Source organism: Mizuhopecten yessoensis, unplaced genomic scaffold, assembly GCF_002113885.1.
Source record: "Mizuhopecten yessoensis strain PY_sf001 unplaced genomic scaffold, ASM211388v2 scaffold10635, whole genome shotgun sequence".
NCBI lineage: Eukaryota > Metazoa > Mollusca > Bivalvia > Pectinida > Pectinidae > Mizuhopecten > Mizuhopecten yessoensis.
The window spans coordinates 1,803,752-1,947,930 of NW_018408645.1; the positions used below are offsets into that span (position 1 = coordinate 1,803,752).

General features: G+C 35.4%; 4 protein-coding genes and 1 long non-coding RNA gene across 7 annotated transcripts; 2 read left to right on the forward strand and 3 right to left on the reverse strand.

Moving 5' to 3' along the window:
- Positions 1–628: 628 nt before the first annotated feature.
- On the reverse strand, positions 629–2,259 carry LOC110461571 (centromere protein K-like). The gene has a single exon (XM_021515092.1). The coding sequence runs from the start codon at positions 2,117–2,119 to the stop codon at positions 1,307–1,309; it is 813 nt and encodes a 270-aa protein (XP_021370767.1). The 5' UTR covers positions 2,120–2,259; the 3' UTR covers positions 629–1,306.
- A 202-nt stretch (positions 2,260–2,461) lies between these two features.
- Positions 2,462–11,403, forward strand: LOC110461560 (eukaryotic translation initiation factor 2 subunit 1-like). The gene is made up of 8 exons (XM_021515078.1): positions 2,462–2,526; positions 4,640–4,920; positions 5,249–5,328; positions 5,413–5,561; positions 6,173–6,279; positions 6,803–6,900; positions 8,954–9,097; positions 10,410–11,403. Exons 2-8 carry the CDS (start codon positions 4,683–4,685, stop codon positions 10,590–10,592), a joined length of 999 nt encoding a protein of 332 aa, XP_021370753.1. The 5' UTR covers positions 2,462–2,526; positions 4,640–4,682; the 3' UTR covers positions 10,593–11,403.
- Positions 11,404–26,123: 14,720 nt separating this feature from the next.
- LOC110461555 (eukaryotic translation initiation factor 2 subunit 1-like) lies at positions 26,124–35,447 on the forward strand. The gene is made up of 8 exons (XM_021515068.1): positions 26,124–26,177; positions 26,307–26,584; positions 27,826–27,905; positions 28,913–29,061; positions 29,315–29,421; positions 30,179–30,276; positions 31,020–31,163; positions 35,277–35,447. The coding sequence occupies exons 2-8, from the start codon at positions 26,347–26,349 to the stop codon at positions 35,445–35,447; spliced, it is 987 nt and encodes a 328-aa protein (XP_021370743.1). The 5' UTR covers positions 26,124–26,177; positions 26,307–26,346.
- Positions 35,448–48,469: 13,022 nt separating this feature from the next.
- On the reverse strand, positions 48,470–91,282 carry LOC110461567. The gene is made up of 5 exons (XR_002464148.1): positions 91,213–91,282; positions 58,549–58,617; positions 55,646–55,681; positions 52,019–52,075; positions 48,470–48,533 (listed from the first exon to the last, which is right to left on the reverse strand). It is a non-coding gene; the product is annotated as an uncharacterized LOC110461567 (long non-coding RNA).
- A 41,934-nt stretch (positions 91,283–133,216) lies between these two features.
- On the reverse strand, positions 133,217–143,397 carry LOC110461528 (tripartite motif-containing protein 3-like). 3 transcript variants are annotated; one of them, XM_021515025.1, is made up of 2 exons: positions 143,290–143,397; positions 133,217–138,441 (listed from the first exon to the last, which is right to left on the reverse strand). In XM_021515025.1, exon 2 carries the CDS (start codon positions 138,429–138,431, stop codon positions 136,416–136,418), a length of 2,016 nt encoding a protein of 671 aa, XP_021370700.1. In that variant the 5' UTR covers positions 138,432–138,441; positions 143,290–143,397; the 3' UTR covers positions 133,217–136,415. The 3 variants fall into 3 exon arrangements, with proteins under 3 accessions (XP_021370700.1, XP_021370702.1, XP_021370701.1); XM_021515027.1 differs by lacking the exon at positions 143,290–143,397 and adding an exon at positions 142,847–143,062; XM_021515026.1 differs by lacking the exon at positions 143,290–143,397 and adding an exon at positions 138,806–139,050.
- Between the last annotated feature and the right edge of the window lie 782 nt (positions 143,398–144,179).

The following is a 144,179-nucleotide window of genomic DNA, read 5'->3' on the forward strand; positions in this document are numbered from 1 at the left end:
GTACAAATGTACAATTGTATAGCTATAAAGCTATCATACCTGTACCATGTAAAATACAAACATGTTGCTAATTAATATAAGTATAATGTAGATACCCGGGAAACACATCAGACAATACTTTCAGTTTCCTTTCATAAAAGACTGATAAAATGAAGTATTCCACCAGCCAATCGGACATGAGGTGTCCACAGGCTGAATTTGAGAAACTTGCATATAATTACAATGTACCTTGAAGAACCAGTGCTCACCCTGGTATAGCTGACTAATTAGTGAAATGCTTGTTCTAGTACTATTATTTTGTACACATTGAACATATTATTGATGAGAGCATATGGTTAAGTTGTAGAGTGGGGAAATAGTGTTGATTGCATAAAAACAAATTTTCTTGTTTTTGTTTTTCATTTAGTTCTCAGCAATTTCAATTAAGTTTTGATTTGTTTGAATTTATTTGAGAAGAAAAAATTCAGCAATCACAAAGAGGAAAAAAATCCTATTTTTAGCGCCAAAGCAGGGAAAATCCTGGAATTTTAGAGCAGCGGACCATTTCAGCAATTTTAGACAATATCAAAATTAAGAGGGGCCATTCTATATAAAATTAAAAGAAAATTGGAACATGGGGGGGGGGGGGGGGGGGGGGGGGGTCAATTGCAGTTATGAGGGGTCAATGGCCCGGCCCCATGGCCCCCTCCATGATTATTCCTGCCAATGATGGAACTGCAATAATTTTAGAGTGAGCACTGGACTAAAGGGTTTTATCAGGATAGAACATACACTAGTTCATTCAAAGTTGGGTACTAAAAAAAACTGAAATACTGACAGTTACTTTTTTTTAATTGGGACTTTATTTTTGGAAATAGGTCAATTAACAGACCTGAAATGGGTGAGGGTGACACCTAGTCCAAAATTACGATTTCTTCTAAACTCAAATGGGTGCAGATCTCTACTCAATAATTATTTTAAAGAGGGGAGTCTATTATTTCAGATAAACCAACACCCTGTTTCCAGTACCACCATACATGTTGTTGCAGGTGATATAAATATGCAGCAAATAGCTGTGCCTTTTCAAATAAAGTGATATCTAAGTTTTATCATATGATGTTGAAATATCATTTTATTAAAAATTGAAATCACTGAAATGGTTAATAACCCCAATTACTTAAAGGATTAGGTGAAACATAAGTTAATAATCTGTTGACATCCTGATAAAACCGTTTTTTGCATATTTTTACTATTAAAAAATACAGATTCTTAATAAATATACACAAACGTCATAGTATGTTTGCAAACTTTTAAAATTAAACAACCGTCAGAGATAAAATGGGGCTAGTTTGATTCTGTCTTTGTTGTCTGGATGACGCAGAGCAATCTGACACCTGAGCAAGAGTTCAATGTAAGGTGGCCAAAATCGGTGATCAATGGCAATATAAGGATCACTTGGTTCATCAACACACTTGTTCATGAGGCTTTCCAAAATCTGTTTTAAGGATATCATGTCACGCAGTTTTAATTTACGATCAGCAGATCGTAACTTATTCATCTGTTCTGAAAAGACCTCTTGCGAGGGCAACGGAAAATGCTTGTCTACAAATGATCCCAGCTTTTTCACAACCTCTTTCAGATAGCTTTCTCCATTTTGTATTTTTTGATAGATTTCCTCTTTTTTACGGTCAGGCACTCGGGCGTTTTCTTCCTCTGGACTCTGAATTCTGTTTTGAAGCATTTCTGACACACATTTATTCTGGTCCAGTATATCTTCCTCCTTCTTTATCATGTTATCAATATCTTTGTTCTGTCCACACACAAAGGAATAAGTCTCTTGTAGTTCTAAAATATCTTTCTCAAGTTCTTTAGTAAATATTTCAAATTGTACATCTTCGTCATCAGAAACAATGGGCACTGCCGAATTTTCTACAATATTTAATTCTGCCTTGATTCGTTTGAATCTCGCAGTAAGAAGTTTTGGTGACAATTCAGATATAGAAGCATCTTCTTCGCCCAGAGCACCAATCACTGTAATGGTCGGTACAGAAGCCTTTTCAAGCTCTCCAAATGTTTCTTCAACTTCTTCCATTTTAGCATAAGTCTTTGCCACTATATCGCTCTCTCCAGAACTTGCCATGGCGTAGATGGAAACTCTGTGTATAAATTCGATGTAGTTGCATTTTACATCATGAGTTCATACATCATTCTACAAGTTAAATCCTAACAAATGTTTTGGTCTTCGACTGTCATTCATTTTTTCGCGCTTCCTGTTTAGACCGGAAGTGGCACCGGCGAATTAGGTTGCTAAAATTTCCAAATCATGAAAAAATAATCGTACACATTAGAACACATAAACATGCATATTCACACTTTCTATTTTCTCTGTGTTATTATTTCATTAAAAAATATTAACTAGGCAAATATCAAGAGTCTGAGATTATTTTAATACACTGCATGAATATACTTTGTTTCGTTTTATATTTCGTTCCGCATAATGCCAAATTCGTCAACTTGCATCAGAACACATGGACAGAAGTTAATTTTGTAAGAAGTAGTCTGATATTTATCTTTATTAATATACTATGCACTAGGATATATTGCCTTCACATATATTGATCAACTTCATGTCCACATGTATGCGATTTACAACTTACTGTAGATTTCATATAAGGGAACAAAGAACACCATATGTACAGTCAAGTCTGGCAAAAAATAGTTACTGTTATGTGGCATAAGGAACATTTTGATCTATACTCTGATGTAAATGTAATATATACATATATATATATATCAATTCTATAATCCTGGTGTTCCAATTTGAAGTTTCATTCTGACATAAGGACCCTTGAATTTAATGTTACAGTTAGTATGTTTAGATCTAGTCTGATGCGTAGTCATATTAGACATTTTAGGGGTTTAAATACATTCTCGGTGAAAACCAGGAATAGCCATCAGTGATGGACTCGATACGAGAACAGTGGAAAGTTCTCAGTGTTGGAAAATCTATGCACCTAAATTCCTGTCGTCATAAGTCATATTTCTAGTTGTACAAAAAATACTCCGTACCATTCTAGATCTTCTCCCAATAATCTCATTATCTAATAATAATAAACTTTATTTATTGAGGATAAAATACATGTTTAGCCAAACCATCTGCATACCACCTCTGGGGTATTGATGCAGATGAAGATTTGAAACCTCATTTATGCATGAAAAATGTGTTCTCCAATGAATATAATTTCCATTTCTTTTGAAAATGCACCCCATTTCGATCTTTCAAAGTGCCACTTTTCCCATATCCAAGAGGTTGATAAATATGGAGCGAATACCCTACATTCCTGCTTGCTGGTATCTTTACAAACCAGTGGTGCCAGGTATTCGCTCGTAAATGATGTCAACCCCATGAATATGCGTTAAAAAAGTGACACTAAGACAGCATAAACTTTGAAGATCAAAATAGGGTATTATTAGGAAGAAACTACTTCAAATAAGGAAACCGATACTTTCAAAAGTTTAATTTGTTTAATGTTTATTTTTTTATGTCATGAATATTTGCACTGAAATGGGTTGAAAAAAGTTTGAATGGAAATATATTTGTACCACCACTTATTATTCATCAGCATGTACACAGCATATACATAAACACTGATACATTCCCATTGAATCAATTGATTTAATAAAATATTTTGAAATGAAAAACATGAACACTATGAAAGTGCCCATTTGTACAACAACATCTAAAATTTAAGACATACCTGCCAACTTTTTGAAATTTCCATGGGGGAGATTGTGCATTCTCAAAATTAAAACATAAGAAAATGTGAAAATACATACGCTAGAGACAAAATAACCCTTTAAAATGACATAATTTGAATTGTTCTTTCAGATGAAATCATTAGATCTTAAAAATAGGAACAGTATAGCAAATTCACTGGTTGAAAATACTAAATTTAAGTTTCCAAACTTGGGAGTCTCCCTCCTCAATAGGGAGAGTTGAAAAGTATGTTAAGAAGAGAGTTCTTTGGTTACTAGAAACATATTTGGAATATTCACATATCAATGTACCAAATTATTTGCTTATAAAAACTGACAGGAATACTTTTAGTGGATTTTCAAGGAGATTCAAGTCCAAATGATGTAATAGGAAATGGTTATAGACCACATGAATCGCATATATATCAATATAAGTTGTACTGTAAAACAGTACTGGAATAGATAACAACCAGTAGTGGTCCATTATTATGAGTATCAATCACACACTCCTATATCTGAAACTATGAACGCATAGCCTATGGCCAAATGATTTTCAGTTTCCTCATACTACGTAATATATACCCTAATTTGTTGTGCCTTCCCTAAACTCTTTTCGCAATTTCAGAGAAACACTGTAATTTATTCAGACAATCACATGTAATGGGAAACAAAAGTCTTTTTGTTTGGCCTAAACCCTTCCTATTATCCAATATCAATGTTATTAATACAAGATATTTGATATACAATGTCAGCAATTAATTGTGTAAATGTGGTGTAAGATCTTCAGTGTAAACCATAATATTTTATCAAAATTACATACAAAATGTATAGTACATTGTAATGACAAATGGATGCAGAAACAAGCAAAACATCAATAACAAATCTGTCAATTTTTGTTTTTCAGTTTTTGTGACATTTTAGGATTATTTCACACATAGACAGTCAAAATGGTGTTGACTTGTCGTTTTTACTCTAACAAGTACCCTGAGATGGAGGACGTTGTAATGGTCAATGTCCAATCCATCGCAGAAATGGGAGCTTATGTTCATCTACTCGAATACAACAACATAGAGGGCATGATCTTGCTCAGTGAATTGTCCAGACGACGTATCCGTTCTATCAACAAACTTATCCGAGTCGGCCGAAGTGAATGCGTGGTTGTAATAAGAGTGGACAAAGACAAAGGTATGGTATACTAATTCCGATGATTCAATCATTAAAACAAAAAGAAGGAAATGATTCTTTCTAACAGACCTGGGTAAAAAAATATATCCATTAATTAATGCTTATCTTATTAGTTTCTAATTTTAATTGGCCAAATTCCTTTTACAATGTAATTACTTTGTACCAGTCACAGGGATATTGAAACTAAATGTATGACCACTTAAAACTGGAAGGTTTGCTAATGGTTATGTTTGTATTTATTTATATAATTTACGCAATTGGGTACAACTTATTGTTTTCATTCAATTATTGTCCAAATAACTATATATGGGTCTTCATCTGTCCACAGGTTATATTGATTTGTCAAAGAGAAGAGTTTCTCAAGAAGAAGTTGCTAAATGTGAAGAAAAATTTGCTAAGGCAAAGGCAGTAAGTAGATACTGATTGATTTTGAATTGTTTTGTTATGTATTTCATTTGGAACCATGTACATATGTTGGTACTTGTCTTGCAGGTAAACAGTATACTTCGCCATGTGGCTGAGTTGTTGGAGTACGAAACTGAAGAGCAGCTAGAAGATCTGTATAAAAAAACAGCTTGGTACTTTGATGACAAATACAAAAAGCCAGGCTCCTCTTATGAAGTATTCAAGCATGCTGTAACGTGAGTTTTAACAAGAGAAATGTTATGAAATATCTATTTCAACATTTTGAAAAAAAAATGTACAGTAATGTCTGGGTCAGACTGATGTGAAATATGGTATTCTTACATCAAGAAATATTTCATTAATTTTTTTAAAAGAGGATAATATTCCTATTTATACCTATATATCTGGTCTTCTTCTTGGTTAAACTTTCTTTCATATTACATGATCTGACCAATCTGCACTTCATAAGCTTTTTTGGCATTTTAGATTTGCGAGTAATGTACTCTTTCACTCCTTTGCACAAAATATAGTCTGCACACCTAAAGGAATGATAAAATGTCCTGCTCTCACTATTTGGTGCAGCATTCTTCAGATCACCCTTTAAAATTATCTTACATAATCTAAATGACCTTTACCATTATAACGTCACAATCAGATGAGTGCTCAATATATGTGTATCTTTCATATGTAGAGGTGGGAGAATATTGATACTTCAAACTCATGCTGTTGCTTGCTAAGAAAAATACTGATTATTCCACAATTTGTATATATGTTAGGGTACAGCATGATTTGTAAGTAATGAAGAAGTGAAAAGACCATGAATGTTATTGCGTTTTTTCTCTATTAGAAATCCAGAAATATTGGACGAGTGCGAGATTGATGATGAGACAAAAGCCACTTTACTTGAGAACATCAGACGGAGATTAACACCTCAGGCTGTTAAGATTCGAGCAGGTTAGTGACTTCCACAGTGTGTAAAGCTAATTTAGGACGTAAAAGATGAGGTATTCTTTTAATCCATCAGATGCAATTTCTTTTAGCAGAAATATTCTTGTTCAAAAGGGGACATTTTTACTTTCACAAATATTCTAATATTTATCTTTACTGTAATGAGAAAGATTTTTGAGGGGTCAGTGTTTTTGGTTGGTTTTGGACCAATGGTAAGCAGACAATCAGTGCAGCCGATGGGATGATCTGTGTAGGGGAAAATCAACACCAGTTTTTCTAAAAGAGAGAATTGCCTAGTTTTATTGGGCTACTTGTTTCAAGAGACTTCCAGGTAACAGCCTCATGATGAAACACTAACTTTCATACTGTGAGATTCTTCATAGAAAAGTAGTCATCTACACTGTTCTCCATGAAAATGGGACAGGAGGAAAAAACCTGATTTGATGCAAAGAAAGAAATATTTGTATCTGAAGATTATAGATTATAAATTTTGACAGGTCAGTTGAGAATTTCTTGTGTTTAAATTCAGATTTAGAAGTGGCATGCACGAACTACGAGGGAGTGGATGCTGTAAAGAGAGCATTGAAAAAAGGCCTTGAATTTACAACGGAGGCCATGCCTATAAAGGTAAAATGTGATCCGTACCATCACAATCCCAAAAGTATTTGTGATATCTGATTTTGTTACTGATTATGTCCCAGTATTTACTTAAAGTGAAATGAAAAGTTGAAGAAGATTTAGATATAATTAAGTAATGATGAATGGAGTAAAAAGACAATATTTCATGCAATGTTTGATTTATATATCTGATGTAGTACCTGGTACTTGTTTTGAGTTGTAGTTCCACATCAGACTCTGTTGTTCCTCAGGAATAGTCCCTTGAATCCTAAATTTTGAAATAATATTGGCTTTTATTTATAATGTTAGCTTTGTATGTTAACAATTTCACAAGAGCAAAGGTCATATGTAGATAGTGCCTGCTATTCTTCATCATAGAGTTTCCAAGACCTAGATTTGTATTTCCCAATAGCTCAAGCTTATAATTTACTATTTTTTTTGCGTCGTGGCGTCCGGCGTCAATATTTAACTTTAAACAACTTCTTCTCAATAACCAAAAGGCCTAGGGTGATGATATTTGGTCAGAAGCAAACTGGGATGAGGGGCTACCAAGTTTGTTCAAATGAATAACCTAGACTTAAATTCAAAGTCACAGGGTCAAATATGTTAAAAACTTTTAAAACAACTTTTTCTGAATAACCAATAGGCCTAGGATGATGATATTTGGCAAGTAGCATGCTGGAATAAAGGACTTCAGATTTGTCCAAATGAATGACCTTTGTCCAGTTTCAAGGTCACAGGGGTCAAATATGTTAAAATCTTTTTAACCAACTTCTGAATAACCGCCTAGGGTGATGATATTTGGCTTGTAACATTCTGGGATAAAGGACTTCCAAGTTTGTTTAAATGAATGACCTTGACTTATATTCAAAGTCACAGGGGTCAAATATGTCAAAACCTTTAAAACAACTTCTTCTGAATAATCAAGAGGCCTAGGGTGATGATATTTGGCCAGTAACATTCTGGGATTAGGGGCTACCAAGTTTTTCAAATGAATGACCTTGACTTATATTCAAAGTCACAGGGGTCAAATATATTAAAAACCTTTAATACAACTTCTTCTGAATAACCAATAGGCCTAGGATGATGATATTTGGCCAGTAGCATGCTTGAATAAAGGACTACCGATTTTGTCCAAATGAATGACCTTTGTCCATTTTAAAGGTCACAGGGGTCAAATATGTTAAAATCTAATGACTTCTGAATAACCAAGAGGCCTAGGGTGATGACATTTGGCCAGTAACATGCTGGGATAAATGGCTACCAAGTTTGTTCAAATGAATGACCTTGAATTATTTTCAAGGTGACGTGGGTCAAATATGTTGAAAACTGTAAACGACCTCTTCTATATAATCAAAAGGACCAGGGTGATGATATTTGGTCAGTAACATGCTGGGATGAAGGGTTACCAAGTTGTTTCAAATGAATGACCTTCACCTATTTACAGGGTCACAGAGGTCAAATATGTTGAAATCTTTAAACAACTTCTGAATAATCTAAAGGTCCAGGGTAGTGATATTTGGCCAGAAGCATGCTGGTATGAAAGGCTATAAAGTGTGTTCAACTTAATGTCCTTGTTTGACTTTCAAGGTCAAATGTGTCGCATGTTTAAATCTTTTATAGATTTTTTTGAATCAAACACTGGTATTTTGCCTGTAGCTGTATTTTAGTCCACTTTTAAGATTACAAGTGTAAGATTAATACCAGGTGAGCGATTCAGGCCCATTGGGCCTCTTGTTAAAGAAAGATATCTATACTTATGAGAAATGTTGAATCAGAATATAGATAATAACGAATGCGTTTCTCTTAATAATGAGTGTGTTTCTCTTAAATAGTTTTGTTTGCTTGCACTGCTTAACATGAAATATTGATTTGGTTTTGTTTTAATATCAGTTAAACTGAGTTAATGTCCATCGGAAGACACAAGTGATCTTTTATAAAGATAATGCTAGACAAAGTTGAGTAAATTAAGAATTTAAACAACATAATGAAGCTGGGGCTATGATACAATATGTTTGTTTCACTGAAATTCAGACAAATTCAAATTTATTCTCTACTGCAGATAAATCTGATTGCCCCACCGTTGTATGTGATGACAACACAGACTCTGGAGAGATCGGACGCCCTGGCCTTGTTAAACAAGGCAATCGCAGCCATCAAACTGAATATAGAGGAGGCTGGAGGTGTATTTAATGTCCAACAACAGGTATGTTCACTTGATATTTGATCTTAATACTTTTATATGAGCGGAATGGTTGTTGTACACAGGGGCCGTTTTCGTTTAAACGGTTGAACTGGTCCGTCCACAGTTGTTCGTTTTTTAAATAAGGTCGGACATACTAATCTGATGCTGCTTTCAGACAAGCCTTGACAAAGCCTTGCAAGGCCTGTATAAACATTTTCAGGTCGGCCAGGATTTATGCCTGAAATTGTTACATTTAAAAACCGACAAACTGGTTGTTCCACATAAACAAACAGGCCCAGGATGTTATACAGACCTTGGATCTAATTGCCATCTGACATCACACATAACACTAATTGGTTCAGCATTGTTTCCTGCCTCCAGCATCAATATCTGCAATATTGTAATTGTTAAAGAAAGAAATGTGTAGATTGCTTGTTTATTTTTTAAACCACATCAGTATTCAATATGCAAGACATATGATGACACTTTGTTGCATTCTGGAAATGTTTTGCATTATAATTTTGTGATAAGAAAACCAAAGCACTACCTTTTGAGTCAAGCTTTCACATATCATCCATTGAAGCTACCATTTTTTTTAATAAAAATTGTGTTTGTGATCTTTAATTACTCAATTTTCATGCTTTCAATTTTGATAAGCTAGATTTAGAAAAGAATATGGTTGGGCCAGTGTAATCAACAAAAGACATTATAACTGTTGATTTTTGGTAATTTGATAAGTGATAATAACATTTCATAGGTGTTCGAAATATTTAAAGCTATCTTAGTTATATTTATCACCTGGCATGGCGAAATTTATGAAGACACCAACCTTAATCTACATATCAATATCCTGAAATGACGAAATTTCCCAAACTCACATCAAGGAGGCACGGTAGTCCAGTGGTTGGACGTCAGGCTCATGACTGAAAGGTTGCCGTTTCAAGTCACGGCATGACAGTGTTGTATCTTTGAGCAAGATACTTTACTCCTCTTGTTCCAGTCTACTTAGCTGTAAATTAGTACGTGGTTGGGAAATGCTAGAATTGTAGAATCGGCTGTATGCTCCAAAGGGAGTTGAGAAAGATATTGTCTGGTTGCAAAGGCCCAATAACCACAGATAATAATTTGTGAACCGCTTTGAGACGACCTACAAACTAGGATGTGATAAAGCAGTATATAAGAACCTCAAATTATTGTTTACATTGTGTATTATTATTATCAACACTTAAAAAGAACACAGTATTTAACTGTAAGTTGTCCTCTTTTCAGCTCTGCCTAGCATCAGACACCTGTAAGATAATTCAGTTGTTCATTTTACTTTTTTCTTTGTCAGCCACGTGTCGTGTCAGACATTGATGAACAGGAGTTGGCCAAGAAACTACAACAGCTAGAGGATGAAAACAGAGAGGTTAGCGGAGACGAGGATAGCGAGGAGGAAGACGAGGGAATGGGCGTCGCTGGGGACATAGAGGAGGAGGAGGCGGCAGCAGATCCCAAAGCAGACGCTGTTGAATGATTGTATGAACATATTGAAAGATACAAAAAAGACCTTGTGGCAGGAAGTGGAGAGATTTTATCATGAACAACAGTTGACTTTTAAATTCAAAATTAATGCAGAGAATTTCCAATAAAATACATGCCATTGTATGGATAAGCAATACTAGTTAATATGGCTAGTTAAACTGTAAGATCTTTAAACTGTCCCGTTAGTAGTAATTGGATAGAAACAAAACATGGCATGGGCTGGAATTTTCGGAACAATCTGAGGAAGGTTGCGTTGTTTATGTTTATATTGATAGGATCAAAAGCCTGTGCTATAACAGGATTGTGTTCAGTATGTGCTAAATGAGACATCATTTGTGTCGACACCAAACAGATCTGTCCATATATAGGTGTACTTTCTGATGCATGTTTGCTACATGTTTAAATTAAATTAAAAGTACGTCAGCACTCAGATGAAACATAAGTGCTTCCTTTTTCTGATTACTACTGTTTGAAGTAGAAAGTCTACTTTGTCAAGTAATTGGATGCATATTGGGATGCAAGTTTATTTAGTAAACAGTACAATATCTGTATCAGAAGTGAACTTTTCAGTAAATTAAAATCTTTAAGATGAATGTCTTAAAACAGTGAAATACGACAAGTTTGAACCATTCATTCTTGTTTCCACACATAAATGGAGCAATTTTTGTGTAATAAATGTTTCTTTCTCAAGATATGGAACATAATGTATCATCTTTCATTAGGGATTAATTTATTCCAAACTGATGTCAGGTCGTTACTTTTGTACATGTACATTATGATATCGTAATAAATAATCAAACCTGTGAGTTGTCCTTTCTTCATAAATTGCTGAAACATTGAGATCTTCAACCACTTTCCATTGATCTAAAATATCTGGTACTCAATATTTTTGCATCAGGAGATATAACAAATTCTTCTTCAAGATCCCTGAACCACTGCCAAAAACTAGAAGGAAATGTTAGAAACTATTTTATTCTGACACGACTAAAAGAAAACCATACCATGTGGGACTTTTATGATAAAGAATAAAGATGAAATGAACGAAAAATAATTAACAACAGTGTTTTGAGTGTAAAAAATCAGTGGGGCTAGACAAGGATTCGAACCCTGGACTACAGATTAATATACTGTCGCTCTAACCAATTGAGAAACCTGGTCAACCGAATAGTAAAGGGGAGGTTAATGTATATAGAAAAATATGAAGTGCAGTGGCACAGGGATCTTTAAGATGCATCAAAAGTTTTATCCAACACTTAAACTCTAAATCACTGCTTGAACATCTTGACTCAATTTGTGCAGAGAGCAACACACCATACAAGAGCAGGGGACAACATATCTAATGACAAAGTATAACACAGGGGGACAAACAGGACAAAATATCTAATTACAAAGTATACCACAGGGGGACAAACAGGACAAAATATATTGTGACAAAGTATAACACAGGGGGACAAACAGGACAAAATATATAATGACAACTAAAGTATACCACAGGGGCACGAACAGGACAAAGTATAACACGGGAACAAACAGGACAAAATATACAACAGATGCAACACATAGGACAACACATATCAGAAGGCGGAATACACCACAGGATGTCACAAAGGACAACATATACCACTGCAACAAAGGTCAAACTATACTTCAGGGGGGTAACACAGGACAGTATACTTCAGGGTGTAACACGGGACAAAGTATACTTCAGGGTGTAACATAGGACAAAGTATACTTCAGGGTGTAATACAGGACAAAGTATACTTCAAGGTGTAACAAGGGGCAAAACATGGGACAAGGTATACTTCAGGGTGTAATACAGGACAAAGTATACTTCAGGATGTAACACGGGACAAAGAATACTTCAAGGTGTAACACGGGACAAAACATGGGACAAGGTATACTTCAGGGTGTAATACAGGACAAGGTATACTTCAAGGTGTAACACGGGGCAAAACATGGGACAAGGTATACTTCAGGGTGTGATATAGGACAAGGTATACTTCAAGGTTTAACACGGGGCAAAACAGTGGACAAGGTATACTTCAGGGTGTAATACAGGACAAGGTATACTTCAAGGTGTAACACGGGGCAAAACATGGGACAAGGTATACTTCAGGGTGTGATATAGGACAAGGTATACTTCAAGGTTTAACACGGGGCAAAACAGTGGACAAGGTATACTTCAGGGTGTAATACAGGACAAGGTATACTTCAGGATGTAACATGGGGCAAAGTATACTTCAGGATTTAACACGGGACAAAGTATTCTTCAGGATGTAACACGGGACAAAGTATACTGCAGGGTGTAACACAACAAAATATAGAACATGATGTAACACATAGGACAACATATACTAGCAGACAGAATATAACAAAGGACAAAATATACCACTGCAACAAAAGTCAAAATATACTTCAGGGTGTATCACAGTTCAAAATAAATTTCAGGGTGTAACACAGGACAAAGTGTACTTCAGGGTGTAACACGGGACAAAGTATTCTTCAGGTCGTTACATAGGACAAAGTATACTTCAAGGTGTTTCACGGGACAAAATATACTGCAGGTTGTAACACAGGAAAAAGTATACTTCAGGGTGTAACACAGGACAAAGTATACTTGAGGGTGTAACACAGGACAAAGTATACTTTGGGGTGTATGTAAGACGGGCAAAATATACTTAAGGGTGTAACAGGACAAAGTATACTTCAGGATGTAACACGGGACAAAGTATACTTCAGGGTGTAACACAGGTCAAAGTATACTGCAGGGTGTAACACATGACAAAGTATTCTTCTTGGTGTAACACGGGAAAAAGTATACTTCAGGGTGTAACACGGGGCAAAGTGTAGCACAGGTCAAAATATACCAAAGAGTAACACAGAACAAAGTTGATATAACGCAGCGCAATATATTACAGGATGTACAAGTCGAAATGTACCCGAGGGTGTATTGCGGAACAATGTATTACATAGATTTTACACACGGAACAACACAAACCACAGGGTGTAACTAACACACGGGACAAAATATACCAAAGAGTGAAACACCCCGGACAAAATATACCACAGTGTGTAACACTGAACAAAATATACCACAGAGTGAAACACACAGGACAAAATATACAACAGGGTATAACTAACACACTGGACAAAATATACCACAGGATGTAACACACTGGACAAATACACCACAGGATGGGACACATAACACGGGACAAAATATACCACAGGGTGTAACACACTGGACAAATATGCCACGGTGTAACAAACAGGACAAAATATACCACGGTGTAACACACGGGACAAAATATACCACAGGATGTAACACACTGGACAAATATACCATGGTGTAACACATGGGACAAAATATACCACAGGATGTAACGCACTGGACAAATATACCACAGGATGTAACACATGGGACAAAATATACAACAGGGTATAACAAACAGGACAAAATATACCACGGGGTAGGACAAAAGACAAAATATACCACGGGGTAGGACAAAAGACAAAATATACCACGGTGGAGGACACAAGACAAAATATACCACGGTGTCACACGCGAAAAAATATACCACAGGATTTAACACACAGACCACCTATACCACAGTTTAACACACGGGACCAGATATACCACGGTGTATCACACGGGACAAACTATACCACGGTGTAACACACTAGAAAAATATACCAAAGAGTGTAAAACACGGGACAAAATATATGACTCGATGTAACTAACACACGTGACAAAATATATCAAGGGGTTTGACACAGGGTAAAAAATAAACCAAAGGATGTAACACACTGGACGAATATACCACAGGATGAAACACATGGCACAAATATAAGACGCGACAAAATATACCACAGGATGTAGCACATGGGACAAATATAACACGGGACAAGATATACCACGGAGTAACACACTGGACAAAATAAACCAAAGGATGCAACACACTGGACAAATATACACAGGATGGGACACATATAACGCGGGACAAAATATAACACAGGATGTAACACTCTGGACAAATATGCCTCGGTGTAACACACAGGACAAAATATACAGGACAAAATATACAACAGGGAATAACTAACACACTGGGCAAAATATACCACAGGATGTAACACATGGGACAAAATCTACCACAGGATGTAACACACGGGACAATTATATACCACAGAGTGAAACACACAAGACAAAATATACCACGGGGTAGGACAAAAGACAAAATATACCACGGTGAAACACACTGGAAAAATATACCAAAGAGGGTAACAAACGGGGCAAATTATATGACTGGATGTAACTACCACACGTGACAAAATATACCACAGGATTTAACCCACTGGACACATATACCACAGTGTAACACACGGGACAAAATTTACCAAGGGGTTTGACACAGGGTACAAAATATACCAAAGGATGTAATACACGGGACAAAAAATACCACAGGATGTAAAGTATACCACAGGGGGACAAACAGGACAAAATATAACACTATGTAACACACTGGACAAACATACCACGGTGTAACACATTGGACAAAATATACCAAAGGTTGTAACACACTGGACAAATACGCCACGGTGTAACACACAGGACAAAATATACCACGGTGTAGGACACAGGACAAAATATACCACGCTGTAACACACGGGACAAAATGTACCACAGGATGTAACACACTTGACAAATATACAAAGGTGTAACACACGAGACAAAATATATCACGGTGTAACACACGCGACAAAATATACCACAGGATGTAACACACTTGACAAATATACCGAGGTGTAACACACGAGACAAAATATATCACGGTGTAACACACGCGACAAAATATACCACAGGGTGTGACGCACTGGAAAAATATACCACGGTGTAATACACTGGAAAAATACACCACGGTGTACCACATGGGACAAACTATACCACGGAGTAACACAGCGACAAAATATTCCATAGGATGTAACACACTGGACATATATACCACAGTGTAACACACGGGACAAGATATACCACAGGGGAACACACTGGAAAAATACACCACGGTGTAACACACGGGCCAAAATATACCACGGTGTAGGACACAAGACAAAATATACCACGGTGTAGGACACAGGACAAAATATACCACGGAGTAACACACTGGACAAATACGCCACGGTGTAACACACAGGACAAATGTACCACGGTGTAACACACAGGTCAAAATGTACCACGGTGTAACACACGGGACAAAAACTGGACAAATATACCACGGCGTAACACATGGGACAAAATATGCCACAGGATGTAACACACGGTACAAATATATACCACAGAGTGAAACACACAAGACAAAATATACCACGGTGAAACACACTGGAAAAATATACCAAAGAGTGTCACACACGGGACAAAATATACCACGGTGTCACACGCGAAAAAATATACCACAGGATTTAACCCACTGGACACATATACCACCGTGAAACACACGGGACAAGATATACCACGGTGTAACACCCGCGACAAAATATACCACAGGATTTAACACACTGGAAAAATATGCCAAAGAGTGTAACACACGGGACAAACTATACCACGGTGTAACACAATGGAAAAATATACCAAAGAGGGTAACAAACGGGGCAAATTATATGACTGGATGTAACTACCACACGTGACAAAATATACCGAGGGGTTTGACACAGGGTACAACATATACCAAAGGATGTAATACACGGGACAAAAAATTCCACAGGATGTAACACCCGGGACAAATATATACCACAGTGTGTAACACTGAACAAAATATACCACAGAGTGAAACACACAGGACAAAACATACAACAGGGTATAACTAACCCACTGGGCAAAATATACCACAGGATGTAACACATGGGACAAATATAACACGGGACAAAATAAACAAAAGGATGTAACACCATGGACAAATATAACACAGGAAGGGACACATATAACACGGGACAAAATAAACAAAAGGATGTAACACCATGGACAAATATAACACAGGAAGGGACACATATAACACGGGACAACAGATAGCACAGGATGTAACACACTGTACAAATATGCCACGGTGTAACACATGGGACAAAATATACCATAGGATGTAACACACTGGACACATATGCCACGGTGTAACACACGGGACAAAATATACCACGGTGTAACACACTGGAAAAATATACCAAAGAGTGTAACACACGGGACAAAATATATGACTGGATGTAACTAACACACGTGACAAAATATACCAAGGGGTTTGACACAGGGTAAAAAATATACCAAAGGATGTAATACACGGGACAAAAAATACCACAGGATGTAACACACGGGACAAATATATACCACAGTGTGTAACACTGAACAAAATATACCACAGAGTGAAACACACAGGACAAAATATACAACAGGGTATAACTAACACACTGGGCAAAATATACCACAGGATGGGACACATATAACACGGGACAAAATATACCACAGGATGTAACCCACTGGACAAAAATACCACGGTGTAACACATGGGACAAAATACACCACAGGATGTAACACACTGGACAAACATACCACGGTGTAACACATGGGACAAAGTATACCACAGGATGTAACACACTGGACAAAGATGCCACGGTGTAACACACAGGACAAAATATACCACCGTGTAACACACGGGACAAAATATACCACAGGATGTAACCCACTGGACAAAAATACCACGGTGTAACACATGGGACAAAGTATACCACAGGATGTAACACACTGGACAAAGATGCCACGGTGTAACACACAGGACAAAATATACCACGGTGTAACACACGCGACAAAATATACCACAGGATTTAACACACTGGACACTTATACCACAGTGTAACATACTGGACAAAATAAACCAAAGGATGTAACACACTGGACAAATATACAACAGGATGGGACACATATAACACGGGACAAAATATACCACAGGATGTAACCCACTGGACAAATATACCACAGGATGTAGCACATGGGCCAAATATAACACGGGACAAAATATGCCACGGTGTAACACACAGGACAAAATATACCACCGTGTAACACACGGGACAAAATATACCACAGGATGTAACACACTGGACAAATATACCACAGGATGTAGCACATGGGACAAATATAACACGGGACAAAATATGCCACGGTGTAACACACAGGACAAAATATACCACGGTGTAACACACGGGACAAAATATCCCACAGGATGTAACACACTTGACAAATATACCAAGGTGTAACACACGAGACAAAATATACCACAGGATGTAACACACAGGACAAAATATACCACGGTGTAACACACGCGACAAAATATACCACAGGATTTAACACACGGTGTAACACACGCGACAAAATATACCACAGGATTTAACACACGGTGTAACACACGCGACAAAATATACCACAGGATTTAACACACTGGACACTTATACCACAGTGTAACACACTGGACAAAATAAACCAAAGGATGTAACACACTGGACAAATATACCACGGTGTAACACATGGGACAAAATATACCACAGGATGTAACACACTTGACAAATATACCAAGGTGTAACACACGAGACAAAATATACCACAGGATGTAACACACGCGACAAAATATACCACAGGATTTAACACACTGGACGGGACAAGATATACCACGGTGTAACACACTGGAAAAATACACCACGGTGTAACACACGGGACAAAATAAACCACGGTGTAACACACGGGACAAAATATACAACAGGATGTAACACACTGGACAAATATACCACAGGATGGGACACATATAACACGGGACAAAATATACCACAGGGTGTAACACACTGGACAAATATGCCACGGTGTAACAAACAGGACAAAATATACCACGTTGTAACACACGGGACAAAATATACCACGGAGTAACACACTGGACAAATATACCACGGTGTAACACACAGGACAAAATATACCACGGTGTAACACAGCGACAAGGATGTAACACACTGGACACATATGCCACGGTGTAACACACGGGACAAAATATACCAAGGGGTTTGACACAGGGTAAAAAATATACCAAAGGATGTAATACACGGGACAAAAAATACCACAGGATGTAACACACGGGACAAATATACCACAGGATGGGACACATATAACACGGGACAAAATATACCACAGGGTGTAACACACTGGACAAATATGCCACGGTGTAACAAACAGGACAAAATATACCACGGAAAAACACACGGGACAAAATATACCACAGGATTTAACAAAATGGACAAATATACCACGGTGTAACACATAGGACAAAATGTACCACGGTGTAACACACGGGACAAGATATACCACGGTGTACCACACTGGAACAATATACCACGGTGTAACACACGGGACAAAATATACCACGGTGTAACACACGGGACAAAATATACCACGGTGTAGCACACGGGACAAAATATACCACGGTGTAACACAGCGACAAAATATACCATAGGATGTAACCCACTGGACACATTTACCACGGTGTAGCAAACGGGACAAAATATACAAAGGGTTTAACACACTGGACAAAATATACCACGGTGTAACACACTGGAAAAATATACCACGGTGTAACACATGGTACAAACTATACCACGGTGTAGCACACGGGACAAAATATACAAAGGGTTTAACACACTGGACAAATATACCACGGTGTAACACACGGGACAAAATATACCACGGTGTAACACACGGGACAAAATATACCACGGTGTAACACACGAGACAAAATATACCACGGTGTAACACACTGGACAAAATAAACGAAAGGGTGTAACAAACTCGACAAAATATACCACAGGGTGTAAATAACACATGGCAATATAATATAGTGTAACACTCTAGACAAAATATACAACATGGTTTAACACGGGACTAAGTTTACTACTCGAAGTAACACACAGAAAGCACGACATGAGAAAACCACATAAAAAATCCTGAAACGTCCTCAAAAAGCCAGAAGAGAAATAAGGGAATCCAGAAAAAAGTTAACGTTTATAAAATAGATGTAATAAGTTAAGTATACTATTCATGTCAGAATGTTTTATTCTATCGATCCATACAAACAGAACAGGACGTAATGACACATAGCCAAATAGACACTATATTGCATCATTTTTGTATGTAGTATAGATAGATCTATGATTAAACGGATTAAGTCCCGTTATTTTTCTCCTGCAATCAACCGACTTTTGGTGTTTTTTAGACATTGTTTTAATTGATTTTTTTTTTCTTTTTTTTTTTCTTTCTCCAAAGCATGAAAATATTAATGGAATATTAATGGAAATTTTAAAAACCTCTTTGAAACTAGAATTCTGTTGTAACCGCGACAAGGGAGAAAAAAGTGCCAGCTACAATGCATCTGCGTATCGTATTTTAGTAATACCAAGGATATATATCCGACGTTTCCCACATCTCACCTATTGTTTATAAATGCTTGACTGCTTATCTTAAAAGAAAACCATGCTTGCAACTATCTTACTTACTACCTATAATGCTTATCTAGTGACGTTTATTTATAGCCATCCATGTCATTCTTAAACCTGTGACGACACGGTACCATGTTTTACATCATCCAGTTTTACTGATAGAACATTGCTGCTATATAACCCGGGTGTATTTCTCGTAGAATCAATACACTTTAAAAATATGAGAAAAGCCAACTACGTAAATTGATCGGAGCATGAAGCTGATACTGAACTATTATACTGCTGTGTCTGGAACGAGAGAAGATTTCGTCTCCAAAGTGTAGAGGTATCTACTTGATGTCGTCACTCATACTTTTAACATTAATTCTGTTTATATATGTGTGTGTTTTATAAAATGTAACTATACAGGGCTATGAAATCTACAAAAACTAGGTGTAAGGGTCAGTTTGAATAACTAAACAAACTACTGAAATGTTGTTACTTCATTGTCAGACAGTAGATCCCTATCACATGGACGTGCGAATTTGCTACAGCTATATTTGGACCTAAACTGAGTATTTAGAGTAATTGTACACGTTGTAGGGCTTAAGATCATTTTTTGGTAATACAGTAAAAATAACAATTGATCTAAACCCTAAACGTGTTAAAAATACTCTGATTCGACAGTTTAGGTCCAAATCTATCACTTAAAACACTATCAAATATTTAGCTTTGTTGTTATGGCGTCCGTGTTGATATATAGGGGATTACTTAAATTTTTGTTTTGAAATTTTAGCGGCAAATGTGTCTGATGAAATTACGTGCACTTTGGTGAAAGATTGAGGTCCCCGAAATCAACTAAAAACATGACGTAATCATGGACCTACTTGTGTTAAGCTGTCAGAACGTTATGGTATATCATATACGTAGCAGGGTGGTAAAATGCGGTTGTGGTGACAAATGACTTTATCAAAGGTACACCGTATAGTATGACGATACGGAAGTCAACTAAAGTTTATATCCTCGACTGTTCCTATGGTGTGTGGGTATTGCAAGCCAACTTAACATTTATTAAAGGAGCAATGTCGATCCTGTATTTCAAAAATATATATAAGATATCTTATATAGCATATGAGATATCTTATATACTATATAAGATATCTTATATCGTATATAAGATATCTCATATAGTATATGAGATATCTTATATATTATATAAGATATCTCATATACTATATGAGATATATAGAAATTAAATGAAATGCTATATAAGATATCTTATATGATATATAAGATATCTTATATCGTATATAAGATATCTCATTTAATTTTCTATATAAGATATCTTATATAATATATAAGATATTTCATAAAGCTATATAATATGTCTTATATAATTAAAGTCTCGTTACTAAATAAGATATCTTATATAGGAATGAGATTTTAACAAAATGTCGAAAATGAAGTCTCCCCGTCCGGAATATCTCGAGGATCTACGTAGGGACAGTAGGCTTGTTGTAACAACACGTGTTCCTGTCGCCGCCATTATGTCTGAGCGCACTTCAAGAGTGCGGGAAATGGCATTGTTCAATACCATCGAATAGCGTATCCCTCTCCGTATCTGTACCATCCCTCTCCGCCATTGCGCCCAATGCAATCCTGAATGTGCTCCGAATGATTCCCGAGGGAGAAATTAGTTTCTGGTTTTTAATGCTTCTATATCAGATATCTTATATATCAACGAGATTTCAATTATATAAGATATCTTATATAATATACGAGATATATTATATGAGATATCTTATATAGAAAATTAAAGGAGATATCTTATATGCGATATAAGATATCTTATATAGTATATATGATATCTTGTATAGAGAATAATACATGCCTTTTTCCATATCACACCCAGTATTTTCAGTTCACGACACCTTCTCGAGCACTCACTTACCTCCTTGCCCAGTCTGGCATTACATAATGCCTATTGATGTTTCTCTCTATCGTGTTCGAATTGGTGTCTCCAGCAACTATATACAGTCCGCAAATTTCGCTCATTACGTGACCGTTCCCGACATGTTATGTATGGCATTACTCTTACTTTTGTTATATGTTTTTACGTCTTATTTACATAATATTAGTACATCACTCAGAGAGTCGTTCCGTAGCATTTCATGTTACCACTTCGCATCCTTTTTAGCAGAATTACCTACTTTTATATCTATACATTATGCATTGATCAGCTGGCGTTTGTCAGGTGACATTGAGTTAAATTCACAGCCCTTTTCTACTTCTGTCATTCAATCAATTGCTTCTACTTCCTCTTCAAGTATCCAGTTCTGTAACGATAGGTATTCTTTCGTCCATCTTAGCGTCAAAAGTTTCAAATACAAACCTGATATTCATTACATGAGTGCTAAATTCATCTCCTCTTCTATCATGTCCGCTGCTGATAAATTATCTATATCTCTACGTTGTGAACTGAATCCTGGTCCCATGTCTTCTAGCTCATCTTCCTCATCTATATTTTCGAATATTAGTGGCCAGCTCGATGCGGTTAGTAATTTTTCATTTGTCCATCTTAATGTTCAAAGTCTCAAACAAAAACTCGATATTCTTTACACCGAGTTAAGTAATATAACAATTTTATCCTTCACTGAGACATGGTAAAATTTAAATAATATCTCATCTGACCTTAACCTGCCTGGATATTCTGACCCATTCTGCTACTGTAGATCTGATCGAATGGGCGGTGGTATATCGGTTTATGTAAAATATAATATTCCTGCAAAAAGAAGATCAGATATAGAGATAGCTGCCATTGAATGTGTCTGGTTAGAAATTGTACTTGGTTCAGAGAAAATATTATATGGTACTTTTTATCGGCCTCCAAACTTTCCTGTCATCATATGGTCCCATATCTCGCATTCTATAGAAAAAGCGTATAATACAGGCATTTCTCATATTGTGATAACCGGCGACTTCAATGCAAATGCCCTAGTAGACCACCATTCTTCCCACTTACGCGATATACTTGCTTCCTTTAATCTAACTCAGCTTGTTGAATCTCCAACTTTTTTATACAGAAGCCTCGGAGTCATTGTTAGATATAGTCTGTACTAGTAGTAATAACCTTATTAATAAATGTTATGTTGGAGAAAGCTTCCTTGACCAACCGGTTAGATACCATTGTCCAATTTACTTTTTTTTTTTTTAATATTTCAAAGCCAGTCCAGCAGGTGTTGAAGCGAAACGTTTGGCTTTTTGACCTAGGAAATTAAGATTTATTTAGGGAAAAACTTAGCTCAGTTAACTGGAATTTATTGAGTGATTTTGATAATATTAATGATGCTGTCAAACTTTTCTTAGATATTTTACTTACTATTGCTAAATCTTGTATTCCGAATAAAAAAATAACCATCAGATTTAATGAAACCCCTTGGCTATCAAACGAAATAAGGAGATTAATTCGTAAACGTAAGCGCGCTCATACAAAAGCCAAGCGTACCCTTACTGAAGCTCACTGGGCAAAGTTTCGTCGACTTCGTAACAAATGTGTTAACACAATCAAGCACGCCAAATTAACATATTTTTCTAATTTATGTAGCGAACTTCGCAAACCTTCTAACATTAGTGCTTAACAATGGTGGAAAACTGAAAAGCAACTATTATCTAACTCTGGTAAATTTTGAATACCACCATTGCTTCTTAATAATAGCACTGTCTCAGATGACTTTGAGAAAGCTTGCTTATTAAATGACTTCTTTTGTGCCCAGTCTACAGTTGATGACTCCAATGTAAATCTCCCTAACATTAACGACGAATGTAATAATTCCTTATCTGATATTAACGTCACAGCTAATGATGTCAGAGATGTTATTCTTACCACTGACTGTTCTAAAGCCATTGGTCCTGACCAATCAGTAAATATCATATGTGTCCCCTTAAGAAATCTCTTTAACAGGTCAATTAGATCTGGGTTATTCCCATCTGAATGGAAGTTTGCTAACGTCACCCCTGTGCATAAAAAAAGATAACAAGTCTATATTAACTAATTACAGACCTATATCACTGCTATCGATCGTTGGTAAATTAATGGAAAAATGTGTCTTTAAATATGTCTTCAATTTTTTGCACACTCACTCCCTCCTATCCCCCTATCAATCTGGGTTTAGGCACGGTGACTCACCATCAAATCAACTTCTTTCGATCATTCATGATATATATTTAGCCTTAGACAATGGTAAGGAAATACGTATGGTCTTTTGTGATATTAGTTAAGCTTTCGATCGTGTTTGGCATAAAGGCCTTCTTTGTAAATTATCCAGCTATGGGATTCGAAATTCGCTATTAGTTTGTTTTGAAAATTATCTTTCCGATCGAAAGCAGAGAGTTGTCATCAATGGTAAAAATTCAAATTGGTTAAATGTTAAGGCTGGTGTTCCACAGGGCCCAATTCTTGGGCTTCTTTTATTTCTGATATACAAGCTAAAATAAAGTTATTCGCTGATGACACCTCTCTTTACGTAACCGTTGATATTCCTAGAGTCAGCGCAGATATTCTTAATAGTGACCTTAATAAATTTCGTAACTGGTCGAAAAGATGGTTAGTCAATTTTAACCCTTCCAAAACAGAAACCCTGCTCATTAGTAGAAAAACCATTAAACCGTTTCATCCTCCCTTAAATATGAACAATACTAACATCTCTGAAGTTACTACACACAAGCATTTAGGTATTTTTCTCTCTGGAAATGGTCATTGGAATGAATACATCAGTTATTTGATATCTAAGATTTCACCTGAAATAAATATCTTACATAAATTTAAATTCTCTTTGGACAGGTATAGTCTCCAAACTATGTACTACACTCTTATTCGACCTATATTAGACTATGGCGATATCTTATGTAACTACCTTACTAAAGCTCAATCTAAATTATTAGAAAATCTTCAATTAGAAGCAGCACGCATAGTCACTGGCGGCACTAGACTCACAAGTAGAATTAAACTGTATACTAAAACAGGTTGGCTTCCCCTCGAGGAAAGACGTAAACAGCACAAGCTTATTCTTTTACACAAAATGGTTCATTGTCTGGCTCCTCAATATCTTCTAGATATTCTACCTCAGCGTAACCGTAATTACCACAACCATGATACTCGCACGGGAAATAATTTTCGTCCACAAGTTAGTCATACGAGTCTCAATAATAAATCTTTTTTTGCCATCTGTCATCAGTATCTGGAACTCCTTGCCTGACAATGTCAAGAACGACCCTTCAATTTATAAACTTAAAACCTATCTACGCAAGCCCTCTCACAAAATTAATTTTTTCTACTTTAATGGTACCAGACTGGGGGAGATACATCATGCAATATTAAGAATGGAGTGTAGTTCCCTTAAGTTTTATCTATACCAGAGAAATCTAATTGATAGTCCTCTGTGTTCTTGCATGCAAGCAAATGAAACCAATGAACATTATCTTTTACATTGTTGTCTTTTTTCTCAACTACGTTTACATACATTCAACGAAATCAACCATCCACTCTCAACTGATTTACTTTTGTTCGGGAATAATGAGCTTACAGATGACGAAAATGCCTTAATTTTTTCATCTGTACAAAACTTCATCCATTCTAAAAGATTTGACTAAGTTCTTTTCATTATACAACGATCCTTTGTTTCACATCATCTATTTCCTCTCCTTCTATTCTTATTGGCACGGGCATCTATATCCCCCCTGTACCCCTCTTCTTTTACTCACATTTCAAATATACCTTGAACTACGTTTAAAAGTAAGCTACTGTTTTAAGTGTTTATATTTCTTTCCATAGAATTCAGTAACTATGCCATCATGCCTTAAATTAATGAGATAATTTATCGGAAACGGATTTATATAAGTTATTTCAACTTGTTTCCGGATCCCATTCCTCTGTACTTTGTATGTTATGTGATGTAATGCAACTTAATTTGGAATGAAATAAAGTTTATATTAACAGTTTGGGAGGAGATGTCATTTAATGAAAAAAGTTGGTGGATGACAGACGTTGGACGAAGAACCAAACATATAAGGTCGCCCTGGTACCTCGAACCAGGTGAGCTAACAAGCAAACACCAATTGTAAAACAAACTAATATGTTCATTATTTTTTTGACCGAAGGTGATACATCTTTGTCTAGATTCTGCAGTCTTTCTATAACCGTTACAATTTCTAACATTCTCAGCCAGAAATCTTCCTGTCGGAAACATCAAAAAGTTACATAGATGGCGCTACAATGCAGATGTTACGAGAGTCGATTCCCGGAGCAGGACGATATCGTAAAGGTATGTGTTCACGCCGTGGGAGAGATCATGGCAGACGTCCGGCTCATTGAATACGACAACATCGAGGGCATGATCCTACTGAGTGAGCTCACACGTCGACGGGTCCGCTCGGTTAACAAACTGGTGTGTGTGGGTCGTCCCGAGTACGTCCTCGTTATGAGGGTTGACCAGGAGAAAGGTACGTCGCTTCTATTGCATATTCCGCCACACCTTAAGGTAAATGGTACCAATAAGTATATATATATGTCAAATTAATGATTGTCACTTCTGTGAAATATTTGTGTAAGTCCTTTTCAAAAGTAATATTATAAAAAATCTCTTGTTGCCATGTATTTTAGCGAAATGTAGTTTGTTTGAAATTTGAATATTTGAAAAATAGTATGAACAAACCCAGGAAAACTGCACGAGTTCGTACTCGAGCATCAATATGAGTGTCGAAATTTGACAAGGACATTTTCTCCAAGTCAGAAAAAAGCTCTTGGTTGCTCTTTTTCTATATAGAAAGTATAATACTCAAAGTCCAAAAAACTCTGAAGTGTTACTCTTCTTCGCAATTATAAATGATACAGTAGGTACTCTTAACCTTAACACGTTTTTTCGATTCAATCGCTACCCACCATGCCTTTCTTTATGTACGTTTTGCCTCATATCAGATATATGCCTCCAGATTTTGCAACACCAGCTATATAGCCTCCTTTTCGTTTGATTTTTATGCTCACATGACCCCTCCAGTACAACTGGCCTTTCCACTCTGTCCTCGGTAGCAATTAAATGCTTATTTTCTGGCTTCTTACTCCATTGATCCTTTTGTCAACACACACAAAGACCCATCCTCTTAATTCCAGGGGTTACGCTCACTTTCGATTTTGTCAAAACATATTCCGAGGATGTGAAAACGTGAATCAAGAGCGAGACTCTTGGATGTGGAAGACCGAAATGGAGCTATGGTTACTACCGCGTCAGTTTCTTCTGCTTAGATCGATGTCTCTCTGGTAAAAAAGGCTTTGGCTACCTTAGTGATAGGTCAATAGGACTGATCTATCCAGAAAATCTTGATACTTGGAACAAACTCGGTAAACTGTGGAGATGGGTATGCTACGTCTACAGGAAGGCACAGTGTAGTTAAACACATTTTCTTACCTAGAGTACCATTTTCTTTTCTTGGCTTTTTCATTTGATACATTGGACTGCGGTTTTGTTTTCTGAGTATAACTTGCACAGTCGCGAATTCATATCCTTCGATGTGTCTTCATTTAGACTCATTTTTTCCTGAAGAAACTCATCACTTCATAACCTCCTTTCATTGGTTTTACCTATTTCTAAAAGGGATGAGATGTTTTTTATTGAACATTTACGTCTTAATTGTATGTAATTATATATAATTATTTTGTGTTTAATGGATGTGTTCTTTTGTCACAGGCTATATAGACTTGTCAAAAAGGCGAGTGTCAAAGGAGGAGGCAGACGAATGTGAGGGGAAATATTCCAAGGCCAAAGCTGTGAGTCAAAAATAGACATTATGAAAATTTAACATTTATTATGCTATATACACTGTCTTACTTCACCTTCCTCGTGAAACCGTTGTATAACGACGAATGATTAATATTCAACACATTTAACACCACATTTTACATAAATACAACAACCTAAAGCTTAGGGTAAAGGGTATCAACAAGTCCAACTATATTATTATCTGTAATATTGTTACTATTGCGATTTTCGTTCGTTTAAGAAAGTATTCCATAAGAATCCATGCCATTTTACAGAAGTATAGGTGTTCGAAATTTGAAAACAAAAATAAAAGAAGAAGCAGGAAATCTGCAACGGTCGACCTCAGGACTTATACATTACGAAACCTACACTACTTTACCAATGCTACAATTCGGGAATAAAGAATTCACTGCGTCAAAATGAATCTCAAATTTATTGGCAAAAAATGTTGGATTGTCAATGTCTGTTTATTTTACGTGTTATATTACTTTATTTTATATTATTTTGGTTTATATTTTGTTGTTTTATTGTTTTATGTTACATTGTACGTTTTTATGATATGTTGGATATGTTATGCTGTTTTATGTTATGTTGGATATGTTATGCTGTTTTATGTTATGTTGAATGTGTTATGCTGTTTTATGTTATGTTGGATGTGTTATGCTTTTTTATGTTATGTTGGATGTGTTATGTTGGATATACTATGCTGTTTTATGTTATGTTGGATGTGTTATGTTGGATGTGTAATGCTGTTTTATGTTATGTTGGATGTGTTATGTTGGATGTGTTATGTTGGATATACTATGCTGTTTTATGTTATGAAATGCTATGTTGGGTTGTGTTTCTCTTGATCTAAGACAGTAAAAATATGTTACACACAAGCTGAAGTTTGATTGTTGATGACAATCGTAAAACCTCTTTAGCATGGATTAAACCATCGCCCTTAGGACATCGTATGTAAGCTATGCTTTTATTGGAACACGCATTCAATATCTTCATTTATTGTCTATGATAGGTCAACAGTTTTCTGTGTCATGTGGCGTCTCTCCTTGCGTACGACACAGATCAACAACTGGAGGAGCTCTACTCACGTACAGCTTGGTACTTTGACAAAAAGTACCAGAAACAAGGAGCATCGTATGATGCATTCAAGTGTTCAGTGAGGTAAGTTGAAAAAATATCATGTTTGTATTCAACCGAATGCGAAACCTTGCAAAATCTTGAAAGACGTCTTACAAAACCTAGTGATGACCAATGCAGACCTATGAAGTTTTATCAAGGTATTAAGACGATTATTATAATCGTCAGTTGTTTGATCATTGTGCTTTCCATATATTTATACGGTTATCCATAAAAAAGATTTTTTTTTCTATGAACCATGCTCCACACATAAAAAGATTTTTGTTTAAACCTACAGCCAGCCCGAGTTGTTTGACGGGTGTAACCTGGATACCGATACGAGAGACGTATTACTAGCTAGCATCAGACAGAAATTATCGCCCAAAATAGTCAAAGTCAGAGCAGGTAGGTAACCGAAGTAGGGATATGTAGATAATAATTATGTTTTTTTATATTCCTTTGGTAGGAAATATTAGAATGTATAGACATAGACACCTGTAATCAAACTATCGCGATGAAAAATGATGGAATACAAAACCTGTGTTTCACACACTTACGGTGTGCAGTTATTTAGAAGAAACATGATAAGCTATAATGTATATATTTGTTTTACCACAGACACTTGAGTTTAGACATTAGAACAATAATCAGATAACAAAAAATGGTCCTTTGATAAAAACAAATTTCATTTATTTATTTATTTAGGTCTCTATTTATGTTTTCCTGAAGGCTCAATAGATAATAAAAGGACTTGTCGGGAACCTGATCGGCCTGGATATTTATTTCCATATTACGTCATACAATCTATTGTTTTATCGTAATTAAGGCATTTTTGTTCGACATAATAATATTGCGTTTTTATGACACTAAGACAACGTGACGATAGTTAGACATAACTTTTTTTTTCGCGAATGTTTCCATACATTCTTAGTTTTTCGATAAGAAGAATATATAATTGGTTTCTGTTTATATGAAATTTCTTAGACGCATCTTAAATTATTAAGCTGGGCGGAGCATGCAAACATCTTTCTTTACACTTTAGCTCAGAAACCTCATATAAATGGATCTTTTCATCACATTATCAAGAATGTATGCGAATACCCCACATTGAATAACTGGGTAAAATGAACCGATACAGTGTACGCTTGCTGTCGTTATATAGATATAGAGGTAGCATGTACAGGCTACGAAGGGGTTGATGCTGTAAGGAGGGCGTTGAAGAAGGGACTGGAGCTGACAACAGGAGAAAGTCCTGTAAAGGTAACTCAGCCGTAAGATGTGTGTCCGAAATGTCCTTTTTAAGTTGATTTTTTTTCAATAAAAGAGCAAAATCAGAATCAGAAAATAGAATTTTCGGGTTCGACGTTTTCCTTCGTCTCATAACAAGTTCTGGTTTAACAAGCCCCTAAAAGATGCTATAATCACCCGAAATTCCAATCCCTGATCAGTCTTATTCAAAGAACCCAATTCATTTCAAAGTATTCAGTTGGGTTGCAAAAGAGTTTGACATGTTATATGTCCAATGAACCTTAATGCCCTAATATAAGTATATTAACTATGTTAAACCCGCCATGTACCTTTTTATAGCTTATGTACAAGTTCAATATCATATATAAGTTAGAATTTTTAGTTGGGGTCTTTGAATATCAGTGGGTTGATATTTAAGGTGACTATACTATTTTTCAGTGGGCTTGTTGAACCTTAACCCTGTATAACTTAAACGTTCTTCACTGGAGTCACTGCTTTACCTAAGATTGATATATTGAGTAATATATCACTGTGGTTTATTTTCTGACTCATTTCAACACGAGGTATCTATACACTATAGATCGACACAGGTCCTGTTCTGATCCTTCTAATCGACAGTGAGTTGAAGGCGTTGTCACCATGTTATTATTTCGTCTTCGACGCCGTGTGTCGATGAATGTATCATTTACCAGATAAACATGATTTCCATCTTTTCGAATATTTACTTTATGTTAATGGCCAGATTTATTTACCAGATACATCTGATTTCCCCACCGGTGTTTGTGGTATCCACCAGCACAGTGGACTGGCAGGCCGGGATATCGAAAGTGACCGCTGTACTGGACGTGATCAAGGCTAGTATCACAGAGGAAGGTGGCCTGTATCACACAGATCGACAGGTACGCTTTAATTTAACATGCATACTATTCAAGTTCTATTAAGGTTATACTCCTCTCTCAACTTTACCTATGTTAGACACATATATTCCATGTACTGTAGTAACACACAATTATTGTTGCATCCTCAATATCAACATGTTAACTTTTACAATTTTCATCAGAACTCCGCGAAAAACAAGTCAATGAATATGTAGGTATGATGGTGTGCCAGTGTAAACAGAAATATTCATAATTCATCTCTGATCCAGTTGTCTCACTACTCAGTCACGTTAACCCAGCCATCCCTGATCTAGTTGTGTCACTACTCAGCCTCGTTAACCAAGCCGTCACCGATCTAGTTGTCTCACTACTGAGCCTCGTTAACCAAGCCATCACTGATCTAGTTGTCTCACTACTCAGCCTCGTTAACCCAGTCATCACTGATCTAGTTGTCTCACTACTAATTCAGGTTAACCAAGCCATCACTAATCTAGTTGTTTCACTACTCAGTCACGTTAACCCAGCCATCACTGATCTAGTTGTCTCACTACTCAGTCAGGTTAACCCAGTCGTCACTGATCTAGTTGTCTCACTACTCAGCCTCGTTAACCAAGCCTTCACTGATCTAGTTGTCTCACTACTCAGCCTCGTTAACCCAGCCATCACTGATCTACTTGTCTCACTACTCAGCCTCGTTAACCCAGCCATCACTGATCTAGTTGTTTCACTACTCAGTCACGTTAACCCAGCCATCACTGATCTAGTTGTCTCATTACTCAGTCTGGTTAACCAAGCCATCACTGATCTAGTTGTCTCACTACTCAGCCTCGTTAACCAAGCCTTCACTGATCTAGTTGTCTAACTACTCAGCCTCGTTAACCCAGCCATCACTGATCTAATTGTTTCATTACTCAGCCTCGTTAACCCAGCCATCACTGGTCCAGTTGTCTCACTACTCTGCATCGTTAACCCAGCCGTCACTGATCCAGTTGTCTCACTACCCAGTCTCGTTAACCCAGCCGTCACTGATCTAGTTGTCTCACTACTCAGCCTCGTTAACCTAGCCATCACTGGTCTAGTTGTCTCACTACTCTGCATCGTTAACCCAGCCGTCACTGATCTAGTTGTCTCACTACCCAGTCTCGTCAACCCAGCCGTCACTGATCTAGTTGTCTCACTACTCAGCCTCGTTCACCCAGCCGTCACTGATCTAGTTGTCTCACTACTCTGCATCGTTAACCCAGCCGTCACTTGTCCAGTTGTCTCACTACTCTGCATTTTTAACCCAGCCATCACTGATCTAGTTGTCTCACTACTCTGCATCGTTTACCTAGCCATCACTGATCTAGTTGTCTCACTACTCAACCTCGTTAACCCAGGCATCACTGATCTAGTTGTCTCACTACTCAACCTCGTTAACCCAGCCATCACTGATCTAGTTGTCTCACTACCCAGTCTCGTTAACCCAGGCATCACTGATCTAGTTGTCTCACTACTCAGCCTCGTTAACCCAGCCGTCACCGATCTAGTTGTCTGACTACTCAGCCTCGTTAACCCAGCCATCACTGATCCAGTTGTCTCACTACTCAGTCAGGTTAACCAAACCGTCACCGATCCAGTTGTCTCACTTCTCAGCCTTGTTAAAGGATTTTGGCCACAATTTTTCATAACTTTATATTATACGGTCATTGGATGCAATAATACGTGTAGTGACCCGAGACCCCGTCCGTTTCGGTAGTCAGATGATAGACAGGCCAGGTGACGCCCCATCTATATCAGTATATTTTGAACTCGGTACGAGGTCACGTGATCTGTGACGTCACAGTGGCACGACTTATACGATATACTGTTCATTACGTGTACCCATTCTGACACGCATATTTATACATTATCTGCAAACCAGTGTAAGTAATGACAGCAACCAATATAATAATTATGTTGTATGGGTAAAATAATCAATCGACAAATAAAGACATCAATTCTCCGAAAGAGAAGTTATACATTCAAGTCTGAATCACGGAAATCTAATTCTGTGCCTGCATCTTTTAGCTAAAAGATAGTTATACCACGGACTTAGATAACTCTAATGTAATTCCGTGGTTATACACAGTTTACACACCTAAACATTTTGTTTGTGAAGTAACAGGTTTGTTAATTACCTTAGTTCTTACCACTTGATGTAGCCAAAGGGCATTTACGATACCTACCCGTGAATAAACAGGTGAACTAATTGAAGTGAAAGAAAAACAATCATGAATTGGGGAAGGGCCATTTAAATCATGAAGTGGGAAGGGCCATTTTCATTTTTTGTATCCCGTTTTCAGCCGGCATCTAAAGCAACATTTCAACGAAATAAATATTTTAAACTATCATATTATTCACATTTAATCGTGACAGTGACAGTTTGATTGACACTAGACATACATTGGTTGTTCACGTATACACGTGGGTATACACAATACAATTAAACTATGCCTGTTCTTTTACTTTTCAAGTGATCTACATTCGCGATTATGAGAAAACTTTCACTTTTAAACGTTAATACATTAATGCGGATATGTAACGTTAAATGGGGAATTAAGTATACATGTACACATATAGGAGGAATACATGCGATTTATCAGCAGATTTCAGAACATTACAGTAGATTACATTGCAAATATATGACTCTAAAAAGTCACATAATTAAACTGGCTCTTAAGTCATATTATTTTGTTTTAAATCAAGTAATATAAGGCGTTTTCATTCTGTGTAGCCGCTGTGATCTATTCATATCTTACGTCTTACATCCCTGCCATATAAGAATCTTCCTCCGATGTAAATTTTTACGTAAATAGTAATTTTCTTCGTCCTGTCTTCAACCTAAATTGGTAGAGAATTGTATTTAGTATGTAGTTAATGCCAAGAATCACACTGTCAGAAGTGTCCAATGAAACAAATCAGAAATATATAGGAGGAGTGTAGCTCCGGACCAGTGACACAAACGTGCCCCTCTGACGTCAGAAGTACCACGTGACCTGTAAGCTTATTAAAATTATCGCCAGTAATAAGGAGCGGTCACCATTAATTGCCTTTATCTAGATAACGAGACACGTCTGAAGGCGCGTTGATGGATGATTTGGTATTCATTTAAGAATATTACAGTTTTCGCTTATTTTTACAAAATGTAAAAAAAATCATGGCCCAATTCCTTTAACTAAGCCCTCACATATCAGTTGTCTCATTATTCAACCTCGTTAACCCAGATTTTACTGATCTAGTTGTCTCATTATTCAGCCTCGTTATCCCAGCTTTTACTGATCTAGTAATCTCACTATTCACCCTCGTTATCCCAGCTTTTACTGATCTCACTATTCAGCATTGTTAACCCACCTTTTACTGATCTAGTTATCTCACTATTCAGCCTCGTTATCCCAGCTTTTACTGATCTAGTTATCTCACTATTCAGCCTCGTTATCCCAGATTTTACTGAGCTAGTTATCTCACTATTCAGCATTGTTAACCCACCTTTTGCTGATCTAGTTATCTCACTATTCAGCGTCGTTATCCCCGCTTTTACTGATCTAGTTATCTCACTATTCAGCCTCGTTATCCCCGCTTTTACTGATCTAGTTATCTCACTATTCAGCATTGATGACCCAGATTTTACTGATCTAGTTATTTCACTATTCAGCCTCGTTAACCAAGCCATTACTGATCCAGTTCTCTCACATTTGTGTTGGTATTTTAGAAAACAATTGGCTCTTTTTAGTATATAAATGTTCTGGTATTCCAGTCGTCTCACAATCCATACGTATGCTGACAAAGGGATTGGATATATTATGTCGTACATTCTAAAGCTAACGCAACACGTCTACGGATTTGAATCTTTTCAATGATCTTCGGGATTGATATTCATTTATCGATGATCCACGGTGTATCTAAGGATAAATCAAATATATATATAATAGTTTTGTTACTCTTAGTTATAACCATCACAAAACATCTTGCAAAAACGTTACATCAATTTTTTTTTATTCTGATCAGGGTGCTTACATCATATATATTTTTCCTTTCCTATAAACCTTATCTAAGGATATAGAACACGATGCGTGTCAACCATACATGTGATTTGATTTGAGTTTCTGTTCTCAGCCAAGTGTCATCAATGACACAGATGAAATTTATTTAGCGCGGCGATTACAGGAGCTGGAAGTGGAGAATCGAGAGATTAGCGGTGACGAAAACAGTGATGCTTACAGTGACGACACAAACGATGACATAGAGTCGTGTACCGAACATGACAGGACTGTCATTATAGGATGACTGTTGATACCACTTTGCTATAACCAAGAAGATCATAACTTTTATTCCGTTAATATAAGTTTTTAATAGAATTATGTTTTTATTTTGTTTTTTAGCTTGATAGTGCCTTTTGGCATGAGAAAGTTTCCGTTTTTCATAGTTTCCCTGTTACCATGGAAACAAATATAAAGACATGCAAAAGTTATCGTTTCCGGAGCATATCTCAAGAAACGCTTAATGTAACTTCACAAAACTTTCCAGTTGTCTAAAAGTGCCTTTTACCATAATGGTATTTTCTTTTGCGATATTTTCCTGTTACTATAGAAACGTATGGCAAAACATGCAAATTATCGTTTCTAGAGTATATTCAAGAACAGTACAAAATCACCTCATGACACTTACATTCAAATCTGAAAATATAGTTGTACCTTAGGTTTTCCGTGATATTTCCTTTTTTATATTTTCCTGTTATCACATAAATAAATAGTCAGAATACAAAAATCGATTCTTGCACATATTTCCAGAACAATAAAGGATAACTTCATAGAACTTGATATGCACTTTAATCATGTAATGTTTTTACAAATGTTGTCGCATTATTCTACCCCTCCACATCATTCCTTTTAAATCTCTCTCGTCGAGGGATCTTAATGACATTGCCCTTGTTTTGTTTTAAACCTTGTTATCCACTAAAATAGCATGGCATATCATTGGGAAGAATCGAGAACAAACTTAATCTTATATTATCATATACTATAATATTATTCCTTTGGCTGGGGTCGATAAATCCAGGTATCGACCGAAGTCAAAGGCTACAATAGTTTTATTATTTTCAAAACAGTAATGTTAGCAATCTGAAAAATAAATCACCGCAAAATCTACGGAAGCGGGACGATGCGTTTGTATGGAGTCACGTCATAATTCTATTTTTAGAAACACCCAGTCCTTTAACAAAAATCACGCGCTCCAAGTCAATATCGGTTTTTATCGGTGGACACGTGATGCGTTCACGAAGCAATATTAAGGGTAACTTCCCAAATAACAATGGATCCATGCAAACGTTTGTTTGTAGGATACGAATGACTTATGGCAAGGAAGTAATTCTTACAGTGTTTATAGTATACACCGTTAGAATTACTTCCTTGCCCCATATATATGTATACACATTAATTCGTCTACTCATGGCTACTGTAGACTCTACACACATATCTCAATAAAAATTACAGTAGACACTAGGCATATATCTGAATACAGTTACATTAGCCGCTAGATATTAATCTATTGTTATATATTGCTTTGGATGTTATTTTCATAACACGATATTATAGTTCTATTACTTCTGTATAAAGATGTAATCTGAAGAAGGTTTACTTTAGCTGTTTACTCCTACCACGATATTGTGGTATTTTTATTGAATTTTGATAAGATATAAGGGCGACGTAGAGGGAGAAAATATGGAAATTAAGCAGGCTTACGGTGTTTTATATTTGCAATATGACCGATACCAGTTGGAAAGGTACTGTTGGGAACTCATCTCTGTTTACAGAACTCGTTCAGACTTGCTTATAATGTAAACTTCAACTTCAGAACGGCGTCTGAACTATTATTGAAAAAAACCCAGCGCAACGCAATTATCATATATCCGATTTATTTTAAAAATACTTGTTTGCACAGCATACGTTCATCACATTTGAAATATGTTTGTAAAGCAATATATATATATACATATAAGGCCACTGACGTACGGTAGTGTTACAGAAAATTAATGCCATGGGGCATGACCAAACATATTTATTCCTGATAACCTCAGGCTGTACAGAATGAATTTTGTAAATGTGTACATTTAAAATGACGTTCTTGGTTGTTCTTACTTGAAGTGTAGTTAATTTACGACTAATAATTTAGAACGATTTAAAATTAATCTTCTGCATATGATAACATTCTCATACTTTATCAAATTTTGGAAGGTAAGAATTGGATTCTATTGCTTTTATATAGTTGATATCTTCAACAATATTAACTTGAGGATACCAAAAAGTATAAGTTGTTCGCTAACTCTATAAAAGAATCAGAAAAAATATAATTCGAAATGCTAAGGTGCAATAAAATATATATCTTATCAAACATCTGAACATGAAATTGTGTTCCATTGATATTTCAATGGTGTCAGTTATGTTTTCATTAACTGAGACATATAATGAGGTTGTACGGTTTTGGATCCCCGCCTGTTTAAGCATTCAAGTACACATGACCCAACTATATGGGCTCTATTTATTGACGTATGCGCTGCTGGTATAAAAAAAATCACTTATAACAAAGACTTATTTTACAAAAGTTTTCAAATCTGACTGGACCCTTTGTCAAGCTATGACTGAAGGAGCAAATTGTATTGTTTATCTGTACATCGAAGTGAAATGGTATATTTCATATGTCACTCGATCCGGGACGTTTCGCCTATCTAAAGAGTGTGTGCACACTGTATCAAATAAGTTACTTGTAGGATGCAGTTCTGCCCCTCTCCCGTTAGGTCAATAGTGATCATAAAAATGACTCAGCTAGTGTCCCCTCTCGTCTCTGTTCATGTTTTGAGTGGATTCAGATAAATAGGCAAAAGTAAGACGAAACAATGAAATAATAATACAAAAGGTGATGTTGAAAAGTTAAAACACGCGTACAATTAAATTCATATACATTTGTACATGTATAAAACACTTATTAATTGCAAACAGGATGAACCACAAATTTAAAAACACGTATTTACAGGAAAACCTTGAATATATTCAAAATTTTATTTGCACCATTGTAACTACAAAGTAGTTTGAAGGCAAAATAGAAAAACACAGTGAAATACATGTAGAAAAGTCGCAAAGTGATTGCTTATATTTCTTATATACATTAACATGAACAAAATTAACTTAGCTTCAAATAGAAAATTTGATTTAAACATTTTTAGCTGCAACGTCTGTTTAATGAATAAGCAATAGTCCAGTATAAATAACTTATATAAGATATCTCATTTAATTTCTATATGAGATATCTCATATAGGATATAAGATATCTCATATAGTATATAAGATATATCTTATATCGCACATAAGATATCTCATTTAATTTTCTATATAAGATATCTCATATAATATATACGATATATCATATAGCTATATAAGATATCTTATATAATTGAAATTTCGTTGCTTTATAAGATAACTGATATAGAATGAGATTTCGTGGCATTAAAAACCAGAAACTAATTTCTCCCTCGAGAATCATTCGGAGCACATTCAGGATTGCATTGGGCGCAATGGCGGAGAGGGATGGTACGGGTGCTGTATTTTCCCTAGGCCTAGCTCGCCTTGTCTCTCTTATAGCGGCCAAAGCAGAGGCTGCTATTTCCCGCACTCTTGAAGTGGGCTCAGACATAATGGCGGTGACAGGAACACGTGTTGTTACAACAAGCCTACTGTCCCGAGATATTCCGGACGGGGAGACTTCATTTTCGACATTTTGTTAAAATCTCGTTCCTATATAAGATATCTTATTTAGTAACGAGACTTTAATTATCTTATATAGCTATATGATATATCTTATATATTATATAAGATATCTTATATAGAAAATTAAATGAGATATCTTATATACGATATAAGATAGCTTATATAGTATATAAGATATCTCATATAGGATATAAGATATCTTATATAGCATCTCATTTAATTTCTATATAGGATATCGCATATAGTATATAAGATATCTCATATACTATATAAGATATCTCATATGCTATATAAGATATCTTATATAGTATATAAGATATCTCATATGCTATATAAGATATTTTATATAATTCGATGAAATACAGGATCGACATTGCCCCTTGAATAAATGTTAAGTTGGCTTGCCATAGAAATAATCAAACTGCTTATTGCTATTTGCTGATCTGATTTTTCTGCTTAACATATTTTAGTATAAATCCATGTACCATACTTCTGCATTATAAGTCAGGACAGGTTTTACAAGGGATTGAAAGAGTTTACACTGGGCATCTACTGGAAAGTTTGTGATATTTTCTGCATTTTTTTTATTGCAAAAAGAACGTTAATACCTTTGTTGGACAATTCCTTTACAGACGGTGTACATTTACCTGCTGTATTTACCAGGTTACCAATATATAACTACTCTTTAGTCATGTCTATATTATCGTTACCAATATTAAATTTGTAGTTTTTAATAACACGGTTTGTTGAATTGAATATCATTGCTTTTGTTTTCTGAGTATTTATTGAAAGTTTCCATCTATTGCAATATGTATATAAGTCATTTAATGATTTTTGTAATCCCTCGGCTGTTTCAGACAATATTACCAGATCATCTGCGAACATAAGGCAACCTAGTTCCGAGTCAACAAGCTTTAAAGGATCATTTTTTTTAATAAATTAGGAAGATCATTTACATACAAATTGAACAGAGAGGGGCTCATACTATCCCCCTGCTTGAGTCCTCTAAAACTATCAAAGTAAACGGAGAAGAACGAATAATTTTTTTAAGGCAGATGTACATATTACTAATGACTTGAAAGCGTTTGCTGCCGATACCATATCTAGCTAACTTATAGAGCAAACATTTCTCCATTGTTAAAATCAACAAAAAAGGCAAATACTTTTTTCTTTTTCCACAAACATATTTGGTAGTGAGAGATTTAAGTACAAATAAGCTATCTGTGGTTCTTTGCTTTTTCCTGAAACCAAATTGAAGGTCGGATAATTTACCTGCCATAAATTCAGTGAGTCTTTTGTTTAAAATAGAATTAAACAATTTACTGAGACAACTAATACGGGATATACCTCTATAATTAGTTGGCATGCTTTTATCTCCAGCTTTAAATATAGGAACCAAGTGTGATCTGACCCACCTTTCTGGATAGTAACCACAATTTAAAATGATATTGAATAGTTTTGATAGAATATTCAGCATAACTGGAGAAGAGTGCTTTATGACCTCGTTTGTTATATTATCTGGGCCACAACTCTTGCCACATTTGTGATCTCGAATTGCCTGTTTAATCTCCTTCATACTCATATCTTGGTCAGTTATAAGTTTAGTATCAAGCTTTGTAATTAGAGTGTCAAATTCTTGAGAAATATAATCATCAAATTCTGGATTGACCTTTTGTTTGCGACCCAGGTCCTTAAAATGATCAACAAAAGCAGACCAGTTAACAGGGTCCACATTTTCTAATTGCTTTTTATTTATAGATTTAAGAAAAGCCCAAAACTGTTTAGAATCATGTGCTGGAATATTATTGAGTTTACATGGTAGATTTTTTTTTGATATATTATTTCTTTGCCTTTGTAATTGACTTCAATTTCTTTACCATAAAAAAGAAACTGGCATGCAATTCTTTATCAAATGGCTGTTTTTTCATCTTCTGACCTAGATTATTTACTGTGCTCCGTAAACTGAAAAACTCACTATCAGTCCGCTGTGACCGTTTCTTCCTTTTTTTCTTTCATTTAAATTTAATAGTCATACAGGATTCTTGCATTACACTGTAGATATTACATAATTTTTCGGAAGCTTTATCAATACTTTCCTCATTATCCGCAATTTGCATCTCTTGAAAGTCAAGGATTTCATTTTGTAGATATGGTAAAGTAAGACTATTTACCAGTTTTTCTCTAGACATGTTGTTCCACACATATTTCTTTAAAGTGTGTAGCCTGGGCTTTTTAAGTCCACCAGACTTGACATTACAAGATAGTGTGACTCTTATTTGAACATGATCTAATAAATATGAAGGTTGTTTCACAGTAAAATATTTAACTAAGGAGAGAAGGCTAGAATTGACAATAATATAATCCACAACACTACAACCAAAACTTTTATAGCATGTGAAGTTTCCAATAGAGTCGCCAACAAACCTTTCATTTAATATTCTCAGGCTTGAAGAAATACACAAATCCAGAAGTTGTCTCCCCTGATGGTTAGTGACTGAATCTACAGAATTTCTGCATGCAGTGTTGTCAGCTTGATAATTGTTAGGGAGAAGATGAGAAGTATGTTCTGATGATTCATCGTTTAGTGTGAAATCTGGACAGGAGCCAGTTCTGGAGTTAAAATCTCCCGCTAGCAAAATATTTCCCTGTGGCTAGTGATGCCACTTCAGCCTCAATATTATGGTAGTCATCTTCATAGTAATTTGATGATACTGGTGGGATGTAAATTGCACAAATGAAAGCATCTTTTTCAAGACCAAAACATGTTTGTCTAGTTGGATCCACAGTCTATTAGAAGATGCTGTGGCTTTACTTACATGTGTTACTCTTTTAGCAATTGAGTTTTTAACATAGATATTTATGCCCCACTGTCTCTTTTCGTCCTCTTATTTTTCTTTCTACATTTAGAGAAAGTAATAAAATTAGATTGGGCTACATTTGATCTCCTGTCCAGGTTTCTAGAAGTATGTTAATATCACAATTTAGATGGGATTGAAATGCATCATCATTATGTTTCCCTCCAAGCCCGTTTATATTCCAACATGATATGGTAAGCTGATCTCTTGTTTTGAAATTGATCATATCTAGCTATAACTATCTATCATGAACTTGTGTGTTGTAGTGACCCAAACAGTTTCATTGTGAATTAGTACATTTATAATTTTATAATCATATATTAGATTGACAATGTAGTCTGCTCAACTCTCTTCTTATTACCGTTTCAATATGTACATGTGTAAAACCTGGCATCCCACATTTCCTTTCATCATATACAGGTTATGTGGTATGGGTCCCTATACCACACATATTCTTCATACAAATTTGTTTTGATAATGTATTTCAATTCTAGAATAAACAATACATTTTCACAAATCATCTGATTATCTGTCCTGTCATCCAACAAATTCCTGTGACTGGTTTAATTATCAACATACATGTATTAGACCGAGATCATCCAACATCAGTAAATATATGGTATTGGAATTCGAAACTTCAATACCCCTCAAGTACTGGCTTATATGTACTTACTACTTAGTGCATGTACATAATTAGTCTCTACATGTCAGTTATAATATGCTATACAATTTATATACACTGCAAAATTCATACACACTGCTTGACTTATGAAGGAATGCCATTATGCTGACCTTATCATGTTACTAATTACATGACATTGACCTTGTTCAAACTTGATATGCTATACTAAATGTGATATGCATACAACACTACAGGTGTTACCAAGTTAACTGACAATGAACTAACAATGAAAAGATACAACAAATTCAGTAAAAAAGTAACAATGAAAAATACAACAAATTCAGTAAAAAAGTAAATACAGGCCTTGTGTGATCCTGACCCAAATAATACTACATATACTTATAAAACTCTTAGTAACTTGCAAGTCAAGAATGACCTTGACCTTGATCATACAATAGTTAATATTGTTAGTAAATCAATATGATTATACACTGCCCCACCAGTGATTATATCCTCAAGTGTTACTGTGAATACCGGTGAACCCGAATATCATGATCCTTGTAGCGGATAGCTTCCACAAGGGATGCTACGATTCTGTCAATACTATGGTTCAGATTTTGTTTAGATTGTTTTGGTGCAGGGGAAAGGGGAAAACTGTTATCTCTGTATTCCAACGGTTGTCACTGTCACTCGATACCCATATGGAAGAAGATTGTGTGAAACTGATCACCCCTAGTAGGCCATTTAACACAGATTTGTAGTTCATCACTAAGGTACGGATTCCACTCATATTAGGGTAAATCCCGTCCTGCATTTTCTCTCTGACGAAATTGTTTTGGACAACAACGTGAATACCGAGAGATTCACACAAGGCGTGAAGCCTGTCATTGAATTCTAAACGTTTGTTTTGGTACATATTTGAACTGTGTTAATTGTTATACCATCTTGGCAGAACTTCACTAACCACAATTTCTGTATTGTGCTGCGAAGTCAGATATCAATCCGTATCCATTTGCTGATCAACTCGTCGTCCGAATATTTCCACCTCAACGGTCGGGTTTGTTTGAGACAAGTGTTTGCGTACAGCCGCCATGGTGACAGCATACTCAATCCGGTGCTCCATTGGGATTAGATCCCTGTTCTTGAGATCGAAGTAAAAGTTCGGTTCCTCTCCTAATATCATACAGCCAATTACAGGACATGTGTTGACAATAGTAAGACATGGTGCCCCAGAAGAGCCTTGTTCTTGATTAAAGGAAAGTGGGACAAAACTGTCGTCATCCAGTTTCTGGTAGGCTGTTCGAATCTTCCCGCAATTGGTCGACGGTCCCAAGTCTGTTTCCAATTGACTTTTTATTTTAGTGATATGCGCCTTCGCATCTTTTATTCTTGGCGAACCTCGAGGGATAATTCCTATATTAAATTCATACATTTCGAATGTGTTGTGCGGGTTACCATATCCAATGACATGAAAAGAACTAATCTTTCCCATGAAAGTCTCCACTGGAATCTGAAAAGGCTTTGGGATTGTTTGAGACTGGACTCGTTTTCTTAGTTTAAGAATTGCGTAATCCAACAGTTTGTCAGAAGCAACAATGTATGGTTCTACGCCAAACTGCATGTCATTCTGGTTCCGTAAAAAGGAGACGTTGATGTGTGAGAAATTCTGCTTGTCGGGTGTCAAACCATTTGCCGTCATCACCTCTGAGGTAAAATTAAATAGTTATATCGAATAACGAAATAAGAAAAAATGACATTCCTATATGAAATGATGTTCGTTTAAGTCGGATCATTCAAATGATAACTTATTTTATGTAGAAATTACGGTAAGATAGTTTATATAAACTGTGCTGCATCACTAGATATTCATATTTACTTAATATAAATTTTACACACAAAAACAATAACAACAGAGGAATTGTTTGGTTATTGTATGGTATGGTACAGAAATTACGGTGTGATGACCACATGTTAATACAAATATGTACAAGGACTATTGCAAAGGTTATATCAATGTTTTGATCCTAATACACAACGGTTAGTTTCCTGTCGCTATAAAGTATCCCAAAGCCTGTTATTTATCGGCTAGAATCCGTTACCCTTGATATTTTACTGTTTTATTTCAATGCCTTTACATACCAATGAATCCCATGACAGCGTGCCGTGCCGTCATCACATACTGTGGGCCAACACGGAATGCTGTGGCTGTCTGGCCATTGGTCGTCTCCATTAGACCAACGGATGTTCCCCAATCAAGCATCATTTCTAGGTCAAATCCCGTCATACCGGGCATGTTACGTTTGTAAGTGTTAGTTTCTATACATTCACCTACAAATCGTAAATAACCAATGGATATAATATTGGTAATTACACCAAATAACATCTTTCTCACATTTAACTGTCGAGCCGGACACCGTTCCCTGGCGACATTTGTACCATAAGGTCATTTCTTGACACGGTGTCCAAACTACACACAGTGATCTACGTGATAGGTGTATAGTTGTGCCTGCAGACAAAGTATCTAATCACTTAATCTTTGTAAACACCATTACATTCTGGCTTGCAGGCTTGCTGGATAGCCAAGGAAACCTTACCTATATATTTTTTGCAATTTTTCGAAAGTAGCAGATCTAATATATCACGTTTCTTTATCACGATCTTTCCGATTTACCACCAATGATATTGATACAGGCCTGTCTTGTTTTAAGTGGATTTCGAAACCTCACATTAATCCTTATAAACAACGTTCTATCGCTGCCTCTTTTAGATGCTCAACTAAGAAATTATCAAAAATATCCACATACCATTCTCAGTAACATTAAATCAGGGCTGTACTTGTAATTTGACACTGTTTACTCAAGAAGTGGAATAAATGGTACGTTATATATAATATGTATATTGATTTTGAAGAATTCAAAAGATCTTTTGATCAATATCGAACATCCTGTTCGCAAAAAAGTTTTTCTATCAAAACCTTTGACTTTTTGACCCTTTACACCACCATACCATACTACTGAACAAATTGAAGTAACGCCTTCGTCTTTTATGAATTTATTGATACGCTTACCAGGACTGGTAAAAAACTTAACCAAGTCCTTCAATTCCAAATTCAAACATATATCGACGATGTGCATTCTTTATATCTTTGTATCAAATCCAGTACTAATTTCTTGAGTACGTATTAGATACCCATTGTGCAAATTGTCCAGTATATATAGGATCTTAAATGAGTTTTCATTTCATATGAGATTTTATGAAACGAGTCTTAGAAGTTTTATTTTTGCGAGCCTTCGAGAGCAGAAATTAAAACTTCGAGACGAATTTTATAAAAGCTCATATGAAATGAAAACTTTAAGATACTTTTTATCACATAACTCAGAAAACTTACATTTTGACAGGTTTTAAAGCCAAAATGTAGTGGGCTTAATCAAACGGAGACAGCCATTTTGTTGCGCCATTCACAATTTATGACCTCACGTCATTTACCATATTATGACGTCACAATCGATTTCTGACTGACACTGCCAATGAAAAAAAACGCTCATATGTAAAAATATTACACGAGCAAATTCACTGGATAACAGGCCGATTATGTGATAAAACTGAATGAAGACTAATTATGTCACAGTCTTGCGCCTAAACACACAAATGCTATCCATTCCTTATATATACGCACCTTCAAGGTGAAAAGGGCTGATCAGTTGAGAGTTTTGTCTATTTGGCTGTCTGTTTTCTAAACGATGACCTGTTTTTGGGAAAAATAAAAACAATTGTATTGGATAGGCTGTATCTCATGGCCTGTCGAACGTTGCATTATATGAACATTTTGTGTTTTGTGTTCAAATCTTGTGATTTGTATAAAAAAAGTGGTCAGCTTGGAGATCATCCCGAGATATGAGGGGGTAAACTGAAAAATCACAAATGGTCTCTATTTGACAAAACTACATGTTCTGTTTTGAAACTTTCTTCATAATTTTGATGTATTGTTTATGGTTTAGCTGCAAATAATAGAAAATGCTTAAAAAGATGAATAGTAGGTCACTGTGACCTTGTTATATATCGGCTTAGTTATGTCAACAATTTGTCAATTTTTTGTGCCTAAAATCATATCAGAACCCTGCAATTATCTTACCATAATTTAATTTATACGTATCTTAATTAAATCTCAACAAATGTAATTGAACACACACCTCAAATTAAATGTTTTTTTTCCCCATCATTTTTAAATAATAGACTTCTAAGAATTGAAAGAAATATTGAAACGACCCTCTAATAAAAATGATATCTATAGCCTCATGAATCTCACTTAAATACAATATATATTTATGAGTTGGATATGCATAGGTCTATATGGCAATTCATGAAATGATTTACACAAAATGTGTATGGATCAAACCGATGTAGAGGTCCATAAGCATTCTGGCTAGCACTTACATATGGCGCCGGATCATTATATCAAATTGTAATACTCCTATGTGCCCAATTGTTTACCCTATGCAAACTCTATGCAAGTTATAACTATCCAGAAAAATACATGTTAAAACAACATCAATATTTAGTCGACCTTGAGAAACTGGTTTAATTTTTCTAACTGCTGTAGGTGGAATTTGAATATTAACCGTCGTACATGGAAAAACTTGTATGGATTAATAATGTGACCTGTGAAGTGGGCACAAATGACACTATAATCTTTTAGAATGGACTACCAAAATTATTTGTCCAAGACAAAGCGAATATACTGAAAGAAATATCAGCAATGTACATTTATTATCGGTATCTGATATTTTCCTGAGTTTAAGATATCTATATTTAGATTGTAAACAAAACATTGCATCTTACAACCAATCAAACGTTCTCATGTTCTCTCTAACATTCACTTCGACCATAAAGATATTCAGAGAATCCAGAAAACAGTGCTACATAATCATTTCGAAAATATGTCTCACGTCATTTTATGCGATTTAACTTTTAACTGTAACCTTATCTTCACTGTTTTTATATGGCAGATTTGTTTTATATTTTCCCGCGTAGCATATCATCACATCTTAGTTAAATACGGACAATATTCATTCTAGAATTCAGTACTACTGCAACTTGGCAGTGTTTACACACGCATAAATGAATGTTTTACACGACAGTATGAAAAATGACGAGAAAGATAAACGATATTATTTTAGATATTATCATCACTGTACCAAAATCAGGACACATTTTAGATAATTATCAATACTTTTTATACCATACCATCAGTTCCAAAAATGTTTGTTCTTTTTTGATAAATATCCACTGGCCCTTACACCGACGTTGCTGTACACTGAAAGGGACACTTCGATATTTTGGCAAATATTTTGACATAAACTATTAATATCGGCAGATAAGTATGCATAGTTGAATTATTTAAGAGTCAACGAGGGATCTGATTAAATTTGTTCTCCAAACTAGCATTGGTTTAGATAAAATAGACTTTTGAAAATGATATCCAAACAAATACCGTGTCACGGCATGTAAATCAGGAAAGTTTTGTTTTGGTAAATATTCTTACCTTTAAATTGTCCATGTAAAGATAATCCGCAACCAATAAAGCTTATCTCCAGTTAAATTGTCATTAAAGTATTGTCAAATGAAAACTGTCTGCATAAAAGCACTTCTTTGCATTGCATGACAGTTTCTTTGGCTTTTTCCCCACAAGTGTCCCGTTTTGGGCACTGTCCCGATTTGGGTACAGTGACGTTATATATCAAGCTTTTTAAGTAGAGGATACGCGATATGTGAACAATGACTTGCCAGAAGTGAGCAGACTTAGCGAAATAACGGTTTCCGTATGCCTGCATTCCGGTTTACCAAATACTTGTTGCCATTTCTTAAAACTTAAAATGCGCAGGCTCAGTGAAAGCTTTGTTAAAGAGAGGAAAATAAAATGACGACCTTCCTATTTTGTGTCATTTTGATGAAGAAATATACGTTCTCAATTTGACTATAGAATCGTATTGCATGAGTGTTGTTAGTATTCTAATATCAGATTTATCACTACTGTATTGTTTTCGATAGAAAAATATAATGTAACGAAACACTACATTACCTTCATACATAGCGCCTTTTTTCTTCTTACTTAACTTCTTCTTCAATGGAGGAACATCTAAAAAATGCATAATCATTATGTTAGATATGAATTATTTGTTATCAGAATCAATCGTACCGTTTATTGTTTATTATAGTACACTTTTTATGTGCTTAATTTATTGAGGGCAATTGAATAAATTCTGTCAACTGTGTTGGTAATATATTTGACGTTTATAGTTTGATCTTTCTAGTACAATCCTTCGAAGTATTCTCCCTTAGCAGAAAGCACATTCGCCCTCGCGTTATCCATGAGGTTAATGCTGCACAGAAGTCTCCTCTTGGTATACTGGCGAGACACTCGAAGATTGCATTAACCAGAGCACTTCTAGAGGCATACAGATTCCCAGAGATAATTTTCTTTAGTTAGGAAAACAAGAGTATTTGAACAGGTTAACGGGGTGGTTAGGTGGTCAATATGTACTACCTTCTCTTACTTCAAAAATACATGTACGCTATTTCTTTTGAAGGTTAAAAGCATTGTCGTGAATTAGCTGGATGCCATTCAACCCTTTACTTAGAATCTGTTCTTTAAATGCTTTTGCAATCTGCCAAGGCGCTAAACTATTTCATTGCCAATTCGTATGGGCGTTTTGTGGTGACAGAATCTATCGAATTGCCCTCGTATTCAGGTTTTGTTTTATTTGATGACGTCACGGGCTAATTTTAGCCATTACAACTGTTATATTTTTAATATACAGTAAGTAATTACATTTTGCTTGCTTCATTATGATCACTGTATGACAGCACACTCGTCAAACTCAATATGTATACTAAATATATATAATTGGTATGAAAACCATGACAGTCTATCTTTTTGAATGGCACAGTTTTAGTTACGTTTGCGATAAAAGTTACTGTATCGTATATAACGCCTATAACAGAACGTTTACAGCATATCTGCATAACTGAAACAAGAGGACTAGAGGGCCTGTACCAATCACATGGATATATTTGAATTACTTGATATGAGGTAAAAATACAGCACTCCATGTTAAGTACTGTTTGTACAGATGAAATTTCAGAAAGATCTATCCAGTATTTTTGGCGATATAGCGAGAACAAACTTCATATTTCATCATTTCATCACCTAAAATCATATCAGAACCCTACATTTATCTTACCATAATTGAATTTATACGCATCTGAATCAAATCTCAAAAAATGTTATTAAACACACATTTCAATTTAAATGATTTTTAAAATGATTTTTTAACAAAAAATAACATTTCTCAACAAATTTACCGACAAAGCATAATTACAATTTACCAATAACATGAAAGATTGTCATAAAAATCACCGTTGAACCCCCCCCCCCCCCCAAAAAAATACCTACCTATTTCTTACATGCCATTTTTTTCTTATTCATAAAAGACACATGCTAGACTTTGTAATCATCAATTAATGTAATTTTTGCAAGGTAAACTAAAATAAAAGATGTAAGACTTGGTGTACAGTATGGGGGAAACGATGTCTGAGATACGTGAGGTGAAATTATTCAAGTTTTTACACGAAAACGAAAAAACTGGCAATATGAAACACAGAAAAATAAATTAAGTTTATTTCATGGACCTCTATTAAAGTGATTTCTGTACTGTACCGAGAATAGACTTCTAAGAATTGAAAGAAAAATTGAAACGACCCTCTAATAAAAATGATATCTATAGCCTCATGAATCTCACTTAAATACAATATATGTCTATCTCATTGCAACAACTCTACAAATTGGGAGTTTATTAGATCTTCTGACAGTCAATGTTCAGACAAACATTTATGAGTTGGATATGCATAGGTCTATATGGCAATTCATGAATTGATTTACACAAAATGTGTATGGATCAAACCGATGGCTAACACTTACATATGGCGCCGGATCGATATCTTAAATTGTAATACTCCTATGTGCCCATTTGTTAACCCTGTGGAAACTCTATGCAAGTTATAACTATCTAGAAATAAATGTTAAAATAACTTCAATATTTAGTCGAACTTGAGAAACTGGTTTATTTTTCTAACTGCTGTAGGTGGAATTTGAATATTAACCGTCGTACTTGGAAAATCTTTTATGGATTAATAATATGATTTGTGAAGTGGGCACAAATGACACTATAAACTATTAGAATGGGCTACCAAAATTAATTTGTCCAAGACAAAGTGAATACAATGAAAGAAATGTCAGCAATGTACCTTCATTATCAGTATCTGATATTTTCCTGAGTTTAAGAGATTTATATTTAGATTGTAAACAAAACATTGCATCTTAGAACCAAACAAACGTTCTCATGTTCTCTCCAACATTCACTTCGACCATAAAGATATTCAGAGAATCCAGAAAACAGTGCTACATGATCATTTCGAAAATATGTCTCACGTCATTTTATGCGATTTAACTTTTAACTGTAACCTTGTGTTCACTGTTTTTATATGACAATTTGGTTTTATATTTTCCCGCGTAGCATATCATCACATCTTAGTTAAATACGGACAGTATTTATTCTAGAATTCGGTACTACTGCAACTTGGTAGTGTTTACACACGCATAAATGAATGTTTTACACGACAGTATGAAAAATGACGAGAAAGATAAACGATATTATTTTAGATATTATCATCACTGTACCAAAATCAGGACACATTTTAGATAATTATCAATACATTTTATACCATACCATCAGTTCCAAAAATGTTTGTTCTTTTTTGATAAATATCCACTGGCCCTTACACCGAAGTTGCTGTACACTGAAAGGGACACTTCGATATTTTGGCAAATATTTTGACATAAACTATTAATATCGGCAGATAAGTATGCATAGTTGAATCATTTAGGAGTCAACGAGGGTTCTGATTAAATTTGTTCTCCAAACTAGCATTGGTTCAGATAAAATAGACTTTTGAAAATGATATCCAAACAAATACCGTGTCACGGCATGTAAATCAGGAAAGTTTTGTTTTGGTAAATATTCTTACCTTTAAATTGTCCATGTAAAGATAATCCGCAACCAATAAAGCTTAACTACAGTTAAATTGTCATCAAAGTATTGTCAAATGAAAACTGTCTACATAAAAGCACTTCTTTGCATTGCATGACAGTTTCTTTGGCTTTTTCCCCACAAGTGTCCCGTTTTGGGCACTGTCCCGATTTGGGTACAGTGACGTTATATATCAAGCTTTTTAAGTAGAGGATACGCGATATGTGAACAATGACTTGCCAGAAGTGAGCAGACTTAGCGAAATAACGGTTTCCGTATGCCTGCATTCCGGTTTACCAAATACTTGTTGCCATTTCTTAAAACTTAAAATGCGCAGGCTCAGTGAAAGCTTTGTTAAAGAGAGGAAAATAAAATGACGACCTTCCTATTTTGTGTCATTTTGATGAAGAAATATACGTTCTCAATTTGACTATAGAATCGTATTGCATGAGTGTTGTTAGTATTCTAATATCAGATTTATCACTACTGTATTGTTTTCGATAGAAAAATATAATGTAACGAAACACTACATTACCTTCATACATAGCGCCTTTTTTCTTCTTACTTAACTTCTTCTTCAATGGAGGAACATCTAAAAAATGCATAATCATTATGTTAGATATGAATTATTTGTTATCAGAATCAATCGTACCGTTTATTGTTTATTATAGTACACTTTTTATGTGCTTAATTTATTGAGGGCAATTGAATAAATTCTGTCAACTGTGTTGGTAATATATTTGACGTTTATAGTTTGATCTTTCTAGTACAATCCTTCGAAGTATTCTCCCTTAGCAGAAAGCACATTCGCCCTCGCGTTATCCATGAGGTTAATGCTGCACAGAAGTCTCCTCTTGGTATACTGGCGAGACACTCGAAGATTGCATTAACCAGAGCACTTCTAGAGGCATACAGATTCCCAGAGATAATTTTCTTTAGTTAGGAAAACAAGAGTATTTGAACAGGTTAACGGGGTGGTTAGGTGGTCAATATGTACTACCTTCTCTTACTTCAAAAATACATGTACGCTATTTTTTTTGAAGGTTAAAAGCATTGTCGTGAATTAGCTGGATGCCATTCAACCCTTTACTTAGAATCTGTTCTTTAAATGCTTTTGCAATCTGCCAAGGCGCTAAACTATTTCATTGCCAATTCGTATGGGCGTTTTGTGGTGACATAATCTATCGAATTGCCCTCGTATTCAGTTTTTGTTTTATTTTGATGACGTCACGGGCTAATTTTAGCCATTACAACTGTTATATTTTTAATATACAGTAAGTAATTACATTTTGCTTGCTTCATTATGATCACTGTATGACAGCACACTCGTCAAACTCAATATGTATACTAAATATATATAATTGGTATGAAAACCATGACAGTCTATCTTTTTGAATGGCACAGTTTTAGTTACGTTTGCGATAAAAGTTACTGTATCGTATATAACGCCTATAACAGAACGTTTACAGCATATCTGCATAACTGAAACAAGAGGACTAGAGGGCCTGTACCAATCACATGGATATATTTGAATTACTTGATATGAGGTAAAAATACAGCACTCCATGGTAGGTACTGTTTGTACAGATGAAATTTCAGAAAGATCTATCCAGTATTTTTGGCGATATAGCGAGAACAAACTTCATATTTCATCACTTCATCACCTAAAATCATATCAGAACCCTACATTTATCTTACCATAATTGAATTTATACGCATCTGAATCAAATCTTATTTTTTTTTTTATTAAACACACATCTCAATTTATATGTTTTTTTTTTTTTTTTTTTTAATAAAAAATAACATTTCTTAACAAATTACTCGACAAAGCATAATTACAATTTACCAAAAACATGAAAGATTGTCATAAAAATCACCGTTGAACCCCCCCCCCCTCCCCCCCCCAAAAAAATACCTACCTTTTTTTCTTACATGCCATTTTTTTCTAATTCATAAAAGACACATGCTAGACTTTGTAATCATCAATTAATGTAATTTTTGCAAGGTACACTAAAATAAAAGATGTAAGACTTGGTGTACAGTATGGGGGAAACGATGTCTGATTTACGTGAGGTGAAATTATTCAAGTTTTTACACGAAAACGAAAAAAATGGCAATTTGAAACACAGAAAAATAAATTAAGTTTATTTCATGGACCTCTATTAAAGTGATTTCTGTACTGTACCGAGAATAGACTTCTAAAATTGAAAGAAAAATTGAAACGACCCTCTAATAAAAATGATATCTATAGCCTCATGAATCTCACTTAAATACAATATATGTCTATCTCATTGCAACAACTCTACAAATTGGGAGTTTATTAGATCTTCTGACAGTCAATGTTCAGACAAACATTTATGAGTTGGATATGCATAGGTCTATATGGCAATTCATGAATTGATTTACACAAAATGTGTATGGATCAAACCGATGCAGAGGCCTATAAGCATTCTGGCTAATACTTATATATGGCGCCGGATCGATATCTTAAATTGTAATACTCCTATGCGCCCATTTCTTAACCATGTGGAAACTCTATGCAAGTTATAACTATCCAGAAATAAATATTAAAATAACTTCAATATTTAGTCGACCTTGAGAAACTGGTTTATTTTTCTAACTGCTGCAGGTGGAATTTGAATATTAACCGTCGTACTTGGAAAAACTTTTATGGATTAATAATATGATTTGTGAAGTGGGCACAAATGACACTATAAACTATTAGAATGGGCTACCAAAATTAATTTGTCCAAGACAAAGTGAATACAATGAAAGAAATGTCAGCAATGTACATTCATTATCAGTATCTGATATTTTCCTGAGTTTAAGAGATCTATATTTAGATTGTAAACAAAACATTGCATCTTAGAACCAAACAAACGTTCTCATGTTCTCTCCAACATTCACTTCGACCATAAAGATATTCAGAGAATCCAGAAAACAGTGCTACATGATCATTTCGAAAATATGTCTCACGTCATTTTATGCGATTTAACTTTTAACTGTAACCTTGTCTTCACTGTTTTTATATGGCAGATTTGTTTTATATTTTCCCGCGTAGCATATCATCACATCTTAGTTAGATACGGACAATATTCATTCTAGATTTCTGTACTACTGCAACTTGGCAGTGTTTACACACGCATAGATGAATGTTTTACACGACAGTATGAAAAATGACGAGAAAGATAAACGATATTATTTTAAAAATTATCATCACTGTACCAAAATCGGGACACATTTTAGATAATTAACAATACTTTTTATACCATACTATCAGTTCCAAAAATGTTTGTTCTTTTTTGATATCCACTGGCCCTTACACCCACGTTTCTGTACACTGAAAGGGACACTTCGATATTTTGGCAAATATATTGACATAAACGATCAATATCGTCAGAAAAGTATGCATAGTTGAATTATATAAGAGTCAATGAGGGTTCTGATTAAATTTGTTCTCCAAACTAGCATTGGTTTGGATAAAATAGACTTTTGAAAATGATATCCAAATAAATACCGTCTCACGGCACGTAAATCAGGAAGGTTTTGTTTTGGTAAATATTCTTATTTTTGAATTGTCCATGTAAAGATAATGCGCAAACAATAAAGCTTAACTACAGTTAAATTGTCATTATAGTATTGTCTAATGAAAACTGTCCACATAAAAGCACTTCTCTGCATTGCATGACAGTTTCTTTGGCTGTTTCCCCACAAGTGTCCCGATTTGGGCACTGTCCCGATTTGGGTACAGTGACGTTATATATCAAGCTTTTTAAGTAGAGGATACGCGATATGTGAATAATGACTCGCCAAAAGTGAGCAGACTTAGCGAGAAAATATTTGGACTCCAAACAACGAAAGTTTCATTGCATTCGAAAACCATAAACAGTTTCCGTATGCCTGCATTCCGGTTTACCAAATACTTGTTGCCATTTCATAAAACTTAAAATTCACAGGCACAGTGAAAGCTTTGTTAAAAAGAGGAAAATAAATTGACGACCTTTCCTATTTTGTGTCATTCTGATTAAGAAATATACATTCTCAATTTGACTAAAAAATCGTATTGCATGAGTGTTGTTAGTATTTTAATATCAGATTTATCACTACTGTAAAGTTTTTTGTAGTAGACAGAAAAAATGACATAACGAAACACTACAGTTACCTTCATATAGAGCGTCTCTTTTCTTCTTCTTTGAAACTGAAAATGCATAATCATTATGTTAGATATGAAATACTTATTATCTAGGGGGGACTAGACCCATTTGGCTTCACCCTACTGCTCGCAGGGGGCCACACCCACAGTTTATACAAAACTGAGTCCCCTTGCCAATAGGATGCTTCAGATCAAGAATGATAAAGTTTTATTATCCCCACGCTAGGAGAAAGATTTTAAAAGTTTTACCTCTTTTCCTCCTATTGAGCCCCCGTTCTCTGGGCGGTCACACCCACCGTTTAAACAAATTTTAGTGACTTTGGCTTAAGGATGTTACAGACCAAATTGGGATGAAATCCCTTAATCCCTATGGTAGAAGAATATTTTTAAAGGATTACCTCTATTTGCCTTATTCGGCCCCACCCCTCTGCCCCAATGGAGCCACACCCACCGTTTATACAAAATTGAGTCCCCTTGGACCAAGGACACTCCAGACTAAATGAGGATAAAATTCCTTAATCGCTATGGTAGAAAGGGTTTTAAAGGTTTTACCTCTATTTTCCCTAGTGGGCACCGCTCCTTTTCCCCCACGGGTGTCACACCCACCCTTTATACAAAATTGAGTGCCGCTTGCTCAAGGATGCTCCAGACCAAATTCAGTTTAAATCCACTAAGCCGTTCAAGTTTGTAGCGTTTTAAAGGAAAAGTTGGACGACGGACGCTGCGCCATGGCATAAGCGCACTTGTCCCCCCCCCCCCCTTCCCGGCAGGTGAGCTAAAAACCTCTACTTAAACATGTACATATTTTTGCGTTATTGAGCTTCAAAGACCTTTGTTACTAAAGCTGAGAATATGAATCTTACAAGTACATGTTAGTAGTGTATGTTAACTTTGTTTTGGTTATTGATGATGTTATCATGTCTATATAACTGCTAGTCATCTTTTGCTAGTAAATCTGCTCCATTTTACCTGTGGTGTGGATGTCCCTGTAAATCAACTGTTTATGGTGATGGTTGATATATCACTCAGATGAGGACTACTAACCAGAGGCTATGCCTTACAGAAGTGGTAAAATGCATATTTATTTATTCTTAAATAACTTATTTTTAATGCATACAAATAGTTCTAAAACCTTTTAGGCTGATTGTATGGATGTTGAATTTGATCAATGTCCAAACCAAAACACAACCATAAGTCACACTTTTGTATCATTCACATGGTTTGGCGTATACAGCCTTCGATTTCGTTCATGATATATTACAAAGTTTAGGGAAATTATATGTATCAAAAGCGCAAGTCTTAAAGTTTGAAGACGAATTTTCAAACCATGCATGATAATGTATTTATTTCGATGTATTCAAAAATAATAGAGCCATTCTGAGTCAGGTTACTGAATACAGCTGTTACATTTAATTTAATGAAAATAACCGTATGGAGTATGGTTTAATATAGATTTCACCATCAACATATGGCAAAAAGGTGTACATTAACATTTCCAGTCCATTAGTTTATTCATCGTGGTATGTATGAAAGCTTTGACTATGATTACGGTTTTAATTTACGGATACGTACTGATTCCATGTAACATCATATTTAATATTAAATAATAATATCTAAGCATGAAAATAAGCATGTATTTCCACATCATCATATGCATAATTGTGGGTATATATTTTATGAAATTGAGATTTGATATCGTTTTGGTATTAAAAAATATATTTGTTTTTTTTTTCGTTTTTTCCATCAACCTCATAAATGTTGCTCTTAGCTGAGCTTGCAAGGTTTTAAGCGGGACGAGTTCGACTTTTCGATCATAAATTTCCCCTTAAAAATCTCAGCTTCCCTATCTATGACGTTCGGATGTCGCAGTTGATTCGGTAGTCAAGAGTTTGCTCCGAATATCATGACTTCCGTGACAGCTGTTGACTCCTGACGGACAAACTTACAACACGGGGTTTCCAAAGATGCAGGTAGATGAATAATATGAAGAAGTGTTATGGTCGCCAGCATGACCTCATGGGAAATTATAATATTTCTTTTTGTGAGTGAAGGTCTGTGTTTTTTTTATTATGCTCACAGGTGTCTTGTGGTTTTGTTGTCACTTCACGAGTTCTTCATTTCAGAACGTGACATTACTTGGACTTGACCTAGATTTATGTGGCTGGTGTCGTCGGTAGAGCAGAAGACGCTTACCCTTCCGGAAAACCTGGTCTTATTCTTCCAGTAATTGTTCAAGTGTCTCCATGTTAATCTTTCCTTTGTTCATACTTCCCCCAATTTTAGTGTTCAGTATTCATTTGTAGCTTTTATGTAAAACTTATGTTTGTCGGATAACCTTGCTTGGTGCCAATATAGATCAATAGAATATGAGACTGACATTGAGATCAAGTATTTGCATACCTCACTACACCACAGTTGTTATTTATTTTCCATATTATTCCCAGACAGGCGGGAAAAGAATCGACCTTGTGTCCTTTGACACCCAGAATCTGCAATCGTCAGAAGGAATATATATTTATTTGTGGTGAACTTCATCAATTTTAAAGATATGATTATATCAGACTTATATGAAGCAAGTGATCTAGATTTTTATCTGTCAGCATCTGCAGTTTTCATAAGCCTTGGCTATATGAGTTGAAGGTAAGAAATGAAATACAACACTGGAAATTTGTTCTGACAATGTTGTCTACCAATACAACTCGTCTCTTTTACTTAGCATGACATGATTTATCCTTTCATTATTAATTTTTCATTTATTTATATTTTTCATAATGTTTTTGGGACGATTTATTTTTGTGGAGTTAGGGTGTGTGATATTTTCTTAGCATACCATTAGACAGTTTTGATTATTGATTGCTATACTAGTGTTTCCTTCTTCTAAATTAATTTCGCAGTAAACAAAATATACTTACGTAACTTTACACTCATCACAATACAAGCACCAACCAAGTAAAAGTATATCCGTAGAATAACCGCTGGATCTTGAAAAAAATAAAAACGGTATGAAGGATTGACTGTTCCATTCCCTTCTTATCACAGAGCTGAGACTTTTCAATTATCGGATTTATTTCACTTTATAAAACATTAGACATATTGTATAAGCAATTATTTTAAATTATTTTAAATTCCAAGTTAATAATAGGTTTTGCGCTTAAAACTGCCATACTTATTTCATATCTTTTAATATAGATCTTTTACTCGACCAAAAATACATTTAGTATTAACGAAACACTGCGCATTCCTAACGTATAGTATTTCCTAATTCTTGAAATATTTGTTTGATTTTCTTTATCATGCATTCAATGAGATTTTGCGAATAATATACTAGGATTGTAAAAATGACATTGCAATGAAATCATATTGTGGAATAGTTGCAACATGATTTTTTTGTTTATTGCCTGCTAAATATCTATATATGGCCTCTATTAGGATGTACTCCTCTGAGACGCTAAAAATGTTCCTGTATAAAACAATTAATTTCCTTGCATATGAATACTTAAACACAGAACAATTAAAACAAGGCATTACAAGTGATACAAATCTCGTCGCATTCACACATTGTGTGACATATGTATGAGGAAATGAAAAGAAAATTCAATGATGTATCAGTATTAGCTCTAGTATAGCAACTACATTCTTAGATAGATAATATATTATTTTTCCGTTGAGGAATGAAGTCGATAGAGCGCTAACAAAGCTTTTTCTAAAATAACTTCAAATGACCTTGACTACAACGTAGAAACCAGAAACGAAAACTTGTTCAATGCATTGCCATACCAAACAATTGTATGAAGTTTCATGAAACTCCGTTCCGCAAGTCGCTTGAGCAAAGTTTTTTCTTTCAAATAACAGTGACCTTGCCCTTTTATGTAGAAACCCGTATTGCAAATTTGTTTGAGGTTTTGTTAAACCAAATCATTGTATAAAGTTTCATGAAAACTCCGTTGATGACCTTGACCTTCAACGTAGAAACCCGAAACGTGAACCTGTTCAAGGCATCGCCATAACAAACACTTGTATGGAGTTTCATGAAAATAAAGTCGGCAGAGCGATGACAAAGAGTGTAACATATGTACAACTTTCGTTGCGAGGGGATAGTAACTGTAATATAACCATATTATAAATACCATACAACTCTGTCTTGAACATTTTACACAAACATTAACATAGGCTAGGAAAACAATGTCTTAATCAAGAAAGATGGATGCTTCAATAAATAAACATTTGACATAATTCAAAAAAAAAATTTGAACAAAATTAATAATCAGTTCTTTTAGTTTACTGTGTAAAGTCGTTCACTCCTCGGTAACCCGATATGGTTCCTGTTCCCACTTATCAGCCAATTTGTTTTCCCCTTTGAGACCAACCTTTCTTACAAGGACACGGTCTCCGACTTCTCACGGACTGACCTGTCGTAGCGATTTTTGTTGCGCAAAGCTACTTTAGCAGCCTCAGTACCAGCAACCTTACAGACATATTCCATTCTATCCCTGAGTTTGCTGACGTACGAGGTCTTATCTGCCGCCCCTTGTTGACAAGGGTCTGTTCCAAGGAAGACGTTCACGGACAGGCGAGGATGCCAACCAAACATTAAATAATGTGGGGAGAACCCGGTGGCATCACTCTTCGAGGCATTGTAGGCTTGAACTAGTGGAGCGACATAAGACTTCCAATCCGCTTTTTGGTGTTCCTCGAGGGTAGCAAGCATACCCAGGAGAGTGCAATTAAATCGTTCCGCCGACCCATTTCCCATAGGATGGTAGGGTGTGGTTCTGATCTTTCGAACTCCCGCTATCTTACAGAGCTCCTTTATAACTTTGCTTTCAAATTTTCTACCCTGATCACTATGGAGACGCTCATGAAAGCTGTAATAGGCTATGAATGTGCAAATAGAGCCTTAGCAGTTGTGCGTGCTGTCTGGTTTCGACAAGGCAACGTCTGAGCATACCTGGTAAAGTGATCAGTGATAACCAGAATATTCTCCCAACCACCTTTGGAGGGTTCCAATGTGAGAAAGTCAACACAAACTAACTCCATGGGTCTCGTGGAATGGATTGGTACCAGTTCAGCCTGAGGCTTCACTGGTGTTTTTCATCTTATGCACCGTCCACAGTTTCCAACTATATTGTCTACATCCTTTTCTAGACCTGGCCAGTAAAACCTCTGTCTAGCTAACCAAAGAGATTTCTCCTTACCTTGATGACCTACGTCATCATGGACCCCCCTTTAGGTGTTTTACCTAATGGCTGTCTAGAGAAGCGGTTCTGTAGAGTACACCATCATGTAGACAAAATCTGCTCCAATTCCTCATGAATTTCTGCACATATGGGGACTCATCCTTACGGTTTTTCCCCCGGGATGAAAACCGGTTCTCTTGAGGTCTATAACCCTGGCAATCTCTTTATCTTCCTGTTGTTGCTTTTGCCAATCTATTGTGCTCAAGCTATCGTCTGAGAGTATCTCCTCACTGGCCAAATGAGAACCTATCTCATCCTGATTAGCTATACTGTCAATCAGTAGAGCTACAACAGTTGCTGACTGGCATACTGCCTTGACAACATCAGAGTCACAAAAAGATGTGCGCGAGAGACCGTCTGCATCAGCATTGTTTTTCCCAACTAGCTAGAGCAGCAACCCACCTATGGCTGGTGGCATCCAGCTTAGCTTTACTTAGCACGTGAGGGGATTATTATCCGTAACCACCTCGAATGTGTTACCATACAGGTAGTCATGGAATTTATCAGTCACCGCCCATTTCAGTGCTAAAAATTCAAGCTTATGAGCTGGATAATTGCGCTCACTTGGTCTTAGTCCTCGACTTGCATAAGCTATGACCTGCTCCTTACCCTCATGCTTCTGGTAGAGTACTGCACCCAGTCCAGTACCACTCGCATCAGTATGTACAATAAAGGACTTGGTATAGTCAGCATAAGCAAATATTGGAGGGCTCATTAACCTTTCTTTTACAGTGTCAAACGCTGTCTGTTGAGCCTGTTTGTCGCTTCATCCAAACTCTGGCTAAGAGATAATTTGGATGTATACCGTCCTGATAAAGGGAAAAGTTAACAGTTGGTTTACGACCTGCGCTCTTGTATAAGATCAAATCACACCGAAAGTTCAGTGAGTGTACACCAGACCTGGAATTAATTTCCCTAATATACTGGTTGAGGATTTCAATCCTGCTTTCCAGTACCAAATCCTGTTGCACAAAAGACTCGGGATACACATGTCCCTTAGAACAATTCCAAATCCTTATGGATTATGAATATGGAGGAATTTCCAAGAAATAAGTTTAACAGTAGGGAATTTAGATACAAATGAAACAAATTTGTCAATATTATTTTTTACATAGACAGAAAATTCATCATCAGTGTTATGGCTCAATCCAATAAATCGACCTACTTTGGTCACAAGTACCTAACCAAATATATAATATAATAGAACCATTTCTTTCAATTATCCCTAGTAAATGTCTAACAATCCAAAAATAATTTTGATCCAAACGAGCTCCTGCTCTACAATGAAATACCAAACTGTGGCCAAAATTCTCAATAATATCTATATGATTTCTCAAGGAAAACCCCTTGTTGCTAGTTAATAAAACTGGTTTAGATTTCAGAATCTCAGGTGCAATTATAGGTTTATCAATAAACTTATTAAGTTTACTTACACTCATCCCAAAAAGAATTGGACCATGATTATATATTTAAATACACAATCAGTATATAGATGAAATATTAATCAAAAATATATTCCAGAACAGGTGTACTCTTCCCCTAAATCAAACAAATCTATTTGACATAAAACAAGGACAATCACAAACATATGTACATTACCTTTCTTTCTGGTGATGGGAAAGGGCGTGCGGGGATATGATGATGATGATGAACAGATAAATGAATGATCCGTCTCACATGTGTCCTTTACAGGTCCCTGGTAGTCACGCACATCTATATGTACCTACCCCTAACAAACTAACTCAAACCTAACCTACACAAGTAGCGATACATGAAAGATATGGGAACAGTCACTTTTGGCATCATGGAATACAGGTAAAACGAAAGTCACTGGTATCGATACGTCACCGCAGACAGTCACTGCATATAACCGTTCACAGTTCAGCTTCTGGGCTGCTTCGAAATCTCCGCAATACACGTGAGAGTCACTGCATTCCACCACACCTACAGTGCAGCTCCGAGTCCCTCTCCTCGAGTCTCAGGTACGTTACCGCACCCAGAAAATATCCATATAAATCACAATGCACTAGATCGGCAGCTGCGACCGGAAGTTTATAATCATTACTTCCGCTCTTCCCTCAATTACTTTCACTTATGTCACTCTGGCTTTTATCTGGTTCCACCATTTGCGTTGGGCGCCATTGTAAAGTCGTTCACTCCTCAGTAATAACGAGCACACGATTTTGGTTCATTGGTTTATTACATGTCCAGTGTATAAACCTAAAATACAATATATTAGTATTAAAATATATGAATCGAACTAAGTACGAAACGAACGTTTACAATAAATGCGAAACGGTGTCTATCTACACTATTTAGTTCTACTTTCGCTTTATAAACTTCGACGTTATTATACAGAAGTATCATATTATCTTATATTCTATTGCACTGTGCTATAATGTACATTTTCATATTATTATTACAATGATAATGACTTACCAGAGGCCTGGAAAGGTCCGTCCTGCTCCGATGGCGGCACAGTGCAGAGTGAGGTGGGAAGGTTACGGGTGCGTGTGTATACGACACCAAGGATGGCGTGAGTATTGGAAATACTCGTGCAATCGCATTCGCTCGACCTTACACGTAATTGTTACGAAACGGGTACGATAGACAAGACATACAAGTAAACATGCTGACCTAGGGCATCGAGTACACCCTGTTACAACTGTATGACTTATCATATCTTTTTATTGTTGTCTAATGGGTGCTTATATGAATTAAAAAAATAGTGCAAACTTAAGCTATAGTTTGACACTTTCCATTTCATGATCTGTAACCTATATATATAATATATTATGAATTTTAATCATGAAGAAAAAGAGTGAAATTTACACAGTATGATTTCACGAAAATGTATTTTCTATTTCTATTTTCACTGAGCACTTGGTATACTGTCTGTATCAAATATATCGACAATGATATATGTAATGCACATGACTCTAAAGAATATTGTTTCATGTTGATGATGCATTCTCTACTAATGCAATTGCTCAAATGAATTTTTAAACAATTTTATACTGCTCTTTTTGCATTTTTTTTATGTCTCCTTTCCAAAGCAGTGTCCATTTGACACAACTTTTATTCTTTATAATAAAAACGATTAAAATTCGTCATGGCAACTGCATTTCATGGTCCAAGGATAGTTAACGGGATACTTGTAACTTGTTGGCCCATTAAGCTTTCAAAACTGATATACAGGATATAAATAGATATAGAAAATAGGTCGGAGCCATCACCAACCCAACTGTCAACTCTACAAAGTTTGAAGTCCATTCATGAAACATTGGCTAAGATATGTGCTGCAAATATGATTTGAGAAAGGTCAAGGTGAGGTCACTGACCTCAATTCAGGGTGTGACCACCACCTTCTGATACCTATACATAAAGTTTGGTGCCCATTCATAAAACAACAGTTGACCTATGCTCCGGAATATTTATTTCATAACTTCAGGTTTAAGATAATAGTACAATATTTAAGGATTCCATCCATTGCCTTTTATTTAAGTCAGTGCCCATTTATGAAACAGTGGCAGATATGTTCTGGAAACAACAGTCAGTAGGTATGGACGGACGATTGCATGCACAGATGAAGATAATATCATATATTATTAATAATAAGATACAACATTTATATAAAATTACTCTTAAGCACTTTACAACATATGGATAATAGTATTAGTAATAATTGTTAAATAAAAAGGCCTACGATCACCACTATACAATAAACAAGAAACTAATCATCTCAATGTGCACATAAATTAATGAATAAAGGATGGTATGTACATGCCGCCTGTTCAATAAAAAATGCACACGTGGAGAGGTGAGTTTTTAAGTCCTTCTTGAATTTGGCCAGGGTATTTGACTTTCTAATAGCAGGTGGTAAGCTAATCCTCAACGTGGCTGAAAGCCACCCCAATAATCAGTTTCCATAGGTCACCGTAGGATATTTTGGGACACACAACAGTGATCAGTACCGTATTTCCTGATTAAGCTTTAGCATGTTGGCGTTCATCCAGATTTTCTTATATTGTATCCCAACTGTCCTGTAGTTTGATGACCACGTACATTTGTGTGTCATCAACATAACAATGATAGCGAAGGCTATGGCGACGACAAATCTCTCCGATCAGTTTGGAATATAGGTAGTATTTTCGTGGTCTAACATCGACCCTTGAGGAACCCCAAAAACTAGCATTTTGTCATGTGAGGTGGTAGATCCGATGGCAATACACTGTCGTCGTTCACTCAGATACGACTGTATCCAGCAAAGTGCGGTATCAGTCACTCAATACGATCGATAACGTCAAATGCAGCTGACAAGTCCAGCATGACAAGCACCGCTCTGCATTTGTTATCCAATGCAGAAGCTATGTCATTATGTGCATGTAGGAGGGCCGTCTCAGTAGAGTGTCCCATGCGGTGGGTCGATTGCAAGTTATCATGAAGATTGTTTGCATGGAGATGAACCTCTAAACGCCGGGACACAACCTTCTCCAAGATCTTAGACAGAAAAAGCAAATTGACACTGGGCGGTAGTTCTTCAATTCCTCCTTGTCCATTCCAGGCTTCTTCAACAATGGTCTAACATGTGCCTTCTTGAATCACAATGGTACCTTTGACTCAGCCATTGAGGTAATCAAAGGAAGCAGTGCTTCAAGACATTATTAAATAGGTCTGTAGGAAGTGGATCAAGCTCACAGGTCTTCGATGGCGATTCGATTGCGCAACTCGTCCTGGGTTGTTGGTGAGAGTTTTGTCAATGGTTTCCCATAAAATTTAATGTCAGCAGTCATGACAGCAATATCATTGTCAGCAGCAGAGATCATTGCGCGCACATTTTTCCTGGTCGAGCTGATTTTATTCAGAAAGTAATCACTTGTTTGACAAGTCTTTTTCAGAAGTACAGCTTGGCAGGATAATTTCACCTTTCTGACCGATTAGATTTTTGGTGAGTCCTAAAAAGCTGCCTATGGTCCTTGCTATATTCTAATTTCTATATGCTTAATCTATATTCTAAATTCTATATGCTTAATTTATTGGTGAACGATTAATTTAGTCCTCTGCTTTTCTGCGGTTCTGTTTCCCTACGTGGAGATTTTCATTATACCACGGGGCATTCGGACTCACAGTTATCACCTTAGTCTGTAGAGATGCGTGTTTCTCTATAAGGGCTTCTATACTAGATATGTATGCTTCAACAAGATCATCAACCTCGCCTTCAGTAGATTGATGGGCAGAAGAAGACTGTATCTCATTGTTAAAATCTGGTAGCGGAATTTCCGGAAGCTCACCTTTTTCCTTGCACGATCTGGCACGATAGACTTCCGACATCGATTGAATAGTATGAAAATTGATACAATTCCACTTAAAAAGCTATAATTATTTGTTTTATGATTTAACATTATGTGTACAGTAGCATTCGGTGGCCATGGGTGATATTTTTGTACAATGAATAACCCCTTTAATATTACATGAATCAAAATAGAAAAACAAAATCAGCACTTAAATTGGCCTATGCACTTTAAAAAAATAATATAAAAATATATCTGGTTTGAGACTACAGTTTTGGCCATTTACAAATCTGTATCTACACAACAAAAACTGGCTTTTCATGTAGTCTATTTTTGTTCTCAGCACATGTGTAAATATTGAAAAAAAAATACCATCTGAACGACCTATGCTAAAACGTGAGTATTTCTATTACCGAGTAGGTGATATTTAATTTAAAACAGGTTTTAAGAAAAACAATACTACTTGCGGGGGTCAAATTTGGGTTAAAAATCATGTTTTTTTGCTGTGGTAAACAGGTTTTCAAAAGTCCCAAATCTGGGGAAACAATTTCTTTTATAAAAAAGAAAAAAGTATGAATCCACTTTCTGAGACATGATCTTTATTTTCAGGATCAGATCATTTTTATTGTACTTTGCTACCTATGACGGTGATGGATTTGATGTAAGTTGAACAATATACATAAAAAGACCCTTCAAACGATTTATGAATTATGCTCACAGGATGATACGTTCTAAATGTTTCTTGCCTAAATATGCCATTGTGAGGACAAACTTTCAATTTGCCCACTGATCCAGTTGTTTTTTTATGGTCTTAAAACATATATCCACTTTTAATTGTGAAAATTCATTGTATAGTATATATAACAGATGTCCATTAGAATCAACGCCTACTTGCCTATGAACCAGGATTCAGAACATTTCCTATTTCGATATGAGCATTGATTCGTTTTTGTCTTCAGTACTTCTCAGTAAATTGATTTACTTTGCGTACAAAAATTATGCCAGCTTTTTACAGGTTCGGGAAAAGAATAGTCTTGATGTATACAACTGCATGATCGTAGGAGGCAACTAACATTGCTTTAGAAATCAGGGATTTATTGTACAAAATTATTCCTTAAATACGTAGAGCCAAGTAAATCAATATGAAACTAGAATTATGTCAGTGTGACATTAAAGCCGCTCACCATTTTAAGTTTAATTGCTTCAGTAACACGCTGAGCATCAATATCTACTATAATACCTCAGATATGTGTTCCGTTTGCTACTAACACGCTGAGCATCAATATCTACTATAATACCTCGGATATGTGTTCCGTATTCTTCTAACACGCTGATCATCAATATCTACTATAATACCTCAGATATGTGTTCCGTATTCTACTAATTGAAAATCAGGTCATGTGATGATGTTGCCTTTGGAATTTCCAAAATCAATCACCTCTTAAATGATGCCTTCAAAACTTTTCTCCCTCTCCTCTTTTTTCACCCTCTTTTGTGACACATTGTTGTAATTTTCATTAATTAGCATCCTCCAATGATGTGACATGAGTATTTGACTCTAAAAGGTAAATGCTATCACTGTGTCTGGGAGACAAACTGTTTTAATATACCTCTACTTAATTTACTATTTTATACATAAAGTAACTGGTTAAATTGACTATAACTCCACTTTTTCCTCGGTTTTGCTTGGCGGTGTTTAAGTCGTGTGTGTTAGTCTGAGAACAAAAACACACCCACACTCAGGTGTTTCCGCCAAGCCATTTGGACGAGAGGTAGGCGGAGCTTGTTAGCGACCTGCCTCCCATGTGCAGACGACAGTTTCACAGTGTTTTTTTTATATTGGCACTTGCAGATTTCTGAATTGGATGAAGGTAATCTGAAAATAAATACTGGTATACACAAAAACGGTGAAGGCATCCATTGCCGTTGTTTTACATTATTTGGAGGTGAAAGAGAAGAATATAAACAAGATTGACAGCTGTCAGGGTGAATAATGCAATCAAGTATTAAGAAATTTTACGCTGAAGTTCGGAACAAAGATGGGTATGGATCACTCTTTTTGGATAGGGAACCTGCGAGTCGATTATCAACAACAAATCATTTGCTAAGTCAAATCCCAGCCCCTGCAGTTTGTCTTGTGAAATACTTAAAATGAAATATATATTTATATTTTATACAGCTTCTGTATTACAAATATATTTGAGTTACAAAAAATATCTCTCCAATCTGTATTAGTTTAATAAAAAGGTTAAAGTATGCTATATTCCTCAACCCCTTTACTTTAACTGTATAAACAACTGAGCATTGCACAATAAGGAAATATTTTTGGAATGTGCTTACTGTAAACGTGCTTATTTCTGCGGGGGGTTAATTTCGCGATTTCGATAGGTAAACTTTACACGTGTGGGTTATTTCCGCGAATTTTTGCATTTGAATTTGTTCCATAAATACCATATACCACAAAATAATACACGTGGGGGAAATTGTCGCGGCCGTATGACCTTCGCGTATTTAGGATAAATCCCCCCTCGCGTAAATTTCAACGTTTACAGTATACAGAATAACATGTTTGTTTATATCCTGGTGACTGCTTGAAGTCATGTCAGGCAAGCGTGAAGTACACCCATTTGTGGTCACTGAAATATGATTCTACAACATGTAGTTCAGGCACATGTAAAGTCTTTGTGAGAACATGATCTAGACGTGATCCACTTAAATGTGTGGGAACATTAACATTCTCATGGTATTCATTTTGTTCAAAAAATGATGTAAGCATTTGTTCAGAAGTAGCATCTCCATCATTGACGTCACCAGCTATTAGAACTTTGATTCAATGCATCCTGAAGAATATGAATATCTATTTGACTCACACTTTTTTCAGGAGATCTGTAGATGCCCACTATACATTAACAGTGCATGTTGTGTGTACATTTAACTACAGTGACCTGTAACGTACTTCCTGCATAAGAATATAAAGATTCACATGCAATGTGTTTGCGTATGAGTATAGCAACACCACCAGCTGTTCGGGAGGGATTGTTGTCAATATTTTTCTTGTCACTTCTGAATATTGAAAACATTTGTTCATACAATAGCGATGCATTCATCACCGATGAAGATAACCATGTTTTAGTTAAAATCACAATATCACTTTTCTGGATTATCCAACTGAAAGTCACATCTTTATCATGTTTATCAATAAGTACATTCAGTAGTGCAAGTCTCAAATATGTTGTCATTTCTGAGATTGGTGAAAAAATTCAGATCAAGTGCGCAGTTGGTTTTCATCCGTTCGATTTCATCCAACACTGAAATATTTGCTGTAATTTTCTTTTGATCCAAATCTAAAAGGTACAGTCCTGACAATGTCCTGGCCCTACTAAGTGCTACATATGCCTGTCCATAGTTGAATCTGTTTGCAAATGAAACAGCAATTTTGTCCACTGTGATTCCTTGAACTTTGTGTATCGTGCAAGCCCAACAAAGTTTAATGGGAAACTGTTGACGAGTAACAGCCAAACTTTTTGATTTAGCTGAAACTGTATAAGATATTTCTGATCGTAGAATTGGCGTAGCTTCATGAAGTTTTGAAGAAAACTGAGATTTTTTCCTTAGACCACTCCCAGTTTGAACGGTATCAAATTTCACAAGAATTGCAATAATTTTTGATTCTGTTTTCTCATTAATGAATCCAACAACTTCTCCTTGAGCACCATTGACCAGTCAATCAGATACATCTACATTTCTTATAAGCATGATCCTTGCTCCAAGTGAAACAACAATATTGTTAGGGAGTCCACCGGTGAACCGTATATCATTACTTGGTGAATAATTTTTCAAAATCTTTGGAACTTTATCATAGCTTGAAATTGTGTTAGATCAGCATTCAAGTTATTCAGTCTTTTAGTATTATGGTCATCTACCTTTTGGTTTGTTGTAGATACATGCATGGCATCCTTAGGGTAATCTACAGCACTTTCTGTTGTTCATCTAGACTGTAGCACACCTACATCTGCTTTTGAGTGAGAGAGTGATATGCAGTACGAATTCGGTTTAAAAGTGCTGCAAATTGGCCATCTTTTTGCCTCATAACTTCAGTCAATTCAATGAATTTGAAGTCTGTCCACAAACTCCCATATAAAGCTAAAATAGGGTCCCGCGGTGTTTTAAAAACATATTGTTGAAGTACAGGAGGCAATTGGAACAGGTCTCCAAAGGCAAGTATTGAAACTCCCCCAAAAGTGTCAGAACTTCCTGTTATTTCACAAAGTCTATAGTGAAGCTGAAGGAGGAGGTCAACGCCAACCATTGAGATTTCATCTATTATTAGTAGTTTCAGAATTGCTATCTTTGAGCGGAGTGAATTCCTCTTGTCATCAGAAAGCTTTATGTAAGATTTTGTTGTCCCAGTGGTAAGAGAAAAGCCGAATGTAAAGTAACACCGGAAATGTTATGTGCAGCTGTCCCTGTTGGTGCAGCTAAAACAATGTGGATTTCATCAGGGTTCTCTGAATGGGTTTGAAATCGACGCATTGCCATCTGATAAATACACTCTATCAAATGAGATTTCCCCGTACCAGCTCCACCAGACACAAACAATTTTAGCTGATCAGGTGTGTTGTTTTTGTCACTGAATTGAGAACACCACTGCAATATATGTTGGAATACTTTTGTCTTTACTTCATTCAATTGCTGAATCTTTCTTCTGTACATATAATCACTGACAAAACTTGGTCTTGTTTCCATAGACAATGTCACAGGTGTGGAATTGACTGTTTCAAAACCTTTGAACACATCAGTCTCTTCTTTGTTTCTTGTTCAAACTGAAATTCAGCTATGTTCTTCTTCTCAAATATTTGGTCAGAAAGATCCTGTTGTGTCTGTGCTGATGCATGTTCAGGCGGCCCAAATTTTTGAAGTTGATCTAGACTAGTCTAGTCTTCAATTTGCTTGGTGTGATATTAAAACATTGATTTATTGGAGGATATAATGTCATACACATTTTCGTATTGTTCACTGTAGGTAAAAAATCTTTCAAAATGTCAAGATTTTCATTTCTCCATGGCTTAAAGAGAACCAATTGAAAGTAAGCAAATATCTCTGATTCTTTTTCAGAAGATACTTTGTAGTATCTAAGCACAGCAGCCTTTTGACGTTTTCGCATCTTGCCCAACGAGTTTTTAAGTGTGATCACTGATGTGAATACATTTTCACAGTTCTCTCCATACTCCTCCTCGGGTTCCTTTTTGACTATACATGGAATATACCAAACTGAAAATTCAACCAAGGGAAATCAAGCAAATCGTCAGGTCGTGCCGCATAACGATCAAGTATATTGGTGCAGAATATATCTTTATCATTTTCATCCATGTTACGAATGACAGGTCCAGGTTTCACAAAAAAAGCACGTTTCTCTGGTAAATCAGCTGGCACAAAAATTGTCTGATAATTGCTCCTAAATAACGGAATAGAAAGCAGTCCATACACTGCCTCCTGTGCACTGACCTCTCGTGCATTTAGAAATGATGTTCCACATTTCTTCATTTGTGACCTAATACCATCCGATATGTTCTCTCTTGAAACTGATTGAAGAAGCTGGCTAATCTCCCTTTCATCTTTTGTAATATATGAAACCATATATGCAATGCATGCATAAGGATCAGGACAATATTGTACATCAATATTTGCTTCCCAAGCTTTCAAAAGAAGCGGATTGTAAGAGTTAGTATATTTTTCAGATGGTTTACGTTTAAGTATTACTGTCTTCCCTCTTTTTGATAACTTTAAGGCAGCTGTATATTCAGCTGCACTTACACCCAAACTTTTCAGCAAGTCTTCAACAGTCACATAATCTCCATCTCCATCTAGTTTCTCTGAAACACGTTGCTTTATTTCAGCACTGTATTCTAATTTAAATTTACAGAGTTCCATATTGTCATTGTCACATGGCTTTGCTATTAAAGTAACATTAGATGGGCGTCTTGGATAATGAAATCGACAGTTTGTTTGTTTTTTCTTGCATGAAGCAGAGTGTGAATGGCGTTGTAAAGTTGTAACTAATGTGTGTAGCTCAGGTTATGATTCTTTTGATGGTATTTCACATGTGATGTATTTGTCTATAAAACTGCTAATAGTTTCATCATCAGCATCTGAAGAGGGAGCACCCTTTGTCCAAATAACACAATGGGCGTGTGGGGAACCTCTCTGCTGGAATTCAATGCGATATGAATAGTATAGCACTTCACCTAGCGGTTTAGCATTTCCAAGAACAACTTCGCGGAAAAAGGCAGAGAAGCGATGATCAAAATGCCTAGCTGCTGTTACTGGGTTCGACCTAAGTATGTCACACTTTTGTTCCCAAGTCAAGTTTGAAATATCAGTTGAAGAAAGTGTTTTCCCTTGTTGCTTCAAAATCACCTGAAGCGTATCTGACCACCTTAAATCTACAGCTGATAAGGTCACAAAAAAAATATTCCCAACTGCTTCACAGCCGCCAGGAGTTTATACATGGCATTTTGCCAGTAAGGTGGTGTTCCACGAATTGTTTTTAAGAAGCGATAAGCCTTGTCGTTGAAATCAAGTTTTGTAGACGACTTGAATCCCTTACCATTCCAACAGTTAAGCTTTCTTCATATTCTGATTTACAATGCATCTTTTTAAATGCTATCGCTAATGAATTCATGATTTGTTTATATTCTGAAATGTATTGTGCAAAAAAATAATATCCAATGTTAGATGCGAAGCGCCCATATTTATGAAGGATCCTTGCATTAAAATATTTCTTTGGAGTTAGTGGCACTACTCTTTCAGCTTGAAATCCAAATTCTCCTGTTGGAAACAACTGAGGGAAAGCTTGTTGTTCACAGTCTTTATCTGTCATCATATTGATAGGTATTTTGCCTTCTCCTGGTGATATACTCAATATATTTTCAGCATCTAGAAGAGGGTCAGTTTTCTGTATGCAAGTATCATATTGTAGTCCTCTAAGTTTTGAGTCTCCACTTGAATCATCAATTTCCTGATATGTTTCTTCATTACTGGTAACATTTGCTTCTTCACTTTGAGGCTCACATGTGCCAGTAAGAAGCTTCCATGCTTCATCATCCTCTTTTTCTCATTCCTTTTCCCAGTCTACTCTCTCAACAACAGTCGAATAGTGATTATTATTTTCCTTTAACCACGCAAAAGCCAGTTTGACCAAATCTTGTCTAATATTTTTATAATACACGTGAGACTTGTACTGTTGTTTCCGTTTCACTTTCACTGGTATAACACCAGCATTTAATGGTGTTCTGGGCAATGAGCGACACACTTGTTCAGCATCTACACGAACAATGACCACAGATCCTTGGCCCTTTGGGCAATGCAATAAGTTTCATAAATGGATAACGTTGAGATAGTAAACGTGCTTCAATTATATTCAATTTTGCCAGTTCTTCAGGACAAGGAGGAATATAGAGTTTGTTCGAAATAGCTTGTGGTGGGAGTTAATTTTTACATAAATATCGGTGACAAGTTTTGCAAATGTGTCCTACACTGATCAAGTAGGTCTGGATGAGGAATTTTTGTGGCGTGTAATTTTCTGACAGTTGTTTTGTATTGCAAATAGAACAAATGTATTTGGGGCTTTCTTGTGTACAAATTTTGAAATGTTGGATCACAGATTCATTAACATGTAGTTTATTTGCCTTTTTAACTCTTTTTGAAGGTGAAGCTTCACTTCTAAAGACATTAGCTTTCCTCCGTGTGGATTCTTTTCTTTTTAAGTTCTCTTGTTTTTTATAATGAGGATTCTGTCGTTTTACTTCTTTATATTTCCTTTTGGATTCCTTCCTCTTTTCCATCGCTTCTTCACGTTTTGTTTTCTTTGTTTCATCCTCTTTTGTAACGTCTTTTGTCTTTCTACCAAGTTTGACTGCTGCATGCTTTATTTTCTGCTTTGTTGCTGGGTTTTTTTATTGTCTTTGACCTCTTTCACTTTGACTTCACATCTTTTACTTGCCAATGTTCTTTATTTCCTTTGCTTTACACCAGCAGGGTCTGTTAAAGCATCAGCAATTTTTCTACTTTGTTTGTGTTGTCTTTGTAATTCTTGAAGAACCTTTGTATTTAACAGACTTTTGCTAAGGGATGGAGTTATGATGTTATTGACGGACAACACAACATCAAAATGGTACATATTTGTGTGATTGATGTATATGGCACGTGCTTTTTGTTGTGAAACCAGTGCAATAAATGTTGGTACATGTTTTAACCACTTCCATCGATTACCATGTCTTGTATACAAATATACTTTTGTATTTAATACATTTGCAGTCGCAACAATCTCAACATGTGTTGCCCAAGTTCCAGGCTGATATATTTTAGACCGACTCAAATAAGTTTGTACGTCATAACTATTTGGCAAAATACTTTGCAAGTTTATCGTATGTCTCATTTTATTTGTGACAAAAGTTCGAACATGTATATGGTCGTTTTCATTTCCAGTAATCAAATGAGCTATGCATTTAAAAAAGCAGTTCCCATCTCCTATCACTCTGTGGAGCAATGTTGGTGGTCCAATTACTGCTGACTGCATTGGCACCACAGCCAAAAGCTCAAGGTCCAAGGCATTGCACTGCCGCAGCTGCCAAGCTAAATCACTTGGACAAAACCTTGTACTCATTTCTGTAAGGGAGAAATGTAAAAAGTTTTTAAGTAATGTAAAAATAATAAACATAAATTCGATCTTGTTTACCCGTACTTGTTTGTTTTCTGAAAAATACGTTAGAAATTATCTTATTTATTGTAATACATAATAGTCGAAATGAAATAAATGTACATTTATACACATATGGAAATCGGATGCTGATTATCACTTTTGTTGAGCACGTGTGAAGTTTTCGAAAGTAGTTTCCTAATTATTTTCCATTTGTATTTGTAATTGTATATGTATTATTATTCTTAAACGGAAGAAATGAAGTTTATAGCATTTGGTTTGGAACGCTGGCATTGAAAGATAAGAAACGAATGTCATAGTGTCGGAACGTGAGATCAACAGATAGATGCGAAAGTTTTAACAGATATCAGGATCATTTTGACACTATACCAACGTATGAAAATGGATCACAACGTCATTTTGATTTTTTATAAAGACATCGACAGATTCTGTGGATCAAATCTAAGGACCGGCATGGACTTATTGCGATTGATTTTTTTCTTCAAATTATATCATACATAGAAACAACATATCTTTGTTAAAAGTACGAAAATATGACAAAAACTGAAATATTCTTGTAGGATTATGATTTGGTCTTACGATGATACTGTGCATGTGCATGTATATATATATAATTTTTACATGACCATCCGGGAAGGAATACGCAGTGCAGGGCCGGTAGGCCCGATTTTTTTTTTTGGGCGAGTACAAAAAGTATTCCCCAGGCCCAAAATGAATATTGGTAGCCAAAATATTTGTCAGTCATTTCAACAGATTGTATGTCGAAAGTGTCAATAAATTAATAAATAAGGATGAGTTAAACCATCAAATAGATAACTGGATGCAGTTATAATATGACTATATTTATATATATATATATATATATATGACATATTTGTTCTATACATATATACATCTATTGTACTTTATCGTCTCCTCACTGTAATAATAATCATCATATATTTCATACATTTTAATTCGCCAGGCCTAAGTAAAAATATAATGACCTAGGATTGCTCCCCATCCCTTGTAATGTTTTGTGTTTTTTTTCTTTTTTTTCTGTTTCAGTTTACTTGTTTTTGCTCTTGTGAGTTTGATGTCATAGGTTTATATATATTGTTTTTGCATCAGTGTCTCAGTGTATGTCTTTGTACATGGCATTGGCAATTTTTTGCTTGATATCTGCTTATGTGTTAATAATAATATTTAATATGATGATGATGATGATGATGTTTGATGATGATGATGTCAGATGATGATGATGATCTTTATTTAAGGTGTATGAACAATCATGTACTTATGAACAATGTCATATATGTTTTCTCTTTGTCTTAAAAAAAATGAAAAAATAATAAAAACAAGAAATAAAAATAAAAAAAAAGTCCAAAGTGTCAATGCAAAACAAAATTAAAAGACATTTGTAAATGTAATATTTTCAGATAAGGGAAGCTAACTACTCAAATTAAATTATGAAAAATAAAAATGCGTTCGTCTTGGGACAACGCCATAACACGATTGGGATGAAAAGTATGTTATTTTTTGTACTTTAAAGAAATGTTACTTTGTCAGCATTTGTGTGAAAGGTACATACTACCACGATAATGACATCCCCAACTAACTGAGTAGCTGTCATTCAAGCATTTTGTAAACAAACCAAGGTACCATGTATAGCATTACCGGCGAAAGTGTCAAGGCGTTTTCTAACATTACGGAAGTGTAAGAGTTATCTACCTTGGAGCGACCTCTGCTGATTGACGTGCCTATCTAATGTCAATTCGGCGTCAACCAGTACTGGTGATACGGCAGACCAAACAACATAAAATGGTAACTTACAGCGAAAAAAACTTAAGACTTATAAAAATACATTAGTTAACTTACTTTGCATACTTCGACGGCTTCTTTGTATCCGTTGACGGGGTTCTTTTTAAAAATCCCCAGCCCTTGTTTGCGTCCGCCATGTTGACCGGTACCGTCTGCGTCAATTCTGATGCACTTGCACGTTTTAACGGCGTGACCGAGACTCTTGAGAGTACAGAATTTCCGAAAATGGGTATTCCGAAGTTGGGGTGGTTGATTTAAGGGAGTAAACTACGATTTTGAGAATGATAATGTACTCGCCCAAAGATTTTTTTTGGGCCAGTTACATTCATCTTTTGACAATTTCTAGTCGCCCAATCAAGGTTTTGGTCGCCTTTGGCGACCAGGCGACCGGCTGTGTCCAGCGCTGAATACGGTATATTAGACGAAAACGTAGCTGGTTTAAAACTTTTAAATTATATTCATCTTTAATTCTGATTTTGTTTTATATATTATTTTGTATTGCAATAGTTACACACGAAAAAATACGAATACTTGTTTTCTCCGATTGATACACACGGAATAAAATAAGATAAGGTAACTTGAAATTAGCGAAGTCCATGTTACAGGTAGGAGAAACCATATTAAACATTAATTTAAAGTGACTTGTTAGGACCAATATTTTCATTCTGGTCATCATTTAATACAACCGTCTTTTTAATTTTTAATTTTTATGAATACAAAAAAAAACCCCGAAAATTTGGGGAATGGAGTCGGCGGCACCTCGACGATACACACCATCGAAGGGTGTCGTCTCATGTAGCATACATTTGGTATTTTCCTACATGCTAGGTGAGATTTGGTGTCAGTTAGAGAACAATAGGATTTAATTACAGGTAATCTATAGTCTGTACTATAAAGTGTCTTACCATGTGAATATGAACGTATACATAGGATTGATTTTTAGTGTACAATTTTATTTATTTATAAAATTGTTTCCACTTCATCTATTATAGTCTTCATCATAATAATAGGAAATATCAGATGAAATGTCCTAACTTTACATACATATTATTACCATACAATACAATTTGTTTTATTTAAGTGTCACATATCGATATACATTGAAACTATAGCAGGTTTTATAAAAAGTAAAAGCTACATGTATTTCAAAATTTAAATCGATCAGTTATCGACATCCAGCCAAATCTGGCTTATGAGACACTAAAAGTCATTATAACACCTTAAAATAAGTAAAATCACTAGCACTGTACATAATTATATAAAGTTAAAACATAGGCGCCTGCGAAACATAGGATTATAAAGCAGCGTCTAAAGACGATCCTGTAAAGGTGTAACTGAACGAGAATACCGACCGGTTTCGACTTTTAACTTAAATTTGTTTACACGACATTCCCAACTTCTCCGTTCTCCTTTTGACCACTAATGTATTTTATAGACTCGTATATATGTTCCTTCAGAACAAAGACATTGTAAGGAATATACCTCCACAGACATGAAAGATGAATTTTGCTTCTGTTAATTTGTAGTAAATTTCAAAATCTAAGAGTGCGGTTTTCCGACTATTCAGTTGTTAAGTGTCAAAATGATAATAAACAGCTATGTGTATTAAGGAAGTTTATCTTTGAAACTATCAGAACCTCTTAGTTGATTATATTGTGTATTATGTGCATCATCTCTATACATTCTCTATGCATCGTTTTTTGTACATCATGTACCACATATAAGGGCCAATAGCCCAAGCTTTGAATGAATGTTGACAATATTGACATTTGTGATATTATGATAAGTGAAAATTATGATTAGTTTTCCTATCTACAGTGTATGTTCACACAAAATCAGCTTGAAATTGAAATTTTGCAGACAACTATAAAATAAAGGAAATATAAAATTAACATTCAGTCAACTGTTATTGTATCAGTTGAAATTTATAGACAATGCATTACAGAATTTTAAATAATCTTTGATATTAAGATTAGTTAATGAGGCTTTACTTAATCAACAATAATTTAAGATTTTAATAGCATGCAGGCGACTAGTACTGTACATGTTATAATATCTGTAAAATCGTTATTATTTTCAGGTTAAATAAATGTATCCATTTGTTTTTTAATATTCATACTTCATCTACTACCACGAGTCATTATAATTCTTTTACAAAGAAAATGGAATATTTCTCTGATTAAAGTAGACATAAGTCCTTGATTATAATATGTATTGCAATACCATCTACATCATTTTGAAACAGACTATAACCAAATTGTGATCAGGTGTGAAAATTGAAATGTATGCTAGGTGAGACTAAACCCATCTAATCAGTCGCAAGTTTACCAAGTTTACCAAGTTTTATTTTACACTCATGATACACGAGGTGTGTTACAAGAGGTCAACATTTTAATACATTTCAGTAACATAGCAGAGTGAGTACAGATTGTGTATACAACATGTAAATATATAATACTACAGAATAATAGCACTGCATTATCTTATGTCACTTAAAGTCTTAATTGTTTTTCTCTAGAAAACGACTTATTTTAGGTAAAACATGTAAATTACAAACAGAAATAATTCCTTTTAGCTTAAAATTGCTTGGGTTTGTAGTGTAATAATTATGGATATATATTTTTTTATTGATGATATATAAGTATTTTGGCATTTAAACAAATAATGTGGTTCATCACCTATACCTGTTTGACATAAAGGGCATATTCTATCTGATTTTGGAGTTGCATTCCAGCGTCCAGTCTCTATTGGGAAATTTAGATTAGACGTGCGGAATTTACAAATAATTTTCCTATCTTTTTCAATAAGTTTTGTTAGATATGATTCATATTGAAAGTTTGTCTTAAATATGGAGTAGAATTTACCACGAGAAGAGTTTTCTATCTCTTGGAACCATTTCTGTATAAATTAATCTTTTAACCGCTGTTTAACTACAGCTTTGAACAGATTTCTAGTCATAGTACAAGTATTTTGAAAAATCCACAAATTGCTAAAACCTAACTTGAAATCGTGTAATCTAGTCAAAATAACAGACACTTGCACATCGTAAATGGCAATTGCACCAATACCGTAACCGTAGACAGGAACAGCGGCCACAGCAGACACATACATGGCAGTAGTAATATACTGTATTTTCTCTGTCGAGACGTCTGCTGGATAACCGAAATATATATATACTCGGTAGTACATCCGCGATACTCCAGGGGTTACGCTCACTTTCCCTCTCTACACCCCTGGAATATGTCATGGCAAAATTGAGGGCACGGAAATAGCTGTTTGATTGGTCTCAGGAAAAAAATACTGACCAATCGCCAGGCTGATACCTGTCCTTTGAAGATTACAAAGGAGAGACGCCCGACTTCACAACGCCAGCAGATCTATACCGCACCCTATACTCTACAGTATCAACATCCTTTACCAATTCCCCCTTTTTACTATTCGTACACATCATGACTTGTATAAGTACCCGCAGGACGGGGGTTATACAATTGGTGTTTATAAATCCTCCTAAAGATAATATACCAACAAACTCTTAACAAGCTATTTCCATAAGACCTTTGTTCATACTCCCTCACGCTGTCCTCTAACCTTCTTGTCCTTCGGAAGGGACGTTAAATGGGGGTCCGGTGTAAGGAGAGTCACGCCTTGCACGTTAAAGATCACTCTGCTGGCTTTCGAAAAAGAGTAGGCTAATTGCTAGCCGCCACGGAGTATAGGATATAAATTTAGACTAGTGTAGGGCTTTAAGTGACAGTACAAATTGCAATCCCTAAATTATAGAAACTAGAACGTTAGGTTCCCATATCCTCCATCCTACTTTTTGGCAACACTCAAAAGGCGGAATTGCAACCATACCCCCCCCCCCCCTTTTTTTTTTTTTTTTTTTTTTCTTTTGTCCTAGGCTCGGTTATAACCGGAACAAGGACGTAAAGCCCCATCAATCAATCAATCAAAAAATCAAAGCCTGTCTGCGAGATTCTTTTGATGTATACTCCCATCAACAAGGTGGCGGACAATGCGCCTTCAATTTTGCTATGACATATTCCAGGGGTGTAGACTATTTTACTTTTATCAACAGAGAATGAAAATCTCCATTTACGACTATAGTTTTCGTAAATTGTAACCATATCTTGTAAACCAATACTTGTGTTACTGATCAAACATATGTCATCTGCTTGTGTGGGGATATTAACCCTGGTATCAATAACAAAAGCTCCTTTACCTGACGATTCGACATCCTTCGATAGGTGGCCAGTTAGCGAGTTATAGTCTATTGCAGAAATGGTGTACAGGTAAATTGCACAGGTAAATCAACTTCTAATCAGATCAATAACTGCTAATAGTTGCAAAATGATAATTAATATTTAGAACAGTTTTCAGAATCAGTCATATATACTTATTATGATATACATGTATTAGTTAAACTTGTATTTTCAGATTTGTGTGAAATCTCTTATAATTATTGTCAAATATTAGTTAAACTTGTACTTATTTTCCGATTTCTATGAATTGTGTTTAACTTGTGTGACTTCAGTTTGATATTATTATCTGTTATGTTTTTTAATACAAATACTTCCTCGGCTGTCATACAGAATGGTTTTTTAACCCGACTTTGTAGACATAAAAAAGGGTTTGTAGACAAGGGGATCCGGTATCGTCTTACTTATTTCTTTTGGTAGTTAAAATATTAGCTATCATGGTAAAAACAATAAAAACTTTAGGGCATAAACATAAATAACAAAGAACACGGGCTCTCACAGTTCGCTGATGACACATCCGTTATTTTAAATGGCACACAATCTTTATATGATATAAATATGCTAAAATATCGGGGTTAAAAGTAAATACTGAAAAAACTAATTTGGGGAACAACCAAATTTACCTTACTTGGGATTGATTTCTCTGTCAATTTAGAAGACATGGTTACTGTAAATTTCAACAAAATTATTAGTATTATAGATGGCAAGTTACATCAATGGTCAAGAAGAATTTTAACACCTATAAGGAGAATAACTGTTGTTAAATCTCTTATTATCGCAAAAATGAATCACCTGTTTATATCTCTCCCTACTCCAAGTAAAGACATAATTCAATCATTGAAGAAAAGAAAAAATGTCTGGCAATCACCAGTTGATATGATAGAAAGGTCAACAATTGTTCAAGACTATAGTGAGGGTGGACTCAAAATGATTGATTTTGAAAACTTTATATATGGACTTAAAACTAGCATTCAATGGGTCACTTTCAGGCTTCTTTCAAGAATACTCCACTTAATCATTATTTGAAAATAATTGGAATCAAACAATGTGAGTTATGTAATTTATGCCAAGAAAGCAAACAAACTATAGAACATCTTTTGTAACGGTGTCAAATAACAAATAACTTCTGTCAAGACATACGTAGATGGATATACTTAAAAACTGGCCAAACATTCGAAATAAAGGAAGATATTATACTTTTTGGCAAAACTTCTGAATTCCAAAAATCCATTCCAACTAAAATCATCATGATTCATGCAAAATTCTTCATCGACTTTAGCTTCAGAAAGGTTTACTGTTTATATTTATGTTTAATTATGGCTATCTTTTAGTGCTGTATTAAATGTGTATAACTGTTATATGTAGGAATATAAAGTGTATTTTATTGCTGACATTAGTATCAATGTGGCTTAAATTAAGGAATTTTGTTTTTCATATAATGTAATGTTATTTTTCTTTTTAATATAATGTAAAAAATATTTAATGATTATTTTCTATTACTTAGTTCTGTGTTAAATGTGTATTACAGTTATATGTAGGAAATACAAACTTTTTATCCATTTTATTGTTGACTTTAGTATCATATCTACATGAGTTGACATTCTTAGTTGAGACAGGCTATTACTAAACGTCAAAGGATTTATTATGTAAACACTTTCCTTTCAATTCTCCAGAGTTGGTGTTCGGGGAATGAGCCGACCGCGGGATTGTCGCGGAGGGCTTATCCCAGTAAGGCCGGCGGATCTACCTTGATCTACCCGGCGTTTTTTCTGCGGCCATCCCGCGGCTTCGAGCGACAGGGATTAAAAATTGTCGCTCGGCGGGCGACTGAGTACCAAATCACCTGACGCGTACTGTACATGTATATCAAACAAATGTTATATTCAAGTTCATGTATTACCTGGTAGCTAGAATATTCACATCAATATATGTTTTAGAATACTTTGCCATTTCCCTAAACTTACAAAAAGACATCTTAAAGATTTAATAAAGGACTGCCCTACACTTGTAATATGTATATAACTGTTTTGTCTCTTTATTTTATTAACTTTTTCTCTATTTTATTTCTTAAGAAAATATTTTGTCCGAGACTTGCAGTGAAAAACTGCCTTATTGGATATGTACTCTACCAAGTGAAATTGAATTTCTTCTTTTCTAAGTTTTCATGAATGTGTGTCTTTAGCTAACTTATCTTTTTGTGATTTAGTTTTGGTTCAAGATGGAGTCCACATGAAACTAAAAGACAATATGTTATTTCAAATTTCCCCACTGGAAATTGAATTCAGAGACGATAACTGCATCAGCATGACTTTATTATTAACTTCGATCAAAATCACTTGTGGTTTTGCTATGAACAATAACGTAAATCCATGACGAGGCACCGTGATGAGGCTAAACAAAATGTGTTTCCTTTCAGCGAACTAGTAAAATCCTCGAGCTCCTTACCTGAAATATTTTGTAGCCAAAATAAGAAATTGGATTTATTTAAATCCATTAAGTAGATTACACTTATTCAAAATCAGTACATTGCAAGAAAATACTGATACTGTAAAAATGTTTAAACTTAAATTTTCCTACAAATTACATGCATTTATCTAAACTGTTCATGATAATGATTTAAAATGTTTGCAAAAAACTAATCTTTTGATAACCTACCAACAGTCAAAATATAATGGGCCTGTCTTATGAGTATCAAAAGTGTTTGGAACTCTGACAATAAAGCGTTTAACAACAATACATAATATCGCGAACTTAGATACTCTAATTCCGTGATTATATATAAAACACAGAGTAAGAACTATAAAAATAGATCCAGTACTACCTCTGTTATAGCACGTATCTAAGTCCGTAGTTATATATATCATATATCACTATTGTTTATATATATTCAGAATTTCAAACAGCTCTGTAATTATCAACATAACTCATTAGCATATAATGGCAATGCCGTCTAAATAACACCAATACAGTACATCAGATAAATACAGTATAAAGTTTGAATAAACACACGCACATCTCAAACTCATAAACGCTAATGATTTACTCGGAATCCATCCCTTTCACACCGAATCGGGATATCCACATGTTAGCTCATGGAGGCAGCCATCTTTGTTTACAAACAATAAGGCGGCAACCTAGTTACTCCCGAGGTATTTTCTCGTTTACGGAAAGTGCCGACGGTTCCCGATTGGTTATTCAGCAGACTATACATAAGGCCCGTGTAGAAGCGGTTCGATACTGTAAGAATCTATTTACAAAGAAAACATATGGCCCATCCCTAATACCCCACCCCCTGCCTCTACCCAAACCTCCTTTATATACTAATAATTATCACCAACCTCAAATCAATCAGGCTCAGGTATCCACAGTATAACAACATAAAACATGTACATCCCTCATCAACTCCTGATCTAATAACTATACATGCACTAATATAACTCTATATAAAATCTTAATGCATAAACCCGACACCCCCCTCCCCATACCTGCATCTACCCAACTCTCCTCTACCTACTGATAACTCTCACTAATGCACAAACTCGGCGCACCCACCTTTCCCTTCCCACCTCTCCAACAACTATCTTATACTAATACTCACAAACATAATTATAAAAGTCAGAACATTGAACAGTTACAGACGAAAGCCAAAGGAAAGTTTTATAATGAAAGAGAACATTGGTATTGAAGGAAAGTTTTCCATAGTGTGCAAAGACTGGTACGGTTTCAAGAATGGACGCCAAAAATAAAGATCAATTAGCGCCTGCATGCATGACTCTAACCATTCAACAATAACACAGAGTCCGCCGGAGGGGACTATAAACGGTGTCCCGTGTAGGAGGGTCCAACATGCACGTAAATAATCCCTCTGTGTATTGTCGAAAGAGTAGGCGCGTTAACGCCGGCACAGAGGATAGAGTTAGATTAGAAAACATATTTTTAGACGATTCGACGGACTTCCAAAATATAGGAACAAAACACAAAATTGAGTAGGGTATAAGTCAAGGACAGCCAGGATATGGTACGCCCTCCTCCTAGACCCACGCCATATAAGACATCAGGATATGATACGATCGGTGACCTCCCCATCTTTCTATAGAAAAATAAGATTCATATATTATAAGCCCAGCAAATTATAGATCCCCCCACAAGACCCTCTTCCTAAAAAACATTTTTTATTTTTATTTTTTATTTTTATTTTTTATTTTTTGATTCTCAAATACTTATATAAATCTTTATATTTTTTTTTTTCAATTTTTATAAACATACACCAAAGAATTAAAGATAAAACCCGCATACACCATAGGGGAAATATTAGTTAAACTTGTACTTATTTTCCGATTTCTATGAATTGTGTTTAACTTGTGTGACTTCAGTTTGATATTATTATCTGTTTTGTTTTTTAATACAAATACTTCCTCGGCTGTCATACAGAATGGTTTTTTAACCCGACTTTGTAGACATAAAAAAGGGTTTGTAGACAAGGGGATCCGGTATCATCTTACTTATTTCTTTTGGTAGTTGAAATATTAGCTATCATGGTAAAAAAACAATAAAAACTTTAGGGCATAAACATAAATAACAAAGAACACGGGCTCTCACAGTTCGCTGATGACACATCCGTTATTTTAAATGGCACACAATCTTTATATGATATAAATATGCTAAAATATCGGGGTTAAAAGTAAATACTGAAAAAACTAATTTGGGGAACAACCAAATTTACCTTACTTGGGATTGATTTCTCTGTCAATTTAGAAGACATGGTTACTGTAAATTTCAACAAAATTATTAGTATTATAGATGGCAAGTTACATCAATGGTCAAGAAGAATTTTAACACCTATAAGGAGAATAACTGTTGTTAAATCTCTTATTATCGCAAAAATGAATCACCTGTTTATATCTCTCCCTACTCCAAGTAAAGACATAATTCAATCATTGAAGAAAAGAAAAAATGTCTGGCAATCACCAGTTGATATGATAGAAAGGTCAACAATTGTTCAAGACTATAGTGAGGGTGGACTCAAAATGATTGATTTTGAAAACTTTATATATGGACTTAAAACTAGCATTCAATGGGTCACTTTCAGGCTTCTTTCAAGAATACTCCACTTAATCATTATTTGAAAATAATTGGAATCAAACAATGTGAGTTATGTAATTTATGCCAAGAAAGCAAACAAACTATAGAACATCTTTTGTAACGGTGTCAAATAACAAATAACTTCTGTCAAGACATACGTAGATGGATATACTTAAAAACTGGCCAAACATTCGAAATAAAGGAAGATATTATACTTTTTGGCAAAACTTCTGAATTCCAAAAATCCATTCCAACTAAAATCATCATGATTCATGCAAAATTCTTCATCGACTTTAGCTTCAGAAAGGTTTACTGTTTATATTTATGTTTAATTATGGCTATCTTTTAGTGCTGTATTAAATGTGTATAACTGTTATATGTAGGAATATAAAGTGTATTTTATTGCTGACATTAGTATCAATGTGGCTTAAATTAAGGAATTTTGTTTTTCATATAATGTAATGTTATTTTTCTTTTTAATATAATGTAAAAAATATTTAATGATTATTTTCTATTACTTAGTTCTGTGTTAAATGTGTATTACAGTTATATGTAGGAAATACAAACTTTTTATCCATTTTATTGTTGACTTTAGTATCATATCTACATGAGTTGACATTCTTAGTTGAGACAGGCTATTACTAAACGTCAAAGGATTTATTATGTAAACACTTTCCTTTCAATTCTCCAGAGTTGGTGTTCGGGGAATGAGCCGACCGCGGGATTGTCGCGGAGGGCTTATCCCAGTAAGGCCGGCGGATCTACCTTGATCTACCCGGCGTTTTTTCTGCGGCCATCCCGCGGCTTCGAGCGACAGGGATTAAAAATTGTCGCTCGGCGGGCGACTGAGTACCAAATCACCTGACGCGTACTGTACATGTATATCAAACAAATGTTATATTCAAGTTCATGTATTACCTGGTAGCTAGAATATTCACATCAATATATGTTTTAGAATACTTTGCCATTTCCCTAAACTTACAAAAAGACATCTTAAAGATTTAATAAAGGACTGCCCTACACTTGTAATATGTATATAACTGTTTTGTCTCTTTATTTTATTAACTTTTTCTCTATTTTATTTCTTAAGAAAATATTTTGTCCGAGACTTGCAGTGAAAAACTGCCTTATTGGATATGTACTCTACCAAGTGAAATTGAATTTCTTCTTTTCTAAGTTTTCATGAATGTGTGTCTTTAGCTAACTTATCTTTTTGTGATTTAGTTTTGGTTCAAGATGGAGTCCACATGAAACTAAAAGACAATATGTTATTTCAAATTTCCCCACTGGAAATTGAATTCAGAGACGATAACTGCATCAGCATGACTTTATTATTAACTTCGATCAAAATCACTTGTGGTTTTGCTATGAACAATAACGTAAATCCATGACGAGGCACCGTGATGAGGCTAAACAAAATGTGTTTCCTTTCAGCGAACTAGTAAAATCCTCGAGCTCCTTACCTGAAATATTTTGTAGCCAAAATAAGAAATTGGATTTATTTAAATCCATTAAGTAGATTACACTTATTCAAAATCAGTACATTGCAAGAAAATACTGATACTGTAAAAATGTTTAAACTTAAATTTTCCTACAAATTACATGCATTTATCTAAACTGTTCATGATAATGACTTAAAATGTTTGCAAAAAAATAATCTTTTGATAACCTACCAACAGTCAAAATATAATGGGCCTGTCTTATGAGTATCAAAAGTGTTTGGAACTCTGACAATAAAGTGTTTAACAACAATACATAATATCGCGGACTTAGATAATCTAATTCCGTGATTATATATAAAACACAGAGTAAGAACTATAAAAATAGATCCAGTACTACCTCTGTTATAGCACGTATCTAAGTCCGTAGTTATAGATATCATATATCACTATTTTCTAGGTTGTATCTCACACATTCCTGTAAATTGAAGGAAGTGCATAGGCTACATAAATGTTTCATATAAGCCGATTGTTGTCTGTTTGGAAACGTTTCTGAATCTAGTAAAAAAATCCATTCTGAGAGACAAAATTGACTCGAATATTTTAAAAAAGACGGGTATAAGAGTTATACCCCTATAACTGTTTGGGTGGTCTTTGGGTTTTCCATTGTCCTTGTAAAAAGTAAAATTTGTTCCTTTTTTCCAGTCTTCAGGTATATGCTCATATTGAACAATTTGGTAATGAGGCTTAATAATCTACCACCTCCATACTTAATGTGTTCATAGACCAGGCTATCATACCCACCAGCTTTGCCATTCTTAAGTTTCTTACATACTACCCGCATGTCGTCCGTGGTAAACATTTCTGACAGAAATATATCTTTCTCTTGATTAGACTTATTTTGAATTTCATTTACCTTAAGTAATACATCTTGAAAAAAGTTTTTCTCAAACGACTCAAGCGTTTCATTATAGAACAACTTACTAAAATGATGACCCCCAAGCATCTACAATTTGTTCGGGTTCACGTGGTGTGGTGCCATTGTACTTTAGTTCTGTTTGACAACAACCAGCATTGTTAGAACGATTTTTAAATAGTTTCCAGAAGAGATATTGGTCAACGTCTCCAGATTTATCTATTTCGTCGAATTGTTCTCTCATATATATATTAAAAGCATGACGAAGACATCGTCTGAATTTTGTTTTCAAAGCCTTGTATTCAATGAACAAATGATTTTTCCCTCTTTGTTTGCCAGACGCATTCCAAAACGACCTCTTGGAAACCATTTCATTGTGCAATTCAGATAATTCCTTGCTCCAATATGGTTTCAAATACTTCTTAAATGAACTTTTCTGAAATGACTTGTCTGACGCCTCAATTAAACAGCATTTGATTTTGTTGTAAAATATATCAATACCATTAGTATGTACAACATCATCAGGTATCTCAACATTGTTAAGGAGACAATTTGCATGATATCTATAAAGGTCAATAGACCCATTCATTTCAGCTTTTCTCCAATTAAATCTGACCCATTCGGGACTTAAAACTTTGCCAAATCGAAACAAACTAAGTCAATAATAATATGGTCGATAGTAGTGAAATATCCCGTTGTTGGATAATACGTATACGTTGGACCTTTGCATTTGTCCGTCACATTTACAGATGCCATATTTGTACTATTCAAAAAAGCTTGAACTCTTAAAGATCTGTCGTTACCAGCAAATCGACACCGACTACCTTGGATTTGCACGTTCATATCTCCGAGTATAACAACTTTTCCCTTCTCGGAATATACAGAAACCACAGATTCTAAAATATCTATTTGATCTAACAAAACATCAATCGACCTTAAGCATTTGAACTTCAAGACATACATCAACGTCATATTTATGAAAGCAGTCTAGAAGGTAGGGCATACCGGCCATAATACCTTCTATGTTCTCGTGTAGGAGGATCCAACATGCATGTACAAAATCCCTCTGTGTACTGTCGAATATAGGCGCGTTAACGCCGGCACAGAGGACATATTTTTAGACGATTAGACGGACTTCCAAAATATAGGAACAAATCAAAACATAAAATAGAGTAGAATATAATTAAAGGACAGCCCGGATATGATACGCCCTCCTCCTAGACTCACGCCATAGAAGACATCATGATATGATACGATCGGTGACCACCCCATCTGTTTATATAATAAGAGTTCATATAAGACATATATATTATTAGCCCAGTAACTTGAAGATCCCCCTTTAAGACCCTCTCCCTATAAGCCAATTTTTACCCTTATGGTTTTTTCGGATAACTCAAAATATTTCTCTAAAACTGTAAAAAAAAACACCACATTATTTTTTTTATTTTTTTCTTCTCTTCTAAAAACAAAAACACATACACCATAGAATTAAAGGTAAAAACCCACATACACCATAGGGACCCCTCGGATAATCTCAGACTCCAGCCAAGCCTGACAAAAGAAGCAAAGTACTGTACCTAACGGAAGCAAAGACAGAACACTGACTTCCGTCAGTGAGATGAAACCCGTAAGGGCGGATTCATGTAGGCGCTAAACATCTCAACCAACCAACCAACCAAGCGGTTCGAACCAGTCGTGCTTAATATAGACTTGACGCGAGGCATATACCTCGTCCCTCAATGATCCCTAATTCGGGTGGGGAGAACACCTATATTTGTTAACTGACCTATTATGGGGTCAGTCCCTCATTGGTCCCTCACTGATCCATCCCGATAGGGAGGGATTTAGAATAAATATAGAAGGAGGGACGGGGTGACGTAGATCGCTCATTTCCTATTCATCACGTAAACAGTATCTATTTATCAATACAGAAAATTACATCATACCGTCATATGATCATTTAAAAAGATATATTGAATAGGTGTGTTTAATTACCTTACACAAGAATGTGTGCAATATTGACATACTTGTAATGATATTGATTTCTTAAAGGCATTGAACTTGTTAACTTTGTGTTATTTTTCTTTCACGAGAAAACGAACGGTGTCCGGACGAAACTTCTAACATCACAGGAAGGTTTATTACCATAATAGCTCGGACAAATTCGAAAACCGTAATTATCGGACCGTAATTTACGGAGTAATGGCCCTTTATTTAATTGGCAAAACGTTTTCAACGGATTAACTTCAAATTTCATAGGAAGGTTCCTTTTAAACGACCCTAATCAACACATGTAAAATTATAACACAAATGGACACTGTTCCATATGCAGGTAAAGGCGAGCTCTGAACCAAAACGAATGCAAAATAACAAATACTTAACGTCCAGTTGTGTTTTCATAACAGACATAAAGTATCATATATCGGCTCTCTATGTCAGACACAGGGCGCCAGGTAAAACTCTGGTCACTCATCAAAAAGTAATTTACCTGTACTGTTACATGGGAACCTAAACCCATTCTTGACAGTCTAACAGTCACTGTAATAATGTGTAACAAGTTTTGAACATACCATTTAATTAATATGATGAGCAAACTTTATATGCGGCGAACTGAATCAGGTGAATTTTTGACAGAACTTCAGGCTCCTGTGATAGGACTAAATGACTTAACTGTTATTCGAATACGCTTTATCGGGTACGCCTTCAACAATTGTTGTTTGAAACATCAGAAAAGAATGGAAGTGTTCCTATTATTCTTAGGCATCATGAAAACCGAGAATCAATGTCGGACATAACGTCTTCGAGAAAGGAAAAATGGTGTCATGTAACTTACCAGTCGTCCCTACTAAGTTTGATCCACCGCTTTGAGTCGACAAAAAGTATAGTGCCTTTACTGATATCACTCGACTGATAATATATTAAATATATGTAATGACTCAACATTTAAGCGATAAATTTGAACGGAAGCTACTGATAACATACACCAATCGGAACGAGAAAGTACGATGGCCGACAGCTGCCGTGCATAGAATACAGAAAGTGCTGCATACATATGTATTTAATGACAAATGTACAAATAAAACTTTTAAAAGAAAAAAATGTACGCAATGACTTATGTACACAATTTTTTTTCAAAAAGAAATAAAAATGTACATAATGTTATGTAATATGTTATGTACATATAATACTCTCAAAAGAATGTTAAGAATGCTCCGGAGCTTGCTCGGTCCAATTGGGGAAACCCAGACTAGTGATTAATTGCTTGAGAAGATTGCGAGGTGTAGTTGTGTTCTGTTCATGTAAGAGGAAACAATGTAAGTATAAGACTATTTAACGACTTTGTATAACTTTAATGCAGTTACGAAATTATGTACATTTTTTTTCTTGTCGAAAGTTTTATTTGTACCACGGAATTAGATTAGTCCGTGATTTGTACATAAGTCATTGCGTACATTTTTTCTTTAAAAAGTTTTATTTGTACAATTGTCATTAAGTAACATATTTATGCAGTAGTCTACTTGCTGTATAATACATTGCATGTATGGCCGCTGTCGGCCATCGTAGAGATTTTTCAATATCTAATAAGAAAGCATTTGTTTAGGGGGAGCAGGATAGTGGTTTGTCTGGTTCCCTGCTGCGAATGCTCCGACGAGTCTGCGCTATTCGGAGCATTCGCAGCAGGGAACCAGACTAGTATAGATAGTCACATGAATTTGAAAAATCACGTGACCGCACTCATAAAAATATAACCGGAAGCATAAATGTCAGTAAGCCGCGGTATACAAATATGGCAGACGACAGAAGCGGTAGTCGCAGTTATATCAGGCTAAAGGGAAGACAGGCAAAGAAAGGGATTGTGAAAACGTCAGAATATATGCGTATTTTGAACGAGAAGAAGTACGGTACCAGCAACAATGACCACGATTATGTGTCGATTCCACAAAACAGTCATGACAATAATATTAATTCACACACCGTTCAAGATCGCGATATTCATGTCAGTGAGAACGTGGAAATCGGACCTAAAAAACATGGTTCCAGGGACGAAGGGTAGTTGAGCTAACAGTGCTGTCCGAAAACATGAATTGTGCAAAATGCAATTCGTGGCTTAGATTTGTTGACATTGTTGTCGAGGAAATTTACGGTATTTACAAGTTACCTTTACGTATCATGTCCGAACAGTGTACAGGTGTATGCCAGCATGTCAACTTGGTCCCCACAGGAAAAAGGATTTCAAACAAAGGTTTTGACGTCAACTCCAAAGTGTATCTGGATAAGTTACAAAACCTATTCCGAAGGGCAATAGAGCTTATACCATGGCGCAGCGTCCGTCGTCCGTCCGTCAACTTTTCCTTTAAAACGCTACTTGTCCTGAACGGCTTAGTGGAATTTAACTAAATTTTGTTTGGATCATCCTTGGGCCAAGGAAGTCAATTTTGTTTAAACGGCGGGTGTGACCCCCTGGGGGCAGAGGGGCGGGGCCCAATAGGGGAAATAGTGGTATAACCTTTAAAATCCTTCATTTACCGTAGGGATTAAGGGATTTTATCCTTATTTGGTCTGGAGCATCCTTGGGCCAAGGGGACTCAATTTTGTATAAATGGTGGATGTGGCTCTCCTGGGGGCAGAGGAGCAGGGCCCAATAGGGGAAATATAGGTAAAACATTTAAAATCCTTCTTCTGCCATAGGGATTAAGGGATTTTATCCTTATTTAGTCTGGAGCATCCTTGGGAAAAGGAGACTCATTTTTATATAAATGGTGGGTATGCCTTCCCAGAGGGCAGAGGGGCGGGGCCCAATAAGGTATAATGAGGTCAAGTGTTTTAAACCCTTCTTCTTACGTAGGGATTAAGGGATTTTATTCTAATTTGATCTGGAGCATCCTTGGGCCAAGGGGACTCAGTAGATGTATTTTAGGAGTATTAAACGGTCCATGTAGGTTCATGTAGGTCCAGTGTAGGTCCATGTTAATGTTAAAGCAAGGGGGGGAAAGTCCAGTCTAGGTCCATGCTATAGAGTTGGTCCAGTGTAGGTCCATGCTAATGTTAGAGCAAGGGGGAAAAGTCCAGTAAAGGGAAAATGTTAAAGCAAGGGAAGGGGGGAAGGTCCATGCTATATAATTGGTACAATCTAGGTCCATGTAATAAACCGTCCATGTGAAGTCCATACGAGTTTGTGTCAAACCAGTGCCTGACCTACATTATAACCGCTTGATACGTAGCAAGTTACTCTCACAGCCTGGTCAGCTTTGTAACCATACGCAGCATTTTAACTTTCAAAAAAAATAACAAGGGACAAAATAAAAAGAACTTTCAATACAATATACCATTATCTGTAACAACTAAACGAGTGACACGACCGTCGATATAAAGATCAAGCTATGACAGAAAACGGAACACCTAGTGAAAAGACGAAGTCATGTCACTGTAATCGGACCTGAACGACACGGTGATACGAGCCAACCCCAATTGAGCGTGAAAGAGGTCATATCGAAATTGTTTGTATGTGCAGGATGTGTGGGAGGGTCAACCTAACCAGCAAGGACATGCCTGTGTCATGCTTGATAGTGAAGACATAGTAGATAGATATTTCAAAGAAGCCCTGTCAACCGTCAACCATTTAGAAGTGGAAAAACTGTGGCGTCAATTTACTATATTCAGTCCTGTATTCCTTCACACGTGTTACAACAGTTGATGGAAGAGGAGTGTTTCCGCTCTGAAGACTATGTGAAACAACATTTCAGTGGGAACATTCTCAGGTTTGTGAACAAAATAGACATTGTCAGACTGAGACTCTTTGCTTGATTTGTACACTTAAATCAACCACTAAAATGGCGAATGAAAGAACTTATATCGAGAAAATGGACTCTTTATTTAATTTTGTGTATGCTTTTTACTTGAAAATGATGTTATAAGACATTTTATAGGGGAAGTGAATCGATGGAAAATTCCAAACGACACGAGAAACGATTATATTTCAAATGTGTCTAGCTCAGAATGGAGAAGTAGGGAACTAAAAAAAATGCGACGCAGAAAGAAGATTAATGAAATCCTTCAATCTATGCACCGGTTAGAAAGTCGCTTCATAAAACCATAACGACTATCATTTTTTATTCCTTTATGTGGAGACTTTTAAGACAACAGCTCGAGTATGTATTCGTTAACCCATGTATTGTTATTAAAATGTTAACTGATTGTCTGTCTTGTCTTTATTATATTGTAAACGTGAACATTTCGTCAGTATGTATATTTAAATAATTAAATTGTGTGTAAACGAACATGCTTTTTATCATTAGTTTTATATTTTAACAAATCCAGATGACTGCTGAATGCGACATATGTAGATCAGATGAGAGATAAAATTTCCAAATTTGTGAGTTCAATCATCACCATAGCCAAAGACTAGGACTAGTAGAAACAACAATGACTATGAGGCTATACATAGGTTGCCCAATTAAAAAAACTTTCTAATCAACAATATATACACAACATTCTATTAAACATTAATAAAAACAAGTTTAGCTTATCATAAAGTTTTTTTTTTTTTTTTTTTTTTTTTAAATATTGACAAAAGGAAGGTTTAGGATTAGTTTTTTTTATGTGAATTGATAATGTAAAATTTAGTTTTCTTACTTTTGAAATTTCATATGATACCATACAAATATTTAACTCTTTAGAACAAGTTTGTATAACTTCAATATGTGGATTTTTTTTAACAAAACACACATTACAGTTCATTCAAAGAAGTACAACAACACTAAGAATAGTTTATATAATTCAGCTAAAAGACTTTTCGTAACATGGAACATGGATTCAAACTAAATCCTTTTGAGGTACTTTGTTTATACAATAGAAACAAAACTATATTTTTCTAAAAGATATGTTACCACAACATAAAAATGTTAATTCTTAGAAAATATGAAGTATAGTGTTCAAAACAGCATCAAATCATCATTCATATGTTATTACTACATAAATTAATATCAAAATATATCTGACACAAGTATCACAAGTTATGTAAAAGATATAAGATTAATATTTGATGAACAGTAATAGGATTTCATAATCAGCACAAACAACACTTTGTATAGCAGATGCTCCACATCTAGTTAACCTAAAGCAATTTTAAAATAATCGTCCTACTAACTAGAAGATATTCAACATCACACTCATAGTCTATACATTTGAAGTTGATAACCTGTGGCATTTGAAAGTTTACCTCACTAGAAGTTGTGCAATTTTACACTCGATTTGAAGTTGTCAAACTAAAGCGTTTTGAAACGTGATCTCACTAAAAGTTATGCAACTTAACACTCAGAACCTATATGATTAAACCGATCAATTCATTGAAACACCCAATTCATTAACCACTGAACAGGAATCATTCACTAAACACTAAACAGGAATCATGAGATCTGATGCTGCTCTCTGTTTTATTCCAATTCTGATGATAGTATATGGAAATGTATGAGGAAAATGGAATCTCATACTACACCTGTTCAAATAAAGCATCGATTTAATCTAAAGAAAAAAGAAATCATGCATATCCAAGTTTCCTTCTTTCAATACATTGTAAGCATAATTAATTTCTTAAAATCTCAATTCTTTCCATACCCTAAAATCAGATGGCAAGAGTATAAAAATAACAGGAGATTTAAAAAAATAAATCTGTTTCTATCGGAAAGCTTACAGTATGTTTGTACTTTGATACACAGAGATTGACATGTCAGATATTACAACAGATTGTATCCGCCATACTTCATATCAGATTCAAGCAGATGGTTAGTCAATAATTAAATGTGAGGATTGTAAAAAAAACCTTTAAGGACTGGCCAAAACAAGTGCATCAGACTCCAACCAGCTTGCTCTTAACGGGTTTTTCTATTCAGGATAAAGTCATCTGTTTCATATGCGGAGTACATTTAAGCTTCAGAACAGCCTACGATTGTGTAGAAATCGAACATAAAAGGTGGTCGAAAGATTGCATATACTTACAAATGATGATACCGTAGAGTTTATGCAGATTCATTTTTGAATAACCTCATACCATATTAAGAACATTTTATTGACATGAGAGTAGGCCTTCCGCGATTTTTAAGGTAATCATTGTGCTTGTTTGCTGTGCAGGTATTACAAGGTACACCATTGCGATAATGAGAAGCTGATCGAGAGAGGTTGGTCGTACGACTGGCATGAAATAAAAATACGAACACATAATCGAATTAGTGGAGATATTAAAAGATCTTTGGAAAGAAAAATAATTCTCCTATGACGATTCTCTGCTTGATTTGTTTATCATGTTTGAAGAGCACATAGGCGTTGATATTTCTGGATAATTCACGATGAAAAATCATATCGAGGAGAAAGCCTATGTTTTGCAATACAAATTTTATATATATGGAGACTACACAAATGGCTCAAGGAACTATTAATCGCATAGTCAACGAAAAAATACCTCTGACAAGCATACCACACTGTAGATTGTTGTCTAGGTATTAAGCAACTCTTTCCATCAAGAAGAATGGACATGATATGTAAGAATGGGAGGAGGGATAAAACGAAATTGAAGGGAAAAGTTTTACTTAGAAATGTGTTACCTTCTTTGGTATATATAGTCTTTAAACAATGTCGGGTAATTAAGTTACCTGATCCTATACACAACAGCCACCATATACCCACAGGTCACTACACAAGTCAATCCCCCACCAACCCGAACAACAAGATTAGTACATTGTATATACATCAAACCTAGGATTTCCATCTCTACCTACAGTACTGATACATTATCAGTTCTTTAGAAAAGTCTACACTTAAACCTTCTCAGCCTGTCTGAGACAATTTCTCATTTTCGTCGTACAAGTCCAATCAAATGTTTGGAACAATTTCTTTTTTGATTTCATACAATATATAGACTTCAAGAGTTTCAGTTGACTTTTTTTTATAGAAAGTAACCTACAACATTTGTCTGATTCTAAGATGCCTTAAATGATCTAACTCAAATAATAGCTTTGCATAAGTCAAGTGGAATAGTTGCCAGTCTGGTACTGTCTATATTGCAAGAAAAAAGGTCAACACAATATTTGTAAACATGTATGGAACTTTATAATCATCAAATAAAAACACAGTATTTGGAAAAAAAAATCAATCGAGAATCGATATGGAAACCAGGGTTTTACAGTGTGTGAGAGTTTGTTTTAGTATTCATGAAGATTTACAACAACGAAAGTTAAATGTTTAACAGGTATAAGTTAAATTAAAGTATTTTGTTGAAGAAAATGACACAAAAGTATGATAACAGACATTGTATAACATATTTTTATTCAAAAGTATACCATTTTTAAAATAAAACCTCTAACAGATGTGAAAAAGTTAAAAATTCTCAGCATTTGTAGAACCATTTTAATCAGAAAACGTCATGAAAACAGGTTTTTACATAGTATGTGACAGTTTGTTTTAGTATTTATGAAGATTTACAGCAACGGAAGTCTTTTAAAGTTACATTTGTAACAGGTATGAGTTAAATTTAAGTATTTTGTTAACGAAATTGACACAAAAGTATTTTGACACACTTTTCATATCATACTTTATGCAAAAGTGTACCTATTTTTAAATAAAACCTCTAACAGATGTGAAAAAGTTTAAAATTCTCAGCATTTGTAGAACCATTTTAATCAGAAAACGTCATGAAAACAGGTTTTTACATAGTATGTGACAGTTTGTTTTAGTATTTATGAAGATTTACAGCAACGGAAGTCTTTTAAAGTTACATTTGTAACAGGTATGAGTTAAATTTAAGTATTTTGTTAACGAAATTGACACAAAAGTATTTTGACACACTTTTCATATCATACTTTATGCAAAAGTGTACCTATTTTTAAATAAAACCTCTAACAGATGTGAAAAAGTTTAAAATTCTCAGCATTTGTAGAACCATTTTAATCAGAAAACGTCATGAAAACAGGTTTTTACATAGTATGTGACAGTTTGTTTTAGTATTTATGAAGATTTACAACAACGAAAGTCAAATAAAACCTATGACAGACATAGTAAACAGTATTTGTAAAACCATTTTAATCAAGAAACGTTACGAAAACAGGTTTTTACATAATATGTGACAGTTTGTTTGATTATTTATGAAGATTTAAAAGAACAAAACTCTTTTCAAGTTACATTTGTAACAGGTATGAGTTAAATTAAAGTATTTTGTTAAAGAAATTGACACAAAATTATCTCGACAAACAACTTTTCATAAGATATGTAAAAACAGTGAACACCAACAACAAATGTAAGATACAAGATACACCAAAGTCGATCTGACTTTTGGCATATTCCAATCTCTACCAACAACACTGATAACTACAAACAAACTCTGTCCACATGCTAGAATAAAAATGTAAACAGCATATACCATTTATTTAACGAGTGTTAGAATCAAACAATTGAAAAATAGTTTCAAAAGAAAATAATACTATGTTCTTACACCTTTTCCCGGAGCAGTGCAGATACAACAGTGAAGTAGGTAAATTTGGTTACTAATACGAATGAAATAGAATACATATGTAAATAGATGTATACACTTCTCTGCATTTAGATATCTATAGAAACAAACAAAATTTTCCTATTTGAATCAATATGNATACGTTGTGATTGAAATTTACGCTACAACTAAGCTGATTGATATTCAGCTACTTTAACAAATGGATGTTCTATTATGATACCTTTCAAAAGTATAATTGCTTTCGGCTCATTTTATATCCAATTCGGATAATTGTTTACTTGATATGGCTACTTTTATGACGTTAGTACTGAACATGTATATTAGTATATAATGCAAATAATTGTCGGTTGCAGATCTTATGGGGATTTTGTTTTTAATTGTTAAATGTTCTTTAGTGTTCGATGCTGGTGATAAAATACCTAATGAGGCAGAAAGGAATTTGATGCCGTAGAGATGGTTAAGCATTAAAACTGAGAACAAGTTACTTACTCGTCCATTGCATTTGAGTTGACGGAATGGAACACTCACTCGTTTTTTTACAGGCGGATATAATTTCTGAAAGAACTCGGAAATACCGGAGTACGATATAGAAAATCCATGATACGAAGTATTAATGTTGATCAGATGGAAGCTCTCGAGAAAAGATAGATCGTACTATGCTACTAATTTATGGTTCATCAGTATTTTATTTGGATGCCACGAAGTCGACATCTGCAGATCCGTCACCTATCGTTATCTTGTTAAAGCTATAAAGAGGCGTTATATGGAATCAAAGATGAAAATTACTTCCTTATCGATAGTGTAGTAGAGTTAAAATACGGAAGAGTTTGTTGCCACATAAAAAGGTTGAGGAGACATCGATGTTACTGTAAAGTAGAAGCTGTTTTTGGTACCTAGGATGAGTCGGTGTTAGATTGTATGTGGGAATGTAGGAAGAATTGAAGTAAACAACTTTTGATTGAACTATCACTTTATTCATAATATCGGTATGTATACAGTCAACATGTATTCTATAATTACATGAACGCAGTTTTACATTTCTGTATTGACAACAAATTTCATCTGATACAAATTGAAAATGTCAAACAAAACATTAAGTATGCATGTATATATGACGTCTCTCATATTTCAGAATTACAACATTAAGTATGTTTCATACTTCAGGATTACAATGTTTTAAATGATGTCTCTCATACTTCAGAATATATAATCATCATGTAACCTTTAAATGATGTCTCTCATACTTCTGTTTTTTCTTAAACTGTAATATTAAATAAGACTTATATGTGAACTTTAAAACTTAACTTGAATCTTTAAATGTGAACTTTTTTTTTTTTTTAATTGAACTTTAAAACTTGAACTTTATTTTGAAACATTAATTTTAAATATGAACTACAGTATACAGTTGTTTCATGTCCCAACTCTGAGGGAAAATGGTTTTGACTGTTGACTGAAAAGGCATGAAACAACTGTTTTGTTACTTGACCAATGAAAAACCAAAAAGTCCTATGTCGAATGTGATGTTTAGATCTACCGACAGACGACCGTCAACAATCCAGTACCAAAAACGCTTGATCATCGGGGTGCTTGTAATTATAGGTGCGTTCGATTACCTAACATGTGACCAGTCAACAGTTGCACGTGACCAGTCAACAGTTTCACGTGACCAGTCAACAGTTTTACGGTAGCACACATTAGCTATAGTTCGTTTGGTGAATTGTCTGGGAAACAGTCGAAATTGATTAATATGCATGTATATAGCGAGTCAGGTAACAACAACATATATGTATACTATATAACCGCTATGAAGTCTTTAAGTGTCGTCTCTCATACATTTTATTTTTACTTCTCTCATACGATAAAACTATTAAGAAACACTACAGTCTGTGATACATATGATGCCTCTCATACCCTTCAAACTTCACATGAAGTCTCTCATACTTCGACTAACTTTAAATGATATCTCTCATACTTCAACTTTAAATATTTTGTTTCAATTGAAATAAAGTAATGCATAACATATAATCTATATACACGTGAATATAGGCTTACTTTTCTGTATTGACAACAAATTTCAATCGATACAACTTAAAACATTTCCTTTTCGAAATACTATATTTAAAACATTTTCTTTTTGAAATACAACAATATGTATGAATAATCTTTATATGAACTTTATTGATTAAACTTGATGAAATGGAACTTTATTTTTTAAACTTAATTAAATGTGGACTTAAGTTTTTAAAACTTAATTGAAGCATAAAAATATAATATTCTGTTTAAATACTTTTGTGCTTAAAACATAACTATAATTTTCCGGCTAATTGTTTTTGGTTTTACAACATAAAAATGATTTATTGGATTTCTGCGAATGTATTTAAACGGAACGAGACTTAAGATTTACGATATTTTTCATGACGACTTCAGTCTGACATTTGAAATAAATATTATCATCGAAGGCACACAGGCCCGATTTGTTGACGGTGTACACGTACAGTTGATGTGTATCGCTTCTAATCGATTTCATTTGACACATTTTAATCCTGTTTTCGAATAAACAGTCTCTATACATTTCGTGCCTTAGATCATGCTTAATGGTTGTCTTTGCGATACCTTTAGCTACCTGTTTTTCTTTCATGTCGTTCCATTGGACTATGAGATTTTCTATTTCAGTTCTATTTCTCACGGCGTCCACGTACGAGTACAGTATAGCACGAAGTCCTACGAATTCGGCAATGGGTTCGCTTCCCGTTTCGTCCTTGAAATATTCCGGTATCTTTTTGTTTTTTTTGTGTCGTGACAACGATGGTTGATCGGATAATTGGACAGATCGAACAGGTGTCTGTCCCGATACATGTCGTCATAGACGTCTGGACATTAGACGTGGTACAAAAGACTGTCCGTGTCCGTCATGAGTAGCTTTATCCCGTCTGCATAAACTCGTACATGATGCATTTTGACAGATCTAGAATGGTCTGTCGGACATACACTGGTTTGTTTAGTACTAGTTTGACTTTGTCGTTTTGTACGGCCACTAAATCTTTGTTAAAGATCGTGAAACTTTGAAATGAAGGTCTTGCCACGTACTTTTTAAACTTCTTTTCCGTGTGAGCCAGCTTGATGTCGACTCTGGAGCGTACGTTCTCCATCGTTTTGCCGAATACGGCATTGTTCATGAGTTTAAAGAAATCTTTCTCGAACTCGTTCTTACATGACGCTCTTTTTGACGTGTTGAACTGTATGTATGGACGTAACGAAGTTTTTTTTGAATTCTAGGATTCTGTGAATTTTGGTGACTTTTAGACCCAATTCCACGTACAACTGCAAATTGCTGTAATTGCAGATGTATTTGATCTTGGTTTCTAACGTGGGAATCAGTTTTTCTGTCGGTACGCGCCCATGTAATTTGTCATCGGTGTGTATAGGGCTAGGATTTAAACTGTTCCATAGCTGTTTACTGGTTGGAGATAACTCTCCATCGCAGACATTTGTTAGCTTGAGCGTATTTGTTTGATATCATGCTAACGCCACCTCTCACTCCGTTTTCAAAGAAGAGATACATGTCTGGATCTCTGATGAGTTCTAACCTCACTCCCGTCATTTTCAGAGCTGCACTCCAAGCCAGACCTGGACTGGTATAGAAGTGAGCTGCATCTAGCCCATAATAATCGAGACACATGTTTCTGAAGTTCTCAAAAACATCGACCAATAGTAGCACGTCCGTCTTGAGGTAGAGGTCGTGATACTGACCGAGGTCTCGAATGTCCAGTTTCTCCCACACGGACTGTGCATGCGCGTAATCGGCATCTGACACGTATGATCGACTCAGCGAACTATAGAATTTCTTTTTTGAGTGAAGCTTTTGTTCTGAGGATCTATCGGCGGTGTCTACGTATTCGTAGGGATATATCCCTTTTCTTAGTAGCAATTTGGCTTCTGATTTGGTAAACTCCCTAGAGAAGTTTTGAATTTAGTCAAACCCTCTTTGGCTAGATTTTCAGTCAGAGGCTCTAGACGTTGAGACATGAATTGAAACGAATCTATGAATCTTTTAAATTTGTCTAGACCTTCCGTCAGAATGAGAGCATCGAAACCTTTTAAATTGTGAAAAACACAAGGTATGTGAGCGGGATATTTATACTTCAAATTACATTCGTTATGAGCGGCTCCGCGAAATTTACCACTCAAATGACAATGGTCTCGTACCACGGCACTTTCGTCTGTGAATTGTTTACCACAGATGTGGCATCGATTACTCTCTATAAAAGACTGCTCGTCCTGAAGAGACATAACTAGCGGTTCTGGGTGACCTAAAATATCATGGATTTCTTTTTCTTCCTCTATGATACATTCTAAAAATGTTTTGCTAACGGCTCACAGGAGTCATTTTCTCTACAAATGTTTCGAAATCAGCATAGACTAGACGACGAAAGGTACTTTCATTTGTTTCTGAAAGTCCTCAAACGATAAGAGAGCGTCGTCTTCACTGGGGAATTCTACTCTCTGTGTTCTGTGGGTGGAACACAGTTCCATGTGTTTGTTTAATAGAACGTTACTCGTGAAACCTTGCAGGCAATGCTGACAAAAATGTGTCAGATTATGTGCTTTTTTCGTTCTGCTCAAAAACACGTTTAATTTGGGAATCAAACAGTAATGTGTTTCACACCTTCTTGTAAAAAGAGCAGATTGACGTGATGACGGGACTGTTTCGTCTTCGTCACATACATGGGGTAGATGGTTTTATCCTCGATCGCAAACACGTTTACCGATACGTGGTTCTGTGCTTCAAATTTGCCGATTTGGGATATGGAGACGGGATACCTGATACCTCTCATATCTAGTTCGCATTCGCACTTCTCGTAATGAGACACGCGTTCGGGTAAGGTGTTTACCGGTTGGAGAGACGCCAAAACCGACCATATGAAGCATTTTTCGTCACGATTAAAGATATTGATCAAATGATGTGTGCGAAAAGTGGATGGAGTCGGTATGTAGAAAGAACCACTCAAGGGTGAGTAATTTGCAACGTGTAATTTGATAATTTTCTTGAGTACACATGCGGACCCTTTACGAACGAATTCCTCAAACAAAACAAACATTTTCTGATAAGCTGTTTTTATATCATGTTCTAGATCAGATTCATTTGGCATCGATATGTATGCTTTACTTAAGAAATGTGGGATGGTCTGTTCTACATTACCTTCTCTAGTTTCCTTTTCCAATGACACACGAATGTTTAGATACCATTTAACACCATTTAACCTTTCACACAACCGTCTTAAATGTTCCATCACTTCCGTTTTGGAGCTGGCAAAAAAGGTGAGTATGTTACTATTGTCACTGAAATTTGAAAATATATGCTTCTAACGTTAGCATTTCCTCCTAAACTCACATCATCCGAATAGGTATGTTCTACAGATTGCTGAGCAACGGAAGGTCCCGGCAGCGGCGACTGAGCACCGGAAGGTCCCGGCTGCGGCGACTGAGCACCGGAAGGTCCCGGCAGCGGCGACCGAGCACCGGACGGTCCCGGCAGCGGCGACTGAGCCGCGGAAGGTCCCGGCAGCGGCGACTGAGCACCGGAAGGTCCCGGCTGTGGCGACTGAGCACCGGAAGGTCCCGGCTGCAGCGACTGAGCACCGCCATGTCCCGGCTGCGGCGACTGAGCACCTGAAGATCCCGGCTGCGGCGACTGAGCACCGCAAGGTCTCGGTAGCGGCGACTGTGCATCGGAAGATAATGGTGTTTTAGTTCTAGACTTCTCAGGTAATCGAATATCAGAAGGATTTGTATTAGGGAGATCTCCACCAGTCGATCCATGACTTTTGTTCACGTGCGTTTTCATAGTATATTTCCTCGTAAAGGACTTACCACACACGTGACATTTGTAAGAAGTCTGTTTTTTGTGCGAATTCATGTGTCGCTTTAAGTTGCTTTGATCGTTAAACACCTTTCCACACACTGTACATGGTGATTGTCGATAATGTCTCTTCATGTGTGACTTCAATTTCTTTTCGGTGGGACATTGTTTCTCACACACATCAAAGGTCGTCACATTTTTTCTATCTTTAAGTACGTAAATTTCATTTCTGGGTTTTTTCGCAGGAGATAAATCTACAGAGTTCAATATCCTTTTCAAATTCCTTACTGTTTGTATGGCATTTTCGTCTCCGCTAGACACCGATTTGAGTAAATCATTAAAATATTGTGCTGCCATGTTTCTGGTCTGATGTATGTCCTATTTGTTTGAGTTTTATAGCTTGAATGACAACCACTTGCATTTCATCTGTTTAAGGTTGCTCTCAAATTGAGGAGGCGTGGTCTTCACATACAGTTTTCCACCTCGCTGACTTTTTGCTTTTCTGCGCATGCCCCGTCTGAGTAATGTGGTCCTATCTCCCTGATTGGTTGATTCAGCACTGGACTTTCCCCTGGACTTGTTCATTTCGTCAGACGGTGCTGAGGTAACATCATTCTCCGATTTAATAGAGTAAGCACCTGGCGGGGTCGTGGTGTCGTCATTTCCTGATTTATTAGAGTTAACATATAAAGGGGTGGTTGATGAATCGTCTAATTTCTCGTGTCTGATGATGTCGTCGTATTTTGTCTTTGGTATCAATATCATTATTCTAGCCATGTCATGTAATTTCTAAAGAATACAGGTAATATTTTACTCACTGCAAGTAGTCTCCGTCTTCTCTGCCGCCTACTAATTCCTCCTACCAACACCTTGCGTATGACCACTTTGTGTTTAGCTATATTCTTTTTATCCTCGTTAGGAATGGAAATGTTATCTGTTGCTACGTTATGAACGATTTCTATGATAAACTTGAGTTGTTGATCTGTTATGGTCAACAAGATGCCTTTCCTCTGTTTGTCCGATGTTATCAGCCAGAAGTCGACTAAACTTTTCATTGTTTTTTAGGGAAATACAGCACCGTGTCCTCTCCCGGTAAGATATTGGTTCGGAGTGGCGGTACTTCGGAACGCAGTCGATGATATTTACGTCTGAAGTCGAAGGTGAGACATCGATTAACAAATAACCGAATCTGTTTGACGTCGCCAACTGATAGGGTTCTCTGAAATAAGCACCCTGTCTAGGGAATATCTGTCGCCCCAATGCCTCTACTTGTGATTGAACTCTATAGTTTCTAAATAATATGAAATATTGTGTATTCAGACTCAAAGTTCGCATGACTTTTCCTTTCTGAAATACGTTTTGTACTAAAAACATGACTGTAAAGTTTTGATAGTGAGATTTCACGCAAAACACCTTCATCAGATGTGGACTGTCCACTCCCTCTGCCATACAGTCATCAATCACCAATAACTTATGACCTTCTACATCTCCCCATTCGTTAAACTGATCTTCGTTCGGTAAACCTTGATGGAACGTGATTTCTCTCAAGCTTCGCCTTAATACGTCAAACGTGGGCTGCCACGTGTCGTAACACAGAATCACCTTTTTGGGGGGTTCGCTAAACATACCTCCAGCGTTTTCCAAGATCTTTTTGGTCAGAAATGTTTTTCCTAAGCCGGACGCACCACACACCATGATTCTACATGGAGATTGAAACTTGATGAGACTCTCTCTAGTATACCACGTCATGTTTAATTGTAAAATGAAGACACAAATACAAAACTTTACTATTTATATTTAATTTCATAAATACAAATCTTTACTATTTACATTTAATTTCATAAAATGCATTTTTTAATGTTTACAGAATGTTTCCATACATCATGACTATTTACAACTCAGTACAACATGTCTGATGAGTACACGTATGATAAAACAGTATGGAAACGAATTCTGAATGTATTCGTACACGTAATTGTCATTTTTCTTCCAAATTATTTCCAAATTGTTTTACGATAGAACTCATCGATACTCCACTGCAACGATTCAACAGGTAATACGAGCAATATTGACCACACACTATTGACGTGTTACTCTGCAATCGCCTTTCATTGTAGCTGTTCGCTTCAAATGAAAAATAAGAAGGTGAATGTCCATAACTGTCAAAGAATTCCTTTTCGTCTTTAGATTCGTAATAGAATGCTACCCAGTGTCTTCCCGGACTATCACTATTGTCCGTATTGACGACGTAACCGGTCGGAAATGTTTGTATTTCGTCCGGTACCTCGTCACGAGCGTAAACCCCTTTGACTCTTTTTCTCATTACAGAATCACAGTCTATGACGCAACGGAACTGTAACGTCGATTGTAACATGTTCCTCATAACGGAAATGGAAGTCTGACCACCGGTCGCACCGTTCTTCAGTTTTAAAGGTTTGCCACCCACCGGTATTCCGTCTACGTAGAGTCCTATAGATGTGACGTCATAGGGTGGGAAAAAACAGGGGTTCTGTTCGTAGTCACCGGTGGTAGCGGTGGCGTTCACAAATCAAACAACCACCAGATTTGGTCTCATGCCTTGAAATATATTATCGTATGTAAAGTTTGTCGTTCCGGTAGGGATGGTCATCTGCTTGACCATGGTCTGTGTAAAGGGATATTTGGCATTGGTCATATCGAGAGCTTGACGTTGTGCAAAGACGACGGCTGGGTTGACCTTGACTTTGCTCACGCGCAGTCGAATGTCTTCGAATACTACTTTGTAATCGGCAGATATGTTATCGGACAAGAGACAAAAACTTGGTTTAGATCGATACAATTTGACATCGACGTTGACTTGATTCAATAGATACCTGTTCATCTTAAACAAATCGTGATAGAGCGGGCCGACCAGGTCTACCACTTCTAGCAACGCTCCGTTTGAGCCGGTTCTAGGACTATGTTCGTCCTGTCTCCCTCATCGTCCCGATCCCATATCTGAGTAGTCAATTGGGTCGTCTTTGCTTCTTTGCCATATTTCAGGAGACTCTGTATGTAGGCCTTGTAAGGGTAATGGCTCGTCGTAGATACGATGGTCTTCCCCTGTAGGGTGACGTCCACTTGAGAAAATAAAGAAGGTAAGAACAAATTGACAGGTCCCACGTCTTCAGTAACAGCTATGGCGCTTCCGTCTGCTTTGGTTATTTTTACCTTAGCATATATCAAAGCGTTCCGGAAATCGATCAATTCTAATCCGTTCTGTCCACTAACGACGAATTCTACGACGGAATCGCTCGTAATCTGTGATATCGGTAACACGTCTTGATAGTAAATGTTTTCCACTGCCGTCTGTATTGGTGGAAGGTCTAAAAAGGCTAATTCTGACGGTTATGCTTCTCTTAAGAATTCTTTGTTTATCGCAGCCATTGCGATATTAAATTCCTTTTGTTCCTTTTAGTCGATTCTCTGTTCAATTTTGTTTTTATTTATATTGTAAGTAGTTACTTACAGTTCAAACAGAATACCTGATAAGATTATTTCTTTTAAACAATTAACAAATATAAAAAAGATATCTTTCTGGAAAATGTCAGTAAAATATTTTTGGTAGGGACTATTTTGGTGGGTATGTAGGTAAAGGGGAAACAAACATTATTTTATTCATAGCCTTATAATTATACACATAATAAGCATGTTATTCAAAATGCTGATAATCCTTCTAGATATTTACATCATGATTAAATTTGAACTAAATTAATATAAACTTCCATTTTTCAGCTATGTTAAATGCAAGAATGGGACCCAATCAAGTGGTTAATTTTATTTCTGGTTGCAACATTCCTCCTGTAGATGACTCTACACTTCGCACTTGCCTCAGTAGTTATAATTGCTGCAGAAACATCTTGTGAGGAGGCACAGAAGGAGGAACTTGACTGTTCAGTCTCTGATGGAATGGAAGTCAGTTTTGATGCTGGTTGGCAGAAGAGAGGTTCTGGAAGTCAATATAACAGCCATACAGGTAAATGTTCACTTTTTGTCAAAATCTAAAGATATATAAAATCATGAGAGCTCTGTTTTTATAAATATCAAACAAAAATCAGACTACAAGTTTAAATTGATTTGCATGTAATTAAAATAAAGTTTCTGAACTCATATTTCATTGAAAAAGCTAATTGGATTGGGCAACAGGTATTACCTGTGTAGATCCCCTCCACAAAATACCTCAAATGATATGGCTAAGGTCTACTAATTGTTTTATTATGTCTTCACTCCTATGCTAAATTTATTATATTAAATGTACCATTTAATTTTTACTTTGGACCAAAATCAAAAGGTCAATGTCAGATACATGTAATAATATCAATCTGTATAGTTTTGGGGACGGGAGAGTCATGTTAAGATATCATCTAGTTTTTGTCGTCCAAATTTTATTTCACTTTCATTAAAGGACAGTGACAGTTCATTTCAATAATTGTTGTAGATGAAATGATATACATGTCTGCAATTTTTTTAATTTACTGTAACGCGGGACGAGCGTCGGTAAAGATAGTTAGAAATTAACAAAACAAACTAGTAAGTCACACAAATACAGACAGTTTATTTACAATTAACAAAAGCACATTTCACTAAACATTTCTACCATCTCTCCAGCATCCACTCATTCACATACATACATTTACATATTTTCACACATTGATTTCCATACAAAAGTTCACAATTCCAAATAAGCCGGCTAATTGCATGGTACCAGTCAATGTTCCTGGTATGAATAATATGACAGTTTCTTTGCTGTCTACTCCTGTCTACTAAATGATACAATGGACCAATAGTCCTCTGCTGGGTGACAACAGCCTCAGTATGGTTGACACCGCTGACCAACCGTAGCCTTTACTGACAGTGGACTCTCGAACCCTAGTATCCACTAAGAGTTCCATATCTGTTAAAATACAGCGATGATGTCATCTTTGTGATAACTCTCCATTACTTAAACAAGAAAATGCAGCAAAGCTGCTGGACACCAAACTATTTTGTATGAAAACGACTTACTGACAGTCTATCAACCACGAGGGAACAGATCCTGCGTACTTGAATCTATTTATTTATAATTGTATATATTGTTAATGGCATTATTTTGTCGTTCAGAATATTCCGTTCACGCTCAATATCCGTACATTTTTGCACTTTTTTCACTTAATAATTGTCCCACAGCACGCAAATGTACAGTTTCAACTGCACGCTTAGGCCTTACATTAAATGTCAACGATTTGGTAATAACGCCATCGTCTGAGAGAGAGAAGCCCGGACATGAAGATGATTTACATGAAAATATCTTTTATACCTTTTGTCAAAATTGCAGCGATTTTTGCAAATATTTCTGTTGACAATGTACCTATTTGACTATTTTGGATAAAACATCAACCGTCTTCTAGGTTAAAGCGTCAATCGTAGCCCCCGCACCTTTGAATAACAGTTGTTACTTCTCGAGACGAAGACTCATTTTGCCACAACGTTGGTTTATTGGCTGTTATTACATTCGTTTTATACAAATGAAATAAATATATCGTATTGAACGGGAAAACCATGAGATTTTCTATTTCTTACTTTTTTTCCCGTCATGAGGCGCAAATATTGCTTCATCAGAAAAGCGCGAGAATGTGTAACGTAGTTTTTGACGCCGAATTATAATGACGTCACGCTTGACAACAATACAGAGCGCCATTTTGAATGGGTTTTCATTGCAATTTTGCCGTTTGCTAGTATTATCGCGGAAGATTTCCAGACAAAAATGATATTAATTGTGTAGATATGTAAAAACAATGATGTATACTGCAAAGGTTGACAACACAACCACTTATTCTGCCGTCACTTCATCTAAGCTTGAAACTGAAAAATCTACGCAGAGAATATAATGTACCGTTCAGATTGGACAATACTAAGAGTGACGTTTTTACTTACGAATATATAATATTTCGTTTATCTTCACTGCATTAAACATATGTGTTTATCAGATGGAGAATTCATGATATTTCACTTGAAAACTGTACTAAATACCGATACCGTAAGGTTTACCTTCATGCAAATTTTTGTAGACAGTATGCGGCCTCAATTTCCCAGAAGGCTTTCACGCATGGGAAAGCACCGGAACTGGACAAAGTGTTTACAGATCAAACCCCGACGGCGCTTCGCTCCGCTTGGGGGTTTGAAAAAATTATGTCATTTCTACTCCAAGCATGTGATTACCTCATTTCCACAGTCTGTAACCTGTGCCTGTAACTACTAATACTATAAGGTAGGCCGCTGTGAGTACTAAAACCCACGACAGGTGGCTATGGCGCGGTCACACATGTTTACCTGTGTCCTCGTGTACTCCCTACCTATTCACTTACCGCAATGTCCGTCAACAGACCACGTGGTTCGTAATAACAATTCACAACATATATATACATACGATCAACATAAACACCACGATACAATACATGCGATCGTGACATTTACAACAGTTATAATTAAAAATAGAAGTTATTATTCTGTATTTTGTGTGTCTTGCATTGAACTTTTGAACAAGGCAGTTCCCACGTTGTTGTGCATGAAAAAGTGGGGTAGTTTTAGTTCTTGGACTGCTTGTGTTTACAAAATAAAGGGAGATAACTTATAATTGACTAAATTTCAGGTCGTGCAAGAACACTGGAAAAAACTGTGGATTTTGACTTGAGAACAAGAAGCTGTAGTGTGTGTCAGTATCACCTGGGAAGGACTGAGACAGTTCCAAAACATGAATGCAATGTAAATTGGACAGGTTTGTAGAATTTATAATAATTGTATGATACAGAATGATAACATTTTGCATCTAAATCAAACTCACTTGTACCAGTAATTTAAATTACAGGAAAATTAACCAGGTCAACTTTCTTTCTTTCATAATTACCTTAATTTTACGAGCATTTTAACAGAGATTAAATCTTTGTCTTCAAATATTAATTAATTTCTCGATCATATTATGCGTGTATTGAAATATTTACACTTTCTAGTGTTTAGTTTTTCATAAACACTTTATAAAATATTTTTTCTATAATCTATAGTACTTTGTGAGATGTGTAAATTTTGACATAATTAGATTGTCATGTCATAATTGGACGTTTCCTGTACCTTTGGTGTTTTTCAAAATAGTCATAAGATAATATTTATTATGCTTTTGAAATATCACATATTCATCTTAAAGTATAAATATAAGGAACACCTATCAACTTTTTTGGGGATTATCAGTAATATAATCAACTTTTGCAAGTGGTAATTCTAATAATAAACAGCTCTTCCATTCATGTAAATTATATTACCACATGCTCAAATTGATGATATCACTACATAACATGGAAAATGGACAGTATATTTCTAAAATTTGTGAAGTTACAAGCAGATGTTCCTTCTGACACATTATTTTATAATGTTTTTAGAATCAAGTAAAAACATGGAGCCAGACATGGCATGTTCAATGATAAAAAGGATGGCAGAAAAAGGATATGAAGTAAGTACTCTGCATGCTGATAATGACACCACAACTCGGTCCAGATTGCCCCCGTCAATTAAAAAGAAAAATGACAAAACCCATGTGTGAAGAAAATTCTTTCATCACGTCTGTACAGCTTCTCAAAAACGTATAAACAACTGAAGGCAAGACATGTCATCCCTGATATCGTCAGATGTTTCATGCATACAATTTCAAAACATCAAAGCACAAAAGAGATCATGAAGTCAGAACTGGAAAAATATGTTCCACATATATTTGGAGACCACAGCCTGTGCTGTGATATTGTATACATTTTATATAAGAACACTTTTTTAAGGAATTTATCTACATCTTATCTATTCTGAATGGTTCTGCAGTAATTCCTTTTGAAAAAAAAAATTACAAAATATTTTCACCAATGCATTACATAGCCACCACATTATAAAACATCTTTATTTGAAAATTATTTCAAAATATACTTGATACATATAGTTATTATAAATACAACAGTATACACTTTTCTAAAACATTTTAATACATCTTTCTTTGCATATACATATAGGTCTTGAAATCGAAGTCCAAGGAGCAATAGATACAGAGACAATTCCTTCCAAGATCAAATTTACTGAATAAAGACCAAGTAAAAAAGTGCTCAAACAAGATGTACCATCATGGGAAATCAGTCATCAGTAAAGATGTTCGTGTTGTTTTGTTGGACCTCATTGACTACCTTAGTAAGAGAAAGAAACCAATCCTGTTTGGTCATAACGTTTTTCTTTTTGGTCACCTGAGCTTTAGCTCAAGTGACCTATTGCTATCCGTCTTCGTCCGTCGTCGTGCTCGTCCGGCGTCCGTTAACATTTTACATTTTCAACTTAAGCTGAAATACTGGCAGAGGGATTTCATTAATATTTCATGGGAAGGTTACTGACATCTCCCTGACCAAGTGTTCAGAAATCCAATATGGCCGCCACGGTCGCCATTTTGAAAAACTATTTCAAACTTAAAGTCAAGTTCTGCTGGGCCGATTGAACTGAAACTTTGTAGGACTGATCGACTCATGGTCCTGACAAAGTGTTGTTATTTTTTTGGGTCGATCAGAAATACAATTTTGGCTGCCACGGCCGGTATTTAAAAAAAATAACTATTTCAAACTTAAAAACAAGTTCTAACAGGCCGATTTAACTGGAACTCTGTCAAAGAATGATCAGCTCATGGTCCTGACAAACTTAAGTTAACGTTATACTTTACTATTTTTTACTCAAATAGGCACATGTACATATTTCAACAATAAAAATAAATACTGTAGGACTCAGGTGACCGTTAAGGCCCATGGGCCTCTTGTTTATGTAATCTATTCTTTTTCCTTAACTGGGTTCTTATTTCATTAGTCATCCATGGTTTATCATTTGGCTTTATTCTTATTAGTTTACATGGAATATACTTTTCAGTAAGCAAGTTTATTTGACTTATAAGTATACTATTTATCTCATTTACATTATCATTATGTCCAATTAATGTATTCCAATCAATTGCTAGAAGACATCTATTTATTTCATTCCAGTTAGCTTCACTAAATTTAACAATTTCTTTTACAAATGATTTTACTTTTAATACTTCGAATCCTGAATTCATAACAATAGAACAGTGGTCAATACATAGCAGTGATAGAACTTCAAAACTCTGGACTATGTTTAGGTATTTTACATAAAATATGTCAATACCAGTTGCTGATGTATTTGTTTATCTTGTAGGACATTGAATGCTATTTTATAGCTGACATTTAGTTAAAATTCTTGCTTGATGTGTTTTAGGAGAAAGAGAAAGCATATCTTGGTTAATATCACCAGTAATATTAACAATTTACATTAGTCAGTGCATGAATTAAGTTATCAAATTTATTCCAGTAAGCAACATTTGAGTTTGGAGGTCTGTAAATATAACAAAGAAAAACGTTTTGTTAGATGATCTAATTTCTAAGATAATATTTTCCAAATTAACTGATTCAAGATCAAATCTTCTTGTAGCATGAATATATCTTTTGTATATATCATGACACCTCTACCTTGCCTTTCCTTCCTATAGTTTCTAAAGAAGTAAGATGTGACTTTAATTTGACATCCGTATCGTTGACAGAAACATCGAGATGAGTTTCAGAAAAACAGAATGTCATTTTCAAAAAAATCACTTTCAATAAGTTCAAGCTTATTACGCAATGAACGAACATTAAGATAAAGAATCGATATATTGCTTAATTCATATTTATCTTGACAATTGGGACCCGGTTAAACATGTACATCACCTGCTCTCAATATAACAGACAATTGAATAATAAACAAGTAATTATCAAAAAACAACAAGTTGATCATACTCACAAAAACCATACAAACTGAAACATGGTATTGATTTTGTATAAACACCAAATTTCCTGAGGGAGAAAGAGGATAACTAATATTTGACCGAGCTAAAACATCTACTTGGATATAAATACATGTAACATAAACAAGTCCAACTAATATTTTTTATTTTTTTATTTTTTTTTAATTAATTATAAAAAAAAGAAATAAAATCCCAAACAAACCAAACATTAATAATAATAAAGAAATATAAGACGACCAATGACATATAATAATAAAGAAATATAAGACGGCCAATGACATATCAGTCAAGGTCAACTACAAAGAGTATAGTGTAATTGCTATTTACACATAAGTTAAATCAACATATTAAATAGCACCAATGTCAGTTATCATATATTTATGTAAATAAGGTACTGATAAATATTTGTCAGTTGAAACATGGAAGAAAGAGCTGATTTCTTTAATCCCTTGAATGTTTAATCAAACTATCAAATTAATTTCAATAAATAAAATAGTGTATAGAGTTGTTACAAACTAATAATAAATAGTTGTATTGAGTATGAGCAAATTGACAGAGCTATAGGGACCACGGAACCAAATCAAAAATAGATTGTGGGTTTTTCCATTTTGGGCAGAAGATTTAATAGGAAGGTGAATGCCTCGGGGCCTGCTGGTTGGATATTTAGGTGGCAAAGGTTTCAAAAGTTTTATGTGTTGGTTGAGCAAAATATATAGATGTAAAATGTATAAAAAGTGTGCTTTTGTCTGGGGGAGTTTATTAAGTAGGTAATTTATTGTAAATTTTGGTCAATTTTTGGTGCCGAATTCAATACAAAATGGCGGCCGCCATATAAAAAAAGTTCTAAAAGGCAGAATTTTTAAATATTTCATTAACAGTTGTGTGAGATGATATTCTTCAAAACGAGGGCAGGTAAACCAGTGTGGATAACCCCATTTAACCAGGACAGTGGTAAACGTTAACACTATCGTCTATGGAAAATCATTTGTTTCTGCGGTCCCTATAGCTTATTGATCATATGATAAATATCATCAACAAATTGACTCTGAGCTACATGACAACAAGTGAAGTAATTGATCACATGATAAACACTGAATAGTTGTGTCAACATAGGGTATCTACAATTTGACTCAAAGTTATATTTGTAGTACGCAACAGAAAGTAACGATTATCGAACAAATTATTTAAAGTGAACTTTTGTGCAGACTATCAACGATTTGGCTCTGAACGAATTGACCTCAAGTCACACATCACATGAATTAAAACACTAAATATAATTATAATGGTCATATATCAATAATTTGACCAAGACCTATGTCAAATCGAGAAAAGTTATTGATTGCATTATATTTAATTAGGATAGGGAAACAGGGACAGACCTCTTAAATCCCTTGTCAATATCAAAAATTGAAAACGGATCCCAGAAACATTATGTCGATTTTATATATATATGTTCAATTGTCGAGAATGGTCGTGGGTCCATATTCAACATTGAATATGGACCCCAGAACATTAAGACACCTTTTTATATTTAAGTGTCAAAGCAAATAACCCGGGTCCATATTCAACGTTAAAAATGGACCTCTGAAAATTATTACAGTTTTCCATATTCAATTGTCAAAAAGTGACATGGGTACTTATTCAACGGTGAAAATGGATCCCAGAAACATTTTGTCGTTTTTATATATTCAATTGTCGAAAAAAGGTCGTGGGTCGACATTTAACGTTGAAAATGGACCTTAGAACTTTGCCATTTTTGCATATTGAAATGTCAAACAAGAGACCAAAGTGGGAGCTTTGCTCCCTCGTTAGATCTTCATTAGTTCTATCTAAGTTTGATCATTTTGATCTCTTATCTGGTAGATTGATAATATTGTCAACATCTAGACCGGTTCAAAAATGAAACATGCATTTAATGGATAAAATATGGTCACGGGTTTATAGAAGGACAAGGAGGTGCAAAAGCATTGTTTATTTTTTTCTGTTTGAAATTTGGTGTATTCGCCTGTGTACCAGCGTATAGGCAGCAACGCGCCTGGACACCTTTCTATATTACATTGTCACTATTCAACGTTGACATTAGATCTCACATATTGTGGCCTCCGTATGTTCAATCGTCAAAACTGGTCCCGGATCAATTTTCAACGTTGCAAATTGACCCCAGAACATTATTCAACATCGAAAGGTAGGGTCAACGCCTATGGAGATTTAACATTAGCGTCGGCCCCCGGTTGGAATTTCAAAACAAGATAAATCCAAAAAAGAATGGGTAAAGGAAGCTTAAATCAGGAACAGTTATTTTCAGAATACAATAATGATAAATGGATTTACACCTGTGTGGGTGTTAAAAGTGCGGTAAAAAAATCCTCCTAGAGCATTTAAATAACACAAGTACTATACAATTATACCATCAGCGTGTGCAACATATTCCAACTGTTATTTTGATACCGAACATTACACTATTTCATGAAAGAATTGTTCTTTTTATTGAAGGTTTTAGCAGAAAAATATGTGAAATTTCATTACAAAAATTACATTACGTTAATTTACATATTCTAAACGAGTCTATTTTTCATACTTGCTTAAAAGATGGCTACAAATAATATCTGTTAACATCAGGAATTTCAAAATAATTGGCAACCGGTAAATTTGTCATGTTCCACTTTTCTTAAACTTGTGTTTCTTCATGACCAAAGGTCATTGGGTCTTGATATTTGGCAAGTTGGTTGTTCATGTGAATGGATTAAAGTTTTGTAAACGTTGATGACCTTGACCTTCGTTCAAGGTCACAAAAATCGTGCTAAAATATTGTTTTTGTATGGGGAGTCAGACAAGGATAAATTGACTTGCTTTATTTGTTTAAAGTTAACGATATAAAATAATATTTATCCATATTTTGTTTAATCAAATAGTACCTAGAACTGTAAGCGAAAGGCTAACTAATACCCCCGATCTTATATAAATCAAAACTGTTAACTAAAGGCTAACTAAAGCAAAGCATTGCAAAGCAAACCATAGTCTCCCACCAGTAATTATTTAAGTATATATGTCACTGACATACTTCCTGTACTCCCTCCCCGTGCCAAAACATACTTGCAAACCAAATCTTGTTAGCCCAGTTGAACCAGTTTTGCTTAAATTGTCCTAGTAGTTAAGGAAGAGTTGTCAAGATTTTTAACAAAAGGCCATACCATATCTGTAAACGTTCATTGAAATCGGCCAAGTAGTTCATGAGGCAGACAAAGGTTTTTTCAACAGTGGGCCATAATTCCTTTTTAAAGGGTCGATACACAATGTCAGGAGGCAGTTAGCATATCTGTAAACTTCCGTTGAAATTGGCCCCATAGTTTTGAAGGAGTTGTGTGGACAAGCATTTTTCAACAAAGGGCCATTTCTCCGTAAAAAAGGGTCAGATTAAAAAATAATAATAAAAAAATACTCAAATACATAATATCAGGTGGTAGTTAGTTTTAGAGGATATGTCCGGACAAGGACTTTTCAACAAAGGGCCATAACTTTGTAAAACAAGGTCAGAATAAAATAAAATCTGTATGCACATCTTCAGGTGGTAATTCTCATATCTGGAGACCTTCGTTGAAATTGGTCCATTTCTTTAAAAAATGTACGGACAATCTTTTCTATGGACAGACAAAAGGACAGACAAGCTGATTCCACTATACCCCCCTAACTTCGTAGCGGGGGTATAATAAAGTGTATAATAGTTTTACTATAAAGATTATTTTATTATTTTTATATAATTGATATTTGTGTCTATATAACAATCTCAACCTTAATGAAAAAAGATTACTTTGGCAGTATACATGTTCATGAGTTTTTGGTATGATTCAAAAACAGAAAATATATCGGTATTTACCATAATAAACATTGATAATCAAATCTAAATGAGTATATGTGAAATTGGGCATTGATCATGTTTGGCATGCTCACAAAGTACTTTACCGGTTATGATGTTACATAAAAATGGTTCTGTTGACAGAATATATATATGGAAAGTTTTTAAAGAAGTTAAAAATATAGACTACCATTATAACTATTTATCACATAATCGGGCCGTTATTGAATTCGCCCGTGTAATATTTTTACATATGTCACTAGTGTAATAATATACCATGTAGCGTTTTTCATTGGCTGTGAAGTCATAATATGGACAATTACGTGACGTCATCAATTGTGAATGGCGCAATAAAATGGCTGTCTCCGTTTGATTAAGCCCTCTACATTTTGGCTTTAAAACCTGTCAAATGTAAGTTTTCTGAGTTATGTGATAAAAGTATCTTAAAATTTGTTTTCATTTCATATGAGCTTTAATTTTATGAAACTCGTCGCGAAGTTTTAAAGTGTTAAATACTCCTAAGACTCGTTTCATAAAATCTCATATGAAAGAAAAACTCATTATTTAAGACCCTATATATGTAGGTAAGTTTACAATTTTAGTTACATTATAAATTTTGTGAACATTTTGCATGTTTTTCTAATTAAAAGTTTCACTACGCTTATTTCATGTATACCAATGTGACATAGTAAGCATCAAAATAATAGTAATTTAATACACTGTACACTATCATAATTTATTTTCAAAATAACATTAGCCATTGACATTTATCTGTCATTTTGTTAAAAGACCCCCGTCATTAAACCTGGTGTTATGCAAGGACGTTCACTACGGTTATCAGTAGTAATTATGAATAATCCTTTATGCAGTTATAGATCATTTTCATGTATCTACACATGGCAAAAGAATAAAAGAAATCAAAGTGGGGGCCAAATGTTGACCCCTCCTTTGTATATTGAGCCGGGAATTCTTTGAACAATATATGAGTACAAACAAAAGACGAAGTGAAATTAACTTCTCTAACAGATAATTCAAAAGAGGTCATATAAGAACTAAATGTAAGTAACATTTCAGAGAGTACACTTCTGTGTCAAGCTAACAATGTAACTGGACTACATCTGTTTTCATTTTGATATTTTATTACAAACGCTACTGCTGCGATATTAAAAGAAGAATATTATGTTGCAACAGTTTTAGCATGAATACTAGCATTAATGTCAAATAAGTTGTGTCACAGTGATTCATCTACACCGACTGGACATAATTTTTATAATTTCATATATATACATTCAATAATGCAAATAAAATGTAATACATGCAGGCTGAGAAAAATATTACATAATGTTTACTTATAATTAATCAAATACCGGTATATCATCAATACTGTCTACATCATCTCAGAATTCTTTAATATTTTCCAAATTTAAAAACAAAATAATACGTTTTTGTTTATTAATAGCCCGTATTATATTATGAGGAACATCGGTCCGTTCGTACTTTAGTTTCCGCAAGATATATTGCTTAAAAATCATTTGATTATGATGACAATTGGCACGCACGTACATCATACAAAGACTAAGGCTACGTACGAACTTACGCAAAAAACTCACCTAATTAATTAAACTATTGTAATATGATTGGTCAATTTCAAAACTTAAGTTTCCGCAAGATAATTTGTTTAAATATCGTTCGATTTTTATTAAACCTGGTATGCATGTATATTATTCACAGGCTGAGGCTAAGTTCGAACTTGAGCAAAATCCACGCATACGTTATTACATGTATCATACTGTGCTCTGATTGGTTGACGGTTTCTGAACAATAACTTTGTCAAATATGACCGGATTCAATATCTGTATTATACTATGATAAATAATTAGCTTAAGGTGAGCAAACCTGCATATGATATATTACATATAGCATACTGCTTTGTGATTGGTCGACGGTCTCCGCACTATTGTCAAATATGAAAGGATTCTGATGAGACTTGGTCAAGAAATCTGCCAGTAATTAATAAGCAATTGAAATATCTTCGGCTTTAATGGTGTAAGATGAATAGATTTTTGGAAATAATGGGCAGTTTCAATTTCTATTTTTATGGTTTGAAATATGTACAATGGGAAGGCAGGCAGGCAGTTGCAACTCAGATTTTTCAAATGTCATAAGTGAAATGTATATGTATTAAGTTGGTAAAGTATAGTGTGTACTCTCCTTTCACGAAATTCCAGGAATAGTCCTCGACTTTAGTGAGTAATATAAATGCTGTTTCTTCTCCTTGTATTTCCATATTTTCATACATTCAGATATAATGATGCATCTGAAGGATTTTAGTATGTCAGATTGACATGGGGGACGAGCATATATTGCTCCTACCTGCGGACCTCTTGTTGTAATATAATGAAGTTGGTGTGAAAACTCGTTGATATTTTGAGACAGATTGATATTTCTATCCATATATATTAACAAGTAAGCGATGTTCTATTCCAGTTGTATATTAAAGGTTTGATTGAGACACATGATAGTTAGTCTGTAAACTATTCGACATTGAACATGGATGCGGTTTATTGATAAAGTAATGTCAAACTGTCCTATTTTTCTTTAAACAACAATGAAAGAATCTGTCAAACTGCTTAAAAAATTGACAATCATGACTGTAGTATGACTTTGTGATAAAAGTACAGCGGTTTGACATTAAAAAAATATATATTTAGGTGCTGTCAGTATACAATTAATAAGCTATTGATGTAGTTCATTGTAACTAAACCCCCACCTAAGGAGAAATTGCATATATAATTATGATAAAATAATTATGAAATAATAAGTGTTCGACATCTCGTCCTTTTCATATTCCGCATATCATATCTAGTTCATTATCATAGTCCCATAAACTTTAAAAAAATGCGTTAATCAACCCCATACATACTTAAATTATCAAACGATACGTATGGAGGCATATTTATCGTTGCATATGAAGGTGAACACTGAGGTAATGAGTACTATCATTCTAACATATATTACTGCCATCGGCAACATACTAAATCGAAGTCAGTGACTTAATTAGGCGAAAGAACATTTCTGAACCCAATGACAATTTTTAATAATGCAAGCCAATTTTTCAAATGTAGAATAAATTTACATAATAAGGTTAAATAACACTTCTAGGTTCATTTCTAAACCCAAAGGCATTTTTTTATAATGAAGGTCAATTTTTCAAAAGTGGGTCAAATTTACTGTTGAGGTGAAACAACAGTTCTCAATTAATTTTTTAATCAAATTGCAGTAGGTCACAGTGACCTAATTAGGTGAAACAACAGTTCTTAGTACATTTCTGAATTTAAATGGTAGTTTCTAATAATGCTGGTCATTTTTAAGTAGGTCAAATTTACCTAATTAGTTGGAATAACAGTTTTAAATTCATTTTTATACCCAATGGCAATTTTAAGCAATCTAGGTCAATTTTCATAAGTAGGTTACAGTGACCTAATTAGGTGAAACAACAGTTCTAAGTACATTTCTGAACAAACTGTCTGTTTTTAATAATGTAGGTGATTTTTAAAAGTAAGTCAAATTTACCTTATTAGGCATCGTCGGATACCCACGGTTGATTTCGCTTCGGTACTCACTCATCACATTTCTGAATAAACTGGCAGTTTTTAATAATGTAGGTCAAATTTTCAATTGTAGGTCACATAGACCTAATTAGTTGGAATAACAGTTCTAAATTCATTTCGGAACCTAATTGCCATTTGTATTAATATAGGTCAATTTTTCAAAACAAGGTTAAATTTACCTAATTGGATGAAACAACCCTTCTAGGTTCATTTCTGAATCCAAAGGCAGTGTTTGATGATGTAGGTCAATTTTCAAAAGTAAGTCAAATTAACATAGTTAGGTGAAACAACCGTTCTATGTACGTTTCTAAACCAATTGGTAATTTCTTAAAATATAGGTCAATTATTCAAAAGTAGGTCAAATTTACCTTATTGGGTGAAAAAACAATTCGGAGTTCATTTCTGAACCCAAAAACATTTTTTATTAAGGTAGGTCTATTTTTTCAAAAGAAGGTCAATTTATCTTATCTAGGTAAACAGAATGTGCATATTTCTGAACCCCACGATAGTTTCTGTTAGTGTATTTCAAATATTGAAAAATAGGTCACACTTACCTGATTTGGTCGGACGATGGGCACATAAGTACATGAGATCATTTTGGTACTTCGGACAAAGTAAGGGTCCGTTTTCAACGGCCTACACATGAAAATTGACCTCTTATGGGGTCCATTTTCAACGAGAGAGTCATGCCCGATTTTCAACGGCTCCCCGGTTCCTTTTTCAATGTTGAAAACTGACCCTCATTGCCTTTTCAACGTAACACCGGCCTAAGGAGGGGAATGTGTCGTTCATATAGAAATGCTGAAAAGTTACCGAACTCAAGCAAATCATTTCGCAAGTCGGCAATATAAAAGTGTTTGTAGACAAAGAAATAGTTTTAAGATCCTTTAATAACAAGAGGCACTGAGGGCCTGTATCGTGCACCTGTTACTTTTGTTACATGAAACTGCCATATAGGTAACTTCAGATCAAATTTGGCAACTAAAACACAAGACATTTTAGCATCTCTTAAACAATTTTTAAGATATTGTTGTTTTTAACATATTTGACCCCTGTAACCTTGAAAGTAGGTCAAGGTCATTTTAATGGAAAAACTTTATAGCACTCCATCCCAGGTACCTACTGGCCAAATATCATGACCCTAGGTTGCCCAGTTCTTCAGAAGAAGTCGTTCAAAAGAAAAAGTTGACGGACGGACGCCGGACGCCGCAGTACGGCATAAGCTCACATGGCCCTTAGGGCCAGGTGAGCTAATAATAATGATGACATTAATATTAATAATAAATAACAGAATTCTTTATTGAGGATAAATACATGTTTAGCCATGGGCTAATCTTCCACACAGTCATCTTGTTAGTAAAAATCACAACTACATAACGCAAATTGTTGAATGTGATTTGAATATCAGGATCAAGAACGATCCTGCTCCACATCCCTACATTTCCGTGGTACGGCTGGACATGTCACTGAGATCTAAATATTATCCATAATGCAAAACATTACCTGCTAGCAGATAACTAGGCCTGTTGTATTATTAAAGAGCCATACCTATACATTTTCTCAAAGATGAAATACCAGCAAATCACGCTGTTGTATTACAATTTTTCTGAATACCCACTAATGAAGGCTACGGACCTGCCACGTTTATATTTGATTCCAAAACTTAACTCACACACACAAATAAACTACAACGACAACAACGTTTTATTGCTTACTCTTCTAGTTGCTCAACCAAGCTATTATTCAAGATTTTGAAGAAATAAAAGGATATTTTGATCAACCATGAACACCCTGTTCTCAAAAATGTTTCTTCTATAAAAACCTTTGTCTTTTCGACCATTAAAACTACCATTCTTCATACCAAACTGAAGGAACGTTCTCTTGTAATGAGACCTTTCTTTTCAAAGTATGGCGTACGGCGATATAAATACATGGTTGTAAAATATATCCATGTTGAGTTCGGTGGCAAAATTGTCCAGCAGACTGCAGGCATTCCCATGGTACAAACTGTGCTCCTTTTCTGGCAACAAAACCTTACTAAGTCCTTCCTTTTAACATTCAGATATATCGACGGTGTGCTGTCTTTGAGTAACAAGTCATTAATTGACATTATCGATCTTATATACCCTCCTAGACTTGAAATGAAGGACACTACCAACTCTTCTACTGTAGCCGCTTTTACAACATGACCAACAGAGTAGGCTTACTGCAAATATGTACGATAAGCGCGACGATTTCGACTTTCCCTTCCTTGATAGCAACACTCTTGATTCCTCTACCTACGGTGTTTACATGACGCAGTTGATTTGGTACTCGAGAACTTGCTCAGAATGTCTTGATTTCCGTATTGTAGACTGCGGACGGACAATATTTCAACACAGGGTTTCCAAACATGCAAGCTGATGAAACTATAGACAAGTTTCATGATCGCCATAATCTATTTCTTTGTGTAATATTAAGGTCCATGTTTTTTTTTTTATCATGATCATTAGAGTGCCTTGTGGTTTTGTTGTCACTACCCGAGTTATCGATGTGAGGAAGTGACATTACTCATTAGATTTACATGACGGGTGTCATCGATGACGCAGAGACGCTTTCCCTTCCGTAACACCTGTTGTTATTATCCTTGTGCTTTTTCAAGGGTCGTCATGTAAAGCTTTCATTTGTGCATGTTTTGCCCTAGTTATATGGACTTCGAGTTCGAATCAAGGTTTTGTTGACACGTCAGTATTCTCTTGCTGTGTTTTGAGTATACTTTACGTAAATTTTTTGGAAGATTTCATCAAAAACAATAGAGACATATGTTTAAACTCTACACATTTTATTAAGATCAATTAAAACTAGCAGAGAAAGCTACAAGAGTGTATTATTCCCCAAATTGAGTGTATTATTCCCAGAATTAGCTTTTCAAAATCAAAGACAATAAATGCATAATATAATACATTTATTACACTTCAATATCACATAACTAACACTTTAATTGTTAACAAAAAAACACATCTTTAAACCATTAACCATGTCCAACGATCACATGACAACCACAACAATGAGACCTTGTAAACCATTCTTATGAAACGTAGATTTATCAACGATAGTGCAGACGTATACAAATCATGTTAGACGTGAAATAACCACATCAGTGCTTCATCATTTCTCCGTTTCAACAATTAACGCGTTCTTTAAAAAAGAAAGGAAGTAAATAAACGTGCCATAATAGACATGCATTGCAATTATAAAGATATTGGCAGGAGAATTGTTCTTTCACAAGAAATTTGAAACTTGTGAATCAAGTTCGTCTGGTGACTACCTACCTATTATAGCAGTAGTGTACATGGTGTATTGACGTGAGATTCTTGTTCAACTGTAGCACAGGTATTATAATTACGGAAAATATTTATGTAATTCCTCTCTTTTCATTTGTCATCTCATTTACTATTGACGTATTTCAAAGTTTCATTCCCTGTATTCTTTCTTTAACCATTCCTTCCACATGTCTCCAAATCCAAACACCAAAATGTCGCCGATAGATGATGGTAGTCAAACCAGGATTAACTGTACATCAACATTCTTGTTGGTTGGGTCATATTCATATTAAGTATTAAAAACATGCACAATTGATTAGAAATTCTCACCCATCCAGCTATCACACTTCACTTGGTCCAACAGTTTTTGAGACTGTAAACGAGATATCCATCCAATTTCCATAATTCTTATGTACTACGTTATAGTAATCATCCTGATAAAGGACCTTAGTAAAGTTAGTTAAGTAAGGTGGAAATCAGTTAGATATTGATTCTTTGTCTCAGAAACTGAGAAATAAATAACAGGGATAAACTGTAGCGTGCATTACATAGGTTGTCGCTAACACTGTAAGTATTGTTAACAGATCTAGATAGATGTGCTATTGTGTCACGCCGGCAATGTAATGACATGTTTTATTGGTAAATAGTCATGTGTTGAACAACAGACACGCGCTACATGTTCTATCTGCCCAATAGATCATGTCTGCGCATGCAACGCTCTTCCAAACAATATGACACCAGCTGTGTCAGTAATCGGGAACCATCGGCACATTCCGTAGACAAGAAATTCCCCGAGGTATTCTCTCGTTTGTGGAAAGTGCCGACGGTTCGACTTCCCGATTGCTGTCGGTACAGATAAGAGAGAGGATCAAGCCTTGGGATCGGCGGATATAGGCATCACCAATGTTGCCATATTACACTTACCGGTATATTTTTACATGGTAGAACAGATATGATCAACAAACATCATCAACATGGGTTTTTATATTAGGATTGATTAGGGAATAATATATATAGCTCAGGATTAGAAAAGGCTAACATTGATATAACTAGAAGTTCATAACTTGTTTCACGCCAGTATTTTTTTGTGTGTAAAATAAATTAAAGTTAACTTAGGATATCCACCACACAATATGCACATGTGTTGATTAATAAACACAGTTACCTTTGTATTAAGTTATTTAACAATAAATAAGCTAACACACAATAGTACGCTACCTGTGGTATCCAAGTGATGGCTAAACAACACGGACTGTGTCACATTGACATCAGATATTTGTTCTTTTTTCAGTTTGGGAGGACAAAAATGTCAATACTTTATTTTCTATGGATCACAGAACTTCACTATCTTTATTTAGAGAGTTCTTACTGGTGTTTCAAATAAAGAAAACTCTTGTATATCGGGAAATATTCTTTACAAGTTGGTTAAGTACTGAAAATCAATGTTGGATATGCTTTCAACTTGTATGATAGAATTCATTTTGAGAAATGACAATGACAATGGCAACATAAACACAACAATTATAAAAAAAATGTCTGCTGCAACACAGCATAATGAGGCTGTTGGATCTCTCGATAATTATATCACAGTAGAACTTTACAAGTCTGAACATTTCAGTTTCTGTATACAGCCAAACCTTATAAGTACAAATGTTTCAGTTTCTGTATACAGCCAAACCTTGTAAGTACAAATGTTTCAGTTTCTGTATACAGCCGAACCTTGTAAGTACAAATGTTTCAGTTTCTGTATACAGCCGAACCTTGTAAGTACAAATGTTTCAGTCCCTGTATACAGCAGAACCTTGTCAGTACAAATGTTTCAGTTTCTGTATACAGCCGAACCTTTTAAGTACAAATGTTTCAGTCCCTGTATACAGCCAAACCTTGTCAGTACAAATGTTTCATTCCCTGTATACAGCAGAATCTAAGTACAAATGTTTCAGTCCCTGTATACAGCAGAACCATGTAAGTACAAATGTTTCAGTCCCTGTATACAGCAGAACCATGTAAGTACAAATATTTCAGTCCCTGTATACAGCAGAACCTTGGAAGTACAAATGTTTCAGTCCCTGTATACAGCAGAACCATGTAAGTACAAATGTTTCAGTCCCTGTATACAGCAGAACCATGTAAGTACAAATGTTTCAGTTTCTGTATACAGCAGAACCTTGTACGTACAAATGTTTCTGTTTCTGTATACAGCAGAACCTTACTAATATGGAAATTTCAGTTTTATTGTACTCAGTGGGACCGTGCACACATCTGGAAACTTTAGATTCTGTACAAAGTGAAACCTTTTTAAGTCTGGACATTTCTGTGGGTTTTTTTAAACAGTACAAAGAACATTGTTTGTCTGAAAGTTTTAATATCGGTATACAGTGTAAGCCAAATAATTTCTTTATTTTGAAGCAACAACACATTGAGAGAAACATTTCTACATTTCTACATCCAAAACCGGTACCATATTCATTTTGATTGAGGAAGCAAAAGTACAATTGTAGGACTGTAAAATTGCATACTTTCCAGGACTGTTCTTAGCCAATTGTAGGTATCAAAACGCATTCACATAATCTTCAGGGAAACTAGATATACACAAGATACAGAATCTTTTGTTTTTAAAATATGACCAACAAGCTTAAGATTATCAAGAAGTTCATGTCATAAGGGAGATAATCTGTTTATTAGGCAATTAGGCAACAGTTTATTAGTATTACTTGTGCATAATTATACCATTAAGGAAAAAACATTAACTTAGTACATGAATCCTGGTCTTGCCTCTTTGCATTTTTACACTCTTGTTCATTCATCTTTCATCTAATTCATCTTTATTATTTTTTCATAAAAAGTAATATGAAATGCTTTTCTTTCAATTTTTTTTCTCTCTCAAAGCTATATTCCTACTGGATGATAAATATTACAAGGCAAAGCTACAGGTTTTGGCAGTGGTACAGGGATCCTTGTTAATATGTTCATGACAGTGGTACAGGGATCCTTATTAATATGTTCATGACAGTGGTACAGGGATCCTTGTTAATATGTTCATGACAGTGGTACAGGGATCCTTGTTAATATGTTCACGACAGTGGTAAAGGGATCCTCATTAATATGTTCATGACAGTGGTACAGGGATCCTTGTTAATATGTTCATGACAGTGGTACAGGGATCCTTATTAATATGTTCATGGCAGTGGTACAGGGATCCTTATAAATATGTTCATGACAGTGGTACAGGGATCCTTATTAATATGTTCATGACAGTGGTACAGGGATCCTTATTAGTATGTTCATGACAGTGGTAAAGGGATCCTTGTTAATATGTTTATGACAGTGGTACATGGATCCTTATTAATATGTTCATGACAGTGGTACAGTGATCCTTATTAGTATGTTCATGACAGTGGTAAAGGGATCCTTGTTAATATGTTCATGACAGTGGTACAGGGATCCTTATTAGTATGTTCATGACAGTGGTACAGGGATCCTTATTAATATGTTTATGACAGTGGTACATGGATCCTTATTAATATGTTCATGACAGTGGTACAGGGATCCTTGTTAATATGTTCATGACAATGGTAGAGGGATCCTTGTTAATATGTTCATGAAAGTGGTACAGGGATCCTTGTTAATATGTTCATGACAGTGGTACAGGTATCCTTAGTAATATGTTCATGACATTTGTACAGGGATCCTTGTTAATATGTTCATGACAGTGTACAGGGATCCTTAGTAATATGTTCATGACATTGGTACAGGGATCCGTGTTAATATGTTCATGACAGTGGTAAAGGGATCCTTATTAATATGTTCATGACATATTAATATGTTCATGACAGTGGTACAGGGATCCTCATTAATATGTTCATGACCGTGGTAAAGGGATCCTTATTAATATGTTCATGACAGCGGTACAGGGATCCTTGTTAATATGTTCATGACAATGGTAGAGGGATCCTTGTTAATATGTTCATGACAGTGGTACAGGTATCCTTAGTAATATGTTCATGACATTTGTACAGGGATCCTTGTTAATATGTTCATGACAGTGGTACAGGGATCCTTGTTAATATGTTCATGACAGTGGTAAAGGGATCCTTATTAATATGTTCATGACATTGTTACAGGGATCCTTATTGATATGTTCATGACAGTGGTACAGGGATCCTTGTTAATATGTTCATGACAGTGGTACAGGGATCCTTATTAATATGTTCATGACATGTAAAAAAAAATGCAAATAATCCCATCCAAAATCACACAAAGCACCATAAAAACAAACAATTGGTTAATGTTTTAGATACAGAATCAAACAGTTATTTCTAAGGACCTGAATAAAACATCCAGATATCTTGACCAGGTTGGTGGAAATCAAGGTCAATTTCATTTTCTGTTTTTCACAGGAATTCATAGGTTATAAAACTAGATATACATTTCTTAAACTGAACCATGACATGAACAATGTCAAGCTCATGGTCATGATTTACATCAATGTTTTGAAAAGACCATTTTATTTCAAAGCAGCAATACCATTTTTATGTGATATTTACTTTTTCCTGGCCCAAAACTTACCAACTGTAATCCTCAAATTTATATCTTTGGGAAATGTATTGTACAGTATGTAAACATTTCTCTAATTATTTAACCTAGATAAAGAATGTGGAAATATTAAACAATTGTGGCAATATGGGCTATTTTATTCAACAGGGAGCTACCGGTATATAACATTTGGCTGTACTACTTTACAGCATGCAAAAAATAAACAAGCATTAACTGAGGTAATCAACTCCCTACTAAAATGATCTAAGGGTATAATGTGATATGTCAAGCTACTGATAATTTTGATGGTATGAATATTAAAGAAAAATAAAAGTAAATCAGGTAATTTACACATTTTTTTCCAAAATGTAATATCTTAAGTTTTGTTGTCATTTAAAACACTGACAGGTGCATATTTTAATATTTCAGTAATCATAAAAATATTTGGTACCTAACATTTTATATAGTTATATCCAGTTATAATAACCTAATGACAATTCAACAACCATGCCCATATTTTTAAAATTAAGTTGATAAAGTCTTAAATTAAAATCAATATTACAGTTATCATTCAATTCATTTATGACGTTACGGTAATATACATTACATGATAATGAATTAGTGTACTACTTAGCAAGTAGAGTTGTATTCCTGGGACACAATAACTCAAATATCAGATCCATTTTTCCTTTTTGAAATTTCATAAATTGTTTTTATAGCTATATATATATCGGTTCTACAACTCCTTTCTAGAGGCACAGACAGTTTAGGGTTATCACTGAATACCTTACAAACTTTACTTACAGTTCAAGCTGTCGATGTATTAGTAATTTCCCACAATCATTTTAATTAATACATCATATATCAATTATAACAAGATGGTTTGATTTATCAAAATGATGCTTTGTGCTTTAAACTCATATAATAACAAAACAATTATTTTACTTGATCCAGGAATTCACTTCGATAGCAGTTGTTTTAGATAAGAAACACTAAAATTATACATCACATTCTCAAAACTCGAAGTTTGATAGTGCATGAATTTATATTTTTCCACATACACAAAAAATACATAGGGGCAATCAAATTTGTTTACAATAAATATTAATGCTTACAAAACATAGTCTGGGAAATAGGATAATTACAATGCTTACCTAATAGAAAGTTAGATTTGCATCTGACAACTGACTAGAACAATTTGCGTCACCAGGGTGCCATCAAGTGGGGGGAAACCTTATCAAAGACACTTTTCTTGATTAATGAAATGATTAAAAAAAGCTGCATTTTGACATAGAAATTTTCGTTTTGAGTAAGCATTGAATGAATATACCGTTTCAAATAAGCCGAGTCTAAAAGGCTGATTTCAATCCGAATCCAACTGTCCATGCAAATGTCAACGCAACTGACATCACACTGATAAAATGTTAACTGTAATATTGCAGCCTTGAGCTTGAATAGTGTCTAGATGTACTAGCCATTACATCAGATGATTAGCTAATGTTTCTATTATCAACATTCAAATTGTCGGAGTTTGGACAAGCAACCTCTGTTTACAACATATGGTATATACAATGTAGTTATGATGCTATGATTGCTAAACGTTGTATGGCACTCTATATTGAAGAAACGCAACTATAAAATCACATGGTCTCTAAATAAATAAATAAATAAATATGTAAAAAGTAAAATCAAAAGGTAAAAACATTTTTTAAATATCTTAAATGTACAAGCATTATTAACAAATAACAATCACAATGAAGGATTTCCAGCTCAATAAAATCCAGCAGATCTTTATAATCACCCAGCACACTCTGATGGACATCTTCCTGTTGTTCACTCAATGAGATAACCAATGGATTATCTTTAATTTATTACAAGATATTTGATCAAATTTGGGGTTGTATACTTTATTTGGTAATATCATATTAAGAAAAAGTCTGTGTCGCCAATCAGTTTTTATGTCACCATATTTTTGTGCACACACATTTTAGTGTATTTTTTAGATAGATGATTATCATTCCCATTGCTCCTCTTGTTTCAGGTGTATTATTAGCTGAATGCTAGTTCAAGACAATACGTAAGTGTTTTTCATTATTTATTTATTCTTTTCCATCATCTATAATATTTGCGTATTTTTGGTTCAGTTTTTGATATTAATTCATTAATGCTATCAATGTCTTCGAACCAAAACCAAACAACACTACATTTAGTTTTCATTTTTATATCCCTATATGAATAGGTATACATATTCTAGATATAAATACAACTGATAATACTGTCTTATTATTTCATTGCACACCAGAGTCACTTCTTAATGTGAAACAGTTTACATCAGTGCCTTGATGCACCTGTCACAATTTATCATCATCTCATCGGTGTTTATATACATTAACTAATGTCAAAAGTACATTTTGAGTTCAGATTTCTGTCAGTTTATTGGAGAGATGGTTTCAGGACGTCATCACTCGGTGTCAATATCTTATTCGTCTGCTCATTTCCAGCAGAATTTGTCGGTTCTAGTATCTAAAAGTGGGTATAGAGAAAACTAACAAGTAGAGTTTAGCAACTTATCATATATATTGAATAGAAATCTAATATTTAACACTAAAAGGGAGATAATCTATTTCACATGACTTTTGAACATTTTCAAATTTTGTTTTTTATTTTATCAAATTACAACTGCAATTTGATTAATTTCAACTGATTTTTATAAAACAAACTTTATTTATATTTACGTATCTGCAATTTTTCTACAAACTGATAATGAAATCTATTTTCTGAAAATGTTTTATTATATAACTCTCTAAAGGGTGTGTGTTTTTCTTAAAATAAGGTTTGCTTCTATTTTTTTTCTATTTGAACCTACTTTCAACTGCAGATATAAACATAAAACAAAATAAAGTATCATAAAAATTGATCAAATATTTTGTGAGATGTTAAAAAGCAAAATTCTGTTATCTTAGTCATCATGTCCTAAACCATAAGAGTAATTTTCAAATTTGATGACAGAGATTGACAACTGATTTACACCCTAACACCATGAGAATAGAGAGTTACAACTGATTTACACTTATCAAAATCATGAGAACAGAGACTGACAACTGATTTACACCTGGATATCATGAGGATAGAGAGTGACAACTCATTAACACCCTGACATCACAAGGTTAGAGAGTGACAACTAATTAACACCCTGACATCACAAGGTTAGAGAGTGACAACTCAATAACACCCTGACATTATGAGGATAGAGAGTGACAACTCATTAACACCCTGACATCACAAGGATAGAGAGTGACAACTCATTAACACCTGACATCACAAGGTTAGAGAGTGACAACTAATTAACACCCTTACATCACAAGGTTAGAGAGTGACAACTCAATAACACCCTGACATTATGAGGATAGAGAGTGACAACTCATTTACACCCTGACATCACAAGGTTAGAGAGTGACAACTCATTAACACCCTGACATTATGAGGATAAAGAGTGACAACTCATTTACACCCTGACATTATGAGGATAGAGAGTGACAACTCATCTACAACCTGACATTATGAGGATAGAGAGTGACAACTCATCTACACCCTGACATCATGAGGATAGAGAGTGACAACTCATTTACACCCTGACATTATGAGGATAGAGAGTGACAACTCATCTACACCCTGACATCATGAAGATACAAAGTGACAACTCATCTACACCCTGACATCATGAGGATAGAGAGTGACAACTCATCTACACCCTGACATCATGAGGATAGAGAGTGAAACTCATTAACACCCTGACATTATGAGGATAGAGAGTGACAACTCATTTACACCCTGACATCATGAGGATAGAGAGTGACAACTCATTTACACCCCGACATCATGAGGATAGAGAGTGACAACTAATTTACACCCTGACATCATGAGGATAGAGGGTGACAACCTATCTACACCCTGACATCATGAGGATAAAGGGTGACAACTCATCTACACCCCGACATCATGAGGATAGAGTGTGACAACTCATCTACACCCTGACATCATGAGGATAGTGGGTGACAACTCATCTACACCCTGTCATCATAAGTATAAAGGGTGACAACTCATCTACACCCTGACATCATCAGTATAAAGGGTGACAACTCATCTACACCCTGACATCATCAGGATAAAGGGTGACAACTCATCTACACCCTGACATCATGAGGATAAAGGGTGACAACTCATCTACCCCCTGACATCATGAGGATAAAGGGTGACAACTCATCTACCCCCTGACATCATGAGGATAAAGGGTGACAACTCATCTACCCCCTGACATCATGAGGATAGAGGGTGACAACCCATCTACACCCTGACATCATGAGGATAAAGGGTGACAACTCATCTACCCCCTGACATCATGAGGATAGAGAGTGACAACTCATTTACACCCTGACATCACAAGGTTAGAGAGTGACAACTCATCTACACCCTGACATCATGAGGATAGAGGGTGACAACTCATCTACACCCTGACATAATGAGGATAGAGGGTGACAACTCATTTACACCCTGACATCATGAGGATAGAGGGTATCTACGCCCTGACATCATGAGGATAGAGAGTGATTGGATTTAATAGCTCAAACCAATGCCTACAGGCCAGCCAATTTGTGAATAAAAAATCTGGAACAATAAAATTTCTGAGAACACACTGAAATCAACATTGAATCAAGTATTAATATTTTTTTTTAACTATCACAGTTAAATTACATACTACAATACAAATATTACATATTGAATATTTGATAAAACTCCCTTATTCATAAAAGCACAAAAATAAACAAAACAAAAAATGCTGCAGAAAAACTTATACATTACTCAACTTGTGTGCACATTTAATCACACGAGAATCTACAGCAATATAAACGAAAATAAGAAAATTGCATATCTTCATAAAACGTCTACTTGAACTTCCATATTACATTTGTAATGGTCCCCAAATATCTGTTGTAATAAGATTAAGGCCATCCTTCAAATCTGTTTCTTTGCAGTTTCCCTACTAAGGTATTTTTCAGTTAAACAATTTTATTAAAATTAAATGTAATAAAAAGTTTGAATAGACACCATTTATAGTGAGTCAATCGCGATTGGGAAAACATGAAAAAAACTATTTCTGAAGAATGGCCTGTATATATACAAGATATAAATATGTATACATAACTGTTTCAACAGGAAAAACTAACATTGGAGCTTTACAAATACAGGAAGACTAATATATACTTTTTTTCTATCTTTTTTTTTATCATGGTGTAAAAGAGTGTAAAATTGGCTTCATAATTTCTTTACAAATATGTCATATAGCAGACAAAACAATATATAGAATGTTACAGCTGTATACTGCCTAAACAGAAAGTAAATACAAATGTGGTGACATTTGGAGATATTTGCCCATGGGAGATAACTCCAATGTGTCTGGTGTCTGGTGTTAGTACAATTCACAATACGTACAATGTAATAGTTATTGTAAATTTTACATTTATATACACATGTATTAACATTGTGCCTTTATTTTAATGTGCCTTTATTTTAATGTGCATTGGTAATATCATCCTTTTATGTCAGGTTGGATAGGTTTTTTCCTTTTCCGTGTGTGTCTGATTAGTGATGACATAATTATATAGTTTCATTATTTTCACCAGACCTCCAGTTAGACTTTAAAGAAACTAGCAGTTATATATATATATAGTGTTTGTTTATTACAGACTTGTTTTGCTCTCTATATATGGAACAACTTGGCTACAGGAATCCGGTCCTTTTTCTTCATCACTGAGATGCTGCATGCACACTACAGACACTGATGATCTACTAAAGTGCTGAAAGATTTTAGAACTGTGATGACAACTTAGACACTTTATATTTATTGATTTGAAAAGAAGTTTCCTTTTTTTCAGCATTTAATGATTTTTAAAATTCAATAACAGGCGAATAATGAAAATGTGGATGAAAAACAATTAACAGAGAGATAAAAAAGAACACTCGGCACATGGGTGATAAGCATAGGCTAAACCACTTGGCACAATGTTATTTTTACTCATCAGAACAAGTAGACGAGGGCTTTGGCCAATGCCAATCATGACCATATTCAAAACTTCAACATATGTGAAATGTAAATGTACATGTGAAGTTTCAAAATATTGCATAAAAAAACAATCGCTCGTGATGAAATGAATGATGTTGAAATAGTATATTCTTTATAACAGTGACTTTGATTTTTTAAGGGAACAAACCAATATTCAAACTTGTTCATGGTATATCCAAAGCGTACATACAAGTCAAGTTTGGTCAAATCTGGCATGAATTATAGGTGCTAGAGTAGTTAAAAGGAAAAAACAGATAAGCGAGACAAAAACATAATACCCCTGCACTGCATAGGTCTGTAAATTAGCTAACATTAGTTACTATGAATGCCCTTCAACAATAAATGTAAATTATGTACAATGTACAACAAATGTTGCATGTATCAGTTGTTATATTATTAACCAAACTGGTACATGATGTTGAAGATTCGGACTTCATCGTTTTCCTTACAGTTAGAGATAGCATCTGCTTGTGTAACGAGAAGCCGTGTTTTGTCATGACTGACAGACAGTGCACACGGGCCACTTACATCACTGGAGTCGATAAGCTTCTCCCATTTTTGACCACCAGGGGAAATCCACTTCAGACTTCCTATGGACACTATGAGTCCATCATTTAGGACAGCTAATCCAGCTGGAACATCCATCCAAGATGGAACTTTAGCCTTCCACAGGATGGTGCCTTGGTTGGTGGTACAGTGGATACACTCCTTACTCAGGCCTCCACGCTTGAAGAAAAGGTTCCCAGAGAGTGGACACACTGTCAGATAGTCTGTCACACTCACCATATCTTTGCCTCGGTCGTCCTTCTCAATTTTGATCAACAGCTGGTTAAACTTGTCGTAAACGCGTATGCACCCATTCTTAGACCAGGTTGTGTCGCAGCAGATGTACAGTCTCTCATGTCCAGATGTGATTCCCAGACAGGGTTGCTCGGTGTCAATGTAGTGAGAACATGGTGTCAGAGTCTCCAGGTGAAAGAATCCGACACGATTCTGTTTTGGCAGCGTCACTGCAATTTCTCCTGTACATGTCTCTGCCAGATCAAAAGGATAGGTTTGCATGGCCATCTCAGCGATACAGTAAAAAGTGTTTGAGAAAAGTTTCACCTTCTTGTTATTTTTATCTGCCATTACAATGTTATCATTGGATAGAAATGATGCCCCAGTTAGCCAACAGTGGGTTTTGTCACTTGGCCTCTTGGCGTTGAATGACGTCATGGGGACGAGAGATTTTGGTGCATTTGAAGTTGGTCCGAAAGGTCCCAGCGGGAATATCTGTTGAGGGCCAGCTGCTGGAGGTTGCATCATTGACCCAGGATGAACAACGTGGACAAGCCCTGGAGCACCAGGAGGAGTACTAAGCATGGGGCCCAACTGTTGTACAGCCATAGTGTATGAAGGAAGTCCAACATCGTCCATAGTCCCATTTTGATACATAAATCTGCTACCTAATGCTGGCGGTTGTAATGGACCTCTGCCTGCAGCTACCCCCGACTGGTGTTCTTCTGAAGAGATATTCACAATCACCTCTCCAACCAAATTGGACAATTTTTCTATTCTGCTCTCCAAATCAACATCAGATTTCAGTGATATGTGAATCTCTCTTTTATCCCTGATGGATTTTAATGCTGTCTCTAATTGTCCTTTTAAATCCAAAACATTATCTTCACAATGTCCAATGTTTGTTGAAGAATCTCCCTTTCGTTGCCGTAGTTCTTCCATTGTAGCTTGCAAATTTTCACTCAAATTTTGGCATTTCTCTTGTTTTTCTTTCAAAGCAAACACTTCACAATCATACTTGCACTGAAGCATGTTAATTTGGTCTTTTTCTGCCGTATCAATCCTTTCTTTCATCTGTGAAAAATGATCTTTTAATATCCTTTCCATGATATTTTTACTTTCTGTTAGTGCACTGATCGATTCCAAATTTTTCTTCTCCAACTGTGAAGCTTCAAGGAGACACTCCGAGACACTTCCAAGGAGCTTTTCGTGTTTTTTTGTTGCAGCCAGTGCCGTTATATCGCAGTTCCTATGATCAAAAATGGCACAATCTGAGCAAATGGTTTTCTCGTGCCCCTTGCAAAAGTATTCAACAGTTTTCTTGTGAATCAAACATTTCACTTCCTTTACACTTTCAGTGGCTTCCATCATATTGATAAGATTAAAATTTGTTATCAGAGAATCTGACCATTTGTCATAGGGAACACTGGGATTCCTGATCTGTGTGAATGTTCGACAAATTGGACACGCAAAACCGTGTCGTCCAGGTGTTTTCGCAACTTCCTGTCTGATGTAAGAGTGGATACAAGTTTTGCAAAATGTATGTTGACAATGTAGAACTTTTGGATGTCTGAATTTTTCAGTGCAGATTGGACAATGAAAAAAGTTTTCTTGGAAGTCTGAGGTAGCCATTCTTCATTTTCTGCAAAACGAAACAGAGAAAAAATAATAATCAAAACTTCAATAAAAAGTTACAATCATACATGTATATGAGATATTTATGCCAAATGTATATACTGGGGTATACAGTCGAACCTCGTTATCTCGAAGTCGACGGGGTCGTGGGAAAACTTCGAGTTATCCGAGTATTCGAGTTATTCGGGTTCATAGATTTGGTATGAAATTTGCAGTTGGGACGTAGCACTAGCAGTTGTTGGTTTTATTAATGGTTAATGCTTTTAATCAATCGATAAATGATATATGTAATCAATATAACAAATACAGCTATGTAATTTTACAATCAACAGGCTTACAAAAAGAGAGGAAGTTATTTCAGAAAAACGTACTTTCGTTTTTAAACGCGATCAAAATGGTTGGACCATTTTGTGAATTCGTTATTAAATATGGACGGGCCTAGTGATTAAATGTTGTTTTTGGCTAGTATAGATCTTGGCAAATCTTTCCAGGTCTGCATTTGTATTTGTAAGTCCGTCAAGTTTTACTTCTGAAGTGTTACATGTCAAACCGAACTATCCCGCTGTCTCTGATCTCGTAGTTTACAGCGCGGAAATGAAAGTGCGCAAGTCTAAAACAAATCACTATAATGGAGCGTACGCAGTTGATTCTGTAAATGAAAACACACAAACAAATTATATCGTACATGTGACACATTGATTCATTAAAGCCAAATATGACACCTGACACCTCCTCAACTCGATGTAATCAACAACAATTATCGTTTTGTTCTTAAATCTCTCGATCGACTTTCAAAGCCATACTGGCTCCTGTAAAAACATGAACCCGTAAAGCTGTCCTAGGTTGTGATTTTAACTGTGGAACTCTTTTATGCATGACCACGCTTTGTGACCAATTTTCCTGTTTGCACTGTCGTCTGTTTAGGTGTACAAATCATTAAACGGACTCGCAGTAAGTACAGATTACTGTTGATCAACATTGATGCAGTTTGTTTTTTATTATGAATAACATGGTTTTGACAGTCCGTAAACTTTACAGTCCTAAGCTTTATCGTAAATTCTTTTTTACTGATTTCATGCTAGTCTACTTACGAAAGATGTTCATAAACACGGAATGGCGAAATGTCGTACTTTTGCGTTTTATTTGTATCAAAGAATTAACAAGTGACAAAATGAAATTTAGATACTACATTGGATTAACGCTATTGAAACCAATAGTTTACTTCGAGGTATCCGAGTTTTTCGACTTTTCAGGGTTCGTATTATCAGAGTTTTATTTACTAAGATAAAGAACAGATTTGGCCGGGACCGGAGAAATACTTCGAGATAAACGGGGTCTTCGAGTTAAAAGAGTTCGTGATAACGAGGTTCGACTGTATATGTTATGTAAAGAGGTAAAATTGCAACTCTTTCATATAAAAGGCCACATAAAAAAGACATTTTCACATATATATGAAACTAAAACAATGAGTCTATGATTGTACCCAATACAAATTACTTATAGACCACTGAAATTATGATAGACAAGAACTTGACCAAGTTGTTTATTATGCAGAAAAATACACAGAAATGAAAGGCTTTTATTCATTAAATTTGCATTTAACATAACTTAATTTGTATTTTTTTCACAAATCAAACTGAAACCTGGTATTCATTTGTAGGTGCCTTGTCAGTGGTTTAAGCACATAGTCATTTCTACTGTTTGCAATCAAGAGTGAAATTCAGAGTGATACCACTCTCCAAAGAATTTAAGTTTGATCCCAATGTAAAGCAGTGGTGGAAAAACAGGGTGATATATAAGCTAGATCTAGTTTTTATCCCTCCGATTACATGTTGGCTTTTCTCCAGTGTACTTTCTTCCACCATGAAACGATCAATATTTTGTTCCCTCAGGGGCATCATAACAAGAAAATCCATAGTCCCCCATGCTAAAGATTTGTTTATCTCAGGATATCATACAGGTCACAGCGACATACTTTTTGTACTTTGCCAACCATTCCAACCCAGGCATACTTTCATACTAAATCTAGTTAATCCAGGTGAAAAAGTATAAAAGATAATTAAGCCCTGGATAAACTTTTTCAAAGGCTGAGGTCGAAGGTCAAACAATAGGTCACAATGACCTACTTTTTGTACTTGAAATGCCTCCATCTCAAGATTTACTTGCATACTAAATGTGGCTAATCCAGGTGAAATAGTATAAGAGATATGTTTGTGACAATCTTTTTCAAAGGTTGATGTCAAAGGTCAAACCAAGGTAACAGTGACCTACTTTTTGCACTAGATACTCTGCCATCCCAAGATGTATTTGTATACCTAATCTAGTTAATCGATGGTAAAATAGTAGAGAAGATATACCCGGGACAAACTCTTCAGACAGACATTGGGGGACTAGTATAAGCTCTTTAAATCTATAGCTAGAGCTTACAATGAACACTGCTATAAATAAAACAAGAGGCACATGGGCCTAAACAGTCACCTGAGTCCTACAGTATTTATTTTTGTTGTTGCAAATATGTACCAATTTGAGAACAAAATAGTTAAGTATAGCATTAACTTAAGTTTGTCAGGTCCATGAGCTGATCATTCCTAGACCAAGTTTCAGTTAAATTGGCCTATTAAGTTTTTAAGTTTGAAATAGTTTTTTCAAAATGTAGGCCATATTGGATTTCTGATCAACCCGAAAAATAACAACACTTTGTCAGGACCATGAGTCGATCATTCCTACAATGTTTCAGTTCAATCGGCCCAGCAGAACTTGAATTTAAGTTTGAAATAGTTTTTCAAAATGGCGGCCGTGGCAGCCATATTGGATTTATGATCGACCCGAAAAATAACAACACTTTGTCAGGACCATGAGTCAATCATTCCTACAAAGTTTCAGTTCTATCGGCCCAGCAGAACTTGACTTTAAGTTTGAAATAGTTTTTCAAAATGGCGGCCGTTGCGGCCATATTGGATTTCTGATCGACCCAAAAAATAACAACACTTTGTCAGGACCATGAGTCAATCATTCCTACAAAGTTTCAGTTCTATCGGCCCAGCAGAACTTGACTTTAAGTTTGAAATAGTTTTTCAAAATGGCGGCCGTTGCGGCCATATTGGATTTCTGATCGACCCAAAAAATAACAACATTTTGTCAGGATCATGAGTCGATCATTCCTACCAGGTTTCAGTTCAATCGGCCCAGCAGAACTTGACATTAAGTTTGAAATAGTTTTTCCAAAATGGCGGCCTTGTCGGCCATATTGGATTTCTGGTCGACCCGAAAAATAACAACACTTTGTCAGGACCATGAGTCGATCATTCCAATTAAGTTTCAGTTCAATCGTCCCAGTAGAACTTGACTTAAGTTTGAAAAAGTTTTTCAAAATGGCGGCCGTGGCGGCCATATTGGATTTCTGATCGACCCGAAAAATAACAACACTTGGTCAGGGAGATGTCAGTAACCTTCCCATGAAATATTAATGAAATCCCTTAGCCAGTATTTCAGCTTAAGTTGAAAATGTAAAATGTTAACGGACGACGGAGGATAGCAATAGGCTAAAAAAATCATTATCAGGGCTACATTCACGTATCCCGGTTGAAACGGTACGTGTGGCGCAGAAATATTCCAAGATAAACGAACGCACTTAGACCATTTTATAAGCAGTGCTAAATATGCACAGTTTCAGAGAATATTATTTTTTTATCAAGAATATTATGCCCTTCTTTTACCCGTCAACTGAATTACATAACGTATCTTCAAACCCAAGTGGCTAAACATTGTTTTAGAAATAAATAACGCAAACTATCAATAGTCAGCATTTTAGTTTCAGTCATGTACGTCTGGACCCCTCAATCTACACGTGCCAAATTTTCTTGAGGTCGGCCTCGGTTCAGATCTGTACCTGTCGTTTTCTTTACAGGTTCAACGGTTTCAACCGGATACGCAAATTTACCCTATATGATTTACATAATAAGTCTGATGTTGCTTTTTCTATTAATTATTTATAAAGAGTTTTTCTGGTGACACTTATTGCTACTTAGATATGCTTGTTGTCGCTTGAAGTCGCATTATACATGATCCCATATGATTTATAAACAAGACTCAAGAGACCTGACATAATAGATCCGCTATTTTGTACAACAGGAGCTATCATCAACATCCGTAGAGGTTCCATAAAATATGCCCTTGTATGGGCAGTAGCAGGTCTAAACTTATAGACATTTCTTAGCACCAAATACTCTCTCATCACACTTTTCTTTCTATCCTCTCTCTCTCCCTTATGCATGCACCAGTCCGTACTTTATCATTTCTATCTCGGTCACCCCACAATGCACAGACGCGCACGCTGCACATAATACTCGAAAGAGGGTGTTGCAGAATAGATAGATAAATAGTTTTATACACATTACAACTGATTTACATACCTGCGAGCAAAGGTCAGATCACACTCACAGTAAACAGCCCAAACCAAAGTGTCTACGTACATATCGATTATATATTAGAGTCTATATGCAGTCATTGGACTAATATTCAGTTTCAGTTCTAACAGAATGCTTAACTGTCAAATCTGACTGACATTTTTGGCACAAATATCGAAACCGGAAGTCCCCTCGACCACAGGAACTTGAATTTCTATCAGAATGGTCTATTTAAGCTCAGCGAACTGATTAAGCCCAATAGATACCCCCCTTTCCTGAAGGGGGTATATATTGGGCTTAGTCAGTTCTCTGAGCTTAAATAGACCATTCTGATAGAAATTCAAGTTCCTGTGCCTCGACATTGCCTTACGAATGCTTCTCTCTGTCAACCGGTTGATTTAACGTTACGTTAGACGACCCATTTACATGTTTTATAAACTGTTACATACCTATGGAATCTGGTTACTCAGATGTTTGTATGTGCGTAGAAATCACTGGTCTGTTTAGCTACTCTCTTTTTCTAGTGTCAAGTGAACGTCGTCAACTCGACCATCCCGGATCTTGCATTCTAACCTCTCGAACCAATTTACCATGCATGCTTTCCGGATTTTTCTTCTTGTCGGCATTAAGGGTCACTGATTGAGTTTCACTTTGTGACGTGAAATGTTATAGTTTCATTGTCTATCAGTGGAGTGGATATTATAAATAGTTAGGTGTTTACACATACATGTACTTGGGGAATGGGGGTTGGGGGTGGGGGTGGGTGTGGGGGGAGGGGGGGGAGGTAAATTATCAGTTAACTATGATGTTAACTTTAGGGTTAGGGGTCTGGGAGCAAAGATTCTTAAATGCAAGCCACAAAAAGAAAGCACACCTATATTTTATATAAACAATAAAGCACAGATAGTTAACATATTTCACCGTGATTTCTTTTCATTACCACGATGGAGAGTTTCAAAGGAACCCTCACCCTTTAGAACTTCTAGATTACCTAGCACTCCTCCCCCGACGCGATACATGTCCTGAGGGACCCTGCACCGTATACCCACAGATACAAATAATAGTTTATTCAGATAAAAGGCAAATAATACACATATATCACATTTTGCAGATTGGACATAAATATATATATTATCACAGAATGAGATGTTATTTATAAGTTATTTATGCCATAAAACTAGTAATCAATCAGGTGTTAAAACTGGATTGGATTAGATTAGATTAATTTAGGCCTTTACCTGGGATGACCTATAAAGCCACACTGTGGCTTAATTCCAATGGGGATACAGATTACCCCCTGTAGTAAATTTGGTTGAAATATGAATAACAGTGGAGGAGG

Excerpts from the sequence above, each read along its gene's own strand:
- LOC110461560 (XM_021515078.1), top strand. The coding sequence starts at position 4,683 with ATGGTGTTGACTTGTCGTTTTTACTCTAACAAGTACCCTGAGATGGAG. Across the intron at positions 5,329-5,412 it reads AATTTGCTAAGGCAAAGGCA|GTAAACAGTATACTTCGCCA; the intron begins GTAAGTAGATAC and ends CTTGTCTTGCAG. Across the intron at positions 6,901-8,953 it reads CGGAGGCCATGCCTATAAAG|ATAAATCTGATTGCCCCACC; the intron begins GTAAAATGTGAT and ends TCTCTACTGCAG.
- LOC110461528 (XM_021515025.1), bottom strand. The coding sequence starts at position 138,431 with ATGGCTACCTCAGACTTCCAAGAAAACTTTTTTCATTGTCCAATCTGC.
- LOC110461555 (XM_021515068.1), top strand. The coding sequence starts at position 26,347 with ATGGCGCTACAATGCAGATGTTACGAGAGTCGATTCCCGGAGCAGGAC. Across the intron at positions 30,277-31,019 it reads CAGGAGAAAGTCCTGTAAAG|ATACATCTGATTTCCCCACC; the intron begins GTAACTCAGCCG and ends TTTATTTACCAG. Across the intron at positions 31,164-35,276 it reads TGTATCACACAGATCGACAG|CCAAGTGTCATCAATGACAC; the intron begins GTACGCTTTAAT and ends TTCTGTTCTCAG.
- LOC110461571 (XM_021515092.1), bottom strand. The coding sequence starts at position 2,119 with ATGGCAAGTTCTGGAGAGAGCGATATAGTGGCAAAGACTTATGCTAAA.